The sequence below is a fragment of the Panthera onca genome, chromosome C1, assembly GCF_046562875.1.
Source record: "Panthera onca isolate mPanOnc1 chromosome C1, mPanOnc1 haplotype 2, whole genome shotgun sequence".
In the NCBI taxonomy this organism is placed as follows: domain Eukaryota; kingdom Metazoa; phylum Chordata; class Mammalia; order Carnivora; family Felidae; genus Panthera; species Panthera onca.
The window spans coordinates 175,521,724-175,654,344 of NC_138346.1; the positions used below are offsets into that span (position 1 = coordinate 175,521,724).

The 132,621-nt window shown below is 44.4% G+C and overlaps 2 protein-coding genes across 3 annotated transcripts in view; one reads left to right on the forward strand and one right to left on the reverse strand.

Annotated features, from left to right (window-relative positions):
* Positions 1-9,405: 9,405 nt before the first annotated feature.
* Positions 9,406-78,526, reverse strand: C8A (complement C8 alpha chain). Its single transcript, XM_060625451.3, has 11 exons — positions 78,345-78,526; positions 57,301-57,403; positions 51,760-51,904; positions 50,642-50,789; positions 46,983-47,172; positions 43,637-43,840; positions 41,495-41,735; positions 20,225-20,356; positions 19,034-19,191; positions 14,466-14,688; positions 9,406-10,738 (listed from the first exon to the last, which is right to left on the reverse strand). Exons 1-11 carry the CDS (start codon positions 78,419-78,421, stop codon positions 10,587-10,589), a joined length of 1,773 nt encoding a protein of 590 aa, XP_060481434.1. The 5' UTR covers positions 78,422-78,526; the 3' UTR covers positions 9,406-10,586.
* A 31,639-nt stretch (positions 78,527-110,165) lies between these two features.
* The window catches only part of FYB2 (FYN binding protein 2), a 127,179-nt gene continuing 104,723 nt past the window's right edge, over positions 110,166-132,621 (forward strand). Inside the window, exon 1 of one of the 2 annotated variants that reach the window (XM_078451877.2) lies at positions 110,166-110,601. In XM_078451877.2, the coding sequence (XP_078308003.2) occupies positions 110,593-110,601 (9 nt within the window). In that variant the 5' untranslated portion in view covers positions 110,166-110,592. The remainder of the gene's footprint in view (positions 110,602-132,621) is intronic. The other variant, XM_060626357.3, reaches the window with a different exon arrangement.

The following is a 132,621-nucleotide window of genomic DNA, read 5'->3' on the forward strand; positions in this document are numbered from 1 at the left end:
TAAAACATCCCTTTGTATTTTGTTTACTCTTGGATGCTCCCTGTCTTTGCAGAACTTCCTGTGAATTTGTTGAGATCACATTGGGGCGGGGGGGGGGGGGGGGGGGCGGAAGGGCCGGAAGGGCCGGAAATGGTTGAAGGTGAATTGGTTAATCCAACTCATTTTCTTTTTTTTTTAATTTTTTTTTCAACGTTTTTTATTTATTTTTGGGACAGAGAGAGACAGAGCATGAACGGGGGAGGGGCAGAGAGAGAGGGAGACACAGAATCGGAAACAGGCTCCAGGCTCCGAGCCATCAGCCCAGAGCCTGACGCGGGGCTCGAACTCACGGACCGCGAGATCGTGACCTGGCTGAAGTCGGACGCTTAACCGACTGCGCCACCCAGGCGCCCCAATCCAACTCATTTTCAATCAGTTTGTTTCCGGCCACGTCATCTGCTTTGAGTTTGCCTCTGGGCTAGGCGTTGGGGCCTAAGACCTTCACACATTCATGACACCAAAGCATGGGTCAGCACCAACCACCAGTCGGGCCTGACCAGCTATCTGGAACTGAGTCAATGGAACAAACACAGGAAGGAGCCGATTCTTGGAAGGGGGTTGTTGTAGCAAGCGTGGTGATCCTGCCTTGCCCTCTCGCATCCCTGTGTCCCTGCAATGGAGCTGACAGCTCTGGGCCCTTGTTTGGCTTGATATTATTGCTTTACCGTCTGCTGTTATTTCAACAGGCTAATCCAATAATGTTTTATCTCTTTCATTATACCGAAGCTGTATAATTTTCTTGAGTTACAATCTATCTTCTTTTAAGATTCCCCAGAGACGGGAAAGAGTGGTTCTGTCTTTGGTTGATGGGAAACTCCCAGGAAGCCCACACTAGCACATTGAAGCCAGCACCGCCAAATTAAATTCTGAATCTCAATCACAGCCACCGCTTCTAATGGGAAATTTAAGTTGATTATGGAGATGACAGCCCAGGTTCACGTTTATTGCATTTAGCAGAAATTGTTTATCCTATTAAATATGGTCTTGAAGGAGAAACAATTGAATTTCGGAGCACCGGTGAATACCCAGGTGACGCCTAGGTACCGCTAAACTGTGTAATAATTATATTCTTATTCGTGGGCTGAACTTCCCCTCGTGACTCTTCTTGCAAACAAATGCATTTCGGAGGAGGCTGAAACATAATGTAAGAATTAAACAAAATAAATGCAAACTGTGCTTTTGGCAAACCTTGGCTGCCGTAGCCAACACGGACATACCTGTGAAGGAGGCACGAGATCCGTGGGGCCCAGTCCGGGCAGGGTAGTTTGGCAGTGGTCCTGGAAGCTGGAACACAGCACAGTATACCTGGGTGTGGGAGAGTTTTGCATTCGAGAAAGTAAATCTCTGAAACGCTGGGAGCTTCACCGAGCGCTAGATGTTGGGGCTGGTGGGGGCGGGGGAGGGGTGGCTCTCGGGCTCTGCTTCCTCTCTGTGTGACCTTGGGCTAATAACATAACTTCTGTGGGAATAATAATGATAATTATCTTAACAATAGTGATAATAATAATAGCTGCCAATTATAGAGAGCTGCTCAGTTTATGAAGTCTTTTAACCTACATTATCTCAGTTAATCTTTATCTGGGTTTGATGGGGTAGATATTAATATAATCATCAGGTGACAGGTAGAGAAAGCTTCAGAGGGAAACAGGATCCTTACCACGAATGGGCTGCCTGTGGAAATCAAGGTGGGTGGCTGAGGCTGGGAGAAAGAGCATCTCCTGGCACAGAATCCAGAGGAGAATGCCATCTTTGTTTTAAAGAAGAGAACTTTGGGCTGTTCCCAGGCACTTACTCGAAAAGCTCTCAGGAAAGAGTGAGCCTGCAGGAGAAAGCCCTTGGGACACCAGCCAGGACTCCCTGGGGACATTCTGAGTAGCATCTTGAGGGGGAAAGATTTTGTTTTACGGACTGAAGATGTCCTTAATGACACCACGTCTACTTGCCAGCATGTCTAGGCTTTAAGGACATTGTGTTATAATTTACTCATTTACCGTCTCCTGTTCCTCCTCAAATATAATGTCCATGAAGGAGGGATGGTGCCTACTGCTCTTTTGTATCTCAAGAACCCAGTGCAGTGCCTGGCACAGCAGGCAAAAATAAATCATTATCGCATGAATTAATTAAGCAACGAAAAGGAATGGGAGTGGGCCAGAACCTTCCTCGGCCAGTGAGAAACTTTCATGAATGAGTGGCACGTAATGGTAGCCTCATGAAAGTTGGTACAGGGCATCCCTGGGATAACCCACATGGGAGTGGCTGGGGGAAGCACGTTCAGCCAGCTTTGTGGGCAGCGCTGCAAAAAAGATCGAAATGAAAGAGGCAGAGAAATAGTCAATGTTGGATGGGGGCTGCTGGGACTCAGGTAGGGGTCTTGGTGACACCCACTCGCGACCACCAGAGATCTCCGGGAAACCTTTACAGAGGAAGGGAGTGGGAAAGTCTGTAACCCTTGGTGGGGGTAAACCTGAGAAGCACATTTCCAGGTGGCTGTCCAAGCCAAGGCTCCAAGGGGTTAAAGGCCCGCGCCCTGTATGTGGCAGAGGCAGAAAATGAACAAAGAGTAACCAAAAAGAAAATACATTATCTTCTAGCATTCTGCCTCTACCTCATTTTTTTTCATCTATGGATTTGTTTGAAACCTAGAGTGCCCACCTAAAGCCAGCAGCACACTGGGGGCGCCCGGGTGGTTCAGTAGGTTAAGTGTCCTTCTCTTGATCTAGGCTCAGGTCATGATCTCATGGTTTGTGGGATTGAGTCCCATGTCGGACTCTGTGCTGACAGCACAGAGCCTGCTTGGGATTCTCTCTCATTCTCTCTGCCCCTCCTCTCTCTCTCTCTCTCTCTCTCTCTCTCTCTCTCTCTCTCTCTCTCTCTCCTCTCTCTCTCTCCTCTCTCTCTCTTTCTCTCTCTCTTAAGAATAAATAAACTTAAAAGAAAAACAGTAACACATTGGCCTAGTATACCATACGTCTTTGAGATTCCCTGTTCAGCGAATGCTGTCGTGAAGTCAGATTTTTCTGTCTAGTGTTTTCCTCTTTGAGTCATCTTTCCATATTGAGGTGTTTGGAAATTCAGGGTTCACTGAGATACCCAGGGAAAGTCCCAACCTCGTAGGCAGAGATGGAAACACAGATGAAGAGAAGCCGAGTAGTGTAGTTGTTAGAAGTGTGCACTCTGGTGCCATACTGCCTGCATTTGTGACATTGTCTGGCTCTGTGGCTTATTAGCTGTGTGGCTTTGTGCAAGGCTTTGTGCAGTGCCTTCATTTCCTCATCTGTAAGATGGGGATGGTCACAGTAGCAAACCTTCTGGAGTTTGGGGAGCATATGTGAACGCCCGGACAAAGTCAGCACTCCTTAGTTAGCTGTATCGTTGACATTGTTATTTCTGGGGATTCTCAAAACATCAACAAGAACAGTGGTTGGTTTGTTTGATTTTTAAAAGTAATTTAAGACTGTTTTAAAAATATTTTAGTGCTGGGGCGCCTGGGTGGCTCAGGCGGTTAAGCCTCCAACTTCGGCTCAGGTCACGATCTCTCGGTTTGTGAGTTCGAGCCCCGCGTCGGGCTCTGTGCTGACAGCTAGGAGCCTGGAGCCTGCTTCGGATTCTGTGTCTCCCTCCCTCTCTGCCCCTCTCCTGCTCATGCTCTGTCACTTTCCGTTTCAAAAAAAAAAAAATCAAACGTTAAAAAAAATTAAAAAAAAATATTTTAGTGCTAAACCTACCATAAGCATGAGAACAAGAAAGACATAAAATAGCTTAGCTCCTAGGAGATGTCTTCATAAAGGACATGGAAGGCTTTTATAGCCCAAGCTCTGGGTTATTAAGGGGAAATGTAACAGCATAATAACTAATATTTGCAGAGGGCATTACCAGCTACATAGAACTTTCACATACCTAATCCAGTTTAATCCTCTCAATGTCTGCAAGAGGAGGATATATTATCTGCCTGACAGGTGGTGAGAAGGAGCCTCGGAGAGACTGAGCAATTTGCCTAAGACCACACAGCTCGAAAGTGGCCAAACCGCCCCAGTCCCAGGGCTGTGTCCGTGTCTCCCGAGGCAGCGGAAGCAACGGCAGTGGCATCACATAGCAGGTGCCTGCCTGCCCGCCTGTCCGCTTGCATAGAAGAGGCAGAGAAAGGCCCGTGGTCTGGCATCCTTGCAGTGGAGAAGCAGCCCTGAATTCCAAAGGGCTTCTGGGCGGGACACCTTGGTGGCTCCCTCGGTGAAGCCTCTGACTCTTGCTTTCGGCTCGGGTCACGATCTCACAGTTCATGACTTCAAGCCGCGCGTCGTCTGCGCTAACAGTGTGGAGCCTGCTTGAGAATCTCCCTCTCCCTCTCTCTCTCTCTGCCTCTCTCCTGCTTTCTCTCTCTGTCTCTCTTTCAAACAGTAAACAAACGCAAAACAAATTTCAAAAGAAAACAAAGGGCTTGCAGGCAGACAGACAGAGATGTAGGACCCAATGCCATCACTTCCCAGCTGAGTGATCCCGATCAAGTCACTTACCTCTCTGTGCCTCAGTGTCCTCATCAGAGTCTCGGGCCAGTCGTCTTGATGGCACAGTGTGAGGATTGAACGGCATGACATATGCAGAGGGGTTGCCGCCATCCCAAGTGCCTGGCACATGCTGGCTACTCAACTGCCTTTCCAATCTTGGGTGCAGAATGAACCAGCACTGCCTTCCATCTGCCTCTTCTCCCCCTGCCTAGCATCTGTCTCTTTGGGGGCATATCAACTGCATTTTACAGAAAGGAAAAGGAGAAGGAATAGGGATTGCATTTGCAGGGGGAAATTCTTGGAGGATTGTCAGAGGGAGTCGAGTGGCTGGTCTGACATTCACCTCCGGGCAGGAGCCCACTCCAGAGCCCAGGCACTGCCATTATCACTGGCTGCACCCACCTGTTATCTCACGTCTCCACCTTGCAACCCCAAGTGTTCCTTCATCCATCACTGGCCATTGTCTGGTACCCACGCCCCCTTCCCCCCACCACCTCCTGCCTGATGGACCTCCTTGTTAATAAGCCGGTGTGTTCGTATCCTGAAAACTATCTGATTCTGGTCCCTTTTATCCCAAACACCATCCATCCATCAACCGCTTGCTCTCTATGCTTGGTTAGGAAAATGGGAATGGGGGAGGGAGACAAATAATAGATAAAACTTCTTAGCTGCTATCTCTAAAGAAATAGAATGGATAAATAGATCCATCAGGCATGTATCATGCCACTGGACAGCAAAGTCCATTTGTTAAAAACTGGTTAGGCGAGAGGATTTATCTCACACTTTAAGCTGCTAATACAGAAGGGAAACATGTTTTCCTTTATCTCTCCCAGGGGAGGGAGAAACCCCAAGGCCACTAATGCAGAATTTTTAACTCGATTTGATGGGCTTTCCTTCACTAAAATGGAAAAGGTGGTCTCTCTTTCTGAAGTTTACCCAGCCTCGTGGGATGGTGTGGGCTCTCCCTTGATGCTCCAGGAAGCTTGCAGGATCCGGAAGTCCTGTGAAAATGTCTTCTACAGGGTTCTCTCTCACAAATTCCTGACACGACAGCACAGAGGGACCAGAGAGAGAACAGCATCCAACAAGCTTTTACTAGGAAGCTCCTATGTGTCCAGCACTAAGCTAGCCAGGTACAAGGGCTCCAAAGGTAAACATGAGTTTCCACCTGCCCTGCAACAAGTCACTAGTGTGGGGAGACAGACGAGTAAGCTACAGTTATAGCCTGCAGAAAATGCTGGAATATAGAGCCATATGAAGGAGTAGAACCCAATGAAGTGTGGGCTAGTGGAAGAGGTCAGGGTTGAACCTAACCTCCACCCTGAGAGTACTGGCAAAGAACCAGGAGAAGAGGGAGCTGGCGGGCAGGGGGCTTCTGGGTAGTGTGTGCAAAGGCCTGGAAATGACAAAAAGCCTGGTCTGTTTGAGGAACTAAACTGGACATCATTCATTCAACAAATATTTGTTGACCCCCTATTAAGGCCAAATACTATTCTAGGCACTGGGGGTCTAGCCATAAAAAGGTTTGCATCGTAATGGAAGGAGGCATACCAAGAAAAATAGAAGACTAAATGAATCTATTTAGTAGTAGTACTAAGTGCCATAAAATAAGAATAATAAATGAGGGTAAATGGCCCTTGGGGAGGAAATACTTCAGGAGAGACTTCAGTGAAACAAGGGCATGAGTCTTGGATGAGCTGATTTAGGGGATGAGCATTTTGGGCAGAGGGGATAGCAGATGCAAAGGTCCTGGGGCATGAGAGAGCTTGACATGTGTGAGGAACCACAAACAGGCTTTCATGGCTAGAGCAACATGATTGAGGGAAGGAGTGACTAGAAGGAAATGAAGTCAGAGAGCCAACAGTTAGACATATAGGGCTTTGTACATCCTGTTAGGGGCAATAGATTTTATTGAATGTTTATTTTTGAGAGAGAGAGAAAGAGAGAGAGCAAGTAGGGTAGGGGCAGAGAGACAGGGAGACAAAGAGTCCAAAGCAGGCTCCAGGCTCCCAGCTGTCAGCACAGAGCCTGATGCAGGGCTCAAACCCACAAACTGCTAGATCATGACGTGAGCCCAAGTCATGACGTGAGCCCAAGTTCAATCCAGTTAACCAACTGAGCCACCCAGGTGCCCTGGGGCAATAGATTTTTAGTACAAGTGCCTCATAGAATCTGAAAAAGGAGTCGAAGATGGAGTGGTACATTGGCATCAGATAATAGAGAACCTTGTGAATCCAGTTAAAAACGCTTGAGCTTTACAACAATGGCTGTGCGGTGTTGAACCACCAAGAACACTGGAAATGAGCTGAAAAGTGGCCATCTGTAGAAATTTCCCCAGGACCAAGCACCAGCTGCCTTCAGGAAAGGCTCAGTGAACAAACCAAAGGTCTGATCTCAGCCATCCCCAGCCTAAGAAGGACCAGCACTCAAACCAAGGAGCTGAGCAGTAATCACCACCCCCACCAACCCACCTCGTGGGTTCCCATCCCCGTAGCTTTGTTGCATGCTATTTCCTCTGTGCTATTCTGCCCCTTCTTGACCTTTCTGTCCTTGTCTAATCCACACTCACTTCCTAGGTTCCACTGGCCATCCTCTCCTCCTCTGGGCTGTCCTCTCTGCCTCCCCCCACCAGCTGGGCTAGCCCCCACAGCCCTCTGGATATCCTGCTGGCATCGGACCTATTGCCATTGCCGGCCTCCTCTACCAGACCAGCATTCTTGCAGGGCTGGGACCACATCTGATTCATTTCCGTGTCTCCAGCACCTGGCTCAGGGCCTGGCACAAGAGCTCACCATGGTGCTTTGCCCATTTCCCAAGTGCAGGGGTAGCAGCCCTGAATGTCTTTATGGAAGAGAGGCATCCTTCCGCTAATGCACATCACATCCCCTTTTTACCATGGCTCCCAACAGCTTCCTTCTGCCATCTCTCATTTCTGCAGCGTGGTTTTTGAAGCCTACCCTTTCTCTCTGTCCATTATCTTCACCCTAAAGGCATATAGTTCAGAAGAGATTCATTGAGTCAACTCTTTAGATCTTCCTCTATCTCAAAGAAGGAAAAAAGCCCCTCCTTATTGCTTTTCATTCTGTCATTAATTTACTTTCCAAAGACACCTTGTCAGGCTGAAGATTATATCTTTAAGCCGTGTTTTTACATCCACTACCTATAAAGCCTTAGATTATAGGTCTCCTGAAAGGACCTGAGGTAGAATACGTTTGATAAGCTTTATGCCCTTTGCTTGGCAAGAGTCAGGCATTCTTGAAGGGGGAAAGGCACTGATCTGGGGGAGGGTCGCTGCTTCTGAAACCGCCCCTGCCTTTGAATTGTGATTTCTGAAACTGCTGGGGATGCGGCATCCTCCGAGGAGCAAGGCAGAGGCTGGCCGTGGTTCTCTGGCTCTGGTGACCGAAGACAGCATTGCTCAGTTGGTGGTTTTGGCTCACACCAGCCAAAATGATCCAGGCAGGTGATCCAGGCAGGTGCTCAATCCCTGTGTTGTCATCTCCCGCCTAGATGCCTACATTTGCCCCCTAAGGAGCTTCTTTGCCTCTCCCCATGCCCCCTGCACCATCCTACAAGTCCTTGCCTTGTCTTACCAGTCCCTGGTAGACAGCATAGAGCAAAGGTGGGGGGCGTGGGCTTGATGTAGCACATTCAAACCTTGGCTGACCATGAGGCTCAGCCTTGCCAAGACTCAGTTTCCTTAGCAGTGAAATGGGACTCCTAAAACATATCTGAAGAGGTCCTGGATAAGGCTGAATGAGATAACAGAGATAAACCGTATATTGGCTGTCCTTTTATTATATGCCTATTCCCATGAACATGTGATGAATCCTTGAAGATCAAGGATTCTCAGCCTTGACTGCTTTCTTCTTTCTTTTTTTAATTGAAGTGGACTTGATAACAGCTTAAAAACTACTGATGTCTGGCTCATGCCTCCAGACATTTGGATTTAATGGGTCTGGGGGTGCAGCCTCTGGACAGCAAGGTTTTTAAAACTCCCCAACTGAAAACTACAGCTTTCAGACCAACTTTGAATGTCCTCTTGTAAATTGCCCCCTCGGCCTCTGTCGGGTGCTAGCAGGTGCTAGCGGGTAAGCACCGCTGCCCGGTAAGTAATGAATAGAAACTAATTACTAATGTAAGTCAACTTTGAAAGAAAAAACAAATTCATGACAGGATGAGGAGCAGTAAAGGAGTTGTCTTCTTTTAGATGGAAGATCTGATGACTTTAGAAATGAAACTGCTAAACTATAAATTTTAATGAACACTGGTAACAATAGTAATAATAAGGGCGTTGCTAATATTTCCATATATGACAGGCGCTGGGCTGGGGTTTTTAAAATTTTTTTTAATGTTTATTTATTTTTGAGAGAGAGAGAGAGAGCATGAGCAGGGGAGGGGCAGAGAGGGAAGGAGACACAGAATCTGAAACGGTCCAGGCTCCGAGCTGTCAGCATGGAGCCCAACGCGGGGCTTGAACTCACGAACCATGAGATCGTGACCTGAGCCGAAGCTGGATGTTTAACTGACAGAGCCACCCTGGCACTGTGCTGTTTCATATGACATATTTATCTTCACTTTCTCCCCCATTCTCCATTCCCAACTCATGTGCACACACCCCCAAGGTTCTTTCTCACCTTCAAACTGTATTACATGCTGAGCTTCTATCCTAAAGGCCTCTTCCTTCTTTGCCTCATTCAGAAATCCTTCAAGGTCTGGGTCAAGCCCCATCCCATATGTAAAATACACACCAGGGAACATAAACCTCTGTCCCACCTGGCCTCCTTTGGCCCTTCCTTTGGCATTAACTCAACAATTAATTCTCTGTATTCCTAAAATCCCTTCTAAGTGTTTCACATATATATGTCTTATTATTACCCTAAAAAGATCGAGGATTCTGAAAAGATAGAGAGCACTAGGATATATCAATCAACAGGTGTTTTTTGTCCCTACTGGAAGTGCAGATTCCACTGCCAAAGAGCTACCCACCTCTAGGAGAAACTTAGAGGCAAAGAGAAAAGTCTGTGCAACACAACACATTCTCTATTTGAGACATGACTAGAGTATGATGGGGATACTGAGGCAGGCCGGTGTGATTGGCTCTCCTGCAGGTGGTCAGGGAAGGTACACTGATCAGCATTTGTTGGCTCTACTATCCAGTCTGGGGAGCTCACCCATAGGAACCACATTTTTGAACTGACTCTTGAGTTCAGTCCCTCCCCTCATCCTTGTTAGGTCTCCCCCAATTCAAGGAACAGCGTTGGCCTCTGGAGATACATTGCTGATCCAAACAAACCTAATCCCTGCCCTCACAATTAGCATCTCAGGGGAGACAGATCATAAATAGTCACAGGAGATATGGCAGCCAGTACACAGTTATTAATTGTGAAAAACACCATGAAGGAAAAGGATAGAGTGCCCTGAGAAGATAACTGGGGGAAACGTGTTATTTGTGGTAAGAACCTGAACAGAAGAGATTAATTGAGGGAATGAAAGAAAATAATGTTGAACCCGGATCAAGGAAAATTGACGGAACCCAAGTCAGTCTTCATTTTTTTTTCTCATTATTTCAGTGTATCTGCTGCTTCTACCAACTAGTAATGGTTCTGTGAATGAACAAATATTGTGATCAAAGAACTGAGACCATTCTCATCATACTTTGTTTTATTGGCCATTGATCTGCTTGCCTCCTACTTCTAACATCCTATAAGTCCCTCTAAGGCATGAATTGAAATCTCTCTGTCCCTCCCCCCCCCACCCCCGCTCGCTCTCTCTCTCTCTCTCTCTCTCTCTCTCTCAGATGATCCGAAGTGCTGTGAGCAGGACTGAGGCCCTAGTTGACATTCAGTGCCCAGTTGTTGAATGACTGCACCTTGTGGGTAATAGGACAGTTAGTTGTAGATGGCACAGGCTGGTCCTACTCCTGGAAGTTGGCGGGACAAAGAAAAAGTCCATGCTGATTTGCATTTCCCCTCAGCTGAAAGAAGTCTTTTTCCAGTGGTCAATGCAGGGGGTGCCATCCACTGCATCTGTGCCCAGAGGCCCTCAGCAAGCCTGGGTCTGCACTTTCCACCCTGGACAGGAGTTGCCTCCATTCTGGGGTGCAGGGTTATTGCACTCTCTCCTCCTTTCCTGGGTGCCCGCTCTGCAAGCAGACCAGGAGCTCCAGCAGCTCCAGCGACCATCCGCCTTGACTCCTGCACAGATAATTTCCCAGGGGAGGAGGAGGTTAGCATACAAGAAGCAGCTCGGATTATAAGGAGGGAGGCCCATCCCGTTGCCCAAGAGTGGTCTGCAATCTCTCCTTGGGGAAATGCCTGGCGTAGCCAACCAAGACCTCTGTGCTCACCGCCTTGCACTTAATTTGAAACTCTGGATGGAGCGAGAGCCTCTTCTGAGAGCCCATCTCATGAAATTGGAATCCACAGTTGCATGGAAGATAGATAGCAGAGTGAAGCAGGAAGACACGTTCCTCCGGAAGAATGACACAGAGCCACTGGAGGGTGTGAAGAGCAGGGAGCACAGCCCGGCCAAGGATTCACAGACAAGGGCCAGCCTGACAGCCCTCTGGAGGGGCCCGAGGGCTTCTGACTGAGGGTCTGCAAATCAGAGCCCCTCAGACTCTGATGCTGGGGCCACGGTGGGTGACAGGGTCTGCACAGAGCATCAGAACACAGGCACTGATCAAGGGTTGCCTCTGGAAGTCCAGCTCATGCAAAATCCCCTGGCCTGGGGCTGCTGCCTCCTACTGGCTCCAGGTCTTTGGGCAGACCCTCTCTCAGCCTGAGTTTTCACCTCTGTAAATGAAAACGATGGACTAATCCACTGGAGTTTTTCCATCATTTTTTTCATTCCTGTGTTTTTTTTCCCCTTAAATGAAATCTTATGTGAGCCCCAATATGGCCACCAGATTAAAGTAGAGCTGTTTTATTTGAAGCTGGGGTGTCTATCTGGCTTGCCCTGCTCCCCCGGGGCAGCCCCTAAGACTCCAAGTTTCCTCAGATCCCAGTGTGAATATCATTGGCTTAGATTATCTCCAGGCCCCTTCCAGCTCTGTAATTATACTCCCCGGTGGGACAGCCACAGCAGGCTTCTCTGTCCCTATTTTTCCCACCTCTGTGACTTGGTCTCCACAGGCAAAGGTTTGCTGGGAAAATACATAGGGACCAATGTCAGTGGGTTCCCATGGGGGCTGACTTCCCACTCTTAGATTTCCTTACCAAATTAGTCTTTGTCAGGCTGAACGTTCAGTCTGATGTCCCCAAGGCTACCTGATGTCCACACTGTGTTTGTGACAAGGTCAGTGGGGTACCTGTGAACTGCCTGCAATTGACTGAATGTAATATTGTAGGTTAAATGGGCTCTGAGGAGGAGGGTCCATCCTCTGGGTCCTGCCACCACCCCCAGATCATTGGCATCATGCCCCCTTTCTCCGGTGCCCATTGTCTGTACATATGACTCAGCATGGCCACAACTGAGCCTGGCATTGGACCATTGGAGAGGCACATCTAGGTAATCCACACTCCCTGTCTCTACCTCTGTAATATTGGACAGGGATGCAAGGGATCCAAATGAGTCATTCGTTTGGGGGCCCATGCTGTAATTGTGATTACCCAGGCAGGACTCACGTTTGGCCCTTTAAGCCAGGTCAGGCTGATAACCATGAACTGGGACACACCTTCCCTCCCCACTCTCCAAGATAATAGTCAATATAATCATCTCAGACTCTCTGCCCTCATTTCTGAAACATCTTGACTCTTAGTATATAGATCAGTAGAATGTAACAGTTAAGAGCTTGTGTCCTAGGGTGGGTCCAAACCCCTAGATCCAAATCCTGGTTCTGAAACTCCCCAGCTGGGTGACTTTGAGCAAAGTATGTTACCTTCCTCCTACCCCAATTCCTCATCTGTAAATTGGGGCTAATAATGGTACTTCTAACATTCTTTGGGGGGAAGAGATGAATTCATGCCCGTGACGTGTTGAGATAGTGTCTGGCAAAGAATAAGGGTTAGTTACTCCTCCTGTTCACTGACCTTTGGTCCCCCTGGAAAAGCTGCCTAGCCAATGGGGCAAATGAGGGTTGAAACCCAGACCACACTCTGCTTGAAAAGTCAAGAATTCCTTGGGCCCTGGAGCTCGTCCATATCAGCCCTAAGAAGTTTCTCTCTTTCTCCCAATTTACCCACCTATAGGGCAGTGCCTTTTTTCAGTTTACAGAAGGAAACTGTGCCTGTCTTTGCCCTGGTAACCAGTCTACTTGTTTTCTATTCCCTGCATCCTCCTTCATAAAGACCCTGGAATTCACTCACCGTATTGGCTCACCCCTGTCACAATTCCTCCTGCAGGATACAAAGAAGCTTGCTGCTCCCTTCAGCAGTAGAAGAGGGATTTAGAGAAGATACCAAACCAAGATAGATCCTCTGCCAGTGGAGTGATCTCCTCCTCTTATTTATAATCATAGAGCCTGCCTCATGTTAGCTAGTTTAACATCAACACAACCTGTGATGAAGGTACTGCTCTTATCCCTCATTTTATGGGGAATTCTCACATGAAAATTGGCAACATTGGCCTTCAAAGGCCTCTCTGCCACCAGAGCTCTGCCGTCCTGCTTCCCCTTGAGAACTACTCCACCAATGAGGTGATTATAACCCACCATCAGCTCATTTTTACAACCAGGCTCCTACCCCACCTACCATGGGCATCAACGGTTTGGGTTAAGAGTAGTGCTACCATAGATGTACCCATCCAGACTTTCTTTTTTTCTCCTTTTCTTCACATCATCTTCACTGCAGTTGCCACCTGAGGTTGATTTATACATTGATTTGGTAGCCCATGTGTTTTGGCCATCATTCCATGTGTAATATAAGTAGTTTTGTATGTGCAGAAAATTGAAAGCGTGGGGATTTGAGCATGTATAGAGATTCTTGAAGCTCAAAGGAAACTCAAGCAAGAAAGATGAACCCCAGAAAAAAGAAATGGCTAACCAGTGTCCCACAGTAAGTTAGTGAAGTAGTTGGGGCTCATATCCAGGTCCTCAGACTTCTTATCTTTAAGGATATGGATTTCTCATCCTTGTTTCAGAGCCTTCTTCCCTGGTACCAGTGAGTTCATGCTGTGCGACTATACACTTAAATCTTACCTGCCACAACCCTTTTGTTTGTAGTCATAGCTCCTTGCACTGTAATGACAGTGAGTAAACTCTTGTAGTTGACCCCCAAAGATGTGCTCAAGTCCAAACACCCATTACCTTGTAAGCACGACCTTATTTGCAGGTAGGGTCTTGGCAGATTAAGTCAAGTTAAAATGAGATCCCAATGGATTAGGGTGGGTCCTAATCCAATGACTAGTTTTCTTAGAAGAAAAGAAAACGAATGTAGAGTAGAGAACACCACGTGAAGACACGCAGAGATTGGAATGACACATCCACAAGCCAAGGAATGCCAGGGATTACCAGCAACCGTCAGAGGCTAGGAGAAAGGCATAGAACAGATCACCTTCAGAGCCTCCAGAAGAAACCAACCTGGCCAATACACCTGAATTCTGGACTTCTAACTTCCAGAAGTGTGGGACAACAAATTTCTGTTGCTTTAAGCCCCCCAGCTTGTGGTAACATGTTGTGGCAACCCTAAGAAACTGATATATCCCTCCTGAAATGAATTGTCCTGTCCATGTACACCTTGGCAAAACAAAACAAAATAAATGAAAATAGTTCTCATCTGAGAGAGGGTCTTGATAGCTGGGAGAAAGCGTAAGAAGCATTGAAGGGGGAAGGAGGAGTCGCCCATAAAGCTCAGAGTGCTGTAGCCAGAGTAGTGGGCAAGAGGACACACAAAGGGGGGTGCTGGGAACCCCAACAGTCCTTTCTGCACTGGCGCCTCTGAGCTAGGTCAGGCTTGAATCTGAGTGAGGGTACGTGGGTCTTACCCTTCTGCTCCATTTGCTCACAGGCAAGGCCCTGGCGACCCAGTGGGCACTGGCACTCACAGCTGGTTCCCTTGAGGATGGGCTCCCCATTGTTGAAGCAGGGTCCACAGCGGCAGGCATTGAATTCCATCAGGTACTGGTCCAAGGCCCGGCGCAGGTTCTGGCGCTTGGCCTCCAGGGGCCCCAGGTTTGTATGTCGCAGCACCTCGTGGATGGGCTGCATCTATGGGTTCAAAAAAAATAGAGAGCCCTTCCCTGGGCTTCCAGCTTCCCAGAGCCCACAAACTGGCCATCAGGCCTTCCCAGGCCTGCTCCATGCGAGGCACAGACCTAGAACTCTAGAACTCACTGCATTGGACCCTCACAGCCACTCTGCAAAGCAGGTGCTAAACTCCAGAGACCCTGAGTGTTCGAGGGACTAGCTCAGGATCCCCCAATTAAGTGCAAGAGCCATTCTGAACATGGGCCTCCTTAACTCTGAAACCTGTGCCCCCACCCCCGCCCCAGTCCCAGAAGAAGAAGAGAACTCAGCAGCTATCTGCGCCAACTCATCTGCCCCCTCCGGCACTTTTAAAGGAAGCAGGAAGAGTGTAAAGTATTATGTGTGTTTAGCATGTGTTTTGTTTTGTTTTGGTTTGGTTTTGGTTTTGGCTTTTAATCCGTAACCTCCAAAGCAGGAATTATTAAAGTCCTTGATAGGTAGTCGGCAGTGCAGAATACTTCTCACACCGGTGTGAGTGTGATGGTTGTATGTGGGGGGTGGGGGGTAGGGGTCCTTTGCCTCTGGGGCCACCTATTCCAGGAATGACTACAGGCCAGTGTTTCTCAACCTCAGCACTACTGCATTTCCAGCTGGATAATTCTTTGTTGGCAGAGGAGGGCTGTCCTGTGGGTTGTAGGATGTTCCGAAGTGTCTCTGGCCTCTACCCATTAGATGCCGGTCATAACTTTAGGTTGTGAAAATCAAAACTGTCTGCTGACATCACCAAATATCCCCTGGGGGGCAAAATCGACCCCTGGCTGGGAAGTAGTGGATGGAGGTGAGAGCCCTGAATCTGGAGACAGAAAATCTGTCTTCGGATCTTGGCTCCACTGGTTCCAGGCTATGTGATCTGTCAGGTGACACGGGGAGCCTGCCTTCTTTGCCTCTACAATGAGAACAGTACTCTTGCCTTCCAGGTTTACTGTGACGATGAAAGCTGGTAGACTGGAAAAGCCTGTCGCGGAGTAAAAGTTCAATAAATGCTGCTCACACCCTAGTTATGCGGCCTAGAACTCTTTTCTGTCCATCTCTAGGCCTGAGCCCCATTATCTATGAAATGGGAATAATAACCTTCTTCCTAGAATTCTTATGAAGATCTAAAGAAATAATGAGAGATGCCATCATGAAAGGGAAGAACAATATAAAATAAAGCACCGTTTTTATTAGCTAGATGGGATGATAGGGGGATAAAAGCTGAAATTTTTCAAATTGCATGTACCTATGGTGGTCGTCAGCATGCTTTTAAGGCTATATATTTTAACACACAATCAAAAAGTGAGAGCTCCTTTACAGATCTCTCATTTTATAGGACAGTAACCTGAGGCCCTGAGAGAGGAGCGATTTGCTAAGGTCGCAGGGCAATTCAGAGGTAGGGACTGAGCCACACTGGGGCAATCTCCCTCCTCCAGAATCAAAAGTCAATGGAGGGCACTCACAGTGGCCTCGAATGGGTTCCTGGAAATGTGTACAGAAAGATCTGTGACAAACAGACCTTGGCTTGTGGTCACAGGCCGCAGCTGAGGTCACCAGGCTGGTCATGTCAGGACTGGCTGGGCGGCCAGCCAAGGGCAGGCGACCACTTACTGGAAGTTCAGAAAGTTTGGCCCCATTGTTAGGAAGTGCGTGCAGAATGGGCCGCCCTGTGGCCCTAGTTAAAGATGACTCTTAATTTCAGGGAAGGTTAGGACCATTGGGCAACTTCCCTGTGACCTTCCAGCAGGGCTCAGCACTCAGCCCCCCATCTCTCACTTCTCAATCCCAGACCCTTCAGGGAGAGGAAAGGGACTCCTTGGGAAGGGCAGGTGGGGACTGAAAGAAGGGAAGAGGGGTAGATAAAAAGAATCTTCAAGCTTGGAAAGATATTGGCCATGATCTTCTTCCCATTTTATAGGTAAAACAGATTCCGAAAAGGCAAGTGGTGTGATATTAGCAACATGATGTAACATAACACATAATAATATATAACATAGCATCATAACATAACATAATTCCCATATTCACTCAGTCTCAGTACCTGCCATAAATAATCACTGCTAAGCTACCATGGGGATATGCAAATAAGACACTCTCTCCTCTCTGAGCATCAGGTTCCAAATAATCCCTTGGCTAACCTCCTTATCTGTAGTCTGTCTATCTGTCTCTCTCTCTCTTCCCAGCCCTTCAGTTCATCCTTCATGTATCTGTAAGCATCCTCTTTTTAAAATACAGCTCAGGGCACCGGGGTGGCTTAGTCAGTTAAGCATCCAACTTCCGCTCAAGCCATGATCTTGTGGTTCTTGAGTTCAGGCCCCACATCAGGCTCTGTGCTAACAGCTCAGAGCCTGGAGCCTGCTTTGGATTCTGTGTCTCCCTCTCTCTCTGCCGCTCCCCAACTCATGCTCTCTCTCTTTCTTTCAAAAATAAACACACAATGAAAATATAAGTAAAATATATAAAATATAGCTTTAGCGCTGTCACCTCCCTGCTCCACAACCTACCAGCTCCTTAATGCATCAGATCCAAACTTCTCAGGGCCAAAATGTGTTGTGAAGAGATTGTGAATGTTAGAGTCTGTGGGACAGAGCTCAAGTTGGTCTCTGCCATTTACCAGCTATGAGATTTGGCCAGCTTACTTAGCTTCCATCAGCTTGTTTCTTCAACTGTCATTCACCAAATACCCACTACTCTCTCCCTAACCTTGTGATGTAATGTTATTATCTCCATGTTATAGACCAGGAAACTAGGGCTCAGAAAATGAAGTAACTTGTCTAAGGCTATCCACTGAAAAGGTGGCTGAGCCATGATCCAACTTATATCTTTCTCATCCCAAACCTAGGCTCTCTTTCCCCCAAGATGGTATTCGGTCTTCTCCAAATCATTAACATCAGACTTCCCCTTGGGAGCTTTGTTCAAGGCAAACACAAAGTTCACCTCTTGTCCGTGAAAGTTTATATATTGCTCCTGATATCAATTTTACACTTTTTGACCAAATGACTAATAGCTTGATGATAGCAATTTTCAGACCCTATGTGAATTACAGGTGCGTGAAAATGGTCCCTTACTTATTGGAGAAGAAATGAGATCAGGGTTAATCCGTCTGACCTCTTTCTTCATAGAGAGCAGGGTGTTATAATAGACTTTTAGGTTCAACTGTTGGTATATATTTTAAGAAGAGAAATGTATCCATACCCGGGATTTTAAATATATGTAGAAAATGGACAAGAGTCAAGAGAAAATGGGCGAGAAAGTAATCATAAAAACCCAAAATACAACCCTTTTCTTAATGGACTATCCTTGCATATGAATAGAAATAGTTTGACAACTGGTAGACCAATCCATTTCCTTTGCAATTTGAATACAATTTTACTGCCTTTCCAAAGTCAATGATTTAAGGCAGGGTTTCTCAACTTCAGCGCCGTTGATGTTTGAAGTCAGATATTTCTTTCTTATGGGGGCTGTCTGTGCATTGTGAGGTGTTTAGCAGCATCCATGGTCCCTACGCACTAGATGCCAGTGGCACCTTCTAGCTGTGACCACTGAAACTGTCTCCAGACACTGCCAAATTTCCCTTGGGGAGCAAAGTCGCCCCCCCTTGGTTGAGAACCATGGCTTTAAGGAAGGTGCTAGGGCAGAGGGATGTGAGAAACTGGTCATGAAGTCCAAAGGTCTGAGATCAAGTATTGCTACATATGAGCTTTGTGACTATAAACGGATCACTAGTTCCTTGGAGCCTCAGTTTCCTAATCTTTTAAATAGTGAGACTCGCTTCTGGACCAGAGGTTCATTGTGATAAGGGGATGAGATCACTTGGACCAAGGGCAGCAAATACAGCTTGGTACCCCAGCTTGTTCTTGTATGGCCTTTGAGCTGAGAATGGCTATTACATATGTAAAAGTTTGTAAAAAAGAAGGAGAAGAATTTGTATGAGAGATTGTCTGTGGCCCACACAGCCTAAAACATTTACTATCAGCTCCTTCCCAGAAAGAATTTGCCAACCCTTGACTGAACGAATGTGACTTTAAAGTCTTTTCTGTATAAATGAAAGTTCTTATTTTTAATGTGGCCTAATTCTGAAGAAATTCTGGGACCACTAGTGTAAAACTAGGCTCTGCCCAGATGTTAAGCTTCTGCTCCCGGAGGTCGTGTGGCCTGGGTTTAAAGTCACAGGCTCCCTGTAGTCAGGCGGCAGGAAGGCCACCAGATCAGTGTGCCGTTACATTTAATCTTGTTCTTTGATGGGCTCATAATAAGAAATATGAAATGATCTGGTCTGCTTCACTTTCATTCCTCATGGACGTAGAGTTTCTTCAAGTGCGAAAAGACTTACCTCAAAATCAATAACAACAGGATTATACTTTAATGACCTCCCCCAGGAACGATACGTAATGGTGCTCCCGTTTTGAGTCAAGCCACCGCCCCAGCCAGAATTGCCACCTCGCACTCGAGAAATGATGTCTTCCACAGCCATGGCCAGCCTGTCTTTGTCTGCCAGCAAGAAGATAAGTGCATTAGTTCAGTTTCCAAAAAGCCAAAGGACTGGTTGGCAAGCTCCACTGATGAGATTTGGGACAGTTTATGTGCTCCCCTTACAGCTGTCTCCCGTTCTTCCACCTTGCTCAGTGAACTGGCAGGACAACCAGAAGGGAAGGACCAAGACCTAGAACTAGACCCATCCTCTGAATTAGAGCAGACACTGGGAGGACAGCCCAGACCAGACCCACATGGCGGAGGGACAGGATGGGGAAATGGATGAGGATTCATTCGTGCACGCATTTATTCGTTCATATGCCACATGTATACTCAGTGCCTGCTACCTGCCAAGTAGGTTCAATTAAGTATCATAGGTGCTGTGACAAAGGTCTCTATGGGGTATAGAAGGGGCATAGAGAAAAAGGCAGTTAGATCTACAGCGGGGAGGGAGGATTGTCAGGACAAAAGGTGAGTTGTCTAGAAAAGTGAATGACCAGGTAAATGGAGAGAGGAGGGAAGGGCATTGCGGAGAAGAAAGTATTTGACTTAAGGCCCGAGGCATGAATAGCCAACACAGTGGGAGTAACCTGAACCCTAATACATTTGATGAATGAATGAATGAATGAATGAACACTCACTGACTTATTCAGGAAATGCCAAAAATATCCGTATACAAGTTTCTCTAATAATTGTTCTTTGAGCTTGGTAACTATATTGTCCTCTCTCGGCAGACTATGACCCAGTGGGCTTTTATCTCAACAGTCAACTGTCCAGGTCCTCTCTGTACATTCCCTTCATCCCAGTTCTTACTTAGATCTTTGTCTAGTGCTCGAAATCTAGAAGTCACATATTTCTAAGGTGATCTCAGTACATGGTTAATTCAAAATACAGCCACAACCGGTTATTGGTTTGGGGTATTTAGCAGCTATACAGCATGACCATTGACTGAAATGGAACCAGTTGAAGGGGAAAATAGTGTCTGTGCCCTGAGTGTGTGTCCAAGGAAAAGTCTAGCTTCTCTTTTAGGGACCCATTACTAAATACTTACTAGTATTGCCACCTCCAGTTTTTTCACAACGTTCTGCTGATAAACGTCCTCCAGTTTTTATGCTGTCTGTGTAATCATAGTCAATGCCCACAAAGCCTCCGAAGCATTTCTTGATATCTGTGCTGGTAATGCCTGTAACAGGGAGACAGAGAGATACAAAATGCTGAGATCCTTAAAGACTGTGAATACGTAACAACCAGCTCACAGCAGGAAAAGCTAGCTTTGGTTTTGGAGTCTCAGAGAGCTAAGGTGAAATCCCAATCCTCTAACCCAATCTTCTGTGTGGTTCAAACCCAAATAATTCTGGTAATGAGAAGGAATATGTATTGCACATACTAGCTGCTCAAAAGTGCTAGTTCCCTTTCCTTTGCACATTTTCCACTGAGCTCCTCAAGGCAGGGATTCTGTCTCATCCATCTCCATAAATGCCTGTGCCTCACACAGTACCTGGCCCGTGATCGGCACCATTTTCGTGCTGCCATCTTGCACTCGTTGCTCCTTCCTCTCTCTTTCACCATCTTTCCAAAGTCTACTCAAGCTCCAGTTCAAATGTCATGTACTCCATGAAGCATATTTGGATCAGAATACTTCCCTCCTTCTTCAGAACTACCAGTGTGTTTGTTTGGGCATGAATGATCATATTCGCACAATTCTTTTTGCCCAGGTCTTCCTCCTACCCTGGAGAGGCCAGACTGCCTTTAGAAGATGGATAGATCTCCACGGGAAGTCGGGCCTGCCTTCTGACCCCACGAGAACTGTGAGTCCCATATTAGCTGTCTCCATATTTGTTTACATCTGAGGACCCACGGAGGAATCTGAGTCTTCTAGATGAGGCACATAATTCTCAAAGCACTAAAGTCATTTTGTCCCAAGCCCTCCATCTGTAAATGAATAGAGCTGAGTTTCCAATCCTTGGTCGGGCTGGCAAGGTAAGGCTAGAAAAGTCAACTAGAGCAAGATACCGGCCATCACTACAGAGTCCAGCTTTATCTGTGGCTAGAGGTCAAGGATTTGTGCCTTATTCACCACTCTCTTGTTGGCATAGCGGCACAGTGTCTGTTGTGGACGAGGCGCTCAGTAACTACTTTCAGAATAAGTGGTTGATGGGTGAAAAAAGTGAGTAAATAAATAAATATATGCCATGAGTCCTTTGGTATGGGCTTCTGACGGAAAGAATCTCAAAAGTCAGGAATCCTGAATTTAAATCTCAGTCACTTAGAAGAGTGGATAAGGAAATTATGGCGTATGTATAATATGTGTGTATGACTATTACACACATCTGATTATCATATGTGGTATATATGATATTCAGCCGTAAAAAAGAAAGAGATCTCGTCATTTGCAACAACATGGATGAGCCTGGAGAACATTATGCTACATGAAGTAGGCCAGGCACAAAAGGAGAAAAACTGCATGATGTCGCTTATATGTGGACTGTAAAACAACCAAATAAATATATACAGAAGCAGAGGTAGAAAGGTAGTTGCTGGAGGTGCAGAGATGGGGTGGCGGTGGGGGGGACGCTGGTCAAAGAGAACAAAGTTGCAGTCCTGTAGGATGAGTAAGTATAGAGATCTAATTGCAGCCTGATGACTATAGTTAATCATACGTATGAAATACTGAAAAATTGGAAAGTGTGGATTTCAGGTGCTCTCATCCCATACACACAGGAAAAGGTAACTCTGTGAGGAGAAGATATGTTAATTAGCTTCAGTGTATGGGGTGCCTGGGTGGCTCAGTCAGTTAAACGTCCGACTTCAGCTCAGGTCATGATCTCACACTCCGTGAGTTCGAGCCCCGCATCAGGCTCTGTGCTGACAGCTCAGAGCCTGGAGCCTGCTTCGGATTCTGCATGTCTTTCTCTCTCTGCCCCTCCCCCGCTCATGCTCTGTCTCTCTGTCTCAAAAATAAGTAAAAACATTAGTTTCACTGTAGTAATAATTTCACTCCATATATCAAATCGTCATGTTGTATGCCTTAAATATGTACAAATTTTTTTTGTTTAAGTAAAATGAAACCAATTCCAGTCATAGGCACCCTGTGTGCATTGAGAAAAGGCCGGTGATGGCACTGGGCCTCACTTTCCCGTTTACAGAGAAAGCGGCTGGATTTGCCCATCTCCGGGCCCGCCTGAGCCACAGCCCCCTGCCTGTGGGCACGTGTTTCTGAATCACGGCTGAGCTCCTGGTGCCTGGGAGGCTGGACGCTGTGAGCGCCAGCACTCAGCACCAAGCACAGGGCTTCCTCGGCCACTTCTATTCAAGCACTTTTAATTGTTGATGCATTACTAATTGAGGAAGATTTAGCATATTTAATTGTTTTGATTAAAAAATGCTTCCCCAGTGATCAACAAAAGCGGGGGAAAGGAACTCACAGGCAGAAGCCAGAGTGATTACAAGTGGGGGATGGTGGAGGGGTGTGGGCTTACAGTGCCAGGGCAAGCCGATGGGGCGGAGTGGGGGAGGCTGGAGGCTGTCTGCAGAGCCCTTTTGCTCATGCACGGTCTGCCACAGCCTGCCATGTGCAACAGGGGAAAGAGAAATCCAGTTCGATTTAAGCGGCACCGCCTCACTGCAAAGATTTGCCTTTCGGGGACACCGATGTAGGGTACCAGCCAGCAAGGGAAGGTCTGTGACTTAAGGATCATACGACGTGAGAGCTGAAAGCATCCTTGGACACCTAGCCACATTCTCTTTTCTGGTTGAGACGCCCTTGGTTCATACAGGTTAATTATCTTGCCTGAGGTCATACAGCTAAGAAATGGTGGAGCTGAGCGGCGCCTGGGTGGCTCAGTCGGTTGAGCGTCCGACTTCGGCTCAGGTCGTGATCTCGCGGTCCGTGAGTTCGAGCCCCACGTCGGGCTCTGTGCTGACAGCTCAGAGCCTGGAGCCTGCTTCGGATTCTGTGTCTCCCTCTCTCTGCCCCTCCCCCGTTCATGCTCTGTCTCTCTCTGTCTCAAAATAAATAAACGTTAAAAAAAAAAAGAAATGGTGGAGCTGAGATTCAAACTCAAGTCTGGCTCGCTTAGAAGCCGGTGGTATTTTCACTAATTCCAATTATCGCATCAGACTAAAGAATTCTGCTGTTAGAGAGAAAAATTTAGTAAACACCAACTGCGTACCATCCCCGGCACATCGTGTGTTGGGCAGTGTAGGCACTGTGAGCTAAAGTAATAGGAGTACAATACAAATCTGAATAAGTAAGCCTTTGTCCTTGAGAAGCTAGCAGGTTTGGGACAATATACCAAACAAAAACGAAGGTGTCTCCTGAGAGTTGCGTGTTCCAGAACACGAGGGCTGGGAATGGAGTGCCTCATCAGCAACTGTAGGAGCTGCTCAATCAGAGCTATCTACAGAACACCCATGGGAAACCACGCCCAGTAAGCTGGGAGGTGGGGGGCAGAGGAGGTCAAATGCAGGGCCAAGATCCAGGACTTAAAACCACTCGAAAGCCGTATTGGGAACTGAGACACAGGGCCAGAGGTGTCTTGCTTCCATCAAGCAAAGAACAGAGGAGGGAGAGGGGAGAAAGAGCAGAAAAAGGCCTGGAATCGTGCGGCACTTGCCCAGATGGGTGTGGGCACGGGTGGCCTGACGACGCAGCTGGCTCTTGAACAACATGGGGTTTGGGGGTGCTGACCCCTCACACAGTTGAAAAGCCAAGGGTAACTTTGACTCCCCCAAAACTTAACTACTGATAGCTTACTGTGGATGGGAGGCCTTACCGTTAACATAAATAGTCAATAAACACATATTTTGTGTGTTGTCCATATTATAGAGTACATTCTTACAATAAAGTAAGCTAGAGAAAAGAAACTGTCGTGAAGAAAATCATAAGGAAGAGAAAATACATTTACAGTCCTGGACTCTATTTACTGAAAAAAAATCCACCTAGAAGTGGACCCACACAGTTCAAATCCATGTTGTTCAATGGCCAACAGTATTTATGGAACCAAACAATGATCTGCCATGGCTTCACCCCATCCCATCAGGCTGGACTTCCTAGATATCCACTTTGGACCGTACTGGCATTTGTTACGGTTTTTGAACTTCAGGGACCCCTGGAGTTGATGTTTCCCAAACTGGACTACATAGTGAGATGGTTTGGAGTGCTTATTTAAAATACAGATTCCTGGGGCGCCTGGGTGGCTCAGTCGGTTAAGCGTCCGACTTCAGCTCAGGTCACGGTCTCACGGTCCATGAGTTCGAGCCTCGAGTCGGGCTCTGGGCTGATGGCTCAGAGCCTGGAGCCTGCTTCCGATTCTGTGTCTCCCTCTCTCTCTCTGCCCCTCCCTCTTTCAGGCTCTGTCTCTCTCTGTCTCAAAAATAAATAAACGTTAAAAAAAATAATTTAAAAAAATAAATAAAAAATAAAATACAGATTCCTGCATCCCATCTGTATCAGTTCTAATTCTGTATTTCTGAGTAATTAGCATTCTGTCTTTGAAAAAATAACCCAGATGATTCCTATTCAGTGCATCTGGGAACTGATGTTGAGTACCACGGTTTTACAGAGAACTCTGGTGGCCTGTCACAGAGCGCTGGCCTGTGTCCTGTCTCAGTCAATGCCTTTGTCAATGCCGTGGATATGGACTTGGCAGCCAGGCTCATCATATGTACCCAGAAGAAGTAACTATGAAAAGCCAAGGATCATTCAGATAAAGAATCAGGATTCAAAAAGCCCTCGGAAGGTTTGGAAGGATAGACAGACCAAGCGTAGTGAAATGAGACTCAGTTGAGAAAGCTGGGGAGAAAATACCATGCACGAGCACAACAGGGAATGGGAACAGCTTAGGGAAGCAGAAAAAGGCTGTAGAGTTTTGGATAACTTCCAGCTCAGGAGGACGATGAAGCCAGGTGAAATGCCAGGTGAAAATTATAATCAATTAGGTAAAGGAGGGGAGCATCTCTCTCTGTGCAGCTTAGAGAAACCCAGAACCTGGCACAAAAGTCTGGCATCCACATTTTAAAGGAAATAAGAGAATATGACATTCACTGAATATGATTCAGCCTTAAAAAAAAAAAAAAAAAAAAAAGGAAATCCTGCCATATGCAAGAACATGGGTGAACCTTGAGGACATTATGCTAAATTAAATAATCACAGAAGGACCAATATGCATGATTCCACTTATATGAGGCATATAAGATAGTCAAACTGATAGAACCAGGGTGTCGAATTGTGGTTGGCAGGAGTTGGGAGGGGGTAATGAGGCATTTCTCTTTCTTTTTTTTTTTTTATGTTTATTTACTTTTTAAGAGACAGAGGGTGAGTGGGGGGAGGCAGAGAGAGAGGGAGACACAGAATCTGAAGCAGGCTCCAGTCTCTGAGCTGTCAGCACAGAGCCCGCCGCGGAGCCCACTGCGGGGCTTGAACTCGCGAGCCGTGAGATCATGACCTGAGCTGAAGTCGGACGCTTAACCGACTGAGCCACCCAGGCACCCCAAGGCATTTCTAATCAATGGACATAATGTCTCAATTATGTAAATTCTAGAGATAGAATTGTCTCTATAGTTAAGAAGACTGTATTGTCCACTTGAAATTTTGTTACTTTGTTAAAAGAGTAGATCTCATGCTAAGTGTTCCTACCATAATAAAACGAAAAAGGAGGAAAAAGGAAATAGGGAACATCCTTTGGGAATGTTTGAGGGGATTGGGGATGTTTACCTGAACAAGAGAGGAAAGGTCTAAGATAAGTAGAACAAGATTCAGCTCACTGGAGGGTTATCTTGAGGAAGAGGAAGTAAGCTTATTTGTGTGGCTGGAACGAAGGCCAAAAGGACAGAAGTTACAGGAGGACAGATTTAAGCTCAGCGTCAGGTAAATCATCATCACAGATCAAGGAGATAGGAGTTGTTTCATAAGGCAGTGAGCACCCTGTACCAAGAAGGTACCAAGCACAGGCTATTTGTCTGTAAGGAGCACTGTGGAAGGGCTTGAAGAGTTGACCAGTGGTCTTTTAAGGTCTCTTCCAAAGCCATGATTCTGAAACTTTAAGAACATACCAGAACACCTAGGGAACATCTGAAACAAGTTTGGTAAGTACTTAATGACTCCTTGCTGTGTGCCAGGCATCTGGAAATAAGGACTCAAGAGTGTCTACTCTCAGTGAGCTCGCAGCCAAGGGTGAAGAAATGGAAGGAAAGAGTTATTGCCCTGTGTGATGAGGGCCACAGAAGAAGGCAACAGAGTCAGAACTAAGTCTTGCTTGGAGGTCAGAGGAAGGATATCGGAGGCCAGTCTGAAAAGATGAGTAGGGATTAGCCAGACAAAGTGGGGACGCGTTGAGAGTAGAGGGAGACCATGTGTAGGCCTTGCATCCCCAGCAGCAAGATTCTGCTCAGAAAAGCCATCCTGACCTAAACTCCAGAGCAGAAAAGAGAGAGAGGTAAGGTCAGTGTAGGAAGTACTGGGAGCCCCTGGGTTCCTTCCCGCTCTGATCTGGCCTCAAGAAGAGCTGTTGTGGTGACCTCCTGCAGGCCAGGAGCCCAGGGGACATGTCCCTGGCCGCCACATGGAGTACGTCTTCCCAGCCTGGTCTTGACTGTGGCCCAGGCACGGGAGCTGCTCTCACACCTCCACGGAGAGGCTGTATCACTGTGGCTCAAAGGCAGGACCAGGCAGCTTGACTTCTGAGGTGGCAGAACACAGCAAGTCTGTCACTCTTCAGATGAAAACCATCAGATGGAAAACAGCAGGTGTAAGACATTATTTATCCCTTTGCAACAAACAAATGCCATTCAGGTTGCTGTCATCTGTCTACTGTGTTGCTTTGCTACATCGGTTGTCCCCAAAGACAGCCTCAGAAGGAAAGGGGAGCCTCATAGGGTCCAGTTCATGTGATAATATTGGAAGAGATGATTGTTCAGCTGGGAAGGATAGGCTAACTTACCTGCCCCCTCTGTGCTGTTTATCCATTGAAACTCAAGCTTCTCCCAACCACCTAAGAATAATAGTGTAAGTCCCTCTGTGCCTCTCACATGCTGTTCCCTCTCCCACTCGACTCTAGAAAGCCTTCCTTCTCTCCCAGGGATCCAAATCTGTGTCTCCACGGTCTCCTTGTGTGTCCCCCACGCCATCCCAGTGCTTCCCTCCAGCATAGTATTTAGCGAATCCTAGCAATTGTCAGTTTCTTGGTCTGTTCTTCCAATTATACCACAAACTTGTAAAATTGTCTTCTGGGTTTTACAGGTCTTGGCACAGACCCTGGCATGTGACAAGCCCCCAGGATTGCTCAGGGATGGGCTGATTCCAGCCAATCTAGACAATACCTCAAAAACGTTTCGTAGTCACAGATCTTCCTTTTGGTTGATGATACACACGACATCTTTGTAACACCTCATACCTGATTAAGAGATGATATTTTATAAAGCACTTTCACTCTGTGTTATCTCATTGGAGGCTCACAACAGTCTTAGGGAGCTGGGAGCATTTATCCATTTTGCAGGCTCGCTGGTTGGAAAAAGCAGTAATTGTGGTGAAGAATGTAAACTCTGTTCAGATATCTTAGTTGAACCTCTTTGGGCTTTATTCTCCCCGTTTGTAAAAACGGGGGTGATAGTTTCCGCACATGAGTCCCTAAAAACAGTGTCTGACACAATTAAGTGTTCAACAGATCTTAGCTACTATCATTAGGTTACTTGCCCCAAATTCCAAAATAAACAGGCCCAGGAATCAGGGTGTGATGTAACGTGTGTTACCTCCAAACGCGGTTGCATGTTTCCTTTCATCCCATTCGTGTTAACTGTGCAGAGAAATGTTCCTCATGTGGCGTGAGTAGTGGTGGCCTTACCGAGCCCCTCATTCCCTGAACACCTCATTCTACAAAGCGGCAATCTGTGCTCCCCATGGGTGTTGTGGGACTACAACCTCAGGTCTCTCTCCTGACTGGCAACAGGTATCTTCAGGGACTCTGGCCCTTCTAGATAATTTTGGCCATACGCAAGAGGCAGTATGGCGGAGGGGGCTGCGGTGGCCATGACGAGAGTGAGTACAGCAGAGATGTTCCGTCTCTCTGGAATGGAGACCACCTGAGCTAAAAGTCACCTCTGCACACCAACTATCTGAGCAAATTGTCGAACCTCCGTGTGCCATGGTTTCCCATCTGGAAGGTGGGGGCTTTTGTAGTGTCTGCCTCATAGGGTTGTTTGTGATGGTTAAGTGAGCGAAGCTGCACCAAGTACAATTCTTGGGATTGTGCCTGGCTCAGAACCAGCCATGATGGTCAAGTGTTCCTGTGATTACTATCGCAACAAATGCTACAGCATACCCAGACTGGGCTCGTGGTCCCTGATGCTAAGCTTGGAAAATCAGAGAATGATGGAGGCCGAGGCGTTTGTCAAGACAAATTTTCTTAATCAAGCTTTCTGCAGTATAAACTGTTCTGAATGAGTGAAGACCGAGAGGACGCCCACATTTGCTAAGTACCTGTTATGTGCTAGGTAAAGCTTTCCCATGTGTTATCTTATTTCATAACCACACATCTCTCCACGACAGGTACAATTATTCCCATTTTTTTTTAACGTTTTATTTATTTTTGAGACAGAGAGAGACAGAGCATGAACGGGGGAGGGGCAGAGAGAGAGGGAGACACAGAATCAGAAGCAGGCTCCAGGCTCTGGGCCATCAGCCCAGAGCCCGACGCGGGGCTCGAGCTCACGGACCGTGAGATCGTGACCTGAGCTGAGGTCGGAATTATTCCCATTTTTAAGATGAGTAAACAGAGGCTTAGATAGTTTAAGTCACTTGCGCAAAATTCTACAGTAAGTAAATAGTAGAACTGGGGTTGAACCAAAGTCTATGTCCAAAGCCCATGTCCTCCATGCCACATTATGTCACCTATGGGAGAGAGAGAGCTAAGGGTGGCGCTGGGGAGTAATTTTGACATCATCACACCTTTTTCCCCTTTAAAGCTGGGGCTCTTTCAAAGATAGAGCTAGAAATTCAAAATCAGGACAAGATCAGGAGAATGGTGCTGAGGGTCTCTTAAGTCCATGTGTATGCAAATGACTTGGGGGGATGGGGACAAAGCCAAGACACCAGGAGTCTGTCAGTCAATCAATACCATCCATCACTGTGCAGTCTGGTTGTCATGGTAACTGGGGATAAAGCCTGGAGCCTGTTAGAATCTTGTGCCTGTCTGTTCAGGGTGACTGGTTGGTTAGCAGGCACAGCAAAAGACCCTCTGGACCAGCCCGGACTATTTAGCCATAAATATAAGACACTTCACCATCAGATTCCTGCCCACCTCACCCTCTGCACTGTCCAGTCCAGCCCCAGACTCTTTAGGAATCTACCCCAACACTGCAGAGTAAAGGAAAGCTCCAGAGGAGGCCCAGCATATATGGGCTTGGATTCTGAACCTCTCCTGCTAGAAAGACACTGAGCCTCTACTGTGCACCAGCTTCAGCCTATGGACAAGACTCCGGAAACGCATCATTAACAAGATGCATAATGGAAACAGGCAGCTGCAATGGTGTGATGAAACTAGTAAATCCTAGGTGCACTGGGGTTCAGCATCTAGCAAGATGCCCAACCCAGGGGCGCCTGGGTGGCTCAGTCGGTTAAGTGGCCGACTTTGGCTCAGGTCATGATCTCGCGGTCCGTGAGTTCGAGCCCCGCGTTGGACTCTGTGCTGACCGCTCAGAGCCTGGACCCTGCTTCAGATTCTGTGTCTCCCTCTCTCTCTGACCCTCCCCCATTCATGCTCTGTCTCTCTCTGTCTCAAAAATAAATAAACGTTAAAAAATAAAAATAAAAATAAAAAAAGAAGAAGACGCCCAACCTAAAACTGTGGAGACAGAAAGACTGCCTGGAAGGGTCCTATCTAAGCAGAGACCAAGAATGGATAAGCATGAGCCAGGCAAAGAAGAAAGGGTATGGGGAGGGGAGCAGAAATCCAGGTAGAGGAAACAGCACGTTACTTCTTATAAAGCCCCAAGGAGAAAGGGGGTATGGTTAAGTCGAGAGACCAGAAAATAGTGCGGCACAGCCCAGTGTTGAGTAATGGGCTGAGCAGGGCCACACAGCATGCTCCCTTGAAGGCCAGCCATCTTATCTAGTGGCAGGAACCCTCCCATTCTCAATGGTCACCTTTGCATGGCTCCAGCAGCTTGCCATTCGGCTACTTGTCATCCTCTCTGTGGCTCCCTGGAGGCCAATACTGACTCCATTTCCAGGTTAGCGTTGTTATCACTCTTCCTGCCATAGCTCAGCCACAGGATTGCTCTCATTAATGCACTGGCCTCAGGGGCCAGCCCTCTACATCAGAGTCTGGCCTTTGGGTGAACCTAGACACTCATCTCCTACCACTCACCCTCACCCGTTTGCTGCTTCAGCCACTGTCATAAGAGGCCCTCCACCCAGAAAGCCCTAGCTCCCTTCTCCATCAGGCAAGCTCCTCTGCCTGATTTTTAGAAGTTCAGAGTCTAGAAAAGGGGAGGGTCAGAAAGGGTGGCTGCTCCCTCCTTTGCGCTCCTACTATATTTATTTCTATTTGAGCATTTTCACGTTGTATTATTCTCAGCCCCCAACTGACTGCACGTTTTCCCAGGGCATGGATTTGTGTGTTTCTTCTCTGTGTCCCTGGAAATCATGGGTTCTCAGTGAGTATTGACTGGATGAGTGGTTGGAAGGATGAAAGGATGGATGGGTAGATGGATGAATGGATGCAGATTAGATTATGAGAAGTGTTTTCCTCAGAGATTAAGTGTTTCCTGCCTCCTACTTTGGGTAACAAGGAAAAATGTTGTTTTCTACTCAGTACCTTCCTGAAAGGGAATTATAAGCAAGCAACGGCAATAATATATAAATGTGATGGAAAGTATGAGAATTTGAGGGACTTAAATTACACATTCATCCCACCCCAATTACTCTCCATACACAGCTTAATCATCTGGGCTGCCTCTGTCTCATTCTTGTAAAGGAATAAAAAATGCACAGCCCAGGGGCCCTCATTCCTCTATTCTGCTGCCTCTGACAGACATTACTAATTGATCACAGCGCTGTCGGGCTGAGCCCCTGTCTCGTGTCATAATCTGGGTAGCATTTGCTATAGAAACCACTTGCCATCACTGGCTTAGACACTTTTTCCGACCTTCAAGCTTCTGAGGTTCACCTCTTTGAGTGCTGTGGGTGCCAGCTCATCATGCTGGTTCCTGGCTCTGTGACTGCACCTAAGTTTCAGAACAGACAACCACAAGCTGGGCAATTTGACCATTAACAATTCTCCCAATTACAGTGCCCAATCAGTGGGTTGAACTGATCCCAGACTTCATTTAGAAAAGAATATTGAGTATAATTCTCGCTTAGTTATTTTTGAAACCTGACTTAGCCACCTTCAAAGCTATCACTAGTGGTTTAATTTTTTTTTTAAGATCATAAGTTCTAAAAAATAAAAATAAATAAAAAGATAAGTGAAATAAAATAGCCAGATGTGGGGCGCCTGGGTGGCTCAGTCAGTTAAGCATCAGACTCTTGATTTTGGCTCTGGTCACGATCTCTTGGTTTGTGTGTCCGAGCGCTGCATTGGGCTCTGTGCTGACAGTGTGGAGCCTGCTTGGAATTCTCTCTTTCCCTCTTTGTCCCTCCCCCGCCCTCTCTAGTGCTCTCTCAAAATAAATAAACAAACTTAAAAAATATATATATCCAGATATACCCCAAGAAGCACTGAGCTGGGAGTTAGAAATCCTTGTGTCAAACCTCACCCTGCTTCTAGCCAATGCCTTCACCTTGGACACACCATTTTACCTGTCAGTGCCTGGTTTTCCTTGTTTGTAAACCGGGGCAGCCATAGATGGTTCACGGCAGTGCTGAGAGGCCTGAGTACCGTGATACGCACGTAAGCACACAGAGCTCAGGTAGAACGCAGTGAACACTCCATCTTTCATTTCCATTTGGATAAACAGTTTCATTAGATGAGACTTTCCAGGCCAGTCTTGGCAGTTATTAATTACATTTCTCTCTAGCTTTCTGCCTTGTCTGCCCTGCTGTGATGGTTAATTGTATGTGGCGATTTGACTGGGCCATAGTCGTGTCCAGATAGTTGATCAAACACTGTTCTCGGTGTTTCTGTGAAGGTATTTTTGGATGAGCTCAACATTTAAACCAGTAGACTTTAGTAAAGTCTATTGTTCTCCCTAATGCGGGTAGGTCTCATCCAATCAGTAGACATCCCAAATAGAACAAATAGGCTGACCCTCTTCTGAGTAAGAAAGGATTCTTGCTGTCTGGCTGCCTCCACGCTGGGACTTGAGCTTTTTTCCTATCTTTGACTCATACTGAACTATCAGCTCTTGCTGGGTCTCAAGCCTGCCAACCTTTGGACTGGAACTAAACCATCGGCTCTCCTGGGTCTCCAGCTTGCCAACTGCAGATCTCGGGACTCGCCAGACTCCATGATTGTGTGAGCCAATTCCTTATAATAAATCTCTATATCCTATTCGTTCTCTGAAACCAGTTAGTTAGAATACCAACTAATATACCTCCAAATATTTTCCTTATGGCAGCTGATGATTTTTCCTTTATTTAAAGTGATGAAATACATATCTATATTCAGTGGAACACACTAGATGGTATTTTTAATACTTTTTTTACTACCCCCCCCCCAAGCTAAGCAATAAACTTTACTCCATGATGCAGCCCACACACATCCAGATAAAATCAGTTTCCATACTTCATCATACTCTGTTTGATGCACTCTGGTATTTTCCATCTTGTTTTATTCTATTTCATTTTGTTAAATGCTGGTCATGACCCACTAACTTTCTTTTACAATCTACTAATGGGCCATGCCCTGTAGTTTGGAAAATCCTAAGAAACACATCTCTAAGACATTGTAGCTCATGGGGTAAGATCACATGTTCTTGAGTTTGACCCCTGGCTCCACCAGTTAATAGCAGCGTGATCTTGGGTAAGTTATTTAACATCACTGAGCTTCAGTTCTTAATTTGTAAATTGGGGAGTATAGTGTCTTCTTCCCAGGTCTTTTTTTAAAAATTTTTTAATGTTTATTTTTGAGAGAGAGAGAGACAGAGCACAAGTGGGGAGATGCAGAGAGAGAGAGAGAGAGAGAGAGAGAGAGGGCGACACATAATCTGAAGCAGGTTCCAGGCTCCGGAGCTGTCAGCACAGAGCCTGACTCAGGGCTCTAACCCACGAACCGTGAGTTTATGACCTGAGCCGAAGTCGGACACTTAACCGACTGGGCCGCCCAAGTGCCCCTCTTCACAGGTCTTTCTGGAGGATTAAAGGAGATAGTATATTTAAGTTTAACCCAGTGTCTGCCACATAGTAAATGCTCAGTAAATGTTGGCTTGTCTTGCCATCTCTGCTAGACTAAGCCTGCAATATATGGTATCAGAACAAATGACGGAATGTGGGGAAATGTTGGGGGGATAAATACTTGGACAATACACAAACTCTACAACAGAAGATATTGATTCAGTACTAATGGAATCATGTTGAGCAATTTACTTAGGCTCTTTGGACCTTAGTTTTCTCTATATAAAATTGGGGATATACTAATACAACTCCTCATAAGGTATTACAAAGATTATCTGGAATATTAGAGGTGAATGTGTTGTACATGAGCAATATTGGAGTTACTATAGGCAAATATATTTTATTAAAACCAAGTATTTCCGTTATCTTTAAGTACAGTGAATTTTAAAAATTAATTCATTTTAGGTGGTAACAGACTTGGTTTTCCACATAGTAAATCATTCCTGACTATTATCAGATGATTATGGCAAAGAGAACCCCTGTTACCTTCTACTCCCCCTCGATGAGAGGAACCACACTGTTACCTAGACGGTGCTGACCGTGTTTCTATTTGTTGAATGAAAAGCTGAAGGAATGAATGAGTAAAGGAAGGGAAGAAAGGGGAAGGAAGAGAATGTAAAACTGTACTTGACATCAACTTCTCTGAGGTTTTAACTGTGTTCCTGTGGCTTTTTCTACCCTGTGTGTTAGGTGGTAGCCTAGCTGGTCCAAGGACCCTAGCTGGAAGGTGATGATCGATGACAGGCAGAACGTACCATGCTCTGGCTGGAAGGGTCTTTCCCAGGGTCACTTTTATCTGGCATCCATCAGGGGGAGGAATGATGGAACACAGGCACTGATTTGGGCAGAGTTGTTAACACTTTGAAAGATAGTGATGAGAATTCACAGTGACCTTGATAAATGGGAGAAGCAGTCCCTCCAAAACTGGATGAAGCTCCAGGGACAGAAATGAATGACCTTGATCAATAAAATGGGCAGGTGGGGGAGAAGGCATGATTGCTGAGGCTCCAAGTCTACAGCAAAAACATTGGCCACTGCAGGCCGGGCACAATGATAATGATTTCCTTTCCATTTGAACATTGTTTCAGAGCTGACCAATTGCACAGCCCTGTGAAATAGTTGTCTGGTTATCCTCACTTTACAGATGAGGGGGCAGTTAACATTATAGAGTTAATAACAGAAAAGCTAAGAATAAGACATGTGGCTAAGAATAAGACATAATAAAACAACCATAGTGCAGCAACAGCAGGTAACATGTTTTAACTCTTAATACATGCCAGGTACTGGGCTACACGCTCACATAAATAGTTTCATTTCATGTTCATAAGACTCCTATGAAGTATGGACTATCGTTGTCTCCTTTAGAAGAACAGAAAACTGAGGCATGAAGAGGATGACTAATTTGCCTGAAGGTCACTTAGCTAATAAATGGTGGAGACAAGATTAGAATCCAGGCAATCTGATTCAGAACCTTTCGCAGCAATTGATATTTATTGGGTGCTAAATATTTTCTGTGGATATGTCCGCTTATTCCTTATAACCACTCTGTGTGATGAACGCCGTGGATACTTCCAGCTTCACAGGTTAGGAAATTGAGACTTGAAAAGATTAAATAACCTGCCCATTATCACACAGGTAGTAAGTGACACAATCCTTGTTTTCAACGGCTGTGCTACATTACTAATATCTTGCATTCAAGGGGAAAAAATGTCTAAACATTTACCACACAAGATGCGGGTGAATTATTCCCAAACAAAACTTGGTTATTGTTCCTACCTGGGTCTTGAGGAAGCTGAGCATTAGAGAAATTTAGTACCCTGATCAAGGCCCTGTAACTACTAGATGGTAGAACCAAGCTGAGCACCCTTTGGGTCTGACTCCCAAGTTTGGATTCCTTTTTACCACATCACTAGCATATATCTTCATTCTATAGTCCTCGTTTCAATGATTTTACAACCTACTGACCCCACCTAAAACTGTAATCCAGAATAGTAACTGCTGTTTTGACAGTGTTTTACCTATCACAGCGCTTTAAAAAAATATCTTGGTTAATTCTTCTAACAGCCTTTTGAAGTAGTTTATTATCCATATGTTAGGGACGGGAAAACTGAGACTCAGAGACATAAAGTGTTAGTTTTTAGATGGAAGCATCTTCATGAAGAGCAAAGATATCTCAGAAAAAAATATTTTTACCACCCCCCCCCCCCCGCACTGCCTGCTGGTTTTTGTGGGACCACACAGTGCTTCCTTTACAAGCGAAACATCAATAGGAATTATTTTCTGTAAGGTCTTCACAGACTTCCTTCAATATGGCCAAAACCCATAGAATCATGAACCTTTGGGGTCTTGAGGACCATTTGTTTACTTTCTATTCCATGCATGGTTTCCATTAAAGCATCCCTGCATAAGGTATCCAGTCAGAGTTACTTAGATTCTTAGATTCTGATAGGAAACTCTATTTTATGTTGCATTGTAAGAGACAGAGGGCACAGAAGCTGAAACAGATGTGTCAGGATTCATCTACATTAGCCCAAAACCGGGAATCCAGAACAGGCCACTATCATCTTTGTCCTAAAGATATTTATGGAATATCCACTAGCCTCTGATACTTTTCTCATTTTACATGTCAGTGTGGCTGGAGGGAACCATCAGTGAGAACACGGCACAGCCTGGTGAGCGATAGTCATGGGAATGGAGAGAAAAGCACAGATTGTAGGTACAGACTAATGAGATGTGTGGGGAGAGGGAGAATAAGTCAGAATTATTCCCAGGATGGAAGTCCTGACAAAGGCAGCTGGGATAAAAGGGAAAGAAACCTGGACTATAACTCAGAATATATTGTCTATTTTTCACTTACTACTGATAGGGCTTTTCAGCCTCAGTTCTTTCATCTGTAGAAGTAAGGAAACATTTCCTCCTGCACAGATCTTTGGAAGATTAAGTAAGAAGATTCACAAATGGCCAACAGACATGTAAAGGTGCTCAGCATCGCTAATCATCAGGGAAATGCAAATCAAAACCACAGTGAGATACCACCTCACCCCTGTTGGGATGTCTATTATCAAAAAGATAAGTGATCACAAATGGTGGTGACGATATAGAATAAAGAGAACCCTGTGTGCTGTTGGCGGGAATGTAAACTTGTACAGCCACTCTGGAAAACAGAATGGAGGCTCCTCAAGACATTAAAAATAGCACTACCACATTATCCAGCAATCCGACTTCTGTGAATATATCCAAAGGAAATGAAATCACTCTCTTGAAAAGATATCTGTATTCCCATATTCATAGCAGTATTATTCACATTAGCCAGAGTATGGAAACAAAGTAAGTCAAAAAATGGACAAATAAAGAAAGTATGGTATAGATATACAATGGGATATTATTCACCTTTAAAAAGGAGATTCTGTCATTTGTGACAAAATGGGTGAACCTGGAAGGCATTATGATAAGTAAATTAAGCCAGAAATAGACAAATACTGCATGGCAGAACCTCCTCCCCCCATAAAATCAACTTCATAGAAACCGAGAATAGAAAAATGGTTACCAGGGGCTGGGGGAGGAAGAAATAGGGAGACGTTGTTGAAATGGTACAAACTTTCACTTATACGATGAATAAGTTCTGATGACCTAATGTACAACATGGTGACTGTAGTTGATAACACTATATTATATAATTGAAATTTGCGGAGAGAATAGAACTTAAATGTTCTCACCAAAAAAAAAAAAAAAAGGTAAATATGCAAAGACAGTGTGTAGGTTCCTCAAAAAATTAAATATAGAACAATTCCACAGCTGAGTATCTATACAAAAAAAATGAAAATACTAATTCAAAAAGATATATGCACCCTTATGTTTATTGCAGCATTATTTACAATTGCCAACATTTGCTATTTCTTGTCTTTTGCTAGTAGCCATTCTGACAGGCTTAGGTGATACATCATTTTGGTTTTGATTTGCATTTCACCAATAATTAGTGATGTTTAACATCTTTTCATGTGCTTATTGGTCATCCGTATGTCTTCTATGGAAAAATGTCTTCGGATTCTCTGCCCATTTTTTAACTGGATTGTTTATTTTCTTGTTCTTAAATTATATGAGCTCTTCATATACTTTGGGTATTAACCCCTTATCAAATGTATCATTTGCAAATACCTTCCCCATTCAGTAGGTTGCCTTTTCATTTGGTTAATTGTTTCTTTCACTGAACAGAAAGTTTTTAGTTTGGTGTAGTCCAAATTGTTTATTTTCATTTCACTTCCCTTGCCTTTGGAGTTAAATCCAAAAAATTGCCGAGACAAACTGCTTACTGCCTATGTTTTCCTCTAGGAGCCTAATGGTTTCAAGTCTTACATTCAAGTCTTTAATCCATTTGAATAGATTTTTGTATATAGTATAAAATAGTGACCCAGTTTCATTCTTTTGCATTTAATGGTCCAGTTTTCCCAACATCGTTTATTGAAGAGACTTTCCTTTACCCATTGGATATTCTTGCCTCCTTTGTCATATATCAATTGTCCATACATTTGTGGGTTTATTTCTGGGATCTCTATTCTTTTCCATCAATTAGTGTACCTAATTGATGCCAATTAGGTTTTTTTTTCATGCCAATACCATACTATTTTGATTATGATAGCTTTGTAGTATAGTTTGAAACTAGGGAGTCTGATGCCTCCAGCTGTGTTCTTCTTTCTTAAAAATGTTTTGACTATTCAAGACCTTTTTTGATTCTGCAAAATTTTTAGAATTATTTGTTCTAGTTCTCTGAAAAATGTCATTGGAATTTTGATAGAGATTGCATTGTATCTACAGATTGTTTCAGGTAGGATGGGCATTTTAACAATATTCTTTCAATTCATAAGCACAAAATATCTTTCCATTTATTTGTATCTTCTTCAATTTCTTTCATCAGTGTTTTATAATTTCAGAGACTTTTGTAAGGTCTGTACACTGAAAATAATAAGACATCCTCTTATTGTCGATGCATGGTTTCATGCTGTCTTTTAGGGAGAAGCATTTTATCTAAAGGACACGTTAGAAGAAAACAGCCTTGTGCATCCTCTGAGGTGAACCCAGAGAGGATCTGAGGCAAACCCAAGGACAAAAAATTCCTCCAGAGCAAACCAGCCAGTGCGTTCATTTAAATCATTCCATACCAAGGTCAGCTCTTTGAGGATATGAACATATACAACACGGGATGTTTCTTAGAAATAAGCACTTTGTAGAATATAAATATTATTAAAGTTATACGGATCAAAGATACATAGAAAAAGACAGTAACAAAGAGGAAAGAGAGAGAAAGAAAGGCATCCAAAGAGATAGGGAGAGAGAGACGATGACAAAGAAGAAACTAGACAAACATCAAACGTGGAGAGAAGGGTGTGCATGATTCTATTTGTCAAAGGGAAAGAAGGTAGATATTTTTGTTCTTTGTAGGTTAATATGTAAATGGAATTCTGATTTATTAGCGGTCTCCAGCAGATGAGGTGATGATTAGCACATTTCCATATTTATAGAAAAGCAACACTAACTTTCCGGATTTATAGAAAATCAGCTCTTCACAAATAGCAAATTGCGCTATTATCGACATATGGTTTTCTATAAACAGAGCTGAGGTAATTATCCCTGGGACAATTTGTTGGTGGGCTCCTTTTGAATATTAACCACATGGGAAGCCCATTTCTGCCTCGCAGATTTTAAAGAGGAGGGGCTATGAGACACCCCAGACAATTAATTAGTAATCCAACACCAAAGACAGAGCCCAAATGAAAGGCTTTACCCAGGACCACATGGTGGAAAGACCATAGGTCCAGGACTCTGACGCCAGCTTCCTGTAGCCCTAGGCAAAGTAATTAACCTCCCTGAGGAGCCTAGCATTTCTGGGCTAAAACTGGGATGATACCAACCTCCAAATTGGCAAGAAAATTAAATGATGTTGTACACAACAGGACCCAGAACCTAGTAGGTCGTCAACAAATATTAACTATGTTTCCATCCTGACATTATTGAATGATTCTAAAAATACCTGCTTGAATTAAGCTTTTCAAACTCCTTTTTTTTATTGACCTATCTTAAACTATTTGTTTTGTATCATGACTCCATATGTGTATGCATATCTTTGTTTAACTGGAAAAAAATTTATTGAAACAATAACCTATTTTCACTACCTATAATCCTCTATGATATTTTCTATTCTCTCCTTTGTTGTTGTTGTTCAAAATCTCGTTTGTGATCCATACTATGGGGTTGCAACCTGTAGTTTATGAAGTCCTCTGCTGCAAGAGGGTAGGGACCATATTTAGATTTACTCACCATTGTATCCCTAGCATAAACACACAAAAGATACTCAATAGATATTTGAAATTATAGAAGAATGGATACATGGATAAATGGATGAATTAATGAATGGCCCTCACCAGGAATCTAAATTAATGCCCTCTTTAAAACTCTATGTCTCGTTTTACACTCTCACTACATACTGAGCGTTGTTTTGAGTGCCAAAGAGATAACATGTCAGACATGATACCTGCTTTCAAAGATCATGCTATCTAGGAGGAAAATATTTGCATTTGGAAAATTATATTTTGAAGACTAAATAAGTGTGGAATTTATATGAATGTGCTGAAGAGATGGCCAGCCTGGGCTGGCGCAGTCAGGGAAACGTCTTAAAACTGGGTGAATTTGAATTTAGTTTGGAATATGGATAGATCTCTCAACCCTCTACTCACTCACTCATTGAGTAGGTTGGCGGTTCTCAAACTGCAGTGATCATCAGAATCACCTGGAGGGCTTGTCAAACTACAGACTGCTGGTTCCTTTACCAGTTTCTGATTTGGTAGGTTTGGCGTGGAAGCCTGAGAAGTTATAATTCTAACAGGTTTCCAGGTGATGCTGATGATACCAGTTGGAATCCACACTTGGAGAACCCACTGTTCTAGCAGTTTTTGGAGTGAGACCATGAAGGTTGTTGACCCCATGCTAGGGAGTTTAGCTATTCAGGATTTTAGGCAAAGAAGGCATATCAGCGTATCTGTAAAGTAGAGGGATTATTCTGGTAGCAATTGTTGAGCATGGATTGGAGGGGTGAGCCTTCCCCTAGAGACCCTTTAGGAGCCAATGCAGTGATAAGTGGAAGATGGAAACCCAGCCCACCACTGTAGCAGTGCAGATGGAGGAGAGTGGCGGGATGAGGGCTGGTCAGGAGTCAGAACTGAAGGTTCTTTGAGATCTCCAGGGGTAAAGAAGGAGGAGGAATCTGGGATGACTCCAGGTTTCTAGCATCACTGACTGATTATACAGCATTTCCATTAACCAAGAATCTATATTTGTAATAAGTTTTAACATTTTAAACAACAAAATCCCAGGGGCACCTGGGTGGCTCGGTCGGTTGAGCGTCTGACTTCGGCTCAGGTCATGATGTCACGGTTGACGAGTTTGAGCCCCGTGTCGGGCTCTGTGCTGATGGCTCGGAGCCTGGAGCCTGCCTCGGATTCTGTGTCTCCCTCTCTCTCTGCCCCTCCCCACGCTCATGCTCTGTCCCTCTCTGTCTCAAAAATAAACAAACATTTAAAAAATTTAACAAAATCCCAAGTATTATTTATTATCAAAGAGTAACTGGAATGTAATAGAAAACACATAGTTTTGGGGAGCCAGACAAGTCCGAGTTCAAATCCTGTTTGTGACGCTTCTCAGCAAGTGATTTCACCCTTCTGCACCTCAGTTCCCTGTAAATAATAACACTCTCAAATGGGTTGGTGACTGCAATGCACTTCACCCTGTTCTGCCCCCAGTCCATTGTCACCTCCACACGTCTCCCTGCTCTAATTACAGCCCTGCACGATGCAGCCTCCTCCCTGAGTATTAGGTATGTTACCTTATATGGTTGTCACAAACAAGATCGTACGTGGCTCGTAGTCAGTGCTCAGAAAAATGCAAAGCCCATCCTCGTGTGTGCATTGACCACTGTGCGCATAAAGCTTCTGTTCTACTTACCAAGCGATTCCATTTTTTCTTTGTCAAGCACCAGGATGTATTCATAAACGCCACCCATTGATCCAGACGTTATGTAATGAGTGCCATAGTCATTGATGAACTTGGAATACATGCCGTAATTGTACTGCTCCGGAAGCTCCATTAATGACTGCAGCATGCTTTCATCCAGCACAATATTGTCCCTTCTCATCTTAAAATGAGCGGTCTGCACCTTTGTGGAAATTCTCATGAAGTTATATTTCTGCCAACGATCACCGCCATCGAGTAAGGGAGAAGAAAGAGAGTACACGTTTTACCATATGACGTAACGCGAAAGATCAGCATTTAGTAGCTGTGGGAGATACGTGTATTTATAAACATGTGAGCATCAATACCCACAATGGAGTGTTATTCTACTTTATAGGCATATATTAAACACCCATGTGTGCCTGACCGCCTCTCTCATGCCTGCATCTCTGTTCCCACTGACCCTGTTCAGGTCCTGTTTGCCTCAACTCTCAACTGGGTTGGTTACTGCAATGTGCTTCCTAGTACTGGTGACTGTGTTCTGCCCCCATTCCATTGTCACCTCCGCCCATCTCCCTGCCCCAATTATAGCACTGCATGATGTAAGCCTCTTACACAGGTATTAGGTATCCATTAAAAATTATGTTTGGGGGGGGGGGGCACTTGGGTGGCTCAGTCGGTTGAGCGTACAACTTCAGCTCAGGTCACGATCTCACGGTTCGTGGGTTTGAGCCCCTCATTGGGCTCTGTGCTGACAGCTCAGAGCCTAGATCCTGCTTCAGATTCTGTGTCTACCTCTCTCTCTGCTCCTGCCCCACTCGCTCTCTGTTTCTCTCTCTCTCTCCCCAAAATTAATAAACATCAAAAAAAAATTTTTAATGTTTTTTAATTGTGCTTAGGAGTAGTTTTGGTGACATGAAATTCTAAGATGAGTTATTTATGTAACTTATTGAACACATATCTGTAAGAGTCTGTAGTCACTGGCATTATGCTTGGAGCAGAGGACACAATCTTGGATGAGACCGGCCCCTGCCATCATGGAGCTTACATTCTAGTGGTAATCTTGTACTGTTAGGTAATGAGGTAAGGCAAGCTCCTGAGATAACAGGGGTCATACTGGATTGGTTTAAGAGGGAGAGGATCATGTGTGGGCATTACTTCACTTGCTCTGAAGCAATAGTGAAATTTTGAAAAGGCCACCTGCTTTGAGAAAAGTCCACATGACCATGTGATCGCCAGATCTCAGAGCAACACTTTCCCTTCAGAGCTATAGCTGACTTAAGGCAACGCTCTGGAATGTACCTTGTATTTGTTGAAGAATTTTCATAACTATATTTTCATCATCCAGAATAATTTTTTGAGCCCCAACTAAATCAGCAGTTCTGGTATCAGGGTTATTGAGGCTTTCTGGTAAACTTTTAACCAACTCAAATAGCTGGCCAGAGAGAGAGTTCTCTGGCCCCTGATGGTTTCTCCTCCTTAGACCCTACTTTTTCCCTTCCCACCCTGTGCCAGCTGAAGTTCTGGCAATCCCAAATTTGTGGGAGGCAATCTGCCGTCTGCAGACCTTTGCACAATGCTGTTTCCCAGGCCCGGAGCACCCTTCGTTCACTTCTACCTCCTTTCGTCGGGACAACCTGTTCTAGTCTTTAGAGCCCCGTTTAGGTAGATGTCCCTTCCTCCAGGAAGCATTGCCTGGCTGCTCAAGTTCAAAGGAAGCTAGTGGCGAATGTTTGATGGATAAATGAATGCTTGTGTGTGCCAGTCCTCTGATCTATTCAGAAAAGCAAGGCTGGCTTTCGAATTCTTCCCAAGCTAGTTTAGAGGGCCTGGCTGTTTCTCTTGAAGGCATTCCTATTCTAAGTATTCCCCTGTTTACTCCAGGTAACCATGAAAAAGAATGGGGTGAAGCAAGAAGAGTTCCAGTCTTATCATTCAATTTTATTCCCTTTGTGGTGATTCTGTGTACAAAAGTGTAATAAGAAAAACAAACATGATTACCACTGATCAGACATTTCCAATTACACAAGCAAATGAAGGTTCAATTACTACTGTACTTTTTTAATGCAATTAAGGTAATACATGTTCAGTGTAGATTATGGAATACTGTTTGGCACAGGCATTATGCTTTAATACCTTGTTATTGTACTTGTTTAACTTATTCACGAACGAAGAGTCTCGTGACCCGGATAAACCCACATCCACTGCTGTTTCAGGGCTGCCCGCGGGGCCCACACCAACAACCACTCCTGCCGACACAGACCTGTCATTCTTTACTTTAGAAAGAAGTTCATTTGCATCATTGTATAACTCTGAGGAGAGTCTGGTATCTGCCAGGGCCTGAAAAGAAACAAACAGATGTTAGCTTTGTGCGCCAGAGTTGTATCTCAATCTGTACTTAATATTGAAGTCTTTGCTCTGTAAAATATTTCAAGTTGCAGAATTTTGTTAAGTTTGTTTATTTTGAGAGATGGAGCGTGCAGGCACACGCAAGAGTCGGGGGAGGGGCAGAGAGAGAGGAAGAGAGAGAATCCCAAGCAGGCCACACTGTCAGTGCAGAGAGGATGTGGGGCTTTAACCCATGAACCATGAGACAATGACCTGAGCCAAAATCAAAAGTCGGGCACTTAACTGACTGAGCCACCCAGGTGCCCCTGCAGACTATTATCATTATTTTAAAAGGCTACTCCAGGCATTAGATTGATCCTCACTCACTAAAATTCTGAAAACATAGCAGTTAGTTTAGTTATTATTTAGTGGTTGTGCTAAATATGTCTTTAAGGGGCACCCGCATGGCACGTTTGGTTAAGCGTCTAACTCTTGATTTCTACTTCGGTCATGATCTCCTGGTTTGTGAGTTCGAACCCCGCCTGGGGCTCTGCACTGTTAGATTCTCTCTCCTTCTCTCTCTGCCCCTGCCACCACCCACCCCTCAAAATAAATAAATAAATAAATAAATAAATAAATAAATAAATATAAAATATTTACGCACACACACTCATGATTCTCATAATATGCTGTATTGTTCTGAGTATGGATTTTTTTTTCCACCTGACTTTTCCTTCCTGTAGAAGATGCTGCCTTTCTCTACAACAGGGACACCCAAAAAGCCGCATCTGGGCCTGGATCTTGGAGGAAAGGGGCAAGGGGGCCCAGCAGGTGGTAGGAGTTCTAGGCAGAGGTTTGCGCCCACAAATGTCAGGTTACTTCACTTCAGGCACACAGCACAGTTGCATTTCTCTGGCAACTGGAGCAGAGTCATGACTCGCGCCTTGCCTGAGCCAAGAAAGTATGGGTTAAGAGCATGCAGGTGGTTCACTCCTCAGTCACAAGAGCATGTATGTGTCGCGATGGAGTCGCTGTTAGTTTGGGTCCCGCGTGTCTGTGACAGACGACTTAGGGTGGACCTGTGGCATAGGGCATTATTTTTGAAAGCCCAGAGATTTCAGACTCCTTGGTTGCCACAGCATAGCCTAGTCTATCTGGCTGGACACATAAGCCCCACACCATCCTCGAGGTTAGGAAAATGGCATTGTCTGTGTCTTCCGGCTCGGCTTCCCATTGGCCTGGTGGCATTGGTGAAAGCAGTGGGGAAGCGGACGCCATAAGCCTGGCCTCATCCTGCCATCGATATTTATCTCTTGAGGAAGTTGGGGGAGGAGGATGTGACCAATAATGGGTCAGAATCCCTGGATCCTACATCTCTCTGTAAAGACAGAATGCATAGGACTATATAGATAGAATGTGTGTGATCTGTCTTGCCTTCTAAATGACATATAGCCAGGCTTAGTTCAGATAGATCTGGGTTTGAAACTCGTCTCTGCCACCTACAGCTTTGGGCCTGACGCTTTATCCCTCTAAGTCTTTGAGTCTTTTTCATATCTAATGGGGCGATGATACTATCTACCCCTTTGTGGTGTTGTGAGGCTTAGGTGAGAGAATTTGTGTGCAAGCGTAAGATCTGATGCATGGCAAGCATCCAGTGAGGTGCAGACATCTCACCCAGAGGGTGAAGGGTACAGAAATGAATGACCTGGGAGTAGGCGCTGGGGCTGGTCATGAGCCATGTGGTGCTCCAAGGGACTGGGGAACCACACAGTTTTGGAGGTAGAGAGAATTTAGGGATTGTCAGCATTTTGCAAGCAAGCACTTTTCAACAGCAGAACCCTCTCTGTACACAAAATCACCTACAGAAAATCAAGACAGGAAAACTATCAGAAAAAAGATAAATACCATATGATTTAGCTTATATGTGGGATTTGAGAAACAAAACAAATGAACACAGGAAAAAAGAGACAAAAAAAAAGATTCTTAAATGCAGAGAACAAATTGGTGGTTGCCAGAGGGGAGGTGGATGGGGGTAGGGGGGAAATTGGTGAAGGGGATTAAGAATACACTTATCATGGTGAGCACAGGGTGATATATGGAAGGGTTGAATCACTATATTGTACACCTGCAATGAATGCAACACTGTAGGTTAACTATACTGGAATGGGAAGAAAACAAAAGAAAAGAGAAAAGAAAAAAGAAAAGAAAAGAAAAGAAGAAAAGAAAAGAAAGGAAAAGAAAAGAAAAGAAAGGAAAAGAAAAAAGAGAAAAGAGAAGAAAAGAAAAGAAGAAAAGAAAAGAGAAAAGAAAGGAAAAGAAAAGAAAAGAAGAAAAGGAAAGGAAAAGAAAAGACAAGAAAAGAAAGGAAAAGAAAGGAAAAGAAGAAAAGAAAAGAAAGGAAAGGAAAAGAAAAGAAAGGAAAAGAAAAGAAAAGAAAAGAAAGGAAAGGAAAAGAAAGGAAAAGAAAAGAAAGGAAAAGAGAAGAAAAGAAAGGAAAGGAAAGGAAAAGAAAAGAAAAGAAAGGAAAAGAGAAGAAAAGAAAGGAAAGGAAAGGAAAAGAAAGGAAAAGAAAAGAAAAAAGAAAAGAAAAAGAAAGAGGGAGGGAGGAAAGGAAAGAAGGAGGCAGGGAGGGAGGGAAGGAAGGAAGGAGGGAAGGAGGGAAGGAAGGAAGGAAAGCAAGAAAGGCGATCAGTGAGTAGCTGCTCCTGGTGAAGCAGGGGCCTTGGACTCAGAACACTGCCCAGCCACCTCCTGTCCTGACCTCCAATTTACATGGCAGGAAACTGGGCCCAGGGAGGGGCAGTGAGCTGTTCAAGGTCTCAAATACTTACATTCTAACAGATTACAACCTGGTAATAAGTCTTCTGACTAGCAGCCCAGAGAAATGGACCTCGAATCTGTTTCATTGGTTTGGGAATGGAGCCAAGATCTAGCAGGTGGGTGGTCACACTCATGTTGTGCCTCTTTTTGGCCCTGCCCTTGCCTGTCCGTGCCCTTCAGCACAGAACATGTGTGGGGGCAGACGTAAAGGGGCCTTCGGACACCAATGAGCTCTACAGGAAATAGAGTCTTCCTAAGCAAGGCGTCCATCCCCATCAACGGGCCTCTCCCTCCCTACCCCACAGCGGCCTGTGAGCACCCTGTTCAGACTTACTTCAAAGTGGTACTTGAGGAAGTTGTAGGGTTTCCGGAAGTACTTCTCATCTTCTCCGTAGTAGAGACGCTCACAGGCAGGGTCATAGCGAAGCGCTCTCCACTCCCCGTTGTATACTGTCTCACACTGGCCCCCATAATACCTGGCATCGTACACGCTCTGAGTTTCCTGCTGGGTCAGGATATTGTACCTAGAGTGAAAAGGCAGGCAGCTGCTGGGAGAGAGCACTGAAAAGGCAAAGAGAGCATAAAATATCCCCTGGAAGACGTTGTTGCTGGTCTGAGCGATGGTTTCACAAACTGTGTTCTCTGGAGCCCTAGGGTTCCTCAAAGTGTCTTAAGGGCTACTTTGCGTGACACAGGGAACCAGAGTGGGCGGAGCCGGGCCCCCAGGTTCCCTTTCACCAGAGCAGCTGAAGGTTCCATCAACACCTAGAATAGGGCGCCCACAGAGAAGGCACTCCTAAAAATCGGGTGTTTGAGTTAAAGAGTAATATCCGCAGTTATCAAAACTCCAGGCACAGAGCCGGAAGCCTGAGCCCACTTCCTAGCTCTGCCACACCTAGCTGTGTGATCTTGGACAAATCACTTAACCTCTCTGTGCCTCGGTTCCATCGTTTGTAAAGAGCAGTCAATACTACTGCCCTCAGAGAGTTAAATATGAGTTGCAACATACAAGGAGCCATAAAGTACTTGGCATATATTAAGTAGCAAGTAAATGCTGCCATTGTGGGTTTTGTTTGTAGTGTTTCAGGAAAAAGGCTTTGCTGGTTAAAAAAAAAAAAAAAATAGACTTGACATACTGGGTGTAACTCACGTTGCTAAGTTGAGAATCTGACCCTCAGAAAGGCCATTGTTTTCAGGGCGGCCTGGAATGTCAGAGGGTACAATTTGAAAATCATGGAGACTCCTGTTGAATTTCCAGTTTGGTCACCTACCAGCTCTGTGAATTTGGATACATTATAGATGGCTTTCTGAAGTTCATTTTCCTCGTTTGAAGAACAGACAGAATAAAACCACTTCTCATGGTTTTTGGGGCGTCTAAATGAGAGCATTAAAGTAAAATGGAAGTCCAGTTGATAGTCCATATTATGCACTCAACAAGGGATTCTTCCTCTCCCCTAGCCCAGTACCCTCCCAGAAATACTTTCCTTTGCTTTTCTCTCTGGGGCATTTCACATCCATCTGCCTAGGCACTGCATTTTAAGCCACAGACGGTAGAACCTTACATAGGCATAAACAGCGTTACATAGATGAAATACAGCTTTAATTTTCTAGAAAAAGAGAAAGTTAATGGAACAAAAACATTTCACTTTGGCTAAGAGATCCAGGACCTAACAATCGAAACCTCTTATGGTATAGATAATAAAATGATTTCTTGTCTCTGCCTCTCAAGCTCCTATTCAGCCTTTAATACCCAACTCAAACATTGCCCCCTCTATCTGACCCTCTCTGATTATCCCGGACAGACAGCTATTGCTTCCTCTGTGTTCCCATGGCAGTCAGTGATTACCTCTGTCATAACATGTGTCATATTTTTTCATTCCCTCCATGAAAAGACACAAAGGCAGAAGATGAGCAGGGGGTTAACTATGAATAAAACCTGTCTTGAAGAAATAAATGGGTAATTATAGAGCACCTAGCATATAGTAGAAATTCAAGGTATGTTAACTTCCTTCTTCCCTTCCTCTCTCCATCTCTTCCTTCATATTAATGGAAGTGGTGTAATAATAGCTATGGTGAATTGAATACACATTCTACCAGACGTTTAGCATGTGTTAACTTTCAACCTCCTGACAATTTTGCAAATGCAGAAACTGAAGCTCAGAAAAATTAAGCAATTTGCCTATAGTCACAGATAAAATTTTTTGACACTAAAATTTGTGTTCCTTCCCTTTACTTCTCTGCTTACTTTTCTATCTTCTCGACCATTGAACATGTTTCTGCCTTTGGCTTATAAATATAGACTCTCCGGTGAGCCAAACAAAGTCAAAAGAATAATTAGTTTTAAGACTTACTATAACCTCTAAGCATAAGAGGTTACTAAGACTACTTGTATTTAGACAAGCTGGTTGCAGAAACCCCAATGAAAATAAAAAGATATAGAGAAATGCCACTTTTTGGAAATCTATGCAGAAATACACACATGCACAAAGATACATGTACAAGGATGTCCACTGCAGCATTGTTTATAATAGGGAAAAAATGGGAAACAATATAATCATCTTTCAATAGTCAAATAAATTTTCATGTAGTGATACTATGGGAGAAGAATCAGCAGCCTTTTTTTTATAAAGGGCCAGACATGAACTATTTTCAGCTTTACAGCCCATAGGTCTTTGTTGCCACTGCTCAACTCCATCACTGTAGGGTGAAAGCTGTGTTCCAATAAAACTTTATTTACAAAAACAGACAACAGGCCAAATTTGGCCTTCAGGCCATAGTTTGCTGACCCCTGTTATGGAACATTATGTTGCTTAGGAAAAGACAATAGAAAATATGGGGGGAAATCTTCCAAATATATTAAGTTAAAAAAGCAAGTTACATACAATATGTATAATATGATCACATTTATGTAAAATATGCTTATGTCTATCATGCACAATACATATAGGCACAGCTTCCATACAATGTATATTTTCGGTGCATTTTTTACATGATCTGAAAGTCCTACACCAAACTGTTACACGGGGGTCAGTTCCAGGGAAGGAATTGAGAGAGGGTGATTGGGTGGGATGCGGGTCGGGGAGGGCGAAGGAAGACTTTCATTTTTTTACCTCAAACGTATTTTCTTTCTGTAGCAATAAATTAAAAATTTAAAAACTGGGAAATGCTTAAATTAAAAAAAAATAGATATCAGGATAGGCTTCTGAGATCTTGAACAGAATAAAAAACCAGCTGTTGGGAGTGGGCGTGGGGCCATTCTGCTGGTTTCAGTGTTCCGTGTAGGTAAAGCACACTCGTGAAGTGTATTTCAATGCTCCTTTGAATCACACGAGAGCAAGGTCATGGTCTGTGATCTTTTTGCCAATAAGCAGGGATTCATTTTCAAGTTAACACCTCACTATTTCATGCTTCCACTCTGTTTATCTCACAGTCATGATCAAAATCAATAAGAATCCCCTTTGATGAGTCTTAGGGGCTGAATTGTGTCCCCCTGACATTTATGTGTTGAAGTCCTGGACCTCCTTACCTCAGAAATTGACGATTTTGGTGAGAGGGTCTTTACATAGGTAATTAAGTTAAAATGAGGCCATTAGGGTGGGCCCTAATCTCGAATGACTGGTGTCCTTATAAGAGGTGGCTAGGACCCTGACATACACACAGGGAAGGGCAATGTGAAGACACAGGGAAATGGCAGCCATCGACAAGCCAAGGAGGGAGGCCTCAGAGGAAACCAATTCTGCCATCACCTGGCCTTGGACTTCCAGCCTCCAGAGCTGTGAGAAATACATTTTTGTTTTGTATAAGCTATACATTTCTTTTGCCATTGCAGCCTGAGTGGACCAATATGCCACCTTAGGGGGACAGAGAGAGTTGCCTCACAGGACACTCGGCAGAGTAATTCTCCTAAAAGACCCTCTTGTGTTGCTAAAGCTAATACTCGTGATTGAAGAGAAGCCATTCCCTGGGCCCAAGCAGCCAGGAAGCAGGACTCACCCCAAGGCCGCACTCTCTGACCCTGGAATGGGGTCATACAGGCTGCAGTCGCTTTCCATGACCCTGACATCTTCACAGTCATCCTCGTCAGAGCCATCAAGGCAATCCTTGTCTCCGTTACACACGAGGTGGCGTTTCAGGCAGCGACCTGAGAGAGGAGAGGCTGTGGATGCTTCCAGAGCCTCCCAGACTCCTCCCTCTTCCCATGACCCACATCCAGAGTCACCAAGCGCCCCCTACTTCTGAAACAGCCCCTCCCCCACCTTCATCATGTCGCATCCTGTCTCTGTCCTCACCGCCTCTGCCCTCCTAGCAGCCTCGCTGTCTCCCACCCGTAGCCCCCACCCCCTGTTCAGACCCTGCAGCAGGCTCCCCTCTAGAATTCATCCTCCATATGCAGCTCCAGTGACCTTTCTCTGTATCCTTCTGTGGCTCCTAAATATTCCCATTCTTCCAAATGCCACGGTCTAGCCCCCAGTTCCCTACCTGGCCCAACCTCTACCTCTCTTCCCAAAGCCCTGACCTGCAATCATTCTGCACTATCGCCAGTCCTTAAATCCCTGTGCTTTTGCATATTCTTTCTCTTAGCAAATCCATTGCTCCTTTCTAAGTCCCAACTCAAGTGCCCTTTTGAAGCCTGCTCTGACTTCCCAGCACAGGTTTGAGCATCCCCTGCCAGAGACTCCCCTTGGACCATGAGCAAACACCCATTACGCTGGCTATCATACAATATTATCATCACTCCTTGTAGGTCTCTCTCCCAAAGAGACTAGGAGTACCTCGAGGTCAGGCACATCATCTTTTCATCTCTGTATCCCCAGCAGGTAGAACATTGCCTGGGACATACATGCCCAGTCAATATTTATCCAATGAATGGATGAATGAGTGAATTGTACCTTTTCTAAATGAATCAACAGATGTTCCTACAAACTTACATCAAAATTACTTGGGTTACTTGTCGGCTTAAAATGCAGATTCCTGAGCCCCATCCCAAACCTACAGAATGCCAACTTCTAGGGGAAGGGCTCAGGAGTCGGCATCTTCACAAGCTCCTGAGTGACTGTTTTGCACATTAAGTTTGACGGGCGCAGCTGTTATCTCACTGGAACGCTACTCACCTGTCTCCTTACACTGGAAATCCTGTCCACACTGCGCTTGCTCTAGACAAGCTGTGGGACTCTGACAGCTGGCTTGATCCCAGACATCACCACTGCAGATGGTTCCCCCAAACTTGTTTGGCTGCAGGAGGCTCCGGAATCGGTACTAAATCAGATTTTGAACCAGACACATTCATTGTCTATCAATCAAACAAGATTTGTGCAGACGGGTGTCAGCTCAACATAAGGAATAACTGTCTCGTGATTGAGAGGTGCCTAAAAAGCTGTCTTTGGAGGGGATGTTCATAACTGGTGGTATTCAGCCAGAGGTGCCTCAACCATCAGCAGGGATATTGAATAGGGCCGTCAAGCATCCAATGAAAGACTCAAACAAAATATTTCTGGGGTCTTTTTACTTGAGAGGAAGGACCTTCTCCCCTCCCTTTTATTCAACCACTTAGTACCTATTCATCTTTCATGATTCACAGTGTACCTCCTCTGAAAGCCTTCCCTAAGTAACATATTCCATAGTTCCCTGCACCTCCTTCTCTCTTCCCATTTGTCATATAAGGTTGTGATCCCTTGTCTGCTTATTCATTTACCTTTCTTACTAGTTTAAGAAACTTTTGCATGGTGAGAAGTGGTGAAGGAAGGACCACGTCTTATTTGACTTCATACACTTGGCACTTGATCTAGGGTCAGGTACACAGGAGGCACTTTTATGAGATGTTTGTTGCTTTCCCTCTGTACCATTTCTTCCAGTCATGGCATCCTCTCTTTCCTTGGAACATATCTCATATGGCTCAGGTGGGGATGATCTCACCCCCCAAATCACAGGAGTGTGTGGGTATGAACCAGGCCAGGTCAACCAGGGCACCATATGCCAAATTACAGTGATTGGTTTAGAGATTGGTTCATGGCTCAACCTTAGGGCAATCATTATTCTCTCTGAAGATTTTCTTTTAGAACTATTGGAAAAGACCATTTCTTTTTGCCCAAGTTGCTGGGAACTGTGGGCATCAAGTGGTCATCTAGCCTACTTATGTAAAAAGAGACCATCCAAGAAATGAAGACATCATCTCAGTCCCTGGGTTCAGCTTTGACTGCATATGAATAAATCCTTGTTGAAGGAAGTATGGAAAGAATAAAATTCACACCAATCTTGGAGCTCTATGATTTCATGATACTGCTTTCTATATGGTGTATAGCTTTGGGTACTAGTGTAGAAAGAGGAAGCTGAACACTAGGATATTCAGAGAAATATGAGGTTCCATTCCCACCTTCAAGAAGTTTAGAGTCTAGTTGAGGAGACAAAATAGATAACAATAGAAAACATGCTGTATGGAGAGCTCCATGCAAAGTGTCCAATAAGAGAATGTGCGGTGCCATAGTTTCTGCTGCCTCTTGCCTTGGCTCAGCCCACAGCCCCTCCTTCAAGAAGGTTCATAAATAAGTAGGAAAGCAAAGGTTTGAGCAACAAGAAAAGTGAGTTCCTGGCCCAATTCTTCCTTCCTGCCTTCCTTCTTTCCTTCGTCTTTTTCTTTTTTCTTTCTTTCTTTCCATCTTTCTTTCTGTCCTCTCTTTCTTTCTTTTTCCTTCTTTCTTTTTCTTCCTTTTTCTTTCTTTTGTTCTCTCTCTCTCTTTTCTTTTTTCTTTCTTTCTTTTGTCCTCTTTCTTTCTCCCTTCCTCCCTCCCTTTCTTTCCTTCCCTTTCTTTCTTCTTCCTTACTATAGCTGATACACAATATTACATTAGTTTCAGTTGTACAACAGAGTGATTCAACTTCTTTATGTTACACTCTTCTCACTACAGGTGTAGCTCCCATCTGTCACCATGCGATGCCATTACAATAACACTGACTACATTCTCTGTGCTGCACCTTTCATCCCCATGACCTACTCATTCCATAACTGGAAGCCTGTACCTCCCACTCCCCTTGCCCATTTTGCCCATCCCTCTACCACCTCCTCTCTGGCAGCCATCAGTTTGTTCTCTGTATTTATAGATCTGGTTCTGGTGTTTGTTTTTTATTCCTGAACCTCTTTCTTCCTTGCTATGTAAAGTATCAGTGCCTGGTAATTTGTGCCTCAGTTTCCAAATCTGTAAAATGAGGTGGTTGACCTAGGTGACCTCACTAAGTATAGCTACTAATGATTCTTTCACCTGTGTTCATTTACCTTTGAGTTTCTGTTTCCTAATATGTAAAGTATGATGACCCCTCACTTTGAAAGGGTGTTGTGAGAACTAAATGAGAGAATGTGTGAGGAAATCACCTGGCCCTGTGTCTGACATATCATTGGTGCCCATTAAACAGAAGTGGTTCCACATCATTATCAGTGGAGTTTTTCCAGAAGGTTCCAGTGGGTACATGTGGAGCTGCAGCTTCCCCCTCCCTCCTCTTGTCTACTTCTGCCTCCACAACTGCTCATTGGCAAAAAGACAGAGGTAGCAAAAAAGGTGAAGAGTAAATCTGTCCATTTGCCTTTCCTACCTCCCAGTTAATAACAGTGATAGGGATTTATAAACTCAATGGGAAGAGAGTGTGATTAACAATTGGTTTGGAAATATGAGGACTTTTAATTCTCTTCCAACCTCTTGCCCCACAAATCAGTACATAAAGAAGTGCTTAGCGTACCAACATACAGCCAAATCTCCTTCTCACTCTTTAAAAAGTCCGTCAGAGTTTTAAGACCTGCAGTTACCAACACAACGATGATGATGGTAACTACCATTTATTGAGTGTGTTTTGTTAGCTGGATACTTCATATTCTTTATCTCATTTAATTCCCACAACTTTAGGAGATCAAATAGTATTCTGAATCCCATTTTAAGCTGGGTTAGAATTCCAGTTCTGCTACTTACTGTGTATGTGTCACTGGGTAAATCACTTAACATCTCTGACCCTCAGTTTTCTCATCTATAGAATGAGAGATATGGGGGTCTTGTGAACATTAGCGATAATACATGTAAAGAAGTCAGCACTTTGCCTGCTGTCTTGAATATACTCAGTAATAAGAGTTACCACATCAATATCATCTTTTTAGCCTGCTGTTGGGCTACTCCAAAAGGATTTATGACTGAATGGGAATTGGATTAGATGGCCACTAATATCGCTTATGACTCTCCACAGAGTGGAGGGGGGAGCAGGAGAGTGAAGTGATCAGGCACGTGGGCATTTTGGAATCAGACTGACCAACTGTCAAATCTAGGCTGTGCCTCTTTCTTTATGGGTGACCTAACCAAAGACCGTGGTATCTATCCGTCACTTACAGTTGGCTATGAAAGTCAGCTAAGAATTTATTAAAGCATCGGCACAGTGCCTGGTATATAGAAATGATTTAATAAATGGTAACTATAAATGACATTATCACCTTCCCCTGGTTCCTGTATTGGAATGATGGTGCAGTCATGAGGTTCATTCCCACTGACTCCCCATTTTCTAGGTCATTATCAAATAATGAAGACATTGTGTTGCCGAAAGGTTGGTGCAGATACTCCCTTAGGGATTTCTCCATGCTAGTGCCTGTGTTGGTATCATTAAGATATCATTTTCTTTTCTAGCTAGTCGATAATATTTCTTTCCAGAAATGCACATCTTTGGGTGATTTTGAGAGGAATAAAAACCATATGAATAAGAAGAAACTAGGATGGTCTTTCCCTTACATAATTAACAGAATTTGTTTTAAGGATTACTTTAAAGACACATATGTCTTTTTGAGTCATTACTTTGAGAAGTTCAATTCTAATTTGAATAGTAAGTCATTCACCTGTGCTCTCTGCTGTCTACACAGCAACACATGAGGGGAAAACGCAGTTTAGGATATGTAATAAGCTAAATAATGGCCATGCAAAGAAATCAAGTCCTAGTTCTTAAAAGTTGTAAATGTTACCTTATTTGGAAAAGGGGTCTTTATAGATATTATTAAGGTTTTTGAAATGAAGAGATTACACCAGGTAGGCCCTAACGGTCATCATGGTGTTCTTATAAGGGGAAGGCAGAGGAAGATTTAACACAGACACACAAAGGAGACACACAGAAGAAGAAGAGGTAATGTGGCCACAGGGGTAGAGAGCGGAGCCCAGAGATTGGCCACAAGTCAAGGATTGCCGGTGGCCACCAGAAGCCAGAAGAGGCAAAGAACAGATTCTCCCCTAGAGCCTCCAGAGGCAGCATGGCCCTGTCAAACTTCTGGCCTCCAGAACTGTGAGAGAATACATTTCCGTTGTTTTTAAGCCACCCAGTTTGTTACAGCAGACTCAGAAAAGTAACACAGGATATCAAAGCAAAATGAGATTCTGGGAGCCAGATATCTTTGAACGGGGCAGTCTGGGATTCCTTGGCATATCTCAGAGACAGGAGAGGCAAAATAAATAATTTCAGGCTTTGAAGCTGAATAAATGAAGTCCCAATTGTGTTCCCATCCATAATGATTTTGAATTCCATGTGATTTTGAACAACTCATTCACAAGGTAGCCCTGCATGTCACCGAAGACTGGGTCTGGAGGCCCACTCTTCAGAAGCTCAGGGGAGAGAAGAACAAGTCTTGATTCAGGCAGTGGCAGCTGGTTGGAGAGGGAGGCATGTGTAGTAATTATACAAACAGCTAACATTTACTGAACACTTACTATATGTTAGGTGCCATGGAAAGCACTGTGCATACCTTACTCATTTAATACTCATAAGCCTATGCTGTAAGTACAATTCCTACTTCCATTTATAGATAAGGAATCAGAGGCATGGAGAGGATAAAATATATACCCAAAGTAACATAACAAGTAAGATGCAGAGTCAGAATCCGAGTGGTAGAATCAGAGCGTAACCACTTAGACTTGACAGTAATGTACCAATAGACAATGTTCAGGCAATGGTGTTCCAACTGGGAGAGGTGGGAGCCTGGAGACGTCCTACCCTGGGTACATCCAGTAAAGGCATGTGTTGTCTGTAGAGATTTTAAAATAGTAATAAAACAGGAGTTATTCTGCCTTTTATTATTACCATGAGCCAGTAATTATGAACAAGGTCAGAATTTTAATACTCCGCCCTAGCAGAGCAGGTGCTCCCAAAGTCCCCCTTTCTTTGAGATGACACTGGGTTTAGTGACCATTTTGGACCGTTCAAAACCACTTAGGTGGGCAAGATAGACTCTTGTCTGTTGATTGGGTGTGTCAGCCTTTTTAAGCCATGAAAGTAGAATCCTCAGGAACATTCTCTGGTTTATCTCAGCTCCCCACAGGTTATTAGCCCCTCTAAATGACCTTCACCGGAGGGCAACAGATTGACCAGGATCCAGAGAGGCACGGGGATCAGTGTGCCTATGTCTGAATGGCCCCCTCTCTGCACATCAGCCATTAACATATACATCTTATGTAGCCTCACCCCATAATGACCTATAAACAAAAGCAGAAAAATTCCACCATCTGTGTCCCCATGGCTTCCAAATACCTATTTCTAGACCTGATTTCGACCCAGATCTCAGATTTATAGACCTATTTGTCTCCCTTTAAATGCCTAGTTCACCATTCAAATATCGAATGCCCCCAACCTGGTTAAAAATGTCTTACCTTTGTGTCCTGACATGGAAAGCATTCTGTCCACTCAGACCAGGTGCTCAGCTGGCAGTTAAGTGCTGTCAAGGTGGAACTCTGAACGGCCCGACTTACTCTCCTGTAAAGAGGAAAGATCCTTACTTCAATTTTTAAGATTTATATTACGGTAATTTTTATTTTTGTTGTAAACTCAAAAAGGTCTTTTCATAGGAAGATATCTCAATAATATGAAAACAGATTAATACTTCCTCACCTGTACTGAGATATAAATGAAAAAAATTGTATATATTTTAAATGCACAATGTGATGGTTTGATGTACATTGTGAAGCGATCACCACAATCAAGCTAATTAATACATCTATTCCCTCACATAGTTAACGTGTGTGTGTGTGTGTGTGTGTGTGTGAGAACACTTAAGATCTACTCTGTTAGCTAATGTCAAGTACACAATACAGTACTATTAACTGTAGTCACCATGTTGTACATTAGATCCCCTGAACTTATTCATCTTATAAATTTGTATACTTTGACCAACTCCTCCCCATGTCCCCAGTCCTTTGTAACCACCATTGTACTCTCTAGTTCTTTGAGTTACACTTGTTTAGATTCCACATAGAAGAGAAATCATGCAATATTATCTTTCTCTGTCTGGCTTATTTCACTTAGCATAACGTCCTCCAGGTTCATCCATGTTGTTGCAAATGACAGGATTTCCATCTTAAAGAAGACGCCCTAAAAGAGGGCTAAACAGATGTTGAAATTTTTTATCTTTTTTTTATCATTTTAAAATTCAAGTATAATTAACATACAGTGTTATATTAGTTTCAGGTATATAAATATAATAATTCAACAATTCTATGCATTACTCAGTGCTCATCAGAATAAGTGTAATCTTAATCCTCTTTACCTATTTTACTCATCCCCCTACCCACCTCCCCTCTGGAAACCACCAATTTGTTCTCTGTATTTAAGAGTCTGTTTTTTTCTTTTTTCTCATTTTTCCTTTGTTCATTTGTTTTGTTTTATTAAATTTCATATGTGAGTGAAATCATATGGTGTTTGTCTTTGTCTGGCTTATTTCACTTGGCATTGTGCTCTCTAGTTCCATCCACGTTGTTGCAAATGGCAAAATTTCATTCTTTTTTATGGCTGAGTAATATTCCATTATATATATATATGTATATATATATATATATATATATATATATATATATATATACATGCCACATATTTACCTATTCATCTATCAGCAGACACCTGAGTTACTTCCATATTTGGTTATTGTAAACAATGTTGCAATAAACATAGGCGTGCACATATCTTTCTGAATTAGTGTTTTCATTTTCCTTTGGTAAATACCTAGTGGCGGGATTACTGGATCCTACGGTAATTCTATTTTCAGTTTTTTGAAGAAACTCCAGTCTGTTCTCCACAGTGGCTGCACCAGCATGTGTTCCCACCAACAGTGCTTGGGGTTCCTTTTTTGTCTACATCCTTGGCAACACTTGTTAGTTCTGGTGGTTCTTATTTCAGCCATTCTGAAAGGTGTGAGGTGGTATCTCATTGCGGTTTTGATTTGCATCTGCCTCCTTTTAGTGATATGGAGCATCTTTTCATGTAGTCTGTATGTCTTCTTTGGAAAAATGTGTGTTCATGTCCTCTGCCCACCTTTAATAGGATTATTTGGTATTTTGATGTTGAGTTGGTGTTGGATATTAACCCTTTATCAGATGTATCATTGGCAAATATCTTCTCCCGTTCAGTAGACTGTGTTTTGTTTTCTTGATGGTTTCCTTCGGTGCACAAAATCTTTTTATTTTGGTGTAGTCCCAATAGCTTAATTTTGCTTTTGTTTCTCTTGCCAAAAGAGATATATCTATAAAAATGTGTCTACAGGTGATGTCAAAGAGATTACAGCTTATGCTTTCTTCTAGCAATTTTATGGTTTCAGGTATGGCATTTAGATATTTAATCCATTTTAAGTTTATTTTTGTGTATGGTGTAAGGAAATGGTCCAGTTTCATTCTTTTGCATGTGGCTGTCTAGTTTTCCCAACACCATTTGTTGAAGAGACTGTCTTTCCTCCATTGCATATTCTTGCCTCCTTTGTCATGGATTAACTGATCATAAAAGCATGGGTTTATTTCTGGGCTGTCTGTCCTGTTCCATTGATCTATGTGTCTATTTTTGTGCCAGTACCATACTGTTTTAATTACGATAGTTTTGTAGTATATCTTGAAATCTGGGATTATGATATCTCCAGTTTTGTTGTTCTTTTTCAAGCTGGATTCAGCTATTCAGGGTCTTTTATGGTTCCATATAAATTTTAGGATTATTTGTTCTAGTTCTGTGAAAAATGCTGTTGGTATTTTAATAGGGATTGAATTAAATCTGTAGGCTGCTCTGGGTAATGTGGACATTTTAACAACACTGATTCTCTTAATTCATGAGCATGGAATATCTTTCTATTTGTTTGCATCACCTTCAATTCCTTTCATCAATGTTTTATAGTCTTTGGAGTACAGGTCTTTTACCTCCTTGGTTGAGTTTATTTCTAGGTACTTTATTATTTTTGGTGCAATTGTAAGTGGGGCTGTTTCCTTAATTTCTCTTTCTGCCACTTCATTATTAGTGTATAGACATGCAACAGATTTCTGTATGTTAATTTTGTACCCTACAACTTTCCTAAACTCATTTACCAGTGCTAGTAGTTTTGGGGGGGAATCGTTCAAAATTTCCATACATACTATCTCGCCGTCCGCAAAGAGTGAGAGTTTTACTTCTTCCTTACCAGTTTGTATCAGATACTGAATTCTTTAATTTGTAATGTTTGCCCGTTGATTTGGGCATCTAGGTACCTGCAGAATGTACAACAGTGCCACACTATATTCTCTTACCCTTCAGGTTACCTGGTGGGAGTGGGGATAGAGCAGGAAGGGTGTGTCAACAAACACAGGGATTCTTACTTGGAAGGCTTGGCAGTAAGGGCGCTTCCAACATTTGCATGATCTTATCTTCCTTCTTAAGAATTGCATGTACTGGGGCGCCTGAGTGGCTGTCAGTTAAGCGTCCGACTTCGGCTCAGGTCATGATCTCACGGTTCGTGAGTTCAAGCCCCGCGTCAGGCTCTGTGCTGATGGCTCAGAGCCTGGAGCCTCTTTCAGATTCTGTGTCTCCCTCTCTCTCTGACCCTCCCCCGTTCATGCTCTGTCTCTCTCTGTCTCAAAAATAAATAAACGTTAAAAAAAAAAAAGAATTGCATGTACTATTTTTTTTAAATTTATATCCAAGTTAGTTAGCATATAGTGCAATCATGATTTCAGGAGTAGAATCCAGTGATTCATCCCCTAATACAACACCCCGTGCTCATCCCAACAAGTGTCCTGGTTTTAAAATGAAAGATATGTGGCCTCGTGCCCTTTCTCTGTTTTTCTATTTTTTTATTGAAGTAAAATACACATTATGTAAGTGCGAGTATCCTAGTTATTTTTACATGTGCAGTTCAGTGACATTCAGTACGTTCATATTTTTGTGCAACCATCACCACTGTCCGTCTCCAAAACTCTTTTCATCTCCCTGCATTAATTTTGAGATGCAAAATTTAAGCAAAGGAAAAGGCTGTACAAGTTTTCCTTCCAGCCAATCACAGTTTTGAGAAATGAAGAATGAAAATTTATTGTGTTCCTACTGTATGCAGGTGTGATGCGGAGGGTTTATATAAATTAACTCTTTTAAATCTATATCAGTCCTATGTGGATCAAGTTATTCTAATTTTAGAGAGACAAGTACAGAGGAGAGCTTGCAATTTTGTACATTAATGTTGCATCCTACAACCTTACCGAATTTATTTATTACTTTTAATAGTTTTTTGGTGGGAGTCTTTAGGGTTTTCTATGTATAGTATCATGTCATCTGCAAATAGTGACAGTTTTACTTCTTTCTTGCCAATTTGGATGTGTTTTATTTCTTTCTAGTGTCAGATTGCTGTGATTAGGACTTCTATGATCATGTTGAGTAAAAGTGGTAAGAGTGGACATCCTTGTCTTATTCCTGATGTTAGAGAAAAAGGTCTCAGTTTTTACTATTGAGTATGATGTTAGCTGTGGGTTTGTCATATATGAACTTTATTATGTTGAGATACGTTCCCTCTAAACCCACTTTGTTGAGAGGTTTTATCATGCATGGATGTTGGATTTTGTCAAACGCTTTTTTCTGCATCTTTTGAAATAATCATATGATTTTTATTTTTCATTTTGTTAATGTGGTGTATCATGTTGATTGATTTATGGATGTTGAACAATTCTTACATCCCTGGAATAAATCCCAGTAGATCATGGTGAATGATCCTTTTATTGTGTTGTTGAATGTGGTTTTATTCATATTTTGTTGAGGATTTTTGCATCCATGTTCAGCAGAGGTGGCTTGTACTTTTCTTCTTTGATAGTGTCTTTGTCTGGTTTGGGTATGAGGGTAATGCTGGCCTTGTAAAATGTATTTGGAAGCTTTCTTTCATCTTCTAGTTTTGAAATAGTTTAGGGAAAATAAGTATTAACTCTTCTTTAAATGTTTCATAGAATTCACCTATGAATCCATCTGGTCCTGGACTTTTGCTTGTTGGGAGTTTTCTGACTACTGATTCAATTTTGTTACTAATAATTGGTCTGTTCAGATTTTCTATTTCTTCCTGATTCAGTTTTGGAAGAGTGCCGATTTCTAGGCATGTCTCCATTTCTCTTAGGCTGTTCAATTTGTTGGCATGTGATTTTTGTAGTAGCCTTTTATAACCCTTTGTATTTCTGTGGTGTCAGCTGTTACTTCTCTTCTTTCACTTCTGATTTTATCAATTTTGGTACTCTTTTTTTCTTTTCTTTTCTTTTTAAATATAATTTGTCAAATTGGTTTCCATACAACACCCAGTGCTCATCCCACCAAGTGCCCTCCTCCATGCCCATCACCCACTTCCCTCTCTCCCCCACCCCCCATCAATCCTCAGTCTGTTCTCTGTCCTCAAGAGTCTCTTATGGTTTGCCTCCCTCCCTCTCTGTACCTTCCACCTCCCTTCCCCTCCCCCCTGGTCTTCTGTTAAGTTTCTCAAGATCCACTTATGAGTGAAAACCTATGGTATCTGTCTTTCTCTGTCTCACTTATTTCACTTAGCAAAATACCCTCTAGTTCCATCACCATTGCTGTAGATGACATGTCATATAAAGGGCTAATATCTAAAATCTATAAAGAACTCACCAAACTCCCCACCTGAAAAACAAATAAGCCAGTGAAAAAAAATGGACAGAAGACATGAATAGACACTTTTCCAAAGAAGGCATCCAGATGGCCAACAGACACATGAAAACATAGTCAATGTCACTCCTTATCAGGAAAATACAAATCAAAACCACACTGAGATACCACCTCACGCCAGTCAGAGTGGCTAAAGTGAACAAATCAGGGGACTATAGATGCTGACAAGGATGTGGAGAAAGGGGAACCCTCTTGTACTGCTGGTGGGAATGCAAACTGGTGCAGCTGCTCTGGAAAATGTGTGGAGGTTCCTCAAAAAATTAAAAATAGAACTACCCTATTACCCAGCAATAGCACTGCTAGGAATTTGCCCAAGGGATACAGGAGTGCTGATGCATAGGGGCACTTGTACCCCAATGTTTATAGCAGCACTTTCAACAATAGCCAAATTATGGAAAGAGCCTAAATGTCCATCAACTGACGAATGGATAAAGAAGACGTGCTCTATATATACAATGGAATACTACTCTCTCTTTTTTTCTTGATGAGTTTCGCTAAAAGTTTATCAATTTTATTTATATTTTCAAGGAACCAGGAGAACTAACTTTTTCTGAAGAGTCAGAGTAGCAGAAAGCCCAGTGGTTAAGAACATGGGGTTCAGAGTAAGAGGACTGACTTTGAATCTTGCCACCTGCTGACTTTGAAAATTTGAGCAAGTTACTTAACATCTCTGAGCTACAGTTTTCGCATCTGTAAAACTTGGTTAAAAATAACATTGCCTAATGGTGTTATTGAAAACATGTTAAAATGCTTATGAAGTATTTGTTAAAGGTTGGCTTTTGTTATTACATGCTAAGATGTCCCATGGATTATCTCATTTAATATCTACAACAACCCTAGGCTGTATATATTATTAGCCCTACTTGTATAGAAGAGAGTTGAGATTTCTAAGAGCTAAGTAGCCCCAGAAATCATAGCCCAAGGGTGACAAAGGCAGAATTTGACCCAGGTTGATGGCAAAGACCATGTTCATTTCCCCATAATGCGGCTGCTTCCTCATTTTATAAATCAGCCAACAAAACTGAGACAGTCAGAGCCTTGCCTGGAGTAACAGAGGTAAAAGGTAGACACTGGCCTGTCTACAAGGCCATGTTCTTTCTGTTACCCTCTGCTGCCTCCTCAGAGGTTAAAGAGCTTACCCGGGTCACACAGGGTAAGGTGGACAAGCCACAAGCATGCCTGGCTAGAAGCGTCATTGCTTCTACCACAGTGTCACAGCCTGGTCAGCCCACTGAGCAAAGTAGGAAGATTGTCTGTTACTACCAATATTATCATAACTTCTGAGAGTCAGGCAGCCTCTGCGGTGACAAATGGCACAATTATCACCCTAGTATAGAAAAAAAAAAAAGGTGCTCCAAATCTGACGCTAATCATTCCATGAGCTACTAGTCAGAATGAATGATGGCGTCCAGTCTGAAACCCTAGACAAGGATCCAGGGGATAGTCAGGAAAGTGATGTTCATCTTTAAGAATGGTTTCCAAACTTAGATCCCAGGACGCTTCTACACTCTAACGTATTACTGAGGACTCCGAAGAGCCTTTGTTTAAGTGGGCTATCTACTGATTCAAAATTCAAAATCGAAACAGAAAATATAACAATGTCCTTATTTAAATTTATCATAACAAACCCATTACGTATTACAATATATGCCATAATTTTATTTGAAAACACATTTCCAAGAAAAATAATTGGTGAAACGCGTGTCATTGTTTTACACGTTTGCAAATGTCTTTAATGTCTAGGTTAGTAGGAGACACTTAGATTCTCCTTTCTGCTTCTTCACTCAGTCTGTCGCTTTACATTGCTTTTGTTGAGGTTTAGGAAGAAAAATCAGCCTCATATATTTATATATTTATGGAGCTGAAAATTCTAGATGGGTGAGGAAATTTTCATACTCCTTTTTAGGTAATTGTGGGTATTCTTTCATACTACACTACAACTTGACAAGTTGACAATTTCTTTTTCTATTTTGTTTTTTTAATGTTTATTTTTTGAGAGAGAGAGAGACAGAGAGACAGTGTGAGCAGGGAAGGAGCAGAGGGAGAGGGAGACACAGAATCTGAAACAGGCTCCAGGCTCTGAGCCGTCAGCACAGAGCCCAACGCGGGGCTCAAACTCATGAACCACGAGATCATGACCTGAGCTGAAGTCAGATGCTTAACTGACTGAGCCACCCAGATACCCTGACAAGTGGTAATTTCTTAAATGTTGGTTGCAATGTGGAATCTGAAAGCATGTCAATGAATTTTTTTTTTTGCACCCCGTTGCATTAAAGTCCACTGGTCTGTGTGTACCTTGAATGGACCTGTCACTCACACATGATTTTTAACATCAGGCATTGGAAACTTGGAAACTGATGGTTCACTATGCATATCTTAAAAATAGTAACACATTTCACTCTACAGTATAAAAACGTCAAATTTATTAATATCACCAGTGATCTCATCAAGCTCATAGTAGTGGATATGGTTTCCAAGGTTTGTTTTTAATTTTTTTTAATGTTTATTTATTTTTGAGAGAGAGAGAGAAAGAGAGACAGAGTGTGAGTAGGAGAGGGGCAGAGGGAGAGGGAGAAACAGAATATGAAGCCGGCTCCAGGCTCTGAGCTTTCAGCACAGAGCCTGACGTGGGTCTTGAACTCATGAACTGTGATATCATGACCTGAGCTGAAGCCAGACGCTTAACCAACTGAGCCACCCCGGCGTCCCTCCAAGTTTTTAATTTTTGTTGGAAAGCTCACATGTTGTTATTTGGTTATTTGGTTTCCATGAAGTGATGGGCTCCCTGTTCCATGTCTACCAAATAGCTAAGCCTGAATAACCACAGCCTCGCAGCTATCTTGTCAGGTAAAAACAATGTTCCAGGAACCAAGTGGCTACTCTGATGTAACTATTCCAGCAATTGCTTTTTCTCAAGACAATCATCATACTTCAGTGCAGCAGAAGTTCTTAATGCATTCTTCCCATTTTGTCACATAGAACAGCTACATAACATGTATTCAAAGATTGAGGTTTAATAAAATTAATAACTTTTACTGTTTCAGGCGGGACTTTCTTAAGGAAAACTTAATTTCTTTCCTGTGAGTTTGCTGCCACTGCCTTGATTTGTACCACGACCAAAGTAGTTTTATCCACCATAACTTTTGCACCATCAGTGAAAGTATGAGCGCGGTGAAAAGGCCAACTGACTTGGTATTATTGTGATATTGTTTTGAACTCACAGACTCCCTCTGAAAAGATCCTGGGGACTCCCTGGGGCCTATAGACCACACTTTGAGAAACTCTGATCTATCAAATGACACTAGTGTGTAAAACCAGTGCTACTATCCCTCCAAAGAAAATTTCAGTGCTCAGCTCACAATCTTTCCCTCTACCGCAGTTCCTTCCATCGCCGTGGGAGACCTCATCATCCCCATAAATGAGCTATCCAACACTCTGCCCCTCGGTCACTCCTTGTCCTCATCTCCAATGACCTTTTCCTCACTCCGCTGTCTTCTATGGTCACATCCGGGTCTTTCTCACTCTCTGAAACAGCTCCTCCTCCAAATCACTAATTCCTCAGTCATCTGTGAATATCTGGGGGCGCCACAGTCTCTTCTCCCTCTATATTTTATGCTCGAAGATTCCCAGTGCACTTTTATTTGGACCTCTTTGGGGCTTTTAGTCTCTTGACACCTAAGCGTTCTCTCAGGAAGATCCTTTCCTATTTTCATTTCTCTTTATAACGAGTTTTGATTCCATGGTCTGTCATTTTGAAATCATAACTGTGCCCTAAATTCCTGGACTCCACTGTTCCCTTGATCACACCCACCTGTAAAACCCAACCCTGAATGAACTATCGACCTCATTACCTGGTTAACTCAATCTCATCATAAATATCAGTTCCTAGGGCAATATTTTTCAATACCCAGATAAGTTATATACCTGCCTTCATATGATGTGGTCAATCTCTGCCCATTTTCTCAAAACTTAATTATCACACTTGTAATATTTGTACAGTTTCTGTCTTCACCAGATTATAAGTTCTATGAAGGCAGATACTGCCTGTATATTTGCTGCTGACGTCCCAGCACCTATTATGGTGCCAGATACAAGGAAAGTATTCGGTGAATATTTAGGAAAGGGGGGAGGGGAAGAAAGAAGGGAGAGAAGGTGGGAGGAAAGCAGGGACGATGAGGGAGAAAAAAGGAAGAGAAGAAGGAAGGGGGGAGGGAAGGGAGAGGAGATGGAAGGAAAGAAAAGAAGGGAAAGAAGGAAACCAATTTCTGGGAAATAGAATGACAGAATAGAATGTAGAGACTTGTTTGAACTCGATTTCCGGTTAGAAGCTAAGTAAATAATTCTGGTAATTAGACATTCAAATGGCTCAAGGTTCTGCCCATCTGTCATTTTTCTGATAGATTTCCTAATAATAAAAGCTTGAGGTATAGGAACATGGAGAAAGACAGGGTTCTAATCATCAAAAGGTGGCAGAGAAGGTACAGAGTAAAGGTTTGGGAACAGAAAATGACTCAAGCAATAGTTTGCTTCTCACTATGGAATTGTCAAGGTAATGTCAGTGCAAGCCCACTGAGACTGCATTATGATGTCAAAATGGAAGGAAACAGTATTAATGGATGGGAGCAAAAGCCTAGACAGAGCAATGCTGTGTTGCTGTCGTTTTAAAAGCTTTGTGACATGATGTCTAGACAGAAGCACATACAGTAATGCTATCACTGAAGCAAGAGTACAGAAGGTACACAGAACCATTCATTAAGTCATTACAAGGCTCCAACCTTTTAGCCAATATCAATATGTCCAGCATTTTCTCTTATCAGTGCAGTGAATCTTTAAATGTAGTTTATTTTTTGCTTATTACAAAAGTAATACATTCTCTTTAAAGAGAACATAGAAGAGATTATAAAAGAAAAAAAATGCCCCCAACCCTGCCACCATTAATATTTTGTTATATTTCCTTTTGCTTTATTTTCATAATATAATTGAGGTCATACTGAGTATTACATTTTACATCCTGATTTTCCACTTAATATCATAGCAGAAATGTAAACTACTTATGATGACTACACATGGTTCCATTCCTCTAACATCAAACAATTAGATTATTGGGCACCCAATGTTTCCATATCCTCTTATTTCCTGAAGATATATCCTGTGGAGTGGGATGGCTAGGTTGAAGGATACAGGTGATTTGAAGGCTTATGACACTTACGGCCAAATGGCTTTGCAAAATAATTGTATCATTTTTCAATCACTTAGGGAACCATGAATAAATCTGTGGTCTAGTAAATCTTGGCAAATAGTTTTAACCCGTCTCCAAAAAAATAAAAGAAGCGTCTCCTAGCTGCTGAGAATCTACTCAAGCAATAACACATTTAATACAGAGCACTGGGAGTCAGGAGTCTTTGATTCTAGTTTTTAGTTTATATCTACTTTTCTATCTACTATGAGCAAGTTTCTTTAACCATCTGGCTTTTAGATTTTTTAATCTATAGAATCACCCCCGGTCAATATAGTACTATTGCAGGATTTCTCAAAGTGTGCTCTGTGGAGTGCTCAACCTAGGGTTGAGAAGGAAGAGAAGAAAAATGACATGGTCAAATACATTCAGATAAATTGCATACAACATGCTACTCTCAGAAATTTAAACTGCAACATATTAAAGGCCCTGAGAAGTCCTGCATTCTAATCTACCCAACCCAACATTTCCCCAATTTTTTGAAAACATCATTTCTTTTTTTCAGGTAATGTCTATAAGATTGTGTAACACAATTGAGGAAACACTGATAGAACACCAAGTGATTGTGAGTCTACCAAACATGCATTGCAACCCAGTTTCTGCCCCTTACTGAACTTTCATTTTATTATAACTGAAAAATAGTATAATAACCTATGTCTTGAATATGGAGTAAAATCATGTATGTAAAGCCCCAAGCACAAGCCTGATGTACATGTCAGTTTCTACTCTCTAATCTTCTCAACCCTGTACATGCTCATCAAAACTGTCCACCTTCATCAAAAAGGTATTGAATGTCTACTCTGCATAGGGCTGTGGGTTAGTGAGATGCTACCCATCTGCTTTTTTAAATAGAATGGCACATTGGCCTAAAACCTAGAGTTAAACATGGAATCTGCGAGTCAAATACCTAACCCCAGAATGTGGCCACCACAGCAACTGAAATCAAAAAATGATTAATCAGCTACCAATTTTAGGCTAGAAGATTAGAAGGCCTAACCCTGATTATTGCCAGAGGATCATCCTAATAAATTGACTCAGCTTATATTTAAGGCTGATTGTCACTGATTATATAATCTTGAGGCAGATCCATTCAGTTCTTACAGGGAAATCACATCATGAAACTGAGGTACTCTAAATGGCCTTTGAAAGTTTGCTGAGTCTCCAGCGACCTCCATGTTGCTAAATCCCGTAGAAAGTTTTCTGGCTTGGTCTTAACTTCCCCCTCTGTTAGCCATTGTTTCCTTCTTGAAATCATCCGGTTTGGGATTTCTTCAGCATCACACTTCCCTGTTTCCTCCCTCCCTCTGTGGCCCGTTCTCTTTGACGTCTCCAAAAACTGGAATGTTTCAGGCCCCAATGTTGCATTTCTTTTCTCTTCCTGTTTCCCTTACTCTTAGGACGGTGAGATCCATGTCCTTGGCTTCCCCTTGCAAGGTATTCCCTTGCTAATACCTCCTAAATGTAAATCTTCAGCCTAGACTACTCCTCTGAAATCCTCTTTTCTTTATCCAGCTGCCCCACTTTAGATCTCCACTAGGTCGGTGCCCCTGGGGCATGGCAAACTTAATGGCTCCAAACCTCAGCTCTTCCTTTTCTACTAACCAGCTTCTCTGGTTCACCCACATCCAAAAGTAGAGCCATCATAACAGGCAGTTGCTCAAGCTAAATACTTAGCAATGGTCTTTAATTCCTTCCTTCCGCTCGCCCCCATATCCAGTGCTTTGGAAATGTCTGTCCATTTTACTTTCAAGATATGTCTCAAATATCTTCCCTTCTGAGTACCTCTGCTACCAGCACCCTAATTTAAGGCACCATTATCTATCATGAGATCACTGCTGTGGCCTCCTGTGGGCCAAGACATTCCACCTGAGCTTCCTCCAATCCCTTCTCTGCACAGCCACCAGGATGATTTTTCCTCCCCTGCACTCCCATTTTTTAAGACCCTCCGGTGTTTTTTGGTTGGTTGGTTGGTTGGGTTTTAGTACCCATAGACTGAAGTTCAAAATCCTCATCATGATGTCAAAGTCCTCTGTGATCTGGTGTCTGCCCACTTTTTTGACATCCTGTCAGGGCACAATTCCCTGCTCTCACGCTGTTGCCATCCTTCAGTGCCATGAGCATGATGGGCCATTTCCCACTGGAGGGTCTGAGGACATGCTGCTCTCTCCATTCTCCCTTTTCTTCACATGGCTTCTCCTGGCCATCCTACATCTCTCAGGTTAAATACCACCTCCAGAGAAACCCCACCCACCAGGCTGTCTTTCAATTGCTCTAATATCCTCTGTCAAAAGGATCTATTTGTTTCCTTCATAGTATTTATCACAGTTTTTTACTGAAATGTTTTGTTTACATGTTAATCTACTCTATCGCTACACTGTAAAGTCCGTGAGGGCAGGAACATTTATCTGTTTAGTTCACCACCTAGTACCTAGCATACCTGGAGTATGGAGAAAAAGGAAAGAAGGAAGGAAGGAAGGAAGGAAGGAAGGAAGGAAGGAAGGGAGGGAGGAAGGAAGGAAGGAGGGAAGGAAGGAAGGAAGGAAGGAAGGAAGGAAGGAAGGAAGGAAGAAAAGTATTTCCTGTGTGCTGGCAACATACAGAATTCCACACAGAACTTCAAGCTCTAGGAATATTCCAGGCTTTCCTACAGAATGTGCATAATACTGTTTTCTCCACACAGAATAATTGCACCTCATTCATCTGGCCAAAACTTCCCAGTTCAGCTAAGGCTTATTATTCTTCCAGTTAGCTTTCCTTGACCTGCCTGCCCTATGTGAACATCTTGCCACTACATAGAGCTTCTCATACTTTATCTCCATTCCTACATGGCACATTCTGCAAGGCAGGCATCATGACTACATTGTTCACCATTGTAGCCTAGTGCTAAGTATAGTACTTTGCATCTGGTAGGTTGCATCTAGTAGGAGCTCAGTACCAATGTTGAGTATAAGTATATTATCTCATTTAATCTTATATTATCTCATTTAAGTTTTATAAGAACACTGTGGGGTGGGAACTATTACACCCATTTTATAGGCAAGTAAAACAGATTCATGGGGAGATGAAATAAACCTGCTTAAGGTTATATAGATAGTAAAATGGCAAAGCAAGGATTCTGATGAAGGCTGTTTAACACTAAAACGTATGCATTGTTTTAGCATTCCAAGATATACTGTGAAGGGTTTCTGACAAAAGGGAAAAAGAGTAATAAAAACAATATTCTAAAAGCTTACCATGTGCCAAGTTCTGTGCTAAGTACTTTATATGAACTCTCTTACCTCCTGTAAAGTGCTCAATGAAATACATATCTCTGTTTCATAGATAACTAAGTTGAGCCTTAGAGAGTTTATTGTCCAGGTTCTATAGCCACTAGGTGGTGAAGCCAGGACTTAAACCCAGGTTGATCTCACTCCATAGCCCATACCCAATGCCATTTGAAGTATAGCTAATAGTTAGTTACCCTGGACAAAAGTGTCCACATTCACAAGACTCGCTTCTGAGTCGAATCCACTACTCCAGTTATTCATATGAGTTAAAAATTCATGTAGCTCTAATACATACTGATTTCCAGTTATCTGGACAACCTTTGAAAATATTCACATGGCCCTGGCCCAGGATAGTCGGGTAAACACACTGAGATGCGCATGAAATAGGCAAAATAAAGAGGAGAATCGTGATTTAAACTTCTCAGGGTCCACTGCCTGTATGACCTATTTAACCAAGGAAAGGAACAAACCCTTGTGGTCATTCCATGTTTGGAATCCTCACTCGTGTTTCATCAGTCACCCTAAGGAATTTTGTTCATTCTCCATCAATAGGCATTTTTGGTTGAAAATGTTATATTTGAATTGCTTATCAAAATATGTGTTTAGTTTTGGGAAAAAAAAAACACTTTTTTTTTTCTGGGGGGCAGGTGTAGCAGCAATGGTGGTAATAACACTGATCTGGCAGTTAGAAGACCTGACAATTCCACTGGGTGGCTGAATCATGTAGAGCATGTCAAACTGCTTTGTTTCCTTTCTGGCTCTCAATCAGGGAATAATAATTATAACAATCTTAAAGGGACATAATGGGGATTAATCAGTCAGTATTCTTAAAATGCCTGGCAGAGAAGCCTGGTTGTTATGTAACATGCCCCTTCTCTTTCTGGGGCTCAGATTCGTTACCTGCAACACAAGTGGATTAAACCAGATGTCTGAGTCAGTCCTAATTCTAAAGACCTGTGATATAGAAATGAAGGAAGCAGCCATCAAGAACTTTAGAAGAGTTACGGCAAATATATCCAGATATGGAAGGAGAATCATGAACACGATGATAAGTGGAAGATGTAAAAGAATACCAAATGAAACTTTTAAAGCTGAAAATCCTTACAACAGAAATGAAAATTCATTGAATGGTTTAACAACAGATTAAATACTGCAGAAGAAAAGATTGGCAAAGTGGAAGATACAGTGATAGAAACTATCCAAAATGGAACAAAGAGACAAAAGACTGCCAACAACAATTAAATAAAGGACAGAGTCTCAGTGACCTGTGGAATAATATCAAGCTGTCTAACCTATCTGAAATTGGACTGTCAGAAGGTAAAGAGAAAGATTATGGGGCAGAGCACATATCTGAATTAATAATGGCAACACTTTTTTTGCCAAATTTTGTGAGAACTATAAACCCACAGAACCATACCAAGGTACATCATAAACTGCTGAAAATCAATAATAAAGAGAAAATCATAAAAGCAGTCAATTTTTTTAAATGAAATATTACACAAAGAGGAAGAAAGCAGATTTTTCCTCAGAGACTATGCAAGCCAAAGATAATAGAACAACATCTTTAAAGCAATGTAGCAGGAAAAGAAAACTACTCCCTTCGAACTTAATTTTCAACAAAAATAAATAAAGGCAAAATAAAGACTTTTCCGGATCACTAAAAATGGAGAATTCATCACCAAAAGTCATTCTGCACTGAAAGAAATGTCAAAGGAAGTTATTCAGGCAGAATAAAAATGATATCAGAAGTGGTAAGATATTACCTGAAGGTAGGCTGTGATAAATTAATGATGTATATTATAAATCTTATAACAACAGCAAAAAAAAAAAAAAAACAGTAGAATAGCTACTAAATTATTTGGAATTAGAAAAAAAACATTCGATCTAAAAGATAAAAAAACAGAAACAAAAAACAAATGAGACTAGTAGAAAACAAATAAAAAGATGATAAATCCAAACATATCAGTAATAACATTTTATATAAATGGTATATGTAAACACTATGATTAAAATATAGATTGTTACCCTACCACCCAGCAATTGCACTATTAGGTATTTATCCAAAAGATACAGGTGTTTTGAAGGGACACATGCACCCCAATGTTTATAGCAGCACTATTGACAATAGCCAAAGTATGGAAAGAGCCCAAATGTCCATCGACAGATGAGTGGATGCAGAAGATGTGGGTATATATATACAATGGAGTATTACGCGACAGTCAAAAAGAATGAAATCTTGCCATTTGCAACAACGTGGATGGAACTGGAAGGTATTATGCTAAGCAAAATAAGTCAATCAGAGAAAGACAAATACCACGTTTTCACTCATATGTGGAATTTAAGATAAAAAACAGATGAACATAAGGGAAGGGAAGCAAAAACAATATAAAAACACAGGGAGGGAGACAAACCAGAAGAGACTTTAAAATATAGAGAACAAACTGAGGGTTGCTGGAGGGGCTGTGGGTCAGGGGAAGGCTAAATGGGCAAGGGGCATTAGGGAGGACACTTGTTGGGATGAGCACTGGGTGTTATATGTAGGGGATGAATCACTGGATTCTACTCCTGAAATCATTATTGCACTATATAAAACACAAACACGCACTAAAAAATTAGAAATAGAAAGAAACTTTTTCAACCTAACAAAGAGCATCTACAAAATAACTATAGTTAAAATCATCCTTAACGGGCAAAGCCAAAAGTTTTCCTCTTAAAATTAGGAGTAAGACATGGGGCGTCTGGGTGGCTCAGTCAGTTAAGCGTCCGACTTCAGCTCAGGTCACGATCTCGCGGTCCGCGAGTTCGAGCCCCGCGTCGGGCTCTGGGCTGACGGCTCAGAGCCTGGAGCCTGTTTCAGATTCTGTGTCTCCCTCTCTCTGCCCCTCCCCCATTCATGCTCTGTCTCTCTCTGTCTCAAAAATAAATAAACGTTAAAAAAAAATTTCTTAAAAAAAATTAGGAGTAAGACAAAGATGTCCAGTCTTGCCACTTCTATCAGCATAGAACGGAAGGTTCAACCCAGGACAATTAGGCAAGAAAAAGCAGTAAAAGTAATCCAGATTGGAAAGGGAGAAGTAAAGTATCTCTATTTGCAGATGCCATAATCTTGTACATAGATAATTATAAGAAATCCACAAACAATATTATAACTAATAAATTATTTCAGCAAACTGCAGGATATGAAAACAATGTACAGAAACAACTGTATTTCTATATACTAGCAATAAACAATCTGACAATGATATCCAGGAGTCAATCTCATTTACAATAGCCTCAAAAATATTTAGGAATAAATTTAACAAAGGAAGTATCAGACATACACTGAAAAGTATAAAATATCATAGAAAAAAATTAAAGAAGACCTAATTAAGTAAAAAGAAAGCCAATATTCATGGAATGGAAGACTTGGTATTAAGGTGAAAACACTCCCCACACTGATCTGATCTGTAAATTCAATGCAATGCAATTTCAAAATCCCAGGGGTTTTTGTTGTTGCAAAATTGGCAAACTGATCCTGATACTCATATGAAATTGCAACCCAGAATAGCCATTAAAAATAAAGAACAAAGTTGGAGGATTCATACTTTCCGATTTCAAAACTTAACTACAATTGGGTGGCTCAGTCAGTTAAGTGTCAGCCCTTGATTTCGGCTCAAGTCATGATTTCACAGTTCTTGGGTTTGAGCCCGAGTCAGGCTCTGTGCTGACAGTTCAAAGCCTGCTTAGGATTCTCTCTCTCTCCCTCCCTCTCTGCCCCTCCCCTGCTCTCTCTCTCTCAAAATAAATAAACTTTAAAAATAAATAAATAAAGTATGAAGAGTCAGATAATTTAAAATAAAATTTGGGGAAAAACTCACCACACAAACAATAATCATAAGAAAGTAAGAATATGATATTAATAATAGACTGCAGACCAAAAACAATTGCTACGGATAATGAAAGTCTTTCATAATGATAAGGGGGAAAATCATCAAGAAGTCATACTAATTCTAAATATAGATAGCTAGATAGATGTAGATAATAGAGCTTGAAAATACATGAAGCAAAAATTGAAGGAACTGAAAGGAGAAGTAGACAAATCCACAAATATAGCTGGAGATTGCAATATCACTTCCTCAGTAATTAATAGAACAAGGAGATGAAAAGTTGAGCAACATTAACAACCAACTTGATTTAATGACTTAGCACTACACCCAACAACAAAGAAATATACACTTTTGAGCACACATTATATATTCACTAAGAAATCCTATTTTTTTATCATAAAACAAATCTCAATAAATTAGAAGGATTGAAAATTGTTTAAACTTTTTAAAGCAACACACATGCTAAATGTATTATTTATATAAAATATTTGAGGTTGGATATGACAACTTATTTTCATCACCATTGTTTTAAAATGTTTTTTCTCAACCCCATTTTTTGTTATTCTTTTATTTGTTTGTTTGTTTGTTTTTATATATAATTTATTGTCAAGTTAGCTAACATACGTACGATGTGCTCTTGGCTTCAGGAGTAGATTCCCATGATTCATCACTTACATGAAACAACTAGTGCTCATCCAACAAGTGCCCTCCTCAATGCCTATCACCCATTTTCCCCACCTCCCTACCCCACTTCCTTCCACCATTAGTTTGTTCTCTGTATATAAAAGTCTCTTACAGTTTGCCTCTCTCTCTGTTTGTAACTATGTAGTTTTTTTTCTTTCCCTTCCCCCATGGTGTTCTGTTAAGTTTCTCAATTTCCACATGAGTGAAAACATATGATACCTGTCTTTCTCTGACTGATTCATTTCACTTAGTGTAATACCCTCCAGTTCCATACACGTTATTGCAAATGGCAAGGTTTCATTCTTTTTCATTGCCAAGTAGTATTCCAGTGTGTGTGTGTGGGTGTGTGTGTGTGTGTGTGTGTGTATACCACATCTTCTTTATCCATTCATCAGTTGAAGGACATTTGGGCACTTTCCATAATTTAGCTATTGTTGAATGCTGCTATCAACGTTGGGGTGCATGTGCCCCTTTGAATCAGCACTCCTGTATCCTTTGGATAAATTCCTAACTATTGCTAGCTCATAAGATAATTCAATCTTTAATTTTTTGAGCCACTCTGTTTTCCAGGGTGCTGTACCAGTTTGCATTCCCACCATTGATACAAGAGGGTTCCCTTTTCTCCATATCCTCACCAACATCTGTTCTTTCCTGAGTTGTTAATTTTAGCCACTCTGACTGGTGTGAGGTGGTATCTCAGTTTTTATATTAAGAGTTAATAATAGGGGCACTATGGTGGCTCAGTTGGTTGAGCATCTGACTTCAGCTCAGGTCACGATCTCATGGCTCATGAGTTCATGAGCCCCTGTGTTGGGCTTGTACTCACGGCTCAGAGCCTAGAGATTGCTTTGGATTCTGTCTGTTTCTCTCTGCCCCTCCCCTGCTCACACTCTGTCTCTCTCACCCCAAAAAAATCAACATTTAAAAAAAATTGTTTGAGTTTATAATAAGCAAATGGTAAAGAAGACCTTATAAAAATAAAAGTATAAAACTGTATTTAAAAATATAAAATTTAAGAAGTATAATTTATTTCAAAGTATAAAATGTATTTTAAAAATAAAATAAATTTTACTGAAAAAATTAATTAAATTAATTAAAATATAAATGTATAGAATCTGTTTTCGCTGTGAGGGTTCACATAAGATTTTATTGGGGGAAAAAAGCATGCCACTGTTAAATTTTTTAAATGTTTTGAAATCACTGACCAGTCTTGAAGATCCATGCCAATTGGCACATTATACATTTGTTCTGTCTGACTTTTGTCAACCAACAGAGAGAATGGACAAAAACAAAATGTGACCATAACAATCACACAAAACTGCTCGCGATAGCCAGCATTAAACTGAGTGCCTCCTCAGGACTAGGCGTTGTCCTAAGTACCTTCATCCATTTTTTTTCTCTTAATTTCCTCCCATTTTACTGCTCAGAACACTTACATAACTTGCCTGAGATCACACAGACAGTAAATACCAGGGCCATAATTTGAACCCAACAAAATTATTTCACCATGTACTTTTCCATTTTCAAAGCAAGGGTCAGATATACTGGCATTAGATACAAAGACCTCATGATTTCCTACTTCAGCACTTTGTAAAGTATTTAATTGGTTCTCTTTTGCCTTGACTTCAAATTTGCCTCTTCACTGGTCTGTCTTGTTTGATAAGTTCATCAAACATCAAGACTCTTTGTTCATTTTCAAAAAGGATTACAATGAGAAGCTTTTATAATTAAGAGTATCTCAGCAGAGATTTCCTTCACTACCGTTCTCTTGCCTTTTATCTCCTAATTCTTAGAGGTAAATTTTCTGATTTTTCAAAGGTGTTTTTGCTTTAAATACAAATTGCAAATTAAGTGCTTATAAAAATGTCTTTCCCCCTTCTGAACTGTTATGTAAAGGAAATCGCTCTTGCTCTAGCATTTAAAAGCAATGATTCAAAATTAAATCACTCAATAAGAATTTGACTAAAATAGCTCAACTTAAAATCTTCCGTGTTTGGGAGACAAAGACTGCTTTCATGCTATCCCAAAGCTGAAATAAGGGACCCTTTAAGCACCACAAAATACTTGATGTTAAGATATAAAAACCTGAAGCCGGGTTGGACGATTCAAGGAAATGAAATGGGCAAAATTGCAATGTACATATGAAAATATCAGTTTCATCCATTTCCCTACAGCAAAAGGTAAATTCATTGTAAGAATGAAATGACCCAGCATCTCTACAGTTTTGGCTTTCCCAGGATGAGGTTATTAACATTATCTGATTGTATCCGCCCTGAAACACTATGAGAGGGAATTTGTAAGACTCACAAATGGATAAGTAGAGGTTGATTGTCCAACATTACTCAAGAGGATTATTATTTATTAAGCTGAGTATATTTTATATCTAGGACCTTATTTCATATTCATTGACTCTTATAGACAAGGCAGCATTACCCTCATTTCCAGATAGGGGAATTGAAGTTCTAAGAGATTAAATGATCACTCCAGATTCCCCAACTCTTGAGTATTAGATCGGTGGTCTGTAGACCGATCCATCTGACTCCAAGGGCATGTTCTTTTCACTGTCCTGCACTCCTTCGCCGGACCCGTGATAACATGAAAAGAAGTCACATTCTATCCTAGAGTAACTTGTTGCAAACATGGAAGTGCCTTCGCTCCCTACCAGGTGATCCCTCTGTGCAAATTTTGCAGATTTAGGGCCAACTCACCGGTTCACCTTCTCCTGGATAGTTGCCCCAGGCTGACAAGTCATCAAAGACAGGATGAAAACAGCAGCAAGAAGCATCTCAACCACCCTGTATCACTTAGAAGGAATAAAACTAGTCAGAGAGTTGGAGTGAAAGATGTCTTTGCGCCGGGACCTGTACGAGCCATCGAATGTTCGGAACTAACAGAATTCACTCAATTCTCATTGAGATGTGGTTAATTAGTGACTAGGGTATTGATTAGCCAAACACCCTAAAATCCAGGACACCAAAGGTCACTGTTTTTCAAACCTTTTGAAAAGTAATATCCATATGGTTGAGGAAAGGAGGATTTTTAGCCAATACCAGTTTAGCAAGGAAGTCTTCTTTTCGGAATGAGGCAAAGCCAAATCAAGATACAGTTGCAGAATTCGTGGGTCTTTTTGAGTGGCTCTTGGAACTTGTGAAGTCAGATCAATTTGTTTTGCAAGACTTACACAAGGATAATACTGGTGTATGAACTCGTTTGTAAACAGCCGCCAAAACATAGGAGATGCTGATAGTTACATAAAGATTCTACAATGTATTGCCAGACATCTGGAGCCTGAGAGCTGTGGTAATTGAATGGACCTTCCACTTTTCATCTAGACATTAGATATCATTAAGATCCAGCATATTTGTGTCTTGAGGGGACCAGATGTCTTCAATAGACATCTCCAGAAGCATTCTCTAGAATTATAGTAACAGCCACACATCTGCACGGATATCATACCTATATACATCCTCTTACTCTTCCAGACATATTCATAAATTAATTAAGTAAGTAGAGATGGAGAGACAGAAAATAACTGAACATGTGGCAGGCATTTCATATGTCTTATTTTACTGAATCCTCACAAGTCAACAAGATAGAAATGATTAATTTCATTTTGCAGTTCAAATGGAGGTTCAGAGAGGTTAAGTAACTTGTCAAGGATGTACAGCTGTCTTTTTTTTTTTTTAATTTTTTTAATGTTTATTTATTCTTGAGAGAGAGACCGACAGAGACAGAACGTGAATGGCGGGGGGCGGTGGGGGGGGGGGGGCAGAGAGAGAGGGAGACGCAGAATCCGAAGCAGGCTCCAGGCTCTGAGCTGTCAGCACAGAGCCCACCGCGGGGCTCAAACTCACCAACTGCGAGATCATGACCTGAGCTGAAGTCGGACGCTCAACCGACTGAACCACCCAGGTGCCCCTGTACAGCTGTCTTAATATCTTTGGGAACACTTAGATTCTCTCATTAGCAGGAGAGAATTATTAATCTCAAATTATTATTAATCTCAAATACAGTTATGAAAAGTTTTAATGAACAAATTGTATGCTTAAGAAATATGTATCTGAATTAAATGTGGAGATATTAGTAAGGTGCTCAGTTGTTACTGCCTCTATTTTTTTTTTTTTTTTTCCAGAGACTTAAGTTAACATTTGACAAAAGCAAAGACTGATTCTGGATCCTAGAAAGTCTCTGAAGTCCCTGATTTCTGTGTTCCCCTCCCCCCTATAAAAGTGGCCTCAACTAGAGGTGATTTTGCCCTTCAGAGGACATTGGCAATGTCCAGAGACATTTATGGTTGTCACAACTTTGGAGGTTGTGACACTGGCATCTACTAGGTGCGAAGCATCCTACAATGCACAGGGCAGGACCCATTCCCTCCACCCCCCCCCCCCCAACAAAGAATGATCTAGCCCAAATATCAATATTGCCAAGTTTGAGAAGCACTGCCCCACAAAAAAGCTGGTCTGCCTTCCCCCGATGCCTGGGATTCTGGTGAGTTAATTTCCTTCTTCTTTTTACATAGAATATCCTCTTCCTTCCTGGTCCAGCTCTTTCTTGAGATTTCCCTGATGCCTTTTCTCCTCATCCAAGACAATAGTGGCATTCAGGACTCTTCCTTAACCTCAGCTCTCTCACCCTCCACCCACCCCTGACATGGTCCCTTAAATTCAATCATATTTCCTCTGTAATATTTTTCCTCCTTAATTCTCCCCTTTGAACTATGCAGGGTCTGGGCTTTTTCTGAAACTGTCATGACATACTCCTAAGCGGGCCGGCTTCTCCTCACGTCAAACCTGCCTGTGCATTACCATTGGATTCATCTTCAAGAAGACAGCTTCTGACCATATAAGTCTCCCGCTCAGAAGCCTTCAGTGGCTCCCCCATTGTCCACAACATCGTAAGTCCAAATGCCTCCACGAGTGGGTCCAAAGCCATCTTTGCACACTTCATCAACCACAACCCTCAAATGATCCCTGAAACTATAGTCTGGGTTCCCTTATCTTCTCACACTTGCTCAGTGCTCTGACTTCACCCCTGCTGGATCTTTACCTCAGCTACCTTTATCCATCATCTCCTACCCTTCTGCCACGTGTCTTCTCAAACAGCAAGTCCATCATGGATCTTTGGCTGATGGCCCCATCTGGAAGGTCCCTCCGTGTTATCTTTGAACCTTGTAAATACATACCAGCCCTTTTCATTTTTACCTTGTACTATATTTTTCTAGGGGAATGGGGTATATCTCAGTAACGGAAGTTCCTTTAGGGTAAATTCTGTGTCTGATTCTTCTCTAGATCACCCACATCAACATAGAATCTTTCATAAGAAATATAATTTGATGGAGTGAATCTGTGAGTGAGCTAACTAAAAATAGTTTACTATTTCATAATACTTTCAGGTATATTTTCTCATTTCATCTTTAAAAGAATCTTGCGAGATAAATATTATCCTGAAGGGAATCCTGACAGTCAGAGACACAGTGATTAAGAGGGAAGATGGAAACAAGGTGTATAGAGTACCAAGCCCTGTGCCTGCCACTTTACATGTTTTTTTTTAATCTTTTTCAATCTATTTAATTTTCACACTGATCTTGCAAGGCCAGTAGTCATAGTGCTATTTTGAAGATGAGGATATCGAGTTTCAGAGTGGTTAAGTGTTTTGCCTGCAGTCACACAGCTGGTGAGTCTCAGAGTCATGGATTGATAATGTGTCCAACTTCAAAACCTGAGACCATTTTTGGTCTGGTCACACATATACCAAAGCATATCAAGACAGGGCCTGGGTCTTCCAGCTCTGGGTCCAGTTCTCTGTCCATTATGCCTTAGCTGAGAGAATGTATCATTTCCCAGGAACAAAGAAAGCAAAATAGAGTGAATGGAGAGGTAATCACAGAACAGAAGCAAGAGACAAGCTACGTTATATGGGATCATGTCGTGCCCCTGTGACTGTGTGTGTGTGTGTGTGTGTGTGTGTGTATGTGTGTGTGGTTTGGCCGGGCCCTCACCTGCTTTCAGCCAAAATGTCCTAAGGTGAATGGGAAACACCAAAATATTGTTATATTTGTCTATGTGGATTTCACCTTAATTATGGCATTCTATTATCAAAGATGGATAGTTATAAAATACCATGCAGAAGAGAACGCAAGATGGCGATTCATTCTGAAGACACATTGCTTATCTCAGGGAAACACTTTCCACTATCTAAATCAGCCTGTGAGTTACGGCCTCAGAGTGGAACATGTCCTGTTCCCACTGGTTGGCCCAGACTGCCACCACAGGGCGACACCCAGGTCAGTGCTCTCTGAAAAGCTTTAGAAGCTCAGTGCCACACTGCCCCTGTGCTGGGCCTGCGGCTTGCCCAGTGCAGATAGCAGTTCAAAATTCTGCGAATCTCATGCAATTGAAGGCAGTTTGCTAGCACAGGAAGAACACAGTTGTAGGTCACAAAGTGCCACTGATCAGTTACTGTCTCCTAGCCTCAGTTTCTTCATCTGTGAAATGGATAAAATAATACTGATCAGGATAGGGTTGGAGAACTGAAGACTAAACCAGGAAATCCAGCCTCCCCTGGGAATTTTGAACAGCTCTGGCTCGTGTATTTCAACAGTGCTTCTGCTTCGATTTCTCCTTCGGAGCATCTGTTGGTCTCCTCTCAAAAACATGGAAGGGGAAAGTGGAAGAAAGGAGGGGCCTAGCAAGGAGAATAATGGAGGAGGGTAGAAGGTGGGAGATTTCCATTCAAGTGCCCTGGGCTGATTTTGAGGCCTTCTGGAAGGAGAGCCCAGGTGACAAAGGTGGTAGAAAGACCCGCTTTCCCATCTCTGCCCAGGTTCCTATGCCATTCCAGCAGCTCAAAGGCTGAAAACTTGGGGAGCAACTCAGAGTAGCAAGTTTAACTTGGACATGCCCAATCTTGAGATGGCCAGAAGCAAAGGAAGCTTCTCCCAGCATCTTACTGTTTGACAGTCCATATGGATGGCACAGCAGATAGTTTTGTGAGTTTGTGGTGTCTCTTTAGAAGCAAGTGTCTGTGTGTGTGTGTGTGTGTGTGCGTGCGTGTGTCTTTGTATGTGATGATCTTCCCCCTACAAAATGTTCCTATGCAATATCCAGCACAACACAAGGCACGAAGTCCACAGACAGTAAATGAGCCTCCCCAGTCCAGTGCATTGCCCTCCCCTACCTCCCCTCTCAACCTTTTGTCTGTGATGTTGATTTTTCCTACTGATAGCTTCATCAGGCCGCGGCTGCAGCCAGCAGACATTAGTGGTGGGTTTTCAGCTAGAAATGAAGTGGGGCTGGTTTAAGTAATTGATCTCAATCAGAGGCTTTACAATGGATGGGTTAATGCACGCCTACTGCTCCCCGCTTCACGTTGAAGCTCTGCATTTGCATTTAAGGGGTAGGATGGGAGGGAGCCAGCTTCAGGCTCATTAGCATAGAAATGTAAGACCTTTTCTCAAAGAAGACATCCTGCATTAGAAGCACCTCAGGCCAAATCTGGGTGGTCCTTTGGGAAATTCCTATTAGAATTTGGCTGCAATAAAGACCAGAGTCCTTGTTACACCTGAGCAAGTTCCCCAGGCTTCTTTGATTGATCCACTGTCCTCTCTCTGATGCCTTCACTCACAGAGTCCCATAGTACCCTGGCCACCTCTCTCTCTCTCTCTCTCTGAAAGACCACCAACTTGGTGGTTGGGGATTTATCCCACTTGTGATTCCTGTGAACTCTGGAAGACAAGGCTGTGTTGGTCCAGAGTCTCTGTGACCCAGATGTAGGAGTCAGTGAGTGGAAATAGCTTTCCACAGCCAGGCCAAGGTCATGTGCCCCATGAGCAGGCAATAAGGGACCGCACTGTGTGCACACATATTAAAAACGATGCTATTCTCCATTCCCCGACAGCATCACACTGAGATATCTGGATACTGTCTATTCCCCCACTACACTGGGAGCTTCCACGGGGGCAGGGGCCAGTTTTAAGTGACTCGTACTCCAGTGCTGGCACATAGTAGGTGCTTCATACTTGTGTTATCAAGCCCAGTAGGAAAACTGCAGCTTTACACATATCATACCTAACAAAGATTTGTTGAATTGGCCTGAATTAACAGGTATTTGCAGGCAAAATCATCATGTGCACTGTTTCTCTTTGTAATCCCCTCACTCCCTGCCCTCTCACGGCCTGTGCTCCACAAACACTCTCCTGTGGCCACTCAGGAGCTTGCTCTCAGCAGGTGGGCATGACCTCATTAAGGAATCAGGAGTGGAGGGAGAGCTTGGAGACTGGCTCCCGTGGAGTGGAACTCCACGCACCTGACACTCAGGGGAAGTGACTGAGTACAAAAGGGAGCAGTGAGAATTCAGAAGCTCCGGAGTCAGGCCTCTGATTTGTGTGCTGCCCTCTACAGGATCACACCGCACGACCTTGGGACAGTCCCTTGACTTCCCCGGGACCTCCGTGTCCAACGCCCGAGGGCCGGCTCATCTCTACCGCCTCCTCCAGGCTGAAATCTTACGCAGGTATAGTCCTCATCTAAGACACTCCCCCTACAACTGCAGGACTAGGAAACAAATATATATCTGTTTCCAAACCAGTCAAGTCTCTCTTAATACTTGTATTCAGGACTTGTCTTCCCATGAGACACTCCGGGCTGTCAGTCTGTAATTAGACTTTCTCCTGCTCATAAAGCCAGCCTGTGTGGAATGAGAGACAGAGCTGGATTAGCCCACTGTAAACAAATGTGGTCAGTCCCCTTCTCTCCAGTCTCGGTTCCGGTTGAGTGGATTTCAGCAGCTCCTGGGCGAATGTTAATGCCTCCTACGTACACAGTTGCAAGAAAACAATCACGTGTGCCTCCCTTTCTTGAGAACACTTCTCGAGCATCTCGGTGACATAGCATGGGGCAACGGGGGGCAAGAGGCAGTGCAAAGAAACCAGAAAGAGCCTAAGGCAGGAGATGGGCACCTGGGTTTCAAGGGAAGCTCAGCCGCTAATTTTCTTTGTAACCTTGCAAAAGTCACTTCAGCTCTCTGAGCCTCAGGTATCTCAACTGTAAAATGAGGCTGAGAACACCTGCCTCGCAGGCCTGCTGGAAAGAGTAATTGAGATAATGTACATGAGAGCTTTCGGTAAAGCTCTGCAGGCGAGGGGCCAGCATCAAGGATGACTCTCTCAGCTTTCCGGCGCAAAGGGTCAGGGAGTCAGGGTAGGTACAGAGCATGCAGGAGAGCCAGGTTCCAAATTCTCATCAGCATCAGAGTCCTAGAGGACAGGGGGGTGGGGGGTGGGGGGTAGACCCAATACTTCCTGAGCTGCCCTTTGTTTAAAATTGCCCTGAAATTGGATGTAGGTTTTCACCTAATGTGGGGTAGAAGAAAGAGTGCTAATGTTTATGAGCATTTATGCTCTCTTATAATCTTTCCGGTAGCTTTAGATGAGCCTCCAGTCCAAACTTGGGGGCTGACACCAGAAAAAAGGGATGGGAGGGAGAGAGGACTTGAGGACAAGTTGCTCTGACAGTAAGTCTGCCTAGGCTCCCTGTTTCTAAAACTATAAGCAGCTTAGAGTCAGCTGAAAATGGGGACAGGGGCACCTGGGTGGCTCAGTCGGTCGAGCGTTCAACTTCAGCTCAGGTCACGATCTCACGGTTCATGCGTTCGAGCCCCACATCAGGCTCACTGCTGTCAGCACAGAACCTGCTTCGGATTCTGTGTCCCCCTATCTCTGCTCCTCCCCTGTTTGTGCTCTCTCAAAAATAAATAAACATTTTTTTAAAAAAATAAGTACATAGAATAAGTAAACATTGTTTAAAAAATAAGGACAGATATGTAGCAGGTTATTAAAAACACAAATGATATATTTGGGGGAGAACCACAAATATTTGGGGGAGTATTTTCGCAGGGCATAAAGGAGGATCGGTCCATGTCATGTACCTTAAGCATCATGAAGGCAGAGGCCGTACTCACTACAACATCCCAGCACCTGGAATACTGCCTAGGATGGAACAAGCCCTCTGCAAATACCTATCAAAGGAATGAACCACCCGCATGAGGCTTACTGTCACCCCTTGGCTTTTCTGGCTGATCACAAACAGTAAGAAAGGGGAAGCAAATCCTTCATGGAAATTGTCCAAGGAATTTGCTCACGTTTGTTGTACCGATTGTTTCCGTTTTTTTTTTTTTTTTTTCTTTTGCAATTGTTTCCACTTTTATTGCTGTGTATCAAACCACCCCAGAACTCAGCGGCTGGAAACAACATTGATTTATTATTTTTCAGGATCCTGTGGGAGGTCACTTTTGGGGCTGGAACATGCATGATGGTCTCTGATCTCTCCGGATTTTTCTCTTCATGGCCTCTCATCAGGCAGTAGTCTAGCCTAGGCTTCTTTCCAGCCTATCAGCTAACTTCCCAGAGAGAATGCTTCTGCTTCTGTCACGCTTGCTAACGTCCCATTGGCAAACAAGTCCCATGGCCAAGTCCAGATCAGTGCAGGAGGGGACCACACAAGGCTGTGAATACCAGGAAGTGAGGTTCATTGGTCACACCAATCTTCCTGAGCAGCACTTGATAATGAACTTATATATGTAAAGCAGCACTTAGCTTGTACTACTTAAGTATTAGTGATAGCTAATAATTATTAATCTTAATTATAGCATATTGCCATAATTATTATTAAATTCCTTGCTGCCACTACCTTTATTTTTTGGAGAATGAAAAAAGAACCCCATGCTAGGGACGCTTTGGTATATCCTTCAAACTCCGAGCATATTAACCCTCTGTATTACTGAAGCTGCACAATCATGTGTGAGTAGTTGAGGCAGCAACAAAACATGAGGATGAATCCCTCTTTCTCCCTTTCCCCTACTCCTTTCTTTTTTCCACGGTGTCCCTGAACCCAAGTATACTTTTCACTTATTCCTAAAAGCGATGTTGGAATGGAAAGGAGAATGACTCGTCTCTGTAAGAATCCGTTCGCTCAATAAGCATTTTCCTAAGCCCATCACAGCACTCTCCTTCCCTTTCCCAGGGACTCATTTGGAGGTGGACGTGGGACCCAGTTGGGGCAGATGAGATGCCAACGAGCAGCAAATCAGTTGGGTGCCTTCTGAGGAAGACTCTCTACGCTTGATCAAAAGAAAAAGGTATGCCAGGGTAATCCTTGTTTTCCTTCCTACTTTGGGACGTAGTTGTATGAAGGCATGATACCTGGAGATGCCTTTTACACCTGTGTTGCCATGGCATGACAAGAATATCCTATCAGTAGCCCTCTAGTCCCAGAGGAAAAGAGGCCCATCGACTGAAAAACTCAAGCAGCCTATGGACCTTCAACTTGAAACCAAGTCGTTAGGTCAGATTCAGACTCCCTTTAGCTGCTACAGCTTGAAGCAGAGCTTCTTAGCTGACCTCAGATCCGTGAGAAAACCACTGAGTTTGGGGAATACCTGTTACTCAGTGTCACTTGGCGACAGCTAACCAGTAAGGCATGGTATTCCCCAGTCTGCCGTCACCTGAGCTGCAGAATCTAAAGTCTCAGTCCAGGACCACCCTGATACGGAAGAGAACATAATAAGGAAATTTTTGCCCCTGGTGTTGGGGAACCAGAGTAACCCACATAAGCAAAGTTAAGTAGGGGCCGTGGAGCAGTATGGTTAGGACAAAAAAGTTAAAATTCTGGATCGAGTCTATCCTAATTGCTGAAATGGACCAAAAAGCTATAGACTTACCAATCAATCAGATGCGAGAAACTGTATTTAAGCAGCACTTAGCTGAAGGCAGGGATGGGAAAATAGGTGAAAGTATACCAGGTTTATACCTCAAGTTCCAATTGTTCAATAATTCTGCTCCACTCAATGTTTTTCTCCCTTAAGAAATCAATGTCACCGTCAAAGTGGCAATTTTGTGCCACGCCCTTTCATCTAAACCATATATAAAAGTGTGGATAGTGGTCTCACCATGGCTCCCTTTTTGTTTATATTTTATTGTCTTATTTTGTGTCCATCTATTGTGTATATAGCTGGCTTTTGTGCGAGTAATCTTCCAAATGATGTCTGAATATATACATAATGTAAACCTGGTCTCCAGGCTTATAGAAACTTTCAAGGAATACTAGGAATTTATTCAAGGGCGATCAACACCGTTATCGCTAACATAGAAATTATTAATGGCTGTAGTAGCACTACCATTTCCTGAGCCCTTTTGCAAGCCTAGCTGTGTGGAGATGTTCTGCACGCACGTTCTCCAATCCTCCTACCAGTTGATTAGGTGGGTACGGTTATCCCGTGTTCTTCCAGTAATAATAAAGCAACATGGTTGGTCCTGCTTCGGGCGTGGAAGTGAGCTCTTCACATGCGTTGCCTCAATGCCTTCTCACAGCCCTGACAGCGGGAAGGGTTATTTTCCCATGTGTTAGATGAGCAAGCCGAGGATCCAGGGGCTGAAGGGACTTTCTCACATCACACAGTCGAGAAGAAATAGGCCTTGAACCTGGCCTGCCTGGTTCTAAACCCCTGTTTGCTCTGCTTCACGATGGTCTCCCAGAAACAGAGACCATGTTGCCTTTCTACTACTCTGACCCGTCGTTCCCCAACCCAGATGGGTTTGCTCATCTACTCCAGAAATCTTTTCCAGCACCAAAATTGGCAATGCCAAGATTTGAGTGGAGTCCCGTGTAGATGAAATCTGGTGACACCAGGGCAAAGGCCAGCACAAAAGGCGAGGAAAAGTCTAACGACTTTCAGCTGCTATCCATCTGGCAGCTCCCTCTCCTCGCTTCTGCCTCAGACGCCAAACTGCCACCAGCCTCGAGGCAGAGGGAACCCACCCTGCTGATGGGAGACCTTTGACTGGGAAGCAGCCAATGGGTGTCAACCAAAGAAACAAACACACATTATTCTTTCCTTCACAAAACTTGAGAGTTTACAAGTGCCTTTTATACATTTTGAGTCTTGCATCCACTGTGTGAAATAAATATCATTCTGCCCAAAGCATTTGTCATCTCAGATGTTATATTCTGCTCTCCTTTAGTGGAGACCTAGAGTATGCCAGGGACCTTTCTGGGCAGTTTCTCGTACAAGACCTCATTTAAATCCCACCAAGTGCCTCTGAAGTAGAGATCATTATTTCCACCTTGAAGAAAAGGAAGTTGAGGATCTGGGTGATGGTGTGACACATTCATCCCCACCCAGAAAGTCAGTGTGTTTGAGCCCAGATCAGCCTTCATCACACCTGTGCTCAGTCCGCAGCCCGAGGCCACTGTAGGACGTTGCCCACAGGCTCTGACCCAGCAGCCTGGCCTCTGCTGAGCAGTGCTGTGCTGATGGCTTCAGTCTGTCTGTCTCACTCTTGTGTATAGAAGTAGACGACTTGTCTCGTGCAGTTGACATGACTTCTGATCGAGAAGGCGCCGCATCTGAGGAACTGAATCCAAGGAGCTTCACTGACATCTTGGCGGATTAGATGTTAAGGCCCTGAACGTTGAGCCCAAACCTAATGCCACCATGGTGTAAGACATCAGGGGGGTATTAGGACGTGCTGGGTGAAATTAGTAAATAATTTGTTGCCAGCGGGCAGAGTGTGGTGTGGCTGTTTGTAAACCTAATCCCAATGCTTGTTGAGATTCTTCCCTTAGGAGTGGGTAGAGTCTCTGTCCCCTCCCTTGAATCTGGACTCTGGGACAGCTTGGCCACAGCCTATAACAGAAGTGGTGCTGGGTTAGTTTCAGGCCCAGGACTTAATGAATGGATGGTTTTCCCTTGCTGTCTCTTGGGTCACCTACCCTTCAAACCTAGCCACCACACTGTGAGGAAACCCAAGCCACACTGCGGGGAGACCCACACGGGGAGGAGCTGACGAGAAGCTTTCTTAGCCATGGGAGCGAGCTGTCTGGGAAGAGGGTCCCCCAGGTGAGCTGGCCCAGGCAGTGCAGCATGGAGCAGGGGGTGAGATGTCTCTGCTGAGCCCTGAGCAAACCACAGATTCATAAGCAAAATAAATGACTGTTGCAGTTTTATACCACTGTGTTTTGGGGTGCTTAGATACACAGCAATGGATAACTGGAAGAGAGGAACCTGGCCTTTCCACCGACTGTCACTTTGAATCCTTACAGCAATCCACTTAAACAGATGGAGAAACCGAGGCTCAGAAGGGATACATAACTCGCTTGAGATCCCATATCTAGTAAGTGGATCAGCATGGATTTGAATTCATTCTAGATAAATCCTCCAGTCCCCTAAACCATGGGGCGGTGAGACAGAGACAACCAGTCTTCAGATCCTAACCACCTGTTTATCCTAACCTTTTTCTAGCAAGATCCTGCGGGGACTGTGAGTGTAAGACAAGCATACCAGCAAATTCTGCCTTCAGGTTGTGTGATGCCTTCTTGGGAATAACAAATGCATCCAGGTTTGAATTCCAGGCACAATTCCAAGGAGCGCCCCAAGGGGTAGGGGATCAGCTGAGCAACTTTCTGCCTGTGTGACCTCAGCGTCATCACCTAACTTCCCTGATCCTCAGTTTCCTCATCCATAAGAGAAGGACAAAAATATCAGCCTCACCGAGTTGTTTTAAGGATCAAATGAGTACATATTGGTAAATAACAGTACCCGTCCCAAAATCAATACTCGATACATTGAGTGTCCCTAACTTTGAGGACTTAGAGAGAAGAATTTTCTTTGCTTATTCCTCCCTGACCCTAAAGAGAGAGCTCCCTGGGGTCACGATGAAACAGATGCATCCCACCCCTGAGCCTCATTTATTTTAACCTCCTCAAAGATTCAGCCCTTGTGCCTCCACTCCGGCATCCCCTGCGGACAAGAATGAAGCTCAAGCCACGGCCAGTAAGCTTTGCTCACAAATTCCTCCTTCACGACTGACTGAGCCCCGAAACTGGAAACAAACATTCTGTCGAATCATGTAAATCCCCGCTCATCTCCAAATTGGGTGCTGGAGTGCCTCGGGGAAGTGATTTTACAACCTCACTGACTTCAACCAAGGTAGACACCAATTGCTCTTGCAAGATAATTCAGCCTGTGCCTGGCAACAAGAGCGCGCAGGGGCTCCCTCCCTTCTCCCCTGGACTGAAGGGGAGCAGTCTCTTCCTTAGGGAGGGAGAGGAGAGAGATCTTAAGCCTCCCACCCCAGGAAGCCTTCCCCCAGACAGCGCAGGTGGAATTCAGAGACTCATCACTTACTCACATTCTCACTTGAAAAAGGATCGCAGATAAGGGGCAGGGTGGGGGAGGGCCATCTTGAGAGATGGCCTCTGCAATATGAGGTCAAGGTCACCTGCGCTTTGCCTCACAACCTCCTGGATTTCAGAGGCAGGGTAATGCTGTAATGGAGCTACCCTTACATCTCCACGCAGGAAAATGCTTTCTAGCCTGTGGGCCCCTGGGGAGAACTGTTATCTTTTCTTGTACCACTGCCTTTTTAAAAAAGTTTATTTTCAAATCTAGGCCTTGCAATAGATCATTCAGCCCACAGCCAACAGCCCTGTCTATCCTGAGATGCTGTGGCTGTGTTGTCACAGACGACAATTCCCCATGTTGGTTTGAAAGATTACTTTCCTCCCAGTGGCTCGAGTCCCATCGCAAATGTTAGAAAACAGGTCAGCAGCCCCACTAGTAATCATAATCATAAAAATTACTATCTGTTTTTGAGAGCTTAGTCTCCAAGGACTTAATAACCGCTATATTGTGTATTTGTTGCTTTGGCTCCAAAAGGCAGATCTTATTGTCTGTATGTATTTCATATATGCAGAAACAGGTTCAATAGCCAAGTAAGTTGTCTAAGGCCACGCAGCTAATATGTGGCAGAGTTAGAATTTTTTTATTGAAGAATAACTTACCTACAATATTGTATTAGTTCCAGGTATACAACATAGCGATTCGATATTTATATAGCTTGTGAAATGACCACCACAAGAAGTCTAGTTACCATCTGTCACCTTACAAAGTTGTTACAATGTTATTGACTGTATTTTCCATGATGTACAGTATATCCCCGTGACTTGTTTATTTCATAACTGGAAGCTTGGACCTCTTACTCTCGTTCACCTCTTTCACTCATCCTCCCATCGCCCTGCCCTCCAGCAACCGCCAATCTGTTCTCTGTATCTAGGAGTCTGTTTCTGGGGGTTGGGGGTTTGTTTTATTTTTAGATGCCAGATACAAGTGAAATGATATAATTTTGTCTTTCTCTCTTTGACTTATGTCACTAAGCAGAATACCCTCTATGTCCACATTGTTTCAAATATCAAGCTTTCATTCTTTTTTATGGTTGAGTAATATTCCTGTGTGTGTGTGTGTGTGTGTGTGTGTGTGTGTGTGTGTGTGTATGTGTACCCCTCATCTTCCTTATCCATTCATCTATCAATGGACACTTGGACTGCTTCCTTACCTTGGCTAATGTAAACAATGGTGCAGTGAACAGAGGGGTGCATATGGCTTTTTGAGTTAATGTTTTCATGTTCTTTGGAAAAACACCTAGAAGCAGAACTTCTGGCTCCTATGGTAATTCTGTTTTTGATTGTTTGAGGAACCTCCATACTGTTTTCCACACTGGCCACTCCGGTTTGCCTTCCCACCAACAGTGCACAGAGGTTCCTTTTCCTCCACATCCTCGCCCACACTTGTTTCTTGTGTTGTTGAACAGGTGTGAGGTGGTATTTCATTGTGGTCTTGATTTGCATTTCCCTGATGATGAATGTGGTTGAGCATCTTTTCATGTGTCTGTTGGCCATCTGGATGTCTTCTCTTGGAAAAAGCAGAGTCAGAATTTCAGTCCTGCCATCACTGACCATTGTTCAACTCTTTGGGGAAGGTTCTCAGATGTATTTCCACACTCTAGAGGAAGGTGCTATCCAGACTGGTTAAGCCTTCCCCAGCCATGCTCAGCTGAAGGACTTCCATCCAAGGCTCACTTTCTGCCATGTGCTGAGTCAGTTCGGAGCAGGCCAGAATCCTGCTCTGTCGTCACCAGCAGATGGCGTCCATTATTCTGCAGCCTCCAACTCACTTTCTGGAGACCAATGACCTCACCAAACTCAAATGCCCACTGTTTTGTCCCAGGCTATGTTCCCTCCGCTGTCTGGGTCCTGCGCAGAGGCTATAGTAGGTCAGCAGAATTCCTGACAGAGGATCGAGCCATGATTGAGACTCCCAGGGACCTCAAGGGACCGAAATACACAGATGTTCACAAATCATCCACAAGGTCTTTATGAAGAGCAAACACGATTTACAGGATTTTCCTTGTTCACTGTCCTCTTCTAAAGGCAATTGCCCTGCCCACACACACCACAGCCCCTGAGCTAGCATGTGACTCCCTGGTAGCCCCAGATTGTGCTAGGTGTGGACACCTGATCCAAGGCCAGCTACAACGTGGTCCACCATGAATACCTCTGCCCAGAGAAGGGTGAACTGGACAGTCAGATTTCCACTCAGGGAACTTGAATTAAAAGATGTAGGAGGGGCACCTGGGTGGCTCCGTCGGTTAAGCATTCAACTCTTGATTTCGGCTCAGGTCATGATCTCACAGTTCATGGGTGAGTTCAAGCCCCACGTTGGGCTCTCTGCTGACAGCACAGAGGCTGCTTTGGATTCTCTCTCTCCCTTTCTGTCTACCCCTCCCCTGCAAGCTCTCTCTCTCTCTGTCTCAAAATAAATAAGCCTTAAAAAAGAGATGGAAGGAAAATCGGGTTATTTGTAGCAGAAACTGAAGCTGGTTGGGTGCCCAAAGAAAGGCTTTAAAATAGACTAGAGAGCCTGAATAAATTAATGTGATGTGCAGACAAAAATAATGACCGTATGAAAACCCAAGCAAGCAGAAGTTGCTTCTTAGGGTGACCATATGAAAACCCAAGCAAGGAGGAAGATCAAGGTCATGTGAGGAAACCAGTTGTTGGTGGCAAGAGAGGCAGAAAGAAGGCAGTGCTTGTGTAGAGCTCAGCTGTGCCAGTTCCGGACGCTGAGAGGGAAATCCAGCAAGCCCTTCTGCCCTGGACCCAGCTGCCTTGACTGGGAGGCCTGGCCACGCTCTGGTTCCTGTTCTTGGACTCCTGGGATAGCTCCTTCTTGCTCACTGCCAAGGCCATCCTTATGGTGACACCCTGCCCTCCTCCTTCTTTCCAGTGCTGTTTGCATAAGTCTCCTTTCACCGCAACTAAGTGACTCTCACCAAGACTTCATCTGCACACATTTGTGGTTGTGGGAGGGGGGGATGGGCTAATTTGTATTTTATAAACTCTGACCTTCATGGATGCCCTACTGCGTCTGCAGGCATTTGGAAAACAAGGGGCTTACGTGTGTGGCCTGTCAGTCATCAGGTGCAGAGGTTGTGATGCTGTGGAGTTTTCTTAGTTTTATCTTTGATGCCACTGCATATATTTTTGTTCCCGTTTTTGTTTTTGTTTTTCTTAACGTTTATTTATTATTGAGAGACAGAGAGAGATAGAACATGAGCATGGGAGGGGCAGAGAGAGGAGGAGACACAGAATCTGAAGCAGGCTCCAGGCTCTGAGCTGTCAGCACAGAGCCCGGTGCGGGGCTCGAACTCGCAAACCGCGAGATCATGACCGGAGCAGAAGTCGGATGCTCAACCCACTGAGCCGCCCAGGCGCCCCTGTTCCCGTTTTTTAATTCCACTTTTACCTTTGGTGATTTCACATTTGATATATCGTGATAAGCTCCTCTCTAAAGAAGATAACGTATACATAAATTTTCACCCAGGGATCAGTCAGGGCCCCTTGGGAAACAGAATCCCCCTCAGGTGGATAAAAAGGAGAGAGTTGAGCACAGGACCTCTCATGGAGCTATGGGCGAGGTTGAAGGGACTGGCCAGGGATGGTGAGGGGCCCAGAAATGAGCAAGAGCTCATTATCATCCAGGTGGTTGGAGGAACAGGGAAGGCAAGACGAAGACTAGAGCCCGGTGGGTATTGGGCCACGAGGGTGACGGGAGCCCAGCGATGGAAGGATACAGGTGCTGCCGGACACATCACTCCAAAGCAGGGAGAGACAGGGTCAGGGGAGAAGTTCCCCGATCCCTTTTTCATCTCCCCTTGGGACTTCCTGCTGATGCTTTGCAACCTGAGCCAGGCAGCAAGGAAGTCCCCTGGTACAGCCTGCATTGGTGGTGGAGGGGTTAGGATAGCTGCCTTCCAGGCGGTGAGGCGTGTGCGGGGGCAGCTTCCCAGGGCGCAGAGAAAGGCTGCGAGAGGCGGGGCATGGTGTGTGCAGGCCGGGGATTGAGAAAAGGCAGCAGCGATGAGCACAAGGTTCCAGGCTTGAGCCTGGTCGCTGACAGGGATCAGACCAGCAGTGGCGAGAGGAGACCGTTCAGGCCCAACTTCATAGATGGAGGGCTGACGCTGAGCTCCCCATGTGGCTCAGTGGCAGTCCTGGTGGCAAGAGGCCCGCGGTCCACCCTCCTTCCAAGCCCTTGTGCTTCCAGTTCCCCAGGTACCGGCCGAGGCCCTCCACTTGATCAGCTTCCGTTGGTCGGCTTTTCACACCCTCAGGGGAAGGGTGTGTAAGTGGTCGTCGCCGCTGATGGAGAGCTCGGGGTTTGCGGGTTCTCGTTCCCGCTGCCCCCGGCGTTGTCCCCTGTCCTTGAGAAAACACTTAGCCCGGTGAGGTGCCCAGGTTCTCTGGAGACCATGCACCTCCACAAACAGCCTGCCTGTTTCAGGGCTAAGGGATGCAGTGAGAGAACTCCCATACCCATGTAGGCTCGCCATCACCCACCCACTCCTCATTCCTGCCGTGGGTGCAGAGTACCTCCTCCTGAATCCAGCCTCGTGGATTCAGAATTTCTGAACGTGTAGACCCAGGCTCAGTTCAAATGTATGTGTGTTGCCATCTTCGGCAAAAGGAGAACTTAACCAAAGAACGAGCCTAGCATTTATTGGCTAGCCGTGATCTGCTAGGTACTCGTGTATACCATTTCATTTCATCTTGATGTTCATTCTGTGAGATGAGGATCGTAGACACTGAGTAGCAGAGAGGTTAATCGGCCCACACTCTCACATTTAATGCTTCACAGAGGCAAGATTCGGGCTCTGACTCTCTGGAACCAGGCGCCACGCTTGTCCCATGATACCATGCTGCTGCTTGGCAAAGAAAGTGCCGCTTGGTGGACCGGTTGGGGAGGGCCGAAGGGCTCTTTTTAAAAACACAGCAACCCCGGCGATGGCAGCCAGGATCTTCTGAGCCCCATTATACTGTATGTCTGTAGAGCTGAAAATAACAAAACTATACTTCCTAAAATAATTTTATAATGTTCATTATTCAGTTGTTTGGGCCAGATCATTCTGACTGACCGCCCTCGGGCTGGGGAAAGGCACGCACAGGCACACAAGCCCCCTTCTCAGACACCTCGCCCGAGCCCATCACATTCCACGGCCTCAGGGCAAGTATCTCATGCCCACCAGAGCCAGAATTCACATCCTCTGATTTGGGTTTTAAAGACAGAGATTTACACAGGATTACAATCTTTTTTTTTTTTTTTTTTTTTTGGTTGTGGTTGCTTCCAGTTTCCATTGTCTGAATCATAGCCATGGAATAAATTGAATCTTTTTCTAACGTAGAATATATTACTCTTGAAATAGTAGGAAATGTTGATAATTGCCTTTTATTGGACTCACAAATAATTTATAAGTTGGTCCGGTTTGAAAAAAATATATATATCATGGTCTTTTATTTCTTTGGCTCCTTCCTTGAGGCTAGAAGCAGCCTCTAAAAATAGCTGCTTGCGCGGCGATAGGCCTAGCGCTCCCCCTGGTGGTCATGGCGCAGGATTGCGGGCTCAGTAAATGGACCTGAAGCCGCAGACGCGGCCTTGGAATAATTCTTTCTCCCCTAAGTACACAGAGAAATTTGATTTATTCTTCACAGTCATGTCTGAATTACAGAGCACTTCTCCTTATAAAGTCCATCTGCTTTGAGGATAAGTGAATGATCAATCCCTCATATACATTATCATGCCGTGAACACGTCTGTGAGTTTTTAAGAGCTTCTGTGGTTCTACCAAATGTCAGGGAGGATGGAGGTTTCTCCCCTCCTTAAGAAGATACTGGGCAAAAAATACAAATTGATCTTTACATAAGCACGGTAGCTACTTACCAAGGGTATTAAAGAAACATGAATGTGTGGAGGGGGAGGGGGAGGGGAGAAAGGGGGTGGGGAGCAGGAGAAATAGAAGACCATAGGAATGCAATGCTTAGCTTAGAATCCTGGCTCCGCTTACACGCTGTGTAGGCAGCATCCTCACACGGCCCTCCACAAGGGTGACAGACAGACACTCTCCCTCTTCCCCTGGGCACCCAGGAAGACTGTATTTCCCAGCCGCCCTTGCAGCGGGAAGCCATGTGACCGAGTTCTGTGGGATGGGATGTGGGCCAATGGGATGTGGGCAGAAGTCATGCAGCGCTTCCAGGCCTTGCCCCAGAAGCATCTCTAGTAATTTTTCACACACTCTCTGTTTCTGTATCCGCACCATTGGAAGCAAAGCAATCCAGGACGCCAGAGGCACACCGGGGAAGCGAGCCAAACCCATGCATCATCACTTAAAGGACACTTGCCCAAGAGAGCCACCTGCTTCTCTTCAAACTGTGATGTGAGCAGGAAATAAACTTATACATGCTAAGCCACTGAGATTTGAGGGTTATTTGTTACAGCAACCAGCGTTAATTACCCTGACTATTCAAGCAAGTGTTAGTCACAGTTTCCTCAACTCAAAATAGGGATGGTGTGCGAGCTTCAATGCCACAATGTACGTGGAAAACATTTGGCAGCCTCGGGGGTCAATAAATGCTGCATAAAGGCAGTCGTGTCTCTCACAAGCAATATTTTCATTCCAGAATATTTTTGTTGATATCCCACAGGTTCTCAGTGCAAGAAAAAGAAGACCCAACTCCAACTGGCAAGCCAAATGGAGATTACATTGGCTCCCAGAGCCGGAAACTTCAAGTGCAGATTAAGCCTTTGGGTTGGTTTAAGCCATCCGGTTAGAGGACCCAGGTCCTTTCTGTGGCTCCATTCTTTCTTCTGCCTGGCAAGCTTCAATCTAAACCTGACTCTTCTAATGGTCAAAGATGGCTGTCAACAGCCCCTCCTACTACACGTTCCTAGCTTACTTTGGGTTTGGGAGCAAGAAGAGATTCATGCCACTATTCTGAGAAAGAATCTTCTGATTCCTCTGATTGGGCTGGCTTGGATCACATGCTCACCCTGGAACCAATCACTTGGTTGAGGTGGCAAACATGTGCGGATGACCTGCCAGTCAGGACCCATACCTAGAGCTCTAGAGTTAGGGGTGGGATCAGCCTTCCTTAAAGCACGTAAGCTGGTGGGGAAAGAATGAGAGCACGTGTATTTTTTTTCTTCTCTCTTTTTTTTTTTTAATGTTTATTTATTTTTGAGAGAGGGAGACAGAGCATGAGTGGGGGAGGGGCAGAGGGAGAGAGGGAGACACAGGCTCCAGGCTCTGAGCTGTCCGCACAGAGCCCAACAGGGGTCTCGAACTCACGAACTGGGAGATGGTGACCTGAGCTGAAGTCTGTTGCTTAACCGACTGAGCCACCCAGGCGCCCCAAAAAGACCGCCTGTATTTTAAAAGGATTGTTTTTTCAGCAGAGGAAAGAAAGAGAAGGGGAAAATGAATGCTAGACAGGCTTACCAAACGTGTGTGCTACAGTTGGTATGTTTATTACCCTAGAAGCAAAAAACAAGTTGTACTGGTAGGTGCTAAGTGTTATTGTGTGATCACCTTGAGTGATCCAACCTTTCAGAAATCTGTAAGTTAACTGGATATTATGGTTTTCAATTTCCTAACCTCTGACAATGAGTTCCCTAAAATATCCTCAGATATTGACTTCTTGAAATATACTCAGATATTGACTTCCTGTCTTTCTTGACAGTGCAGTGTAAAAAAAAAAAAAAAAAAAAAAAAAGTCTCTTAAGAATAATTTACTTTCTTCCTCTTCTGCTTTCTTTCCCCTTCTTTGTTTCTCTGTAGCATCCTTTCATTGTGTGCAAGTGTTTTAGAAAGACTAAGATGCTATAGAATTGGGAGGAATTGTTCTTTTCATGGACTCTTCATATTAAAGTAAATCATATGATACATAATCATAAAATAATGAAACTGACTTTTCAACTATGTAGCTACCTGAATGTGTGCTGTTTCTCTCAGCAGTCGCGCGTAAAGAGGTGCTGTTCATGTTTCAGTGATGTAGCCATAGTTCAAATTGTATTGATTACACCTCAATTTTAACCAAAAAAGCGCAGCAGCTTGATCGACCATCCTACATATCTGATTTGATTCCCAACCCCTTGTAAGGTTTTCAACAAAATGAATCTATCTGCCGAAGCAAAGATTTGTCTTCTCAAATAGCAGAGCTCGGGATCGGAAGATCATTGCCACTGGAGCATTCCAAAATAGTCTGAATGGGCATTAAAGAGTGAATACTGAGGAGGGCACATGAGATTTACATGTGCTCCAGGGAAGAGAAGGTCACAAGCTAGTCTCCTTTTCCTTCACAAGGAGGATGATCTCTTCACCACCCTTTCAGTCACCCTATGGCAGCATTTTCCCAGACTACAGGCTAAATCTGAACTCCTCAGCATGTCATTCTGGCCTTGAGCTGCCCCCTCCATTCTCCTGTTGCCTCTCTTTGGCTGCTCTCCTGCACACGCACCCTGCACTCCTGCCAGGCCAGAGCTCTCTCCGCTCGCTGGGGATGCCGGGCTCTCCCCAGAAGCTGTGGTTCTGCTCAGGCCATTGTTTGTGTCCCCTGACATGCCCTTCTCCCTGATTTCGTGTCAGACTCTTGCACCTCCCTCAAGACCCAGCTCATCTGTCATTTCCCAAATTTTTTCTAATCTTTTCCCACCACACACACAAAAAAAGAGGACTTTGTTGCTTTCTTTTTTTATCTTGTAGCTTAAAAAAAATAATCTGTTACAGCACTTACTTTTTCTCTTGTACCATTTTCATTTATTATGTGCTTGGCGGAGGACAGATTGCCCACAGATCTGTTGTTTACCCCAGGCCGGCTCTCTTCTGTGTGGCAGAGCGTCTGACCCCTGCACGCCTCGAGCCTTAGACTCTTCTGTCAGCTGGTTGTGCCTGGGTTTGGCCAATGGGAGGAATTGACAGGAGGCTGAAGGACAGGAGGAAGGGAGAAGGCTGAATATCTTGTCCCCTCTTTGGAAGCCTCGGGAGCTGTATATGCCAGTGGCCGTTGATCTCCCCCACTGGTTTCAGTCTCCTCTGGGTGATCCCAGCCTGTGGGCTCTGAGGGCTAACACCACCTCTGCTTTGTCCCTAGTGGCTTTCAGTTGCTGCTAATCTCTGCATTTCCTCACAATCCAACTTCCGTCTCATACTCTCCATCCCTGCTGTCACCAAGCCTCTGTACTAAATCCCCTCTGTTTCAAATGTTTAAAACTTTTTTTAAATGTTTTTATTTATTTTTGAGACAGCAAGAGACAGAGCATGAGCAGGGGAGGGGCAGAGAGAGAGGGAGACACAGAATCCGAAGCAGGCTCCAGGCTCTGAGCTGCCAGCATAGAGCCTGACACGGACTGTGAGATCATGACCTGAGCTGGAGTCGGGCGCTTAACCAACTGAGCCACCCAGGTGCCCCTCAAATGTTTAGAGAGACATCGGTTGTCCTAACTGGACCTTGACTGATGCATCAGCTCATCTCCCCATCTAGCAGTGGAAAATGGTCGGTTTAATGAATGATGTCCGTGAATGAGTAGACAACCATGTTTTTTTTGTTCTACACAGTTTTTGTATGTCCACTTGTAAGCTATTTTCTTGGCTCTTCCTGTCAATCTCGTTTTCCTTCCATGGCCAAAACTATCTTTTTTTCAAGCTCTAGCCACTTTTCCTAGCTGGCTTTCCCAATCCCAAACCCCTTGTCCACGTTTACCCATACTCAGGACCTGCATGGCATCTACATTGCTGACAGATGGTGAAGATATTGGGTACAGAGTAAGATCATCAAGATTAGAACAGTTGCAGAATCCATAAACCAAGGCTGTTGGCTGCAACCGATAGGACAATGGTGAAGGATTCATTATCTTTCCACTCTTCAGGTCTGATATATGACTCAAGCCAGAGCCAGGCCAATTTACAGTTGCTCCCAGAGCCCAGTGCAATTTGCAAATAAAAGGAAGATGCACATTTGTGGCCAAAGTGGAAGATTTGGGTATTGGGCCGGCTGCTAAAAGTGCTCCCTTGTGCCTGAGGCCAGTCCATGGCTGGCTGCTGGCCTCAGTGCTGCCCAGAGCATTACTTTATTTCCACAACGTGGAAGCCAAGTGAATACAAACCAGGCATTTGGAAGGGATCTGGGAATGGCTGGGGGTTAAAGTTTCTGCTACAGTGAAGAGGGTGGTGCAGCCCACCTTTCTGCCGACTCCTGGCCCATGTCTCTCTCAAATCACCTTGACCCCACTTGGGCTGGGCCATGAATGAGGTTGACCGACTGTTGAGATGTCTAGCACTAAAACGAGAAAAGGAAAATAACACAACTTAATGAAATTTCACCTGAGAGTAACATGTGTAGTGAGGACCTATTTACTGTGGGGTTTACACTGAGTTGGATACAGAGGATTGGGATAAGTAAGAGCCAATTCCTGTCATCCAAAGCCCTACTGTCTATAGGGGAGAGACTAACACAGACAGACGGACAAAGGCAGGTTGATGGGCTGAGCCAAAGCCCAGAATGCTCTGCGTGTGGCCCACATAAGAATTATGTTCTGAGGGAGGCTAATCCCAACTTGCCCACTTTCCAGCCTGGTGAGCTGGAAAAGTGAGGTATTTAATGGTGGAGAACATGGTCAGATTCGTCTTGGGGAAGATCACTCAGGTAACACTGAGAAGGCTGATTTGGTGTGAGGTGAGAGATTGGAGGCAAGGGCACCACAATCCTAAACTTACAACCCCCCATAGAGGTGATGGAGAGGAGCCAACTGATCAGAGAGAGGGTTCTGAATAGTCTAGTCCTTTCCTGAGGTGAAACTAGACTATAAGCCCCCTTGATGGTGAGGGCTGTACCTCTTCTGTGCCCGAGAATATCAAGTGCCTAACGAGAATGGGCACAGAGCAAATATTCCCTGAGGGTCATTGACTGAAAGCACAACCAACTACATTTCAGAGGCAAAGGATCGATGGGAGTCAGGAATGTCCAAGGTTTCTGTTTGGGAAAGTGGATGAGCTTGATGACCCTTGAGTGGGTTTAGGGAATCAAGTCATTGGTTCGGTTATGGCTTTGGTTAAGTTTGAAGTCTCTGTGGAGCACCCTGGTGAGCAGTCCAGCCGGTGGTGTATATGCAAACACCCTTTGAGTCCTCACCACTGAGAACAATCCCCAGCTTGAAGCCCTGGATAGGGACTCAATAAATATTTGTTGGCCGAGCGAATGAGTGAATTGGTCTGAAATCCAGGAATGACCTCAACTCCTTGACCACCTTCTGCAAAGCAGGCCCCCTTGTTATTTTACTTCCCCTTATTTTCCTTCATAGCACTTACAGGTATGAGTCATCATATAGTGATGCACCTGTTTAATGCCTGACTCCCTGACTAGAGTACAGTTAGCTATGTCTTGGCCTAACCTAGCCCATGGTAGAGATTAGGTAACTATTTGCGGAATGAATGAAGGGCTAGGGAAGTAGATGTGGACGTGGACAGGATGTAGGTGGAAGCCAAGAGAAACTATGGGTCGTGGCAAGCTGGCGACTAGATCCAGCATGGATCTTCCACGTCCCAAGTTCTTGTTTGTAACACTGGTCTTCGCATTTTCCACTTCCCTCCACCCCCTCCACGGGCAGCAACCCCAGAATCCAGCCTCGATGCAATTCTCTCCAGTCCCTCTCCGAGCTGCTGTTCTTTTATCTGCAAAATAGGGGTTCATGATGTGCCCCGCCCGCCCTTCTAGGTGGCCAGGAGCATTCATGAGCTCACTCAGTTCATGTTGTTTATGTAGGTGGTTAAATGCCACAGTAGGAAGTACCTTCGAGTGAAGACACTGAGCTCCACGCTCAGTTCCGTGTGGCTTGGAACAGCATTGTCTGCTTGGGGGGCAGTGGGAAATAAGATCCCTTTGGAGCACACCGCCTCCCTGCACAGGAAGCCCTTCATTCAATACAAAAGTCTCTTATCTGGCAGCCTGAACAAGGGCCAAATGGCCTGTCCAGTCCAACACCCACATTCAGAGCTGACTGAGATGTGGCACACAGAGACCATGCTACATCCTGCCTCCCTGCAAGCTGTCGCCTCAGCTCGTGGCCGCTTGGAGGCTGAGCTGCCGGCCACTCTGGTAACGGAGGCAGTGAGCAGGGGAAAATAGACATTAAAAGCAGAAAAAGATGCACAGTCCCTACGGCAGCTTTCACGATGATGAAGGATCGGGAACAGACTCCTGCAAACAGAGATTATGGTTTTTAAAAATTTTATCTCCCTGAAGGGCCCACTTGGACTTTATTGTTGAAGGCAGGTCTTTGCACAAGATGTTCTCTCCCTCTGGACTACCCAATCCCTGAGGACTTTAGGCCTGAGGACAAGCCTTGTTCCCATGGTGAAGCGTCTCTTCACCCTGTGGGCAGACATAACCTCCTCCTCTGTGGGCAAGAAAGAGGGGAGAGATCCAGCCTTTACTGAGCGCTGGTTAGGTGTTGACTACTCTGTGTGATTCTTCATACACTTTCTACCGTTTCCTACTCAGAACCAGCTGAGGGATTGAGTTTGTTAGCCCCATTTTACAGAGCAGAAAGCCAAGGGTCAAAGACACAAGTCACTGGGTCAAAACTACAGCTGGTAAATGGCTGAAGCAGGATTGGCCAAAAATCATATACACAGCGTTTACACAGCTCTTTCTCCATATTTCTAATAGGGTGCTAATGGTGTGGCTTAGCGAGTATCTCCAGGGCAAAGATCCCCTCTAACTCCTCTCCCAGCCATACACGGAGCAGGTCTAGAGGCCCAGATCTGCTCAGACCCTGAGCACTTCCTAAGCAAGTAGGAGGGATAGTAGGGGGGCAGATACCCCCTCAGGAACAGGCTAGTGTTGATCTTGCTACCCTGGTCTGGGTTCCACTGCTCTCTGGGGCGAAAGTTCTATTTATTTATTTAGTTAGTTAGTTTATTTATTTATTTTTGAGAAAGACAGAGACAATGCAAGTGGGGGAGGGGCAGAGAGAGGGCGAGAGAGAGGATCCCAGCCAGGCTCTGTGCTGCCAGCAAACCCCAACCTGGGGCTTGATCTCACGAAACTGTGAGATCATGAACCTGACCCCAAACCAAAAAATCAGACATGTGACTGACTGAGCCACCCGGTCGCCCCTGGGGTGAAGTTTTTATCAGCGCCACTGTGCCTCACCCGTCCACCAGCCCTGGCTGTGTGTGCCCGGCTCCAGTGGCCAACCTCTTCTTTCCCTGTGTGGCCTTCAATCCTAGTCCGTGTGCGTGATGCCCTTATGCTTGGACTAGGCATTGCAGGTCCTTCCTTGGGTGTTGAAATCCATGCTGCAGGTGCTGCCGATAATCCTTCTCTAGCTGACACCATCCATCTCCTAAAATGGCACCCCTACGACCTTCAGCCTGGCTGCCACCTGTACCCCTGTGGTTACCAGCACTTGACTACGCCTCAAGTCAGACAGACCTGAGATTGAACTGTGTTCTGCCTCGTACGGGCTGTGTGTCTGAGGAAGAAACCCTTCATCTCTTTACACATCTGTTTCTTCATCTATAACATGGGAGTGATGATGCACGCCTCCTAAGATTACTGAGAAGATTGAATGGCATATATATTTGACATATGTAATGACCGTCATGCCTGATACAAAGTAAGCACTCAGTAAATAAAGGATGCTTGTTATTATGCCCAGCAGCACTCAGGCACAGCAATCTGGCCTTCAAGTCAGTCCCTAAGAAGTTCAAGATTAGTTTCCTTATCTCCAAGCCCATCCCTTCCTATTTCCTCTCCTTTTCCCACTTAGCCCACTGCTAATGGTTTACTAGAGCCCACAGGTGCATTGTAAGAAAACTGTATTAGTTAGAGCAAAATAGGCCACGCTGCAGTAACAAATAGCCCCGAGATGTGAATAGCTTGACAGAGCAAGAAATGTATTCGTAGCACAATCTGATGACTATTGGACAGACCATCGCTCTCTTAGAAGTACGGACTCGGAGCCAGGCCCCCTCTGCTGTGTGATTCTGCTGTCTTAATCATGTGGCTTCTGAGACTGCTGCTGAAGGAGAAGAGGGCAAGTGGACAGTCGAGCCTGGGAGTAGCATTCATTCCTTCTTCCACAGCCCATTGGCCAGAACCTGGTCACACAGCCAAATCTAATCACGAGGGAGGTTGGAAAGTACAGTCTGATCATGTACCCAAGAACTGGGACTTGGTGAACACAAAGCATTGTCTCTGCCCATCCCTTGATAAAGTAGCCTCCATAAGCCCCAACGGGTGAGGAGAGGTAGCTGTATCTCAGCCACATGGCTTGCTCATCAGCTCTCGTCTATCTCATCAGCCCTGTGGAGTCTCTCAGGAACCAGTGCCATGGACAGGCTGACCTCAGAGGCCCCTGCTGTCCCTATCCCTCTATGTAACATTCCATCCCAAATGCGGACCATGTTGCTTCCTTTTCCACTATGCTAGAGCTGAGGTTAAATATCCAACTATCCTAGATTTTACCAAAGATTGGGGAAACGATACATGAGGAATAAACAAAGAGTAAGCAAGAGTTGATAGTTTGCTTATTTTTTTTTTAACTGGGTTTATGCGCCCTCAGCCTCGGTCTTCCCTGAGACCACCTGTCTGCCACACTCCTGTCCTTCAGCCACAGGTCAGAGGCCTCTGATCTCTACTATCCGAGAATGCCCACACATGTCTTAAGTCCACAGAACATAGGCACGGTGTTTAAGAGGGAGTGGTTAGAGAACGGGATGTGCACATGGGTGCAGGAGAGAAGCTATGCCTCCCTACGTCCTTGCAAGGAAAGCAGTTCTCATTCTTAAATAAAGCTTTCAAACATTTATGAAAATCAGCTCCCCAAATTATGATTCATAGTTCATGTGCCAGTTGGCTTCTTGGGGAGACCTACCTCTCCTCTTTCCTAGTACTCTGAGCCCTCAAGCATTGCAGTCATGTAGTATTTCTGTGCCCTCAAGTCCAGACCAAGAAAACCAGAGAGAGAGAGGGGGTTCCCTGCCTGAGTTTTCCATCTGAGGACCCACTTTTCTGAATGATGCGACGTGAAAGCAGTTGATATTGGGAATGATTCCATACTTCCAGGCAAGCCCCATGTCCTTCCCACAGGGGAGTGGCCTTCCTTCTATCTCAACAAAGTAAGCATATCTGAAAACATGTTAATAATTCATCTGAGTGATGCATACATAACGTAACGGCATTAGTGGAGGAAGCCAGTTTCCTTTCAAGAATCTAAAAGGTCGCTACATCCCCAGTTCCAAACACAGCACCTGGCAACAGAGTAGGGGTTCAAATCCTTGGTTACAAGGATAATAAAAGGAAAGCAGTTTGCCTTGGTCATGTTTGCTTAGCCTCCTTTAAGGAAGTTCTTATTAAATCACGATATATTATTAAGCTGAGTATTTAGATGAGCACAGAATTGAGGTGTGAGCTTCCTTCGAGGAAAAAGAGCAACCAGCTGGGTTATGGCTCTCACACTGGTGAAAAGGAAGCAGACCCTTTCGTGAGCCCACGTACCTCCTAAGCTAACTTTAGGCATTTTATCCTGAAATAACGTACCTTCCAATCATTATGTACTTTGCAGTTATCATCCCCCATTTCTGCACCGTTTACCCATCCCTTCGTACCTTTCCATCCCTTCTGTCCTCTGCACGGCTACCATCTTCACTCAGAAACATCCTGTTTTACTGGGCTCTGTGTTGCTCACTCCCTCACGGCCTTCTGGGGGCAGCATGGAGTGGGGGACAGAGCCATAGGGCTGGGTGGATCCAAACAGAGAAGCAGACCTGTACTCCACATAGCCAGGGCATTTGCCTTCACCCGCCTAAGCTTCGTTTTCTTTACCCATCAACTCAGATAACACCAATGATCTCACCACATTGTCATGAGGAATGGCAGAAAATATATGCGGACGCTGTAGCTTGTGGCACGACAGACTCTCAATAAATTTAAGTTCCTTTCTTCCTCCTTCTCTCCCTTTTAAAAATAGTCGGGATATAAATTATACATAAATAAATTACACTTACACTGGAAATCCTCAGGAATGATTAATGGAACCAATAATAATTTTAATATTAATAATAGGTTGCTTCGGCGGAATCATCCTAATTCTGACAATCAGTCTACGTGCTCTGGCTTTGTCATCGTAATAACATAGAGTGCTCAAAGTTCACCCTAGAAAGAGCTGGATGTACACGATTTCCCATTTTCAGATATTTTTTAAATCCTCCTTCTTTTTTTGCATCAGAGTACTCGGCTACACACCATTACTTATGGCACAAAGTATAGGCAGTGTGTTTGCTGAGAAATGAAAGACAGACATGAACAGAAACGCTGCAAAGCTACAGGCAGTATGTGAGACCGAAAGTAAGCATCAGGAATGTGATGGACCCTGGGTGGCTCCGGGGGTCTGACTCTTGATTTCGGCTCAGGTCATGATGTCAGGATCAAGGCTTGGAGCCTGCTTGGAATTCTCTGTCTCTCCCCCTCTCTCTGCTCTTCCCCCCACTTTCTCTCTCTCTCCAAAATAAATAAAACTTTTTCCAAAAAGGAATGTGATGTAAGTACGGATTTCTACTGCTCAGTGTACTAAAAAATGGACCTCGTTGGAGAGTTTGGCACATCATCCCCAGTTATCAAGAGGAGCAAACTGAAACTAGAGCCTTGAAAGACAGAAATGTCTAGAAATATCTGCCAAGAATTTGCCCAAGTATCTGCTAAGCTTTCTGCTGACTTCTTTCAGACTTGGGTTTGGAAAAAATCGCTCTGAAGAAACCTTCAAGCTTTCAGATTCTGTGTTTATTTCAGATTCTGTGTTTCTCTAAAATTTAAATGGTAAAAAACCAGAGTGGTGGTGAGTGTGGGCTGCCTGGGTTGGAATGTCTGTCCTTCCACTTGCCAACTGCATTTCCCCAGATTGGTGTTTAACTCCCACGTGCCTCAGTTTCCTCAGCTGGAAAAACCAGGGTCATGATAAGGACTAAATGAAGTGATGTTTTTAAGGGTTGGGGCACTGTTCCCAGCGGGCAGTAGACTGGTCTGTCAGTTATTTCCTTGTCCATGATGAAGTGGAGATCATGGGGAGAGTCCTGGTCTGAAGCTTGAGGCAGGCCACCCAAGCACCTTGTATGTGTAAGAGGATCTCATTCTTCTTTTTCGATTGAGTTATTCATTCCTAAGTGTAATGAGATCTGGCTAAACTTCGATCAACCCCCTGATTTCACAGCCAGAACCCTCCCCACCACGTCTGTACCTTGTATTTCCCTATTCTGTCTCTACCCACCCCCCCACCCCCAGCGTAAGCACATATGAGTTCTGAAGGATCTGCCGCCATGGGATGGGGGCCTACAAGCAAAATGGGATCATTACAGGGAAATCAAACAACGTCACATCATTTGTACACCCACATATAGCATATGCATGTCGACACTGACACAGCCACCATGAATTGAGGCGGAGAGAGGGTGGTAAAAGGGGAAGGATATCTTTGGTGCTTATGTAATGCTCAGCACGGTAGAGATGTTCACATGGCACGTAAACCCTTGGGCCAGCACTGCCAGTCCTCTTACCTAGTTTTATAGAAAAGGAACACACATGTCAGAGAGGCTGCGTCGTGGACATTCCTGAGGCCAACAGCTAGGGGTAAACTGGGTCTAGCGCCTAGAGGATCATAAGGTAATAACAAGAGATCCTATGGAGTTCCGCAGGTCCTTAGGCCTACTTGCAAAACACTCCTAACAGCTACCAATGATTGATGCCTACTACATCCTATGGCCTTCCATTGAAACTTGTTCTGAACCAAACTGAAAACCACAGAGCTCCAAGTCCTTCCAAGGGCGGGGAGGGAAGACCCTCGCGACCCACTCCCCGCCCCTTCAACCCCGCCCTCTTCAGCCCCGCCCACTTCGACCCTCTCCCCCGCTGCCTCCACCATTGCAGGCGGGTCTGAAGCCCCCCCCCCCCCCCCCCCCCCCCCCCCCCCGGGGAGTGCTTGCGTTAACAGCAAAGGGAATTTGACAACCCCACTGCCAGCTGTTGTTGGGAGGAGGGCTCCTCATTCTCCAAAGAGCTCCTTCCGTCTTATCATTTACAAATGTATACAAGACTTCATCGCCTTGAACAGAAGGGAGGACAGGGTGAGAGGGAAAGTTACGGTTTTTGGCCTGCGCCCTGTTTCGTTGGAGGAACGGACCTCCAAGCTGGTTGTGAGCAGAGCTGCAGCATGGATCAAAGTGAGTTAACAAATCAATCCAGTGAGGTGTGCTGACCACTGATTTTTTAAATTGAACGGCACATCATGGCTCAGAGAAGAATCGAAAGTAACAGCATGATCACGCCCATATAAGAGTGATTATCATCTTGAGAAGTGTTTATTTTAGTACGTGGGTATGCGCGTGTGACGGAGTGGAGGCTCATGATGTAGAGGACAGATCTTACAGCAAGTCATTAATTATTAAAACACACCTAAAAAGCTTATCTAAAACCCATATTCCCAGACCCTAGATTAGAGACGATTCGTGTCCGCCTTGGGAACTTGGACCCTCTATTTTTAATAGATTCCCTGGCAGCTGTGACGATCAGCCAGGTATGAGAACCACGCAGGTGGGCGTTCCTCACCTGCCCTCTCCCTCCTCTGCCCCTCCTCCCCCCCCCCCCCCCCCCCCCCCCCCCCCCCCCCCCCCCCCGCTCTCTTCTGGATAGCTTCATGCTCCAGCTGAGCCCTAACAAAAGAGAAATCACAGAGACCTGCTTCAACACCCACCCCCCAGGGCAGCCCTGAGCTCTTGAGAACTGGGAAATGAGGGTTGGGTTTCCAGCACCAGTAGTCAAAACAACGAAAGCAAAAACCCCTTCCTGCACCCTCCTACTCCACCCCTGACACACACACCAGAAAAACAAAACCACTTTAGCAACAGCCAGGCCCAGGTTCAAACCCTGATCCTTCAATTTACTGCCCATGTGACCACGGTTACAGGGCAGGTTATGGGATTTCTCTAAGCCTCAGTTTCCTCGCCATTTAGGTGAGAATAATTGCCCTTCCCAAGGGTGTGGTAGGATTTAATGTAAGAATGTATCCATATGCGATAATGTCAGCCCCCCAACAGGTGCTCCACGATAGCAGCTCCCTTTCTGGCCTCCACCACCCCTCCCTGCAAGCTTTGGTACTCTCTGTCCTCTTTGGGAGCCTTAGGCGAAGTTAAGTAGCCATCTCAGGGGCGGGGTTGGGCCAAGGCGGTTAGTAATTTACTAAGGGAGATTACGCAGTCCAGCCCAGCCGGAGCATTAGGTACTCACAGGCGCCCTGCCACCACCTCCCCTCCCTCCCCCTCCCTGTTCCTCAGCCGCTCCCCCGTGCCTCCTGCCTGGGGCACAAAGTGAACTCCTCTGTAGAGTGACTGTTGGGCCAGCCTGGGGGAGAGCCACTAGCTATGAAGGGCCAGTTGGTGGGTCTTTGGACAGGGAGGACCCCTTCCCTGCGGCAGGTGCGGGGTGCCCTGCAAAGTTCGGCGGCGGATGGAGGCGGGTCTGCGCCCAGCCTGGGGCCGGGAAGCTCCAACCCCTAGAGAGGGAGGAGCTGCTGCCCTGGTGGGGCAGGTCGGGGGAGCCTGGGCCCAGGTGTGTCCGGGGCTCTGGGAAGGGATTGCTCCCTGGCGGACGCCGGCAAATTAAAGCAGTCTTGGCCCCAGGATACCGCTCTGGGAAGCCGCGTTCGTCTCCCGAAGGATCCGTCGATTCTTCGGAGGAAGGCCATGGAATGGGTAAGGCTTGCCGGCTTTCTCTGTGTTCTTTCTAGTGCCCGCCAACAGACAGCGGTGGGAAAGTGCTGTTTCTGCCTCCCGGGGAGAAGTAAACGTGTGGTGCTCGTGCGGTTCCAGAGGACTCACAGGGGCCCTGCCCCCCGGGGCAGGGGGGACAAAAAGAGGGCGTGTACTGGGTGCTCTGCATCGCCTCCCCAACTCTCCGAGGGTGAGGGTACCAGAGGCTCTCCGGATGGTGGCACAAGGGGTCCTAGCTCACATCCCGCCAGCTGGGTTTCTCACCTCTTCCCCCAGCCTGGGTGTACCTGCCTGTTGGCTTTTCTCTGTTTGTTTGCCCTTGTGGACCCGGCCGGTCCCCTGGTGATTAGTGGGCTTCCTGGTCAGAGGGCGGGACTGCCCGTGTGCTGCTGTGGCTTGTGGCTTCATTGTGGGCTCTGCTCCTTATTAGCTCTGTGGTCTGGGGCAAGTGAGTTCATCCTCCTGAGCCCCCCGGGTTCTTCGCTCATAAAATAGGATTACTAGGAGAATCACTGGATTGTGAGATGGTTGGAGGTATTTATTAAACTAGAGATGACCTGTGGGCGAGTGCCGAGCCCACAGCCCAGGTGGACTTCCTCTCCTCGCAGGTGCTGTTTGCAGGCCTGCAGAATCGCTCAGCTCACTGACCTCGCTTTCCTTCTCCCGTTCTCGACTCCCTTCTTTCCCCCCTCTTCAAAGTCAGCTTCTTTCCAAGGGGGACAGGGAGCTGTTTTGCTATAGATGTTCCTTACACATTTGGAGCCAAGTCTTTCCTCCTGTGAATCCTGTGGCTTCCCTCCCAAGGGTTTGGTTTTAAATGGGGAGAGAGGACCCTTTTCAAAGCTGTCACCTGTCAGAAAAAGCTCCCTTTTGTCCCGCCCTGGCATGAGACTGTCTCTCTGGCTGAGCAGTACAGCTAGCTGAGTTTGGAACAGAGTGAGCAAGGGCACGCTGGTACTCCATCTCCCTTCTGAATTCTCTCTCCCTCTAACCTGTGGCCCAGCAACTTTCCAGAAGCTCTTCCTCGATGGAAGAAAGTCAGGCTGAATACATGTGCTGTGGTCGTAAGAAAAAGAAACGCTCGTCTCTTTTGCCCTCCTTCCTCTACCAAGACATTGCATGGCACCCACTGTTTGAATTTATCTACGTGGACAACACCGTGAGGTCGATGCCTTTTACCCCTTTGTTTATATATATACATGTTTATATCCATACATGTATATATATGGAGAGAGAGAGAGGGGGGATGAAACTGATGGTCAGAATGTCACTTGCTCAGTGTCCTACATCTGGTCAGTAGCAGAGCTGGAGCACGGATACAAATACTAAGTGCCAGCTGTAAGCCAGGTATCGCTAGCAAGGATAACAAGAAAACAAGCAGAACGTTAGGCAATTTAGAAAAAAAAAAAAAAGCAAACACAAAGGGCACTTTAGCTAATGTGGTTATGCAACTTTTTCTGTTCATGTAAGGGGGAAAAAATCAGAGAAATATGGGTCCCTTCTCCTCTTAGAAAGAGGATTTTGTTTTATTTTTAACAAGTCAACAAAATATTCGTCACTTCGGTCTGTTTGTCCTGGGCACCTGTGCTGTGTTTCGAGGGCCCATTTAAGCTGTTGCAGGTGCAGCAATGAGCCAGCCAAAAATGCTGCCTTTATAAAACCTACTCTAGTGGAGAAAACATATACTGTATATTTATGACATTATACAATATATATTATATATAATACTATACCTTATATAGAATGTATAATAAATACTATGTAATAACAATTATAACATACATAGATATGTTATACGCATATATTAGGTTGGATCACAGTGGTTCCAATGTAGAAACACAAAGCGGGGAAGAGTGTAGGGATGTCGAGGCAGCAGGTGAGCCTATTTTAAATGGGATAGTTTCAAGAGCAGCTTCCACAGGTGATACTTGAACAGAAACCTGAAGGAAGTGAGGAAGTTGGCCCTGTGGATATCTTAGGGGAAAATATTCCAGAGAGAGAGAATAGTGAATGCAAAGGCCCTGCGGCAGAAGCTTTTCTGGTGTGTTCAGGAGTAGCAAACTGTCCAGAATGGCTGGTGTCGAGAAAGCCGAGCGTGGTCAGATCATTGCAGGGCCTTGGAACTTCAGATTTTCCTCTCAGAGGGAGGGAGATCTGAGTGGCATAATAGAATGATCCAGCTTAAGTTTTGTTTTGTTTTTTTAAATGTTTATGTTGAGAGAGAGAGAGAGGGAGGGAGAGAGAGAGAATCCCAAGCAGGCTCCAACATGGGGTTCAGTCCTACAGCCCTGGGATTATAACTGAGCCCTGAACAAGAGTAGGAGGCTCAACCGACTGAACCACCCAAGTGCCCCCAGCCTACATTTTAAAAGGATCACCTGGGGGCGCCTGGGTGGCGCAGTCGGTTAAGCGTCCGACTTCAGCCAGGTCACGATCTCGCGGTCCGTGAGTTCGAGCCCCGCGTCAGGCTCTGGGCTGATGGCTCGGAGCCTGGAGCCTGTTTCCGATTCTGTGTCTCCCTCTCTCTCTGCCCCTCCCCCGTTCATGCTCTGTCTCTCTCTGTTCCAAAAATAAATTAAAAAAAAAAAAAAAAAGTTAAAAGGATCACCTGGCTACTGTTTTGAAAATAGATGATGGATCAAGAGTGCAAGCACAGACTCTGGCTCACCAAGCAAGAGGGCATGGTGCTTCAGGCCAGGGTGTTAGTAATGGTGGCTAGAAATGGTCAGATTCTGGATACATCATAAGAGTCGAGTCAGAAGGATTTGTGGGGGGTGGGGGGTGGGAATGAATCATCTGTGACTCCAAGGTGTGAAGCCTGAGCACCTGGGAGAACTTGAATGAGGTGATTTAAGATTAAACAGGTTTTCAAGGAGATCAGGCATCGGTTTTAACCCTTCAGAAGGTTGTAGGATGCAGAGAAATAATTTATTGTTTTAGGGCACTCAGTTTTGGAGTGGTTTCTTCTGCATCAATAGATACCTGAACAAGTAGAGGTGCCTGAGTGGCTCAGTTGGTTAAGCATCTGACTCTGGATCTCAGGTTATCCCACAGTTTGTGGGATTGAGCCCGCAATGGACATCATGCTGACAGCAGGGAACCTGCTTGGGATTCTCTCTCTCTCCCTCTCTCTGCCCCTCCCCTGCTCCTGCACTCTCTCTCAAAATAAGTAAATAAACGTTTTTAAAAAATAGATACCTGAACAATTAGATATCCTTCACTGTTTTGGCTGTACTAAATGTATTCCCCCCCCCCCCCCAAAAAAAGAAGGCTCAAGGGAATTCTATAAGAATATATTTTGTTACATAGTTTAGGCACCCAGACAGAAAGGTTGAGGAGTCTTTTTCCAAACCTATAGTGAGGTTATACCTCAGTGTACTCCCTCAACCAGGTAAGTTTGCATTTAGTCACACAGTTTTGGCAAAAGAGAATCCTAGCATTTTTGAGTTGGGAATGCTTTTCAGTCGGGATGCTTACAAAATAGTATTTGAGTTTTGATGAATGAGCATTGGAGTTGTAATCGACAGACCAGTATTGATGTTTACTTCTGCTTAATAGTCAAGTGATTTGAGCAAGTTCTTGAAACAAAATGTAGGAGTTGGGAGATTGCTCAAAGACCAAGAGGTCAAACAACTCCCATTTTAAAGATGGGGAAACTTGGGGCCCACTGGGGAAAAGTGGCAAGACATTTTTAATTCTCAAGTTAGCTAACATACAGTATAGTCTTGGCTTCAGGAGTAGATTCCTGTGATTCACCACTAACCAATAACATCCAGTGCTCATCCCAACAAGTGCCTTCTTCAATGCCCATCACCCATTCTCTGTGTTTAAGAGTTTCTTATGGTTTGCCTCCCTCTCTGTTTTTATCTTATTTTTCCTTCCCTTCCCCTATGATCATCCGTTAAGTTTCTCAAACTATACATATGAGTGAAGTCATATGGGATTTGTCTTTCTCTGACTGACATATCTTGTTTAACATAATCCCTTCCAGTTCTATCCACATTGTTGCAAATGGCAAGATTTCATTCTTTTTCATCGCGGGGTAGTATTCGTGTGTGTGTGTGTGTGTGTGTGTACACACACACACCACATCTTCTTTATCCATTCATCGGTTGACATTTGGGCTCTTTCCATAATTTGGCTACCAATTTCAAAGAGTTTTTACTTATAGTGCTATAAGCATTGGGGTGCATGTGCCCCTTGGAATCAGCATTTTTGTATCCTTTGAATAAATTGTTAGTAGTGTTATTGCTAGATCATAGGGCAGTTCTATTTTTAATTTTTTTGAGGAACCTCCATACTGTTTTCCAGAGTGGCTGCACCAGTTTGCATTCTTACCAACAGTGCAAAAGGGTTCCCCTTTCTCCGCATCCTCACCGACATCTGTTGTTTGCTGAGTTGTTAATTTTAGCCACTCTGATAGGTGTGATGTGGTATCTCATCGTGGTTTTGATTTGTATTTCCCTGATGATGAGTGATGTTGAGCATCCTTTCATGGGTCTGTTTGGCAACACATCTTGTAGCGACTTCCTTACCGTGCCACACATACAGTGGATGCTCTGTGACTGTTCTTGTTAATTTTGATAGTAAACCTGGAGACAGCAGATCACTAGGCCCTACTCTTTGATTATCTGATAGGTAGTTACCAAACATCTTCTGTGAGCCAGGTCCTCTCATAGAATTTCTTGCCTGTCTATTCTAGATGCCATCTAGTTACTCGGTCTTGCAGGGGAGAATGTCAAGAAGACAATTTGGGTATTAAATGAAAAACAGAGGGATGAAGAAAGCTCTAAGAGTTGATGGGAAGCACTGAGAATGGGTGCCTAACCCAGGTTGGGGTTCATCCCTGGCTCCTTAGAAGAACTAGTGGGAGAGGGGTGGGGTGGAGAAGGGGAGGGAGGAAGAGACAGGGAGACAGAGAAAGAACATGGCCAGAATCAAATTCCAAGAGGGTCAGATATTGAAGGACTGACTAGCATATGCACTTGATCCTGTTAAGCCAAGAGCACTGCATAGGACTTCACCTCCAAAATGGGGAAAGTGAACTAAATGTCCCCCAAAGTCTTGTCATGCTTTGATACTCTTAGACTGCAGGACTTTCCCAAAGTCACAGGTGGATTATTTTTAATTTTTTTTAATGTTTATTGATTTTTGAGAGCCATAGAGAGAGAAACTGCGTGCACGAGTGGGAGAGGGTGAGAGAGAGAGGGACACACAGAATCCAAAGCAGGCTCCGGGCTCTGAGCTGCCAGTGCAGAGCCTGATGTGGGGCTCTAACTCGTGAATCATGAGATCATGATCTGAGCTGAAGTTGGATGCTTCAGCAACTGAGCCACCCAGGTGCCCCTACCAGTGGCTTATTTTTGACTGAACTGAGTCTAGAACCCAGGTTCTGAATGCCTTTAAAACCACTTAGCAAGCCCTCAAGGACAATTCCAAAGGGTTTTTATTTTTTTGATGTTTTTTTCCTGAACAACACGGTTTTTTAATGAGTAGTAACTCAACAAGACAGGGTACACGTTTAAAAAGAAAAAAAAAAAAAAAGTGGACCAGCCAGTGGAGGAGGATGGTGTTGGAAAGGACCCGCTGTTGAGAGCTTGTTCCTGGGAGAGCAGTGTGAGCTGAGGATTAAGATCTGATTGCTGGGGTGAGGTTTCTTACGAGTCCCAGAAGAATTTCTGAGGAGGGGAAAAGGGAAGATGACTCAGGTATTGACAGTTCTGAAAGACTGGCTGCATCTCTCCTGTCTTTGCAAAGAGCTAGTGCCCCGTTGCCTTGAACTGTGTTGTCGAGTCCTCGATGGTAAGGAGCTGAGTGACCGGCTCACCTGCAGGGCTGACCTTGTGCCGGCTGGTGTGATCCCATGTCCCAGACCCCAGGAGTTCGTGACCCTCACATCGAGTCCAGTCCTCCCTGCTCCAGAGTGTGTACCCTCAGTTCTCCGCTGGAGATGGTTCTAACAGGCGAATCCGATCACATCCCTCCCCTGCTGAGTCCTCCTCCGGGCTTCCCCACTCTCTGTGAAGTAGAGCCCGAGACCTTGAGCCTGGCTGACAAAGCCGGGGTGTTCCGGTACCTGCCCTGTGAGCTCCATTCCAGCCTCCTGGTGCTCCAGTCTGGTGTTTTCCACGTGCACACTCTTCCCTCCAGAATGCTCATGGCCACTTCCTCTAAGACTCAGCTCAGGGGTGCCTGGGTGGTGTGGTCTGTTGAGCGTCCAACTCTTGATTTTGGTTCAGGTCATGATTTCTTTCACGTTGGGCTCTGTGCTGACAGCATGGCGTCTGCTCGTGCTTTTCTCTCTCTCCCTTTCTCTCTGCCCCTCCCCCTCCCTCAAAAGAAATCAAATTAAAAACAAAACAAACCAAAAGACTCAGCTCAGCTGCCACCTCCCCGAGAAGCCTTCCTAGCCCTTTAGTCACAAATGGTCTCTTCTCACCTTGCAAGACCTCAGCCCTTTGAACAGACCCAGGCCCGGACTGGGAGATCCCGGAGAGCGGGGACTAGGTGCTGCTCACGGGGGTGACACAGCCTGGTGCCTGAAAGCAGGGACTCTGAGGCAGCCTGACTGGTTCCACTCCGCGCTCTATCATTTCCTAACTGTTCAGCCTTGAACCAGTGACTTAACCTCTTTGTGCCCCCAGTTACCTCATTTGTAAAGGGACATCATGGTCCCACTGACTTCTTGGCCTCCAGGCAGGGTTTAAATAAGTGAATACACATAAAGATCTTGAACAGCTCAAAAGGCAGGTAATTCTACACACTAAAGTAGCAACAAGCTGTAATAATACATGAACTGCTCTGCCTTGAATTGTGTGCGATCCTCTCAAAAGCCATATGTGGAAGGCCTAACCCCTACTACCTCAGAAGGTGACCTTATTTTGGAGGTAGGGTCTTTACAGAGGTCAGGTTGTTAGGGCGAGGCCTCATCCAATACAGCCGCTGTCCTGATATATAGGAGGAGTGGAGACAGAGACCCGGAGTGAAGGCAGAGTGAAGGGAAGCCATGGAGAGAGGCCTGGGATGGGCCCTTCCCTCAGCCCTTGCAAGGAACCCTTACAAGGACCCCTGGATCTCAGCCTTCAGTCTCCCAACACTGTGAAGCAATCAGTTTCTGTTGTTCCAGCCGCGTGGTCTGGTGTGCCTTGTATGGCAGCCCCACCAAGCCCCTACATGGACCTTATCAATAAATTAAGAGAGTTAATGTGGATACTGGGTGACCCGCCCCCATCGGTCTGGGCGGTGTCTTTCACCATGTTGTTATCCTGACCCCTCTAAACACAGCTGTGCCTAGCTCTTCTGAGAAGCATTCTGAGAAGTCCTTTTTTTTACCACCGGGCATGGGAAATGGACGGAAGTGACCCGGGGACCACGGTCCCTGTTCCTCCCTGACCACTGACTTTGTGGATTTGGTTTTTCTCACCTGTAGAAATCTCTAAGAGCAGTCTCTTGGGGTGATTTATAAAGATGGATCCTAACATTCTTTTGGCACATACCAAATACAAAGAAGTTACAAAGTAAGGTGCTTCAGAAACGATAATTAAGCAATTTTGGACCCTGATACTGGAAAAAGTCAGTTTTATTGCCTGTGCTTCACTGTCACTATTTTCACCTTCCCTGTGTCACAGAAAAGGCAGAGTCAGAAATCAAACTCCTATTTGACCACTCTTAACCTGGTTGCAGTTTGTCATGATCACAGGGAGTGGTGTATCAGAGGTTTTTTAAAGATTTTTTAACGAGAAGACTTGAATTTAAGTCTGGTCCTTCCGTCCCCTTGTTAGGTGGCCTTGAACAAGTCCCTGATCTTCTCTGGGGTTCAGCGTTCCTGTTTCTAAATGTGTCCAGTAATATTTATTTGATATTTTGTCCGTGAGAATGACATAGAATAAAATATTTGCTAGTACCATTGAAAATAAAATCCTGTACAGATATTCATAGCTGTTGATTCCAGCAAAATTTCCCAACCCAAAATTCGAGCAGAGACGACCTGAGAATTCAGACTACCTTTGGAGTCCTGCCTCCCCCACCTTTTGTGAACCAGCCATTAGCTCGTCTCACAGATCAGCATGTGATCTTAAGAAAATCATAGTTGAGGGGTTTTTGGGTTTTTTTTTTTTTTTAACAATTCGAAGTCCATATGTAAAAACAGAGCAGCATTACTTAAACATTTAAAGGATCAACACGGAAGTGCCGTCTTCCACACCCTGAAAAAGGTGCCCATGGGTCTCCTGTCTTTCTCACCGTGCTGTTTCCGAGCACACGCACAGGAGCCTTGTCTCCAGGTTATGCTATGCAGGAGAGAGCACTGCATCGGGAGTCTGCAGACCTCCGCCTAAATTTAGTCCCTGCCACTCATGCCTGCGTGCCCTTTGGCAAATATTCCATCTCTGAGACTGGGCCTCTATCTCACTTGGCGATTAGGAAGTAATGAATGAGGTGACCTATCGGGAAAAACACCTAGCATCAAATGTGTCCCTGCGACCTTGGTCTCATGTGCCAGGTAGTCCCTTGTGAGCTCAGCAGTGGAGACCTTGAAAGCATTTGGGATGTTTCTGCCTCATTCTGACTCTGTGTCATGAGCAAAGGACTTTAATCCCTGGTTCTGTAATTCTCCAAAACAAAGAGAACAAACAGGGTTGCTGGAGGGGTGTTGAGTTGGGTGGGGGTGGGGAGAGGGTAGATGGGCTAAATGGGCAATAGGCATGAAGGAAGGCACTTGGTGGGATGAGCACTGGGGGTTATATGGAAATGATGAATCACTGGGTTCTCCTGAAACCATTATTACACTCTATGTTAACTAACTTGGATTTCATTAAAATGAAAAAAACAAAACAAAAAACAAAAATAAATTGCTCGTAGACATGTTCACCAACTCTGTGCTCTTAATTCCCCTTGATGCCCACCACAGTGTCATGCTGAGTGAATGCTTTGTTGAACTAAGGTCCCTAAAAGGAAGAAAGTATCCGTGAAGGACCCACTCTGCCAGTCCCTGCACCTAGATGTGTTGTTTCATTTAAACCTCACAAGTGACCTGCAAGAGAAATTATCCCCATTTGAGACAAAGAAACAAGTTCTTTAAGGTTGCATGATTTCCTCATTGTTATTAACAGCAAACACTGAGCACCTATGTATGTTAGGCATGATTCTAAGTTTTTTATATGTATCATCTTCACAGCTGCTCTAGAGAAAGCACTGCCTTTGAGAGAGACAGAGAGGTTGTGTAACTTGCTGAAGGACACACAGCCAGTTGGTGGTGATGTTAGGAGTCAAACCCAGAGCTGGAGTGTTCAAGGGCACTCTCTGCAAGAGTTTGTCTTCCCCTAGAAACTCCTGGATAGTGGTATCCTCCTACAGAAAGTACAGAGTTAGCATAAAAAGGAGATGCCTTCTTACACACCAAAGCCATGAAATGCAAGGACACCATTTCCCTGAGTTTCTGCTTGGAAAACTATGAAACCACACACAGGTGGAGTGACATAGAACATTTGTACTGTCCCTCAAGCCTCTCCTTCAGAAAAGACCTCCCTTTAAGGCGTGCATTCACAATGGAAACCAGTGATAACTCTCCCAGCAGAAAAGCAGAGCTTGGTAACATCCTTCATCTAAAAGGTTGTTCCAAAATATAGCTACAACTGTTAGAATACATCCCAGTTAACTCCTTAAACTACCTACAGGTCAAGGTGTTTCTCTTTACTTCAGGGGGGTATAAACCTCCCATAGCTTTCGTAGTGCTGAAGACCTATCTGTTGACTTCTAACTTTGCAAGACTGGCCTAGGAAAGCATACTCAAATTCTAGACTCCCTGTTGGGAAGGTTTACTGGTAAAACCCTGTGATCCACTGCAATCCAGGAATGCAGTGTGGACCTGGGGGCTGTGAGGGCGGAGAAGGAATCTCAGTTATTGCCTTTCTTGGCCACCAGCATGGGGTGAGAGAGCGCCATATCCACACAGGAAGCTGCGTAGTACAGGTTGGGTGTGTGGATGAGGCTTCCAGAAATTCAAGTTCCAACTCCACCCCCTTCAGGGCATTAACTCTAAACCTCAAGTGTCTGGTCTGAAATCTTAGAGTAATAGCATGTGGGGATAACTTATCAAGGTCGTTCAAAGATTTACATGAAATGCCTTTTTCTCATTCACTTCTTCCTCTGAGGCAGGTGGAAGAAGTTCTGTTTCAAGAACCAGTCTTGGCCTTGGCAGTATGTCTGTGTGACTTGGGGCAAGTCTTCAGAGTCTTCACCTATAAGACAGTGTGTTGAGTCAAAGGTTATATGTTAATTACCACTCTGAGTGCGTGCACTGAAAAACTTTATCCCTGACAGCAAAGGAGATGTCTGGCTCACGGGGAAGTCAATAAGATGAGTGATGTTTGTTTTATTTATTGGTAAACCCACGGCTTTACTCCAAGTGGAATTTGAAACCACTCATGGCTTGTCTCCATGTTTCTTTATGCTTCTCTGGCTCAAACTGTGGTAGGATAGTACTGCGTGACTAACACCCTCAAGTCAAATGTTTGGTTCACATTCTGACTCCATGACTTGCGGGTTACGTGTTGAGTCACTGGGTGCAGAGCTCCTCCCACTCCTGTTGGGCATGTAGTGTGTGTGTATGCGTGTGAGAGACCGTTACGTGAAATCACTGAGATTCTGGTATATCTAGCCACTATATACCCCAGAGTGTTTTTTGCAGAGCACATATGTTCATTTCCTATTGTTGCTGTAGGAAATTACCACAAAGTTGGCAGCCCAAAGCACCGCAATGTCATTCTCCCACGGGTCTGGAGGTCAGGAGTCTCACGTCAGTCTGCAGGGTTGCGTTCTTCTAGAGGCTGTAGGGAAGAATGGGTTTCCTCACCTTTTTCAGTTCAGAAGCCATCCACAGTCATCGGGCTATGGCCCCTTCCTCCAGCGTCAAAGCCAACAGCGTAGCACCTTCCTTTCTCTCTGACTTCTGCTTCTGTCCTTATTTCTTCTAAGACTCTGACTTTCCTCCCTTCCTCCTATAAGGACCCTTAGAGTTATATTGCACCCACCTACACGCCCCAGGAGAATCTCTTCATGTCAAGAGCTTTAACTCCATCATATTCCTGGATCCCCTTTGACCACGTAAGGTAACCTGTCCCCAAGTTTTGAGGATTGGGGCAGGGACAACTTTGGAAGGGGGCATTGTTTAGCCTCCCACAGTCCTAGACTAACATGACCATTATTCACCCCAGTGCTGTCTTGTTTTTCAGAGCATGTGTCCTAGTTGTTTAAAAAAGAAAAGGAAAAGTGTGTAAGTAGCTATTTAATTTCTCCCACTCTGGATCATAAATTCCACAGAAGAGAAAGTGCCTATTTCTTACTCACTGTTCTCTCTCCTGATGGCTTAAATGGTTAAACACAATGATGACAATAGATGACGTTTTTGGGGCTAGGCAATATGCTTAGCTCTTCCTGTGAATAATATACTTTAATCTGTACAACAGCCTGGCAAGAATATGTAACATTACTGTTCCTGTTTTCAGGCAGAGAGACTAAACCTAGTTGGGTGGGTGGGGCCACCCAACTAAGTGATGGGTCCAGTAGCTCTACCCAAGCCTATCTGACCCCAGAGATCTCTTAGTTAACAGACCTTGTACCAAGAGCCTATGAAATAAAACCTAATTTAGACCTCCCTCACACTGCTCAGAGTTTAATAGGAAAGATGTACAAAAGTACCATAATAAATGCCATGTGACAATTATTATGTAATATGGACAGTATCATACGTTCAACTAACTGAGGGAGCAGACAGGAAGAATGTTTTAAGAATGTCTTCACCTGGGACACCCGGGTGGCTCAGTCGGTTGAGCGTCCGACTTCGGCTCAGGTCATGATCTTGCAGTTTGTGAGTTTGAGCCCCCACGTCGGACTCAGTGCTGACAGCTCGGAGCCTGGAGTCTGCTTCAGATTCTGTGTGTGTGTGTGTGTGTGTGTGTCTGTGTCTGTGTCTGTCTGTCTCTCGCTCTCTTTCTCTCTCTGCCCCTCCCCCACTCACACTCTCTCTCTCCTTCAAAAATAAATAAACATTAAATTTTTTTAAGAATGTCTTCACTCAAGTTGGGTGAATCAGAGAAGGCTTTCCCAAGGGAGATAATTTTTTATTCTAGTTTTAAAAGATGAAAAGTGTTCACCAGACAACAAGGGGTAGAGTGGGAAAGGCATTCCAGGCATACAGAACAGTGTATGCAAAGGAACTGAGGCAGGAAACAGCATGGCATGTCTGCGGATAAAGGGACAGTGGCAGAAGAGGAACGTGGAGACCCTCATGTCCCTGCTGAGGACTGTGTCCTCCACACAGCACTGGAGAAGTACAAGGGTGAAGAGTGCATGGTGGCTGGTAGGAAAGATTCCCTGGGGGCTGAGTTAACTAAGCCCTTCTCCTCATGTTGCTTATGAGCCAGAGGGTATGTAGTTAGAGAATTGCTTCATTTCAGAGTTTGAGATAGAGGGTCATAGAATCATTACAAAGTCTTGCTTTAAGCCATCCCCCTCCATCCCCCACACACTCCCCATGAGGTTTATTCATCCACTCATTAATTTAGTGTATGTTTTTTGAGTACTCTCCATGTGGTAGGTGCTGTGTGAGACACTGAAATCCCAACTCCTTCTCTTTGGTAAGCCAGTTCCAAGGGTTAACTGAGCTTTTCCATCTGGAAAATTCTTCCCTGTCAGCTCCACAGCATTTATACATACTCAAAGATAATATCTTGAGTCTTTGTTGGATTCCGGTGGGGTGTTTTTTTTTTCATTTTTTCTAAAAATTAGACTTAATGTTGAATATTCCAACTGCCTCAAACAGTGTCTTATCCCAAGACACTGTTCTTTTTAAAATTTATTTATTTAAATTCAAGTTAGTTACCATACGGTGTAGACTTGGTCTCAGGAGTAGAATCCAGTAATTCATCACTTCCATATAACACCCAGTGCCCATCCCAAGAAGTGTCCTCCTTAATGCCCATCACCCATTTAGCCCATCCCCCCACCAAACACCCTCCAGCAGCCCTCAGTTTGTTCTCTGTATTTAAGAGCCTCTGTTTTTTTTATTTGTATTCAAAGTATTGTATTTCATTTTATTTGATATTCATAAGAAGAACCTCATGAAGTAGACAGGACAAATACAATTATTAGTATTTCAAGTATTACCAAAAATGGGATTTTATATCTTCAGTTGGTCAAGAATTTTCGTTTTCTCAGGTCATGATAAGTTCTGCAAGAAATAATTTCTATATGGTTGTATAAGATTATGGTTAACGAATTTCACGTATGCATGTTAATTTGGTCAACGTGATTTTGTTGACTGTTTGCTCTGACCAGTACCAAGCCAGACTCGGGGATTTCTAATCCTTACCACAAACTTGCAAAACCATAAGGGATCCTATTTTATAGATGAGCAAATGGAGGCTCTACGAAGCTGAGTGACTTCTTCAAGATCAGAGTGACATAACAAGTACTCCAACCCTGGATTGGTGCCAGTATTATTTCTATTTTCATTTTAGCCTCAATGAGTCAGAAGCTTATTCTTCTTGAGTACCCAAGGTTATACATCGTAAAAATCAGAAAGCAAGAGTACCTCCTCCTTTTCATCTTTCTGCTTTCAAAGCTAAGTAATTGCCTATGATTTTTTTCTTTCTCCCAGCATCATCTGATATTAAAGCCTTATTATTTCTTCTTGTCAGTTCGCACACACAAAAAATCTCATTTAATGTTCCATGCAGCCATGCATTCTAGTCAGCAGAGCCTGACTCAATCTGCCCTTCAACTATTTTGGCTGTTTACCACAAGCTGGTATCTTTGAGCTGAGTAAAAAAGTCTGACCCGGCACCCATAAGATCAATTCAAGACCATATCCATGTAGTTGCTGTCTCAGTTTTTTTTTCCTTGCTAGGTACCCCAATGTGTTTTCCATATTTAGCTGACCGCAAGCTAAGAGAAACCTCAGCCTCCAGGAGTGAGTAAAAATGGGCTCATGGATGGAGTTCAAGGAAACCAGCGCTAAATGCTTGAAGGGAAGGGCCTGTGTTGCTGTCCATTGTTCTGAACTAGTATTGTTGGCTTGGCTGGGTACAAGGTGGGAGAATGGAGAGAGCAATGAGGGAGAGAGGGCAATTTCATAGGGTCATTTCACAAAGTGAGTAGGACCAAGCAGTAGACTAGAATGAAAGCTCCAAGAAAACCCATGGATACTGCACCTCAGAAGAGGAGGGAGGCCAACATGGAAGCATTTCTATTATTGACAACTCAAATGGCCACCTGTCAGAACAGGTGGAATTTTTTCTATCTGAGACCATCAGGCCAATTCTGTGCATGTTTCCTAAGTGTGTACTCATTGTCACGGATAATCATTTCATCATATTCAAAATCACTGTGATCCTCATCAATATCATTATCCCTCTCCTCCTCCTCATCTGTCTCATTATCAATATGCCAACTGTCCTTATCAAAATATCATTGCTGGGGGCCTCCTTTGTGCTAGGCACCGGCCGGCGTTGATGTCTATGGCAGTCCTATGATAGGAATAGTTGTATGCCCATTTTATTTATCAGGAAATAGGGGACAGTGAACTGAAATAGCTTTGTAGAGACAGAGCCTGAATTCATAGAGCTAGGATTCTAATCTAAAATCTTTCAACCCCAAAGCCCACATTCTTTATTGCTGCCGGTGAAGTAGCTCTTAGCATAGGGAAGAAGGGGAAAAATGTGAAAGACAGTAACATTGTCACAAACACTCCAGTTGAGAGAGCACCCGGGCTCCTGGAATACATGGAAATCACCACCTCTTGCTGCATACCTGATGGAAGGCTTCCACAGGGACTTGCAACGGAGCTGAGTGAAGCAAGACAAATATTTTTTGGTCCATAAAAAGGAAGAAGAGCATTTGAGGCAGAGAGTGAAATGTGTGCAAAGGCATGGAGGCATGCAGTCCTCCAACAAATACTTAGTGTCTTCTCTGATCCAGGCACTATGTTAGGAAACCCAAAGATGAATAGGAGACAGAAGAGTGCATTTGGTGCAGTAGATGAACCTAGGGGAGATAAGAAGGAAAGCTTCCAGAACCATTGGTATTTAGAGGGGAAGGTGAGAGGAAAATAAACTGTTAGTAATATACCTGTATTGTACTTTACGATGTATCTTCACATGCCTGGATCGTGACCTAGTACATAATAGGCACTCGATTAATGAATGACTGACTGAACAATCTGTTGAGCTTTAAAACCACCCATTTGCTGGTAAGCTCCATGAGGGCAGAGAATACTTGGTCACCACTCTCCCTGCCTGTATCTGCAGTGGGGCCCCTGAGTCACACAAATCCTGGGGGAGCAGTTCACGTGGCAATCTGTGAGAGTGATCTGTGTGATCACACAATGTGTGACTCGTGTCCCTCCAGATGTGCAACATGGTGGGGTGGGTTTGTGTCTGATTTAGGGGATTAACATTTATTGACCGAAGAAGGTAATGAATGAAGAAGAAAGGGAGGAAGACTAGACAGAGACAGAGATGACGGTTACTCCTGCAGGAAGCATCCGTTAAGTCTGGGATCCGTTATCCCTTCCACAGGGAAGATGTCTATAGTGCCTGCCTGCCTCAACACCCATCTAGTGAGTGGAAGAGCCAAAAGTGGATCCCGGGACCCTCCTGGTCAATGCTTTTCTACCACAGCACACAGTTTCTCTGTAATTTCCATCGGTTCAAGGTTCCCCCCAGCCAAGAGGCCAAGGGTGCTTCTTTCCTAGGAGACAGTCGGGCTGCCGAATGCGGCACTAGCCGCGTGCAGCTGCTGCCCTCCCAAGGTAAGGAAACTGGGAGCTGGTGTGATGCCTTTCCCAGGGATGGCTTGCAAGTAATTGCTGCTGTAAGTGTCCCTCACGAGTGGCTCTGGCTTCTCTAGCTCTTTGAGTGAAGAAGATTCCGGGCTTTGGTGAGGGGATTAGCAGAATGCACATGTAGAAAGCACAGACTGTCAGGCATCAATTTTGGCTGAAGAAATTTCGCCTCAGATAAAAGGACTTGGGAAGGCTCTTCCTTTGCATTCTTGGGCTGTTTGCAGGCACCAGTTGAGGCTGTGGTGGTGTGTTGGAGCTGGGGGAGGGAGGGCAGAAGGCCTCGTTGGAAGTTTATCAGCTCTCCAGTTGTGGACCAGTGACTTGGCCCCTGCAGCTCTAGTGTCTTCATCCGTAAGACAAAGCCCATCACTTCTCCATTGCCCATAGTGAAAGAGGAAGCAAGACGATGTATGAAAAGGGACCAACCCAACGTGGTAGAATGGGAAGAGCTTGAGTTTTGCAGTCAAACCTCATTTTTTATTTTTTTTAAAGTTTATTTTTATTTATTAGAGTGCGCCAGCCGGGGAGGGACAGAGAGAGAGAGAGAGAATCCCAAGCAGATTCTGCACTATCCGTGCAGAGCCCCATGTGGAGCCCAAACTTACAAACTGTGAGATCATGACCTGAGTCGAAACCGAGAGTTGGATGATGAACCGACTGAGACCCCCCGGGCGCCCCAGGCTTCGTTTTTAAATCCAGATTTACCACTTCATAATGAGGCAACTTCGACTAGCAACTAATGATAATAGTTATCTAGCATTTGTATAAAATCTGTGTAGCAAGCGCTGTGGTTTGCCCAAATTAACAGGCAACAGCAGTGTAAACATGTTAGTGTTTGTTAGTGTTGCCATGTTATTGACAAGAGCCAGGGAATGGAAGTAAGGTTCAGCCCCCCTGGCTGACAGTGAAAAGGCCAGGATCCCAACGCTGACTCTGAAGTCTACAGCATGGTTTTTAATCTCTAAGCTAAGCTGCTTGCTCTCCAAGCTTGTTTTCTTAGCTCTACAATGAGGATAATAACACCTGCCCTGCCCGGTTGTCAGGAGAATCTGCGCTTCGATGTGCAAGGCACCCGTTGCAGTGGTACAAGCTCAGTGAATGGGGTGGCAGGTGGGGGGGTGGGGGAGGATGGCACCACGTGACAAGAGTGACAGTGGCACGCCAGGTCTTAGAGATGATGCCCATTTCTGTGACTGGAGAAGGAAGGTACTGACCAGACAGAAGACCAGACAGAAGCCCCTTTCTCTTATTTAAAAAACAAAGTGAAACGAAAACATCTATCACCTGTAAAATCTGTCCCAGTTGCCTTTCAAGTGGTGTCTTTGAGTTCTTTGATGGTTTCTTCCTGCAACTGGGACTCAAACGTGAAGAGCGAACCTAAGAAATGAACATGGCCGTGCTGGCTCATGAGTTTACATCATAAGCTGGAGGGTGAAGGCAGTGAGGTGCTGAAAGGAGTTATTCAGCCCTTCACTTTTCAAATGTCAGTAAATCACACTTGAAATAAAACTGTCATAAACCCAAAGGGCACTGAGCGACTGTTCTGTTGAGGGCTCAAGACGGCAGCAGGAGGGCAGGAAGCCTCTTCAAATAAGGATGCCCTGATGTTTCCAACTTGCTGGTAACAAGTTTCTAGGGAAGCCTCCCTGTTCCTGCCCCAAAATGCAGTGCTGAATGAACAGGGGGAGTGTAATGGGGAGGCTGGATGGGAGGGTAATTTGGAGACTTACCTGTGCATACAGATCGTCGGTGCTGACTCTGGGACCCTCTCCTCAGGCTGCTATGTCCACCTGGCGCCCCTTTGAACTTAGCATCTGAGAATGTGTAACCTAATTTGTCCTCTGAGACCCTCACCTGCACCACATTTCAGTATCTTGGAGCAATATCTGGAACCCAAGTGTTCTTTTGTTTTTGAGGGAGGTTTTGTTTTATGATTTCCTAAAAGGCATTATGAACCTTGTTGGTTTCAAACGAATAATTATCCACCACCCCCCACCCTCCCGTGCCTGAGGGTTTCATGTCTTGATTGAGGGGATTTCGAGACTGCAAAATACCAATTTCTAATTCACCCTGTGCCTGTATGGTCTGCAAAAGTATTTTGAACCATAAAAGGCAAATGTGTGTTAAGTTTTTTTTTTTTTAATTTTTTTTAACGTTTTATTTTATTTTTGAGACAGAGAGAGACAGAGCATGAATGGGGGAGGGGCAGAGAGAGAGGGAGACACAGAATCGGAAGCAGGCTCCAGGCTCTGAGCCATCAGCCCAGAGCCTGACGCGGGGCTCGAACTCACGGACCACGAGATCGTGACCTGAGCTGAAGTCGGAAGCTTAACCGACTGAGCCACCCAGGCGCCCCAAGTTTGTTTTTAATGGCTTGCAGGGCCTTTTGGCAGACTCAGGCTGGTTTTTCTCCTTCCCCATCTCACATTTCAACCAACTGTGGAACCCACACTTGGCAGGCTCTCTCAGGCCTCCGGTCCCACAAATGTCTCCTCTGTCCCAAGTGCCCCCCAGCCTGTTCTCCACCTGTGACTTTCTCCAGGAAGGTCTTTGTGCTCCCCAAACCCAGTTAGGTGTCCCTCTTCCCACACCTGGTGTTGCCTTGTCACAGCTGTGGCTGTGGGGACCCGTTGTCTGTTTCCTTGTCCGTCTTTTCCGTGAGACTGTGGGCTCCATGACGGCAAGACCTGTGTCTGTCTGCTTCACTTATGTGATCCATCGTAGGCATGCAACAGAGAATTGTTGGATAAATTTGGGAGCAAACCACTGAAAACCTGTCACTGCAGAAAAGGTGTGCTAGAGCAGAGTTTATTTTAACATCACTGACCCCCGTCCTCGGAGTCACACCGAGTAGCTTGTGCATCATGCTAGCTACCAGGATGAGGCCGTGCACGCTCCTCTCTGCCACTTTTCTATAAAGGTAAATTCACTCCAAAGTAAAAAGTCTATTCTCTCTGTCTCTCTCTCTGTCTCTCTCTCTGTCTCTCTCTCTGTCTCTCTCTGTCTCTCTCTCTCTCTCTCTCTGTCTCTCTCTCTCTCTCTCTCTCTCTCTCTCTCTCTCACACACACACACACACACACACACACACACCCACAAGCTTTGGCATCAGGGCTGAGTTCCTTATGCTTGGCTCACACACTCATTAGCCACATAAAATGTGGATACAAAATGAACAGATCTTTTTCAAGATGTAACAAGAGGGGCACCTGGGTGGCTCAGTCAGTTAAGCGTCCAACTTTGGCTCAGGTCACGATCTCGTGGTTTGTGGGTACGATCCCCATGTCGGGCTCTGTGCTGACAGCTCAGAGCCTGGAGCCTGCTTCAGATTCTGTGTCTCCCTCTCGCTCTGCCCCTCCCCTGCTTGTGCTTGCGCCCTCTCAAAAATAAACATCTAAAAAAATTTTTTTAAAATGTTAAAGGTAAAAAAGTTTGAGCCCAAATTAAGATAGCCTGGGATACACAATCCTCACACACAAGAGAGTGCTCAGAAAAAGGAACATTTGGTGCAGGGTTATATATATGTTTTTCTTTTTACATAAAGAGTTACAAATCATCCTGAACAAAGACATTCCAGGAAGTTATGGACTTTATCTTATGCTTTTAGCTTGTGCAAGGCTGTATGACTTTAATCTTATGGGTTTTTTCTTATGTTTATGTTTGGAATGCTCCTTTTTGGTTATTTTTTATTTATTTATTTATTTTTTTTTTTCATTTTTTTTTCAACGTTTTTTTTTTTTCAATTTATTTTTGGGACAGAGAGAGACAGAGCATGAACGGGGGAGGGGCAGAGAGAGAGGGAGACACAGAATCGGAAACAGGCTCCAGGCTCCGAGCCATCAGCCCAGAGCCTGACGCGGGGCTCGAACTCACGGACCGCGAGATCGTGACCTGGCTGAAGTCGGACGCTTAACCGACTGCGCCACCCAGGCGCCCCGGTTATTTTTTTTTTTAACAGAGTAGATGTTCAATGTGTGTTCAGGGCAGAAATAGAGTCCATGCTTTGAGGTTTTGCTGGGTCATTTTGACCTAGGTAAAAGTATAGCTTCCCTAGGAGCCCTTGGAGCAGGGCCCATAAACATGAAAAGTTAAAAATTTCCTTTACTTTATCAGACCTAACCAAGGTTCAGAAACTCTGATCCTTGGTTTTTCCTCCTCTGAGGCACAGCTTGGAAGCCCGTTGTAAGGATTACAGTAATTGAGACAAAATGCACATATTGCTATGCGTAGTGCTTAGAACCATACTAACATAATATGTAACATACACAGAATTCAATGCACTTTTCATATTCTTTTATCTAGAATTCCTCCTAATTTTTCCACAGTTCCTCTGTCCGTAAATGCTTTCGAATCAGTTCAGTTAAAAAATATTGTCATCTACACTCTGTGTACCTAGGTGTAGTGACAGAAACGAGTAGAAGAGAGTACAGTCTAGTCCCATGCCCCGAGGACATCAGTATGAGTGGGGTTCAGGTAAATCAGACACATAGATGGATGCTTTTTAATAAAATCAAATAAATGGAAAGACAGAGGTAAACAGAGAGTGCTATAAAGCAGGGAGCAGGTATTAGCCCAGCCTAAGCGCTGGAAAAGGCTTCTGGGATGGGTTGATTGCTCATCTGAATCTCAGAAGATGAACAGTTTACCTGGGCACTTAAGTATGGAAATGCCATTCCAGGCCAAGGGAACAGTATGAGCAAATGCACGGGAGGCAAGTCCAGTTTTACTGACTGGGTGAGTTAGAGGCAGGAAGTAGTGGAAAATGAAGCTGGGGTTGGAGACGGGAGAAGATCAGGGGGCCTGTGTGTATGGATGGAATGTGTAATTTATCATCAGGAAAATGGAGGCCATTGAAAGATTTTAACAGAGGAGGATGTGATTCAAGCTGCAGTGAAGATGCATCGTTAGCATGGATTTAATTTGTAGGTCTCTAAGAGAGCGCTTTTAAAGAACGTTTCCTCTAGGTCATTACCCCAGAAATCCATTCTTTTTTTTTTTTTTTAATTCAATACTAGTTTGGCAAATCCTGTGGACTTAGAGTAAAGCATCATACTCAAGCCTGTGAGCTCTACCAAGATAAGTTTGTTTTTCTGTCTTCTTTCAGAGAGTTCACAGACTCTTTGGGAAGATGGGGCATCTACTTGGGTAATTGCAGTAGGACATGGAAAGTAGTGAGAGGCATGAGACTGTAAGAGATAGGCAGATGAGACGCTATAAGACATGTTTCCCAATCTATTCCTTGGCCCAGATGCTGAGCTGACTATACAGTAAACACTCCAAGTGATTCATAAAATATGCTCCCCCCCCCCCCATAGAGTCTGTGTCAGTGGGGCAGGTTCAGAAGTCCTCAGGACATTTCCATGCATGGCCAGATCTAAAAACATTGCCAACCAAGGTCTGAGGAAGGAGACATTTTGGGCTACAGGGGAGAGTAGACAGGGAAGAAGCACTGGGGCCCAGGGATTCATATGGTGGAACCAGCAATCTGCTAGAGCTGGGGTACCAGAACAGACAAATGGGTGAGAGAAGAGATGGTGATCTAAGAGGAAGATCCTTGAAACTAATGTGCTGGAGATAGTCCAGCTATTGGTAAAGACAAAGTCTAGAGTGTATCCATCCATGGAGAGTGGTGGCTGAGACAGGGTGGAAGAGATCATCTGGAATGATGTTGGAAGGGCTATCGATAGGGATTCTAAATTTTTTTTTTATTATGAAACTTATTGTCAAATTGGTTTCCATACAACACCCAGTGCTCATCCCAACAGGTGCCCTCCTCAATGCCCATCACCCACTGTCCCCTCCCTCCAACCCCCCATCAACCCTCAGTTTATTCTCAGTTTTAAGAGTCTCTTATGGTTTGGCTCCCTCCCTCTCTTTCTTTTTTTTCCCTTCCCCTCCCCCATGGTCTTCTGTTAAGTTTCTCAGGCTCCACACAAGAGTGAAAACATATGGTATTTATCTTTCTCTGTATGACTTATTTCACTTAGCATAACACTCTCCAGTTCCATCCACGTTGCTACAAAAGGCCATATTTCATTCTTTCTCATAGCCAAGCAATATTCTGTTGTATATGTAAACCACAACTTATTTATCCATTCATCAGTTGATGGACATTTAGTCTCTTTCCATAATTTGGCTATTGTTGAAAGTGCTGCTATAAACA

Bases quoted from the DNA above. Each gene is read 5' to 3' on its own strand.
- C8A (XM_060625451.3), bottom strand. From the start codon at position 78,421: ATGCTTCTTGCTGCTGTTTTCATCCTGTCTTTGATGACTTGTCAGCCT. The intron at 57,404-78,344 runs GTGAGTTGGCCC...TCCTCTTTACAG, and splicing joins ATCCAGGAGAAGGTGAACCG to GAGAGTAAGTCGGGCCGTTC. The intron at 20,357-41,494 runs GTAAGTAGAACA...TCCCTGTTACAG, and splicing joins AGAAAAAATGGAATCGCTTG to GCATTACCAGCACAGATATC.